Source organism: Diceros bicornis, chromosome 24, assembly GCF_020826845.1.
Source record: "Diceros bicornis minor isolate mBicDic1 chromosome 24, mDicBic1.mat.cur, whole genome shotgun sequence".
NCBI classification, from domain to species: Eukaryota; Metazoa; Chordata; class Mammalia; order Perissodactyla; family Rhinocerotidae; genus Diceros; species Diceros bicornis.
The window spans coordinates 11861978-12006156 of record NC_080763.1 but is presented as its reverse complement, the minus strand read 5'-3'; the positions used below and the strand labels follow the sequence as shown (position 1 = coordinate 12006156).

Below are 144179 nucleotides of genomic sequence, written 5' to 3'. Positions count from 1 at the left end.
CAGTACTGATGGGACAAATCCCAGCCTCTGGCGAGAGGGACAGAATTTCAGGGCAAATGCTTTGTGGTTCAACATCGAGTCATCCTGACTTGCCTCTAATCTGGCTTTGAGCTTGAGTCCTCATGACTGACTGGATCTTCATCTTGCTCTTTGTACCTAAGTCTCAGGATCAGTCGTGGGCTCAGATCAAGCTCCACTGAGATCGGTTCTTGGCTCAACCAAAAGCCCAGACCTGGAGGCATAAAAGGCCGTTCCCTGAATCTGACCTCCTGAACATTTCTCCTGCTCTGTCAGTCCCTGCAATCTGGTTCTCAACTACGGGCTAGCTTTTTTCACTTTGCTCTGCTCTTGGAACTACATGGCATCCAAACTTACCTTACCTAAAGTAGGTGTTCATAAAATGTTTGATCTCCTGGTTTCTGAAATTCTAGGTCTTCTGCCTTGGTTGCCCTCTGGGCTTGACGTCTTCTGTTTGTTTTCTGGCTTATCACTTGCCCCAATCTTAACTCTTCCTCCATGTTGTGAGAGTTTGTCTTCCTGGAAGATCTTACTGAGAATCTTTGGTCCCAAAGATTGAGAGCGTATTTCCAGACCCTTCATTTTGCCTTGACCACATGTTTCTCAGCTCTGCCCTAGTCTAACCCATTTGTTCCTTCTGGCTCTATCATTCCAGTCTGGCTCTTGGCTCTGAATTCTTTACCCTCTCAGCGACATTCCTAAGACTGATGTTTAATGTTCTTTGGGGAGAAGGAGACTTCATCAAGCTATGTGACACAGAGAAAATAGCATAAATCTATTCTATTTTGAATTTGGTGCCATAGAAACTCATGTGCCGTTAGGCATTTCATCTAATTTTTTTCTTCCAATTTATTTAAAAATGAAGCTTTGGGAGGATTTAATTGGACAATGTTGAACAATGCATCCATCATGGGGTGTGGCATCCCTTCTACATCACTCAGGATTTGGTTAAAACAGTAAAACCATCAGGAATGACATAGAATAAGGGATTTATTAGAGGGACTTGAAGTTGCACAAGTGTGGGGATTGGTTAAACAATTTATGTATGGCTGTTGCTTTTGCATCTGGTGCTGGGCCTGAAGAGAGCAGAGAGTTGGAAAGAGGAGCTGGGTGTGAAGTGGAGGACAGCAAGGCCAAGCTAGAACCCGGGAGGATAAGCTGGAATACCTATATAATTTTGACGAGGCAGGTGACCTTCAGGAAAAGCTGACACTCTTTCAGAATCCTAAAAATGCACCTGGCCTGGGAGTTGGAGAAGCCCAGGGAGGAGAATAGACACAAGCCAACAAGATGAACCAGCACACCCACAACAACATACATAAGCTGCACTAGTGTCTGACACTACACTGATCTGCCAAGCTAAGCAAGAATCCCTATCCACTTCTGGAGCACATTGCTCTCACAAATTTCTCTTGTGGTCAGCCCTAGCCCAGAATCATCCCGAGAAGAGAATTCTGGGAACATATTTCAAGCTTAGCTAAGCTGGCATAGTACAGAGACACCAGATCCCTTTCTATCTTGCCATCTGTGCTTCAAGTTTATAGCTAAAAAGGTGTGTTGAAAAATTGTATATAAATTCGTTGCATCTTGTTTAAATGACCTAATTGAATTGCCAATCTCTGATTCGATCAGCAGGGTCAGTTTATTCCATTTGTTAGGAAATTGGACATCTGGTCAACTCTATTTTAGTCTTTGTTCTTTAAGCTGGATCAGGTTATTTCACTTCTCTTTACCACAGTTATTGTGTGTCTAGGATTTAACACTACCTTTGAGCCTACAGCTACAACAATTTTGTACTTCGTTCAAGCATGGTGGGAGGATAATTGGTTTATGATATATAAGGCCCTTTTAAGCTTCTTGAGTGAGTGGGTGTGGGGGATGTGAGGCCACCAAACTTTATAAAACTGTTCATTTAATTGTTTACTCATCCAGGCCCACTGCTGATAATCCTGATATGAACACAGTGCATCGTTCTTCCAAGGGCAGGTTATTTTAGTTTAGAAAGGTTTCCAAAGCTTTTTAAACCTGTTTGAGCTCTGAAGGTTTGGAAGAGCAATGCATTTTTTAGCACATTAAATAATACATTCAAGTGTAAGTGCCTTTCAAAGTGAGGAACTAAAGAAAAGGGCACTGGATGAAGCCGCTCTTGCTGTGTCTCCAAGGTGACTGTTTGTCACTTAGCAATAGGCTGCCCCCTGACAAAGCTGGTAACAGTGGCCTTGGTGGAGACAGACAGTGTAATCAATAGAGCCTCCTTCAAAGCTGTCGCCCATGGACTAGATCTGACTGAATTCCTCAAAACATCCAGTTCAGGTTTTGGGAGAAACAACTTGTTTCTGTGGCAGGAAAGGAAATAGCCAGCTGCCTGTATCAACCTCCAAATTTAAAACCAAAGATGATATATTAATTTTCTGAAAATGAATCTCTTAAGAACTCAGATTTGCAACATTTGCAAGTGCGTATAGGAAGAAGAATATGGGAGACACATTCTTGACCTACCTGTCAACAACAGGAGGAGAGATTCTTTAAATCCTACTTCAGCCACTTAAATATCTCAGTACCATTTTCCCTGAAAAAATTTAGCATTTTTGGGAATATTTGGAATGTCTAATTAAAGAATTTGTCTGTCAGCCCTATGAATATTGATTCTGAGCTTAAGCACCATATGGAAATGAGTCCAATTGCTAATTTTATTTGTAGTTTCTAAATTAATAGTTTCTAAATCTTCTAGCAACAAGTCTGTAATGTGTCATCTAATAATTTATTAAAGATAGGATACTATATTCGCAATTAATTATGGCCAAACACTAGCCTGATTAAGACATCTAGTAATAGTCCAGAGGGAAATGAGAGGACCTGATGTGTGGTAGTGGGGCCAGAGAAGAGGAGATGGAATCGAGATTTTCTGACTTTGGTGGTTGGAGAATGTAGAGAAAAGCCACTTTGAAGGTTTCTAGCTTGGACCATTGGGTAGATGGTAATGCAGTGATCTGAGAGAGAAAATGCAGGAAGAGAAGCAGGTAGGAGATGCACAGATCAGTTTGTAACCAGTATCTGGAACTGACCACAGCGTCACTCGGTCCATCTGTGGAAGCTAGTGGTTTTCCCATCAGCATCCATGCTTGTGAGCACCAGCAGAAAACACTCGAACTTCTCACCATCTGCAGTTAGTGAGGGGAATCGCAGCTCCTTTCCATGTCCCCATAGTTGGAAAGCCCCACGGTGCTGTCAGCATTTCAGAGTGGTTGGTTGGCACCGGTTCGATTTGTGGGTGGATTTCATTGTTGATAATAATAGTGGTGGTGGCTGTTTTCAGGGCTAATGATTTGTCCGCTGCTTGGCATATGAAGCAAAATTGCTGGAATCAGGACACCTAGGGGAGAATCTTAAAATCATGTCCTTTTAAAATGTTAACTAATGAACTTCAGTTTGATGTTTTACCAGAGCCCGTGGGATTATGGGTAATAGAAACTAAAAATGTGAGGTTGATGTGCTGGAAGCAATGGTAAAATTTGCTTTTTATGCACTTTTAGAAAATGCATAAATGTTCCAGGTCAGGTGGCACAGTGGTTGTCATAATGTGTTGGCACCTTGTCACTCTTAGACTTATCCTCTGTGTGGGATTGTGTTTGTTCAGACTGAATTGCATTAAGCTACTCCTTATTAGAATAAAATATACTCAGTTCCATAAATACTGAACTAAATTCACTCAGGTATGTTATTGCTGGTTTTAAGTCCAGCCTCTTGCTTTTTATGCTCAAACTTAATATTCTCAGATGCGCAGATGCATTAAGTGACAATTGAGATATTCTTTACAATCTTACATGATGAGTAGAGAACGCGATTTCATGAATATTGACTGTGCGGGTGTGTTATAATGTACATTTAAATTTTTTCCCATCTACACAGGAAAAGTATAACTTTTAATAGAGTGGCCCTGTCCTTTCATACTTACTTTTGTATTATTCAGAATAGCTGCCTACATATAGTGCGCATTCAGAGTATCAGTTATAGAGGTTGCTCTCTATTTGAAGAAAAATGGAGTGAGAAGGAAAATCAGGCTTTCTAAACATCAATTTAGAAAAATTAAATGGAGATATATCTTTAAAAATATCTGAACATGTCATCTTTTAAAACAAATAAACTCCCAGTTCTTGCCAAAAATCTTTTATTGTAAATAAAAATTTGATTTACTTATCTTTAATGTTCTCTTTACTTTGGTACTATGAGCATCCCTATGCTTCACCTCTGGACAGTTACTGCGTCATTTAACTCTCGCTTCAAGTCCTCTCTCGTATCCACTCCTTTCACAACCACCACGCCAGGGGGTCTTTATCACATCGTCTCTGGGACGACAGAAAGGCTTTTTAGCAGGACTTTCTGCTGCTAGTCTATCCACTCTTCATTGTCTTTTACCAATTTAATCTTCTTTAAAAAAATTTCTTCATATTATTCCTCTTTTCAAAAACCGTCAGGGGATTCCCATCTCTTACTATGCAGATAGGAAATTCAACCTTTTAGCACTCAAGGATTTTCACAATTCAGAACCATCTCCCCAATTCAATATTTGTATCATTCTTCCTTTACTCTTATAAACTAGTGTTTTTGTTGTTCAATGATGTCTCTCCTCTTTTCCTTTCCCCACCGCTTCACTTGCCTAAAATGCCCTCCCAACACCTCTGCTTACCCAAACTGTCCCGCCTTGCAGCATCTCACTTTCAGTCCCATCCCCCTTCGACACTCCCCTCGAACATTCTCTGACCTAATATCTCTACCATATGGTTTAGTGCCTGATTAAATGTTATTTATTTATTTTTTGTGAGGAAGATCAGCCCTGAGCTAACATCCATGCTAATCCTCCTCTTTTTGCTGAGGAAGACTGGCTCTGAGCTAACATCTATTGCTAATCCTCCTCCTTTTTTTTTTCCCCCAAAGCCCCAGTAGATAGTTGTGTGTCATAGCTGCACACCCTTCTAGTTGCTGTATGTGGGACGCGGCCTTAGCATGGTGGGAGACGTGGTGCATTGGTGCACGCCCGGGATCCGAACCCGGGCCGCCAGTAGCAGAACGCGCGTACTTAACTGCTAAGCCATGGAACCGGCCCCAACTGTTATTTTAAAGTATAGCACTCTGAGGCAGAAAGAAACTTTCACTTTTTAAAAACGTTTAATGGTGGAAAACCATTTCAAAAAATGCAAAAGTAGACAATTTAGTTAAATTAGCATCTATATATCCATCACCTGGCTTCAGCAATGATCAACTCATAGCTAGTCTTGTTTGATCTATGCCCCACATATTTCCCTCCCATAATATTTCAGAGTAAATCTCAGGAGTTGTGTCATTTTATTTGTAAATATTCATGATGTGAAATAAACTTTTTAACAGCATTACTTACCTGTTTTTAATTGTCCCTAGGCACCTGAATCCATGCTATAATAGTCAGGAGGCACCTACCTAGTTCAAACATGTCTCTCTATCTCCATATTCATGACCATATCTATAACCATATCTACATCTGTATCTATATTCACATGTATATTCATATCTATATCTATATTAATATCTGTATATGTATCTCTCCACATATGTATCTATATCTATAACTATATCTCTATATCAAATCTATATGTCTATATCTATCTATATACCGGAAGAAGTTTACAACCAAAAGATTTGTTAACACACTGGACCTATGTTACAGAATGAGAAGACTTCACATTCTCCTATTCATTTAGCACAAGCACAATTAGATATTATAAATGATATCTTTTACACAATAGGTTTCTCATATTAGTTTACTTCCTCATTAAGGAAGCAAGCTAATACCCCCATTAAGGAATTAGTGAAAACCTTTAACCAAGAGTCTACTCAGCTCCTGGCAGTGTCTAGCTTCCTTACCTCTTACATTATATAAATTATATAGACCCTCTCTGAGTGTTCTGTGCTGTATTTTCCCACATAAATCTATCCTGGGATGCTAAGTAATTTTATCAGGGCCCTTGCTAGGTATTCTTAACTGATACATCGGTAAATATTTCAAGTTCACTTTTACACCCTTAGTCAACCATAATACTAAGGAAGTTTCAGATCCCTGTAAGATGCTCTGCAAAATGCCTGCCACTGATTACATTACAGCCACTGATTACTATTACTCTGGGCATGACTGCTCTCCATGTGTCTCACTGGAGTTGAGGTTGATTTGAACTCTGTGAGATCTTTGGCCAGTTGCTTCTTTGTTCCACCCTTCTGTTTTCTCTATTTTCTTTTCTAATTGGCAGTTAAGAGATGTTCCTTTAGGCTAGATGAATAACTCCTTGATTATACTCTCAGCTGACAACAGTTCTCCCCATTTATCAGAAGGTCAAAAGACGAATACCATGACTGTGTCAGCTCAGGATTCTTGTTAACTCACTAATGTGTAGACTTCCCTTAGGGAAACATTTTGGATGGTATTGTTGTATCCCCAACTCCTTCTCCGGCAACAAGTGTATTTTATACTTCAACCCAAAGAACACTTCTAAGTACCTACCATGTGCTGGATAGTCTATTAGATGCTGGATAGGCATAATAAAAAAAAGGAACTGTGCCTTCTATTGAGGGCCTTACAGACAATGAAAAAAGATTTAGTTTAATATGGTATTGATCATGCCGTTTTTCTTCCATTTCTCTCCATCCTACCATGCTGTTACCACTGTCCCCAGGTGCCTCTAATCTCTCTGATCATTCCCCTTCTGTTCCCACCGCAGGCTCCTCTCTTTCTGTCAATTCCTCACATGCTGGTGTGCCCCTATGCTCTATACTTTGTCTCCTCCTCTCTTTACTGTACATATTCTCTCAGAGGGATCTCATATACTCCATCCTCTCCATCCTAGTGATTAATAGTGATACTCCTAACTAACATATCTCTTTTGCATTCCAAACCTGTATATATCCAATTGCTCCTCTTCCATTGGCACCCCGTACCTCTGCCAAAGCCTGGCTGGCAGCCCGGCATGCTCCTCCACCCCTCCTCTCACGCCCCACGTGCAGGCAGTCATAAAGTCCTGCCAATTCTTTTTTCATTTTCATTTCTCAAATCCTTCTCCCATTTTCCATTAACACTTCAATTTCACCAGCTTTGGCTCTCTTCTTCTCTTCCCTGAGATATTACCAAAATCTATCAGATCTTCCCGCCTCATCTTGTCTTCTCCAATTCATTGTTCACACCAGAACAACCTTTATAAAATATTCCGTAAAACATAAAGCACAAAAGTAAAATGTAATAGTCCTCTGATTGAAAACCTTTAATGATTCTCTATTGCCTATACGATAAATGTAAATTCTCTGTTTGGGACAGGCTCTCCAAATTCTGACTCTGCCTACTTCTCAAGTCTTATTTCATGATTGCACCTCTCCCTACTCTCCCCTCCCTGCTCCACCCCCCCCACCCCCCCCCCCGGCAACATGCACGCAGTCACCCATTTTCAAATCACACGCAACTACTTCCTTGTCTTTTCTCATGCTTGGGAATCCATTCTTCTACTTTCCCAAGAGAACACGTCTTCCTTTTCTAAGACTTAGTTTGTTTATTTTTTCACCTGAAATCTTTCTTTCTGCTTAGGTAGATTGACCTCTCACATATTTGTACCTCTGCTGTGCTGTGTACATTATTTCGTAAAGCACCCAAGCTACACTATTGCATTGCCTGTTTGCACGTGTCTTCTACTGCAATATAAATTCATTGAGGACAAAAACAGACAAATTCAATTCCGAGTTCCTAGTTCCTATCGGAGCACCTGGTCTACAGAAAACACTAAATAAATGTTTATGGACAGATGGGATGGAAGAAAGATGGAAAAATTCATATTTATTTAATATTATGCAGCTGTATATTTGTATGTTTGCATACCTTACCTTTGTGGGCATAAATATCTGATTCTCTGAAGATTCTCTACCAGTTTGCCCTCCTTAAAGTTACTAATATTGTGATATGAATTTGGTAATTAATTTTACTCTTTCAGATGTGGTATAGCCCATGGTAAAAATTAGCCATTTTGAGTCAAAAGGCTCTAAAAGAAACATAACTCCAACTTCACTTTGAGCGCTACCACTGAGTATAGTGGACACAAGGATTGTTTGACTGTCCAGCATCTGAATCCCCTTCCTATGTTTCTGCTAAATGTGTTGGTGGCAGGCAGGGCCTGAATGCTACTAAAGCTCCAGAAAGCCCAGTTAATCCAGACTCAGCCTTCCCTCATGAAAGAGATCTAGGCTTGGCCAACAAGATCAAAATCCTCCTGGCACTGTAAATTCGGAGTGACACAAAAATCAAAGACGGTGGGAGGATTCATTTGTGCAGCAGCCACACCCCATTTCCCAGATTGGTGGTGGCAGCCATGTCTGTGTCCTCTCCAGGGGCAGAGGGGGTAGCTTCTTCCCACAGCAGTTCCTGTGGTCCTGGCACTTCCTAATATTTCCTTGTTCCTGCTCATTCTCCAAGCCTCGTGCTCTAGGCTTCTGAGGAGTGTCCTGAGCTACTCCAATGTTTTTGATAAAATCCTTCAGCTTCAATTGGCCAGTCAGTTTTTGTTTCTTTCTGCTAACAAAATTGACTAATAACTATTGATGACTTTTACTTATGCAAATTAAGTGGAAGACTGCGTGCTAGTATGCCTCTAGTTTAAAAATGGGTGTATTTAATTCACTAAATACATTGCACACAGCTATCCCAAGTAATGCATGCAGAAGCAAAATGTTCTCCTAACACAATTCCAGGGAGCAGGATCTGTGAGTAAATGACATAAGTAATTTATGGACAATAAGCATTGTTTTGTCTTCAGATATTTCTTTATCTCTTTTGCATGCCTTTCCCCAGGTGCCATCTGAAAGGGGAATAGTAGGCTGCTAATGAAGGTGTTCTCAGTGGTATTACATGCAGCATCCAGAATAAGGAATGGAGCAATTGTCTGCAATCATAACCAGATGTTGCAAAGCTCTATAAGCCTTAATGGCTGTTGTTTCAATACAGCTTTTTAAGAGAAAAAAAATCAATAACACTAAAATAAATTATCTATGGGAAGTATTTACTGGCCATTTTTCATAAGAAAATTACTGTACAGAGACTTAATTGTGCTCTTTGGATATAATTTGAAAGTTGAAAAGCTAAAGGATTGTGTTTATACTTGCATGTTTGGCTTCTGTGAGCAGCTTTATGAATTATCATTGGGACATCTATAGAGCATTTACTACTGAAAACGGTGCATGCTGTTGGACTTAAAGCAACCTGAAATATCCAAAATAAAAACTACATCCTGTTCAGCTGAAAATGTGTAGTACTAAATGGAACAGATGTGGGGCTTCCAGATTTGAATGTGTCAAAACTATAGACTCTTTCCTGTCTCTTAAAATGGATCTCTGGCTACAAGAATAATTACCAATCTGTGTCTGAAGCCATCCCGATATTTTCCTCCTGTCCAGACACTAGCTTCATGGGCAGGCCAGGCTGTAAATTAACTAGGAGATGCTGGCATCTTAGCTACGTCTTGAAAGTGAAACATTATAGTCTTTACCAGTGTTTCCCAAAGGATGGCCCTTGGACCACATGCATCAGAGTCACTCAGGGTGCTTATTAAAAGTGCAGATTGGTTGGCCCCACCCTACACACTTGAATTAGAACCTCTGTGGGTGCAGCCTGTACACCTGACTATGATGCTTCCTAGGTGGTCAATAAACTCTCTAAGTATCAATCATTGATAATGTCTCTCTCCTCTTAAACATTCTTCTTGGGACTAGAGTTAATTCTAGTCAAAATATGAAGAAGTACAGATTTATATTTAGAGCCTTTGCTCTCCCCCAATTCCACGCCCTTCCTAATTCACTCGGCAGACATCTCTTAACTACTCTCCTACCCTTTTCTACACAATCCATTATCTGGTACCTTGCTCTCTTACTGTTCTCTCCTAATGCCTTCTTCTTTCTGTGATCCCAAACACTTAGAATTTGGCCATCACATGCCTCAAACTCTATTCTTCCATTAAAACAACTGTCTTGGATTTTATCCCCATAGCCAAGTTATCGAAAGCAAAAAGGAACTATTGACAAGCTGCTCTGTAACTAACACGAGAGGACTGGAGAAAATTCCCCAAATAATCCTTCCTTATTGAGTGATATTCCAACATTTAACAGAACCTCCCCTGTGCTAAAGCACCTGGTTGGCTGTCTCTTCCAACGAGATTTTGCAGCTAGCACACTTTTAATAAATATTTGTTAAAAGAATGATGAGAATTTCAATCTAGGTTGCAGGGAATAGTAACATGATGGTAACTCTATGAGGGAAATAAAGTCTCTAGTTCAGGAATAGGGAGTGAGAAAGGCTTGTCAGTGACAGGAAAATGATTTAATAGAAGTGAAGTCAGAATGTACTGCACTGAATGCTCCAAAAAAGTCGTTAGCTAAGTAAAACAGAGAGATATCTACTGTTTGAGTTAGGGGGTGGAGGGTAGGAAGTATAGTGTATGGTATGAGTGGTGTAGCTGGGCAGGATAATTTTTAAGTGCGTCTTAAAGGGACTCACGTGGGATTTCAATAGACATGCCTAGAGGGACTCTAGATGAAGGAAATAGCATGAGCAAAGACAGAAATGGGAAGGGCTTGAGCTTGGACATCTAGAGGGTGAAACTGGAGATGGGAAGGAGGAGTTGGTGTTGGAAGCTTGAGGAAGAATCTAAAGGGAATTGATGACAGCTATACGTGAGTGTGTGGGAGGGGAGGCTGACTCTGCTTTCAAGTCCAGTGGACACTAAATATATTCCTAGTTTGAGTGTGATAATAAGCCTCATCTTTCACTAAGTCTTCAAACTGTTTTCTCTGAAAGTCCTGCCCATGTTGTTTGGTTCTCTTCTCTTACTTATAGATCCCATGTGTTAATGAAAAGGCAGCTCCTATTTTCCATCTTTCAGTTATTTGCTGATGGTACCCATGTAGTGATTGTCTTATTGCTGGAATTGCCCATGGCAGGCTTTCAGGAAATGGATAAAGGGCATTTGAAAAATGCAGTCTGCTTTTCCTTTGAAATGTGAAGCGTTACATTCTTGGTGATACCAGAAACCAAAGGCCCTTAATTTGATTTCTTTCCACCACAGATAAAGAACATGATTGTTTTGTTGCTTTGGTGAAGGAGAAAATGTTACCCACAGGCAAGAAACGATAGGAGAAAAAGGCAAGAGAAACATTACAGTTATTTTACAGATAAAGAAACAAAGAAGGCAAATCCCATTTGGGAGGACCGGTCCTTATCCAGGGGTGTTTAGTGTTAAGTGGTGGAATCTGTTAATCCAATAACAAGAATTAAGAAGAAAGTGTAATGTCTTTTTAATTTAAATAGAACTACCCATCAGTTCATTTATCATTTTATACATTTTAGAGATTCGGATTTATAAAAATCTATCTGCATACAAATTCTTTGTTTATATTAAACTTGCATTTTTGATCCCTGATAAATTTTCTCATATCTATTTGGATTCAGGGACATTTCTTCCAGGATCAGATTCTTTTCTCTGAAGTATTTGGGATGAACTAATCACACATAGGTATTCTGGTGAAGAGTGACATTTCAGTCACCTGGCCTCCCTCACTGCAATCTAAACACACCTTCTGTATCCTCTTCACCAGCACGTCTTGCTATTTCTTTAGCTCTGTATAAAGAAATAAATTTTACTCTAGAATAGTGAAGAGAGTGTTACCAAAGTATGCGTATTTTTAAGCCCTAAATTGCGTATAAAACAGGAAATTTGATTTTATTTCCCCCGAACACAGTTAACCATGTCTTATGAACTCAGTAAGAACACCAAGTAGAAACAAGACAGCAAATACTCTGCACAGAAGGGAGACACTTTTAATCTCCAAGGCTTTCCACTGCCACAACAGTAAACTAAAACTTTAGTAATATTTTAAATTCTCACTATAATTAAAGTGAATTTTTCACTCCAAAGGGTAAGGAAACATATCTAATAATTGTAAGTGATATTAATTGTTTAAGATTCTATAACACTTTAGAATTGTCCAAGTATTTTTTATGATTTCATCTTCACAAGACAAAAAGTGGGTAAGGCAGGGCAGACATTATTATTTCCTTTCGATGTCTGTTAAAATTGAGTGGTAAATGGCAAGGTTTGTCTGACAGCTAGTAAGTGGCAAAGCCAGAACTCAAGTCCTGGGGTCTTCCTACTTCAATGGGCACTGTGCCAAAAGAGTACATGAAGTCTCGTCTCCCAATTTTTATATAGGAATTTAGAGGTTGAATTCATAAGGCTACCACTAACATAAAAAGGCACAAGGATATTTCAGCAGTGGATCTTTTAAAATATATTCTAAATTTTATGAAATACATTGTAAGATATTAAATAGTTTTTTGATAATAAAACTACACCTTAAATAGTAAAACAATGTTAGGTAATTTCTTTTCAAACTTTATCACAAAATGCTTTGCGAATTCAGAAACTGAAAATCAAGATAAAAGCTTAATGACTAAGAGGTGCATAGAAAACTAATGTTAAAGAATTGAATAATAAATTAATATGATAGATTTAAGTATTCATTCTTAAATGGGAAACTAAGATAAGTAAGGAAGAAAACATTCATTTTATTATCTTTATCTTTTAGAAGCAGACACTGCAGTTAGTATAAAAAACTTCACTATAGCTTTTTTATTTAAGTTTCCAACAATTTAAATTTTCAATCATTTGGAATACCCTAAACATAAAAACCAGCCTGAAGCCAGCAATTCATGAAAAGCTTGAACAAAATCCTTCATATTTTTAAATTATAATATATTTTAGTACTTCTTAGTTTAAGCAAGAAAATTTATCACCATAATAGATAACTTGCCTAAAGCGACTTATATCTTTCCATTGGAGCTTTTGAGCTTTTAAGCCAAAAGAATGAAAAGAAACTATAGATTGAAAGTATGCTAGTATTTTATGAGAACACTAGCAGAAAAAATTCAAAGTTGATAGACTTCATGAAGGCTCTGTTCAAAAAAGTTTCGTGATCAAAAACACCAAAGCAACTTGCTAATATATAAAGCACATACATGTGTCAAGCAAATAATACATAGCATGATTTTGCTATCAACTTCCGATTCTGTCTAAGGATATTTTAGTGTGTTTAGGAGAAGCACATCTCCAAATCGCATCAGCTGTCTCTGTCCATGGTTCTAATGCTGAATTTCAGTACTCCAAATTGACCTTCACTAAAATGGTCAATTACTTGGACAGCGCTAGCACTGCAATTTCAAGGAAATTCTGAGTCTCTTTTGCATTTTCATAAAGTTCACAGTTTAAACACACCATCTGTTTAATTATTATTTTGCTTTTAATTTGCTCTACACATTTCTGAGAAATATAATAACCTCAGGAGGGTGTGTAACTTAACTCCTCACAGTGTATTATCTATAAAAATGTCTATAGAGGTCCTATCCCAGGAAATATAGAGAGACTGTCATACCTTTTGATAAAAAGACCCTCCCAACCTCCCATCCCCTCACCCTACCATACTGCAAAAATCATGGAGACCTCATTACCTCCCATGAAACCCCTCCAGAAACCCCTACTGGCAGAATAAGCCTGGGGGTGCACCACTTAATTGAGTGTTATGTCACGAGCGTGCTTCTTGTTCATCTTGAAGAGCACCCTCCCATCATCTCTTGATAATTAATTCACACCAAGATGTTAGGAAGGACATTGTCTTTTAAAGCAAGGCATTGCTTAGTCTAAAGAAGTGAACAATGAAATTTTAGGCATTGTGGCATGGTGAGAGGAAGATATTTACGAACAAAAAGGAAAAGCATTGCCACATGTAGGTAACCATCCATTCTTTCTCTAAATATCATTTTTAGAAAATCTGCCTGACTTCCATGACTTGCCTTACTGGCTCTATTTCTTCATAGAACTGTGAAGAGGAGTATTATGGTCATTGGTCTTTTCCAAACGTTCAAGTTCCTTTCTTTCTCGACACAGAACAAGATTAAACTTTCTCACTTTCTTTGAAGTTAGGAGGGATCATGAGACATGTTTTGACCCATAAACTATGAGCAGAAGTGTCATGAGTCACTTTCAAGCAGATAACACACCAGTCACCTGCTCCCTTTTTCCCACCTTGGCAATCATGGAAGCACAGAGCTAGAGTCCCCTTAGCCTAGGTCCCCGAGTATGGATGATTTAGGGCAAGGTTCCCTCGCCAAATGACTCGTGATAAACAAGTAGCATGACTTTGTTGTTTCAAGCCAGTGATATTCTGGAGTGGTTTGTCATCATAACAAAAGCTATTCTATCCTGACTGGTGTAAGAATCAAGTGGGATAAAATTTAAATTTGCTTCAAAAAGTTTAAAACCCTTATAAATATAAGCTCTCATTTCCATGAGAGATGCCTCTTGTTGTTCATAAGACAGGCTCTAAGTTTATTTGGTTCATTGTAAGCAATTTGAGTTGGTGGATATTTGTACTTAATCAACAAGAGTTTTGCTAGTAACTATATTGGTGAACGGAGGATTCTGGAAGCTGCCTAGGTAGCTTCTTTTAAAGTGGGACATCTCATCACAGAGAAGCAGAGAAGCCATTTGATGGACATTAGCTAGTTCTAGGATAAGGGATCATTGTGATTTTCCATGCCAGGGATCCATCAAAATTCATTAATGGGGCAAGAAGTTGGGACAGCTTTGCTGGCCATCTCGAGAACCCAAGGCTATTTGGCCCTATGTGTCTTTGGGCCCCATCTCAGTGCCTTCAGGTTTTTTGCTTGGTTTCCCAATGTGGGTCCTGATTAGGTTGGAACAGAGTTTAGGGTAAGAGGCAGTTTCAGTGAACAGCAGGACTGTAGTTCTAAGCTATATTTAAAGCCACAAGTAAAAGCTATTTGGAGGACTAGAATAGGTAAGAGTTGTATAACGTAATATAATGATTGACAATCTAACGATGTTTTTAAAACCCTAAAATAGATGTCAAAACACTAAAAGACCACAAGATGTTTTTCCAGTATGTGCTTCTGAAAGACTAGTATTTTATCCTTTCTTCTAGTTTTCATTATATTTCTCTCCCTGTAATTGAATTTCATCCTTCTGCTCCATCAACCTTCAAAGAAGCCATGTAACAGGTGTTCAGCTCAGGTAATGTCAAGGCCCTACAAAGATCCATTAAGTAATTAACGAATACATAAAATATATTAACAATTCATTAATGCGTTAAAGATTTTTAAAAAGGACTGTTAGTAATTAGTGATGCTAAAGTTTCAGTGTGTAAGGACAATGACGGCTGTAACTCTTACTGCCACCTTGAAAATAAGCAATATGTTTATTGATCTGACCTTACAAAGTGAACTTCTAGTTAGAGCAACTGTTTTGACTCAGTTTATAACATTTTCCTATCATTACTTGATACTTTAAGCTATGAGACTTCTCAAATCCTAATGTTAAGTGACACCTAAACCATAAGTAGAATTTTTTTTTCTAAAAATGATCCCTAATATATAGATGTTTTCATTTCTATAATAGCTCACATGGGTAAGATAAGGTAGTCAAGGAAAGTCATCAAGTTCTGGTCAGAAGAGCACTAATTATTTTTCCTTAACCATACTCTGCTTGATTTGCAAAAAAAGGCATTCAGTTTGACGTTTTTTTCTCCAGGGGGGATTAGCAGAGCACATGTGATGTGGGGTGCCCTATTTCAGGGCTTTCTAAGGACAGTATTCTGGTCTCTTTGGCTTAACAAGCAGATTTTTTTCAGCTTGAGCAAGCAATGAAAGCACTCCTTCACGGGGGCGCCCGGGGTTCTGAAGAGCTCAACCATCTTCACCTCAGAGGCATCTGCCCAACCTGAGGCAAAATGCAGAATCAAGAAAATAAACCTATCAGGTTGAATTAGGCGCGATGTACTCATGAGATGCTCAGCTAATAAAATCAGTAGGAGAAAATATTTACACATTTTAATAGGCTTAGTGTTTTATTTTTGTTTCTCACAGTGCCACTGTGGGTGCTGAAAGTATCTGCTCAAACACAACCATCTGCTTGGAAAATTTATTTAAAGTAAAGGTAAAATGCACAATGAGTGTGTCTGTATCAACATAGGCACGCACACACACATACACACAGGAAGACTGGGGTAATTTTATTTTCTCTTGTAAGGTTTAAATTCCCAGACCTTTTTGATACAACAAGCTGATAGTTTTTGCCTCTAAACTTCCAGCTGACTGCCCTTCCTGAAATATCCTTTGTGCTTCTTGAATCTTTAAGCAGACTGTGTTTTGCTTAGCTGGTCATCCCAGTTTTTTCCTTTTCACCATTTTTGCTGAAAGATAAATTGGGATGTGTGGCCAAGCTCAATGATTCAGGGGACTCAGGGAGAGATGTTCGCCACACAGAATGGTCATTTTGCTTCTTCGGAGAAACCACGCGTGGTTCGCTTCAGGGTGTGTTCAAGTTGCTATTGTCTTGCTTGTTAAATTTCAAAATCGTCTGTGGTTTGAGATGGAGAGCATCTAAGTTAGGTACACAGAAAACTAGTTTAGCTATGAAAGGAAAGCAAAGTAGATCACAACAGTGAAAGCATAAGAACATCATGAGAAAGGAATTACAGTTATCTACTGAAAAGTTAAAGTATCTAAGCTAAAGAAGCTACAGATATTGACAAGTCTTATCACAATTCATTGGAGGGATTTTACTTGCCAATTCACTGGTGGGGTTTGTTTTACCCCCAAATGCTATTTCTGTACTCCAATAATGAGAATATTGTAAGCTTTAAACAGTGAAGTACCAATGTGAACAAGAAGATTTGTAATAGATTCACTAAACTGAAAAAAAAAATCAAGTCATTATATTCATCAAATTGCAAATACAAACTAAAAGCTATCACAAACATGATGTAAGACATTGTATTTTTACTGGCTGTTGACATAGTAATTAAGAATGAGAAACATGTCAGTTTAAGTGCATTATTTGATTACAGTAATTAAGTGTCTGCTGTGTTTAAGACAATAAGCACGCGACTGCATGTGCCATCATGTGTACAAATAAGACCCATAGAAACAATATAGAAGTTGGATAAGCTTACCAAGGCCTTCACAGCCAGCACTGATTCAATAATAGTATTAATTCAACTTCCTGATCCAAATTTACTTTTCAAATAACTCTTGAAAGGAGAATCAGAAAATAATCTTAAAAGAGTGGTTCATGAAACTCTGTAAAGTAAATCTACAAAACGTAATTCAATATACTGGTTCAGAAAAGTGTTGATGATCATGTTTGAACTTTTTCACAACTTAATCACAATTGTTGTACAAACAGTAGACAGTAGAAACACCTGCTACAGTCACGCCCTGCATAACCTCGTTTTGGTCAACGACGGATCACAAATACGAGAGTGGTGCCATAATATTAGTACCATATAGCCAAGGTGTGTAGTAGACTATACCACCTAGGTTTGTGTAAGTACACTCTATGGTGTTCACACAACGATGAAATCCCCTAATGATGCATTTCTTAGAATGTATGCCCGTCATTAAGCAATGCATGGCTGTATTTACATTGATGGAGAACAATGGTTAGCTTGCAGATATTAGTTGTGCATTTACCCTCTGAGCATCATTTTCCTCATCTGTGAAGTGGGGAAAGTAATATTCCCTGCTCCATAGGGTTAACGTGAGGACTCACTGGAATAATGCATGTAAGCGGTAAGTCAAGTGTCTTGGCGATAGGAAGTTCTTTCAAAAATAGAATCCAAATTATTTTTCTCCTATGTCTTCCTAATTGTGCTGAGAATAAAATCCAAACACTCCAACAAGGCCCTCCAGGCCCTGAATATCTGGCCCTTGCCTACATCACTGACCTCACCTTACACCATGTTCCCTTTGCTCATATGTGCCAGCCACACATGCCGACCTTCTTCTGGAAGCTTAACACACCAAAGAAACTCTCAGTTCAGAACCCTTGCAGCTCTTGCTGCCTCTTCCTAGAGTGGTCATCTTCCAGGCCTTTGAGAGGTGCTCCTTTCATCACTCGGGTCTCAGCTCAGTGGCTCAGCTCAACTTCCTCCAAGAGGTCCTCCCTGACCAGCAGATCTAAAGCCGTCCAGCCCCTCATCCAGCCCCATCCCTCTCTGCTCCATTACCCTGGTTTATTTGCTTCATAGACTTCAGTTGTTATTAAAAGGTAACTTTCAAAACCAATGTCAAATAGTGTGTTGCCTATATTTTCTTCTATGAGTGTTATAGTTTCAGGTCTCACCTTCAGGTCTTTGATCCATTTTGAGTTAATTTTTGTGAATGGCGATAGCACGTGGTCCACTTTCATTCTTTTGCATGTGGCTGTCCAGTTTTCCCAACACCATTTATTGAAGAGACTTTCCTTTCTCCATTGCATGTTCTTAGCACCTTTGTCAAAAATTAGCTGTCCGTATATGTGTGGTTTTATTCCTGGGCTTTCAATTCTGTTCCATTGATCTGTGTGTCTGTTTTTGTACCAGTACCATGCTGTTTTGATTACTATTGCTTTGTAGTATGTTTTGAAGTCAGGGATTGTGATGCCTCCTGCTTTGTTCTTTTTTTTTTAGGATTTCTTTAGCTATTCGGGGTCTTTTGTTGCCCCATATAAATTTTAGTATTCTTTTTTCTATTTCTGTGAAGAATGTCATTGGGATTCTGATTGGGATTGCATTGAATCTGTAGATTGCTTTAGGTAATATAGACATTTTAACTACGTTTATTCTTCCAATCCACGTGCATGGGATATCTTTCCATTTCTTTATGTCATCATGGATTTCTTTCAATGATGTCTTGTAGTTCTCATTGTACAGGTCCTTCACCTCCTTGGTAAGATTTATTCCTAGGTATTTTATTCTTTTTGATGCAATTGTAAATGGTATTGGTTTTAAAGGAATCTTTTCGGATGACGTGCCTACCCAGACTAGGGAAACTAAAGAAAAAATAAACAAGTGGGACTTTATCAGATTAAAGAGCTTTTATAAGACAAATGAAACCAGAATCAAGATGAACAGACAACCAACCAGCTGGGAGAGAATATTTGCAAAACATACATCTGACAAGGGGTTGATCTCCATAATATATAAAGAACTCACACAACTGAACAACAAAAAAACAAACAACCTGACCAAAAAATGGGCAGAGGAAGTGAACAGACACTTCTCCAAGGAAGATATACAGATGGCCAATAGGCACATGAAAATATGCTCAACATCACTAATCATCAGGGAAATACAAATCAAAACAACACTAAGATACCACCTCACACCCGTTAGAATGGCTATAATCACCAAGACAAAAAACAACAAATGTTGGAGAGGATGTGGAGAAACAGGAACCCTCATACACAGCTGGTGGGAATGCAAATTGGTGCAGCCTCTATGGAAAACGGTATGGAGATTCCTCAAAGAATTAAAATAGAGATGCCCTATGATCCAGCCATCCCACTACTGGGAATCTATCCAACGCACCTGAAATCAACAATCCAAAGAGGCTTATGCACCCCTATGTTCATTGCAGCATTATTCACCATAGCCAAGAAGTGGAAGCAACCTAAGTGTCCCTCGACTGACAATTGGATTAAGAAAATGTGGTATATATATACAATGGAATACTATTCAGCCATAAAAAAGGACAAAATCGTCCCATTTGCAAGAACATGGATGGGCCTGGAGCATATTATGTTAAGTGAAATAAGTCAGAAAGAGAAAGACAAACACTGTATGATCTCACTCATATGTGGAATATAAACCAACACATGGACAGAGAAAACTGGACTGTGGTTACCAGGGGCAGTGGGGGTGTGGGGAAGGGGGTGGGGGGTGGGCACAAGGGGTGAAAAGAGTCATATATATGGTGATGGACAAACAAAAATGCACAACCCAAAATTTCACAATGTTAGAAACCATTAAAACATCAATAAAAAAAAAAAAGGTAACTTTCAGAAAAAGGTAAAATCACAACCCTCAGGCAGAAATAAAAATGAATATTTTGAAGATTCTATTCTGCTTTTTAACATCCACACACATGTTATAACCAGTTCAAAAGACAATTTGTAGATTAGACAAATGTATAGATCGAGAACATTGAAATGTATGTGCAAATGCAGACAAAACTGGCCTTTTTGGGGGAAGAGTCAGGGGCGATGGGGAAGAGAAGTCAGTTGCACTTCTACTAGACAAGACAGAATTTGCAAGTGTATAAGAATTATTCTGCATTGCTATCAGTTGTCTACAATTTATAGAACTATAAAATTGCTCAAAGACAATGAATGACTAAAACCGGTTAACCTGGAGGGATATACTCCTGACATAGTTTTCCATTAAAGCACAAATGTTTTCTACACTATACATTAATTTATTTATTTGTTTATCTTCTGTTTAACCCTTTTACTCATTTACTGAAGTTGCCTCTAATGCAAACTTTCTGAGGGCAGGGATTTTGGTTTATACACTGATGGATCCCAAATGCCTTAGAACCATGCCTGACGCATACTAGTCATGCTATTATTATAGTTGAAAATATAAAGGAAATAGTTGATATGTGATTATTTCACTGCTTTATAGGTGCCATTTTCACCTTGAAATCTGTACAATTTTGGTCACAATTTTTATTCTCTTCCTCTTCCCCTGTTAATATGAACATCCTTAGAAACATAGAAAGTTAGAGCTGAGGAGAAACTTGGAAACCAATCAGATTCAACCCCCTTGTTTTATGGGTAACAAAATTGAGCTCTAGAGTGATTTGTCAAATGTTATTAGCAGAGCTAAGGCTAGATCCTGCTCTCCTGATAATCAGCCCAAGGTTCTTCCCCAACCAAGAACTTTTTCAATTTGAATAATATAGTAATTCCTTTTAATAAGAAAAAAAGTCAGAACTCAGAAAAGCATTGACTTAAGAACTCAAAGTCTATCAAAATATCTTTCAATTGTGCATTAACACCCTCAAAAGACAAGTTTGTCTTTACAACTGATAAAATGTTAATTTATGTTATCATCAAAATGAAAACCGAAAATTAAAAGAAAAAATTTCTTCTCAAAAATCCTTGAAGAAGTATGCATGGATTCTGGTTGAAGAAACACTGAACAAAGTTATGACCCTCTGGCCAATCTGCTTTCAGAACATTGCATCTTTTATTCACTATCATTGCCTTCAAATTGATTTTAAGTCTACAACTGTCTATAGTGCTTGGATACTAAAAACAAGATACTATGAGACAACAAACACAAAAATTAAGAAGTCATAGTCATTATCTTGAAGAATTTTTAGTCTAATGAAAGACGAATATACCCTAATTATGACTCTAGGCAAAATATGTGTATTAGTCACGGTTCTCCGGTGAAACAGAACCAGCAGTATGTATACATGGAAAGAGATTTATTATAAGGAATCGGCAATTATGGAGCTGAGAAGTCCCAACATTTGCATCTGGTGAATTGGAGACCCAAGGGAGCCAATTGTGTAGTTCCACTGAGAATACATAGGCCTGAGAATCAGGAGAGATGATGTGTAAGTTCCAGTTCAAAAGATGGCAGGCTCTAGACCCAGGAAGAGCCCGTGTTTCAGTTCAAGTCCAAAGGCAGGAAAAGAAGGAGGCTCCCCTCAATCAGTCGGGCGGAAGAAGCTCCTCTTACTCACGGAAGGATCCACTGTTTGTTCTATTCAGGCCTTCGACTGATTGGATGAGAGCCTCCCACATTAGAGAGGGCAATCTACTTTACTCAGTCTACCGATTCAAATGATAATCTCACCCCGAACCTCTTCACAGACACCTGGAATAGTGTTTGACCAAGTATCTGCATACCCTGTGGCCCAGTCAAGTTGACACATAAAATTTACCAACACAGGGGCCGGCCGGGTGGCGCAAGCGGTTAGGTGCGCGCGCTCCGCTGCGGCGGCCCGGGGTTCGCTGGTTCAGATCCCGGGCGCGCACCGACGCACTGCTTGGTAAGCCATGCTGTGGCGGCGTCCCATATAAAGTGGAGGAGGATGGGCACGGATGTTAGCCCAGGGCCGTCTTCCTCAGCAAAAAAAAAAAAAGAGGAGGATTGGCGGATGTTAGCTCAGGGCTGATCTCCTCACAAAAAAAAAAAAAAAAAAAAAAAAAAATTTACCAACACAATTTGTAAATGGCAATAAAAAGTAAAATTTAATTGCTATAAAGATTTAAAAGGTTTGAAAGAAGATTTCACTTCAGAAAAAAGGCTATTGATTTCCCTCATCTATTCTTCAATTTTATTGTTCACTCAACAGATATTTATTGAGCATTTACATGGCAGAGATGCTGTTTTAAAGGCTGGGCTTTCAGCACAAAGCTCCACCATAGAGAACATATGTTCAGGCAATATGGACGGCACCTAGACTGCAGAATCATGTGCATTCCTCCCTGCTCTCCTACTAAGATCTTGGGCATGGTGTCCCAGTTCCACACTTTCCACAACTCCCTACCTGTCACTTCTGTCGCTTGTCAACGCTCCTGGCAGATTATCCATTGCACTCTTCCTCTGAGATCACCCATTTCCAGCTAAGTTATTAAGAAAACTTGTGATTATTGGCCCAGTCTGGGTCTGTGGTCCAGCTAAGCCTTTTAATCTTCCCTTCTCCTTTCTATTGCGCCTGCTGAGCCATGCTCACTTCTTCCTGTCAACTTCACCGCACATGGACTGACGGGACCCTCCCAGTCACTGTGGAAGCCACCCCGCACGGGGCCTGTGTGTTCCTCTGTGCCCCCCTGCACCCTCAGGTCTGTTCTACAGCCATGTCTATTGAGCACAGGCCCTGTGTTATGTGCCTTGCAAGCATTATCACATTTTCACATCCCAGGATCGTTCAAGGTTGGGAATTATTATCATCCCCATTTTGCAGATGAGAAAATGGAAACTTCAAGAGACTAAAAAAAATCTTCAAGGTCACACATCTCATAAATGGTGGACCCAGATTTTAAAGTCACACAACCTAGTTCTGGATTCCTCCAGCTGTGTTATTCTGTCTCTCCTGTTGTTATCCTCCTCCCAAGAAACCCTCCAGCTCCCATTTCTCTCCTTGGGCTCTTGCTTCCACCTTCTGTCTCCTCTTTCTATATCTGCCTCCATTCTCTTTTCTATTAACTCTTTCCTGACTCCAAAACTGCTCAGCTGTCTCTATTTTGAAGGGAAAAAAAGCCCTAATTTAAACACACAACTTATCTATTTATTCAGCACACCTTCCAGCCAGGCACTCACCCTGCCAAATATCAGCTTCTTCTCTCCCTTCCTGCCGACCTGCAGAAAAGCAGCCAATTTCTACTTTTCAAAAATCTCCTCTCTCTCTTGCTCCCAAACCCCGAATGTAGTCTACATTCCTCTCTCCAGAATTATGCCTTTCCAGCCCCTATGGTGTTCACACAGTCAAATAGAACGGCCTTCTCTGAGCCTTTGTTCTGTATGACCCCTGTGTTCTATTTGATACTGTGGACCACAGAGTCATTTGGAATATTTCAGCATAGGTTGGATCTCTGAATAGAACGGTTGTTCTCAACTGAGCAGAGGTGGTGGGAGGGCAATTTTGTCCCCAGGGAACATTTAGCAGTGTCTATAGACATTTTTGATGGACACGGTGGGGAGTTCTACAGGCCTCAAGTGGATAGAGGCCAGGGATGCTGCTAAACATCCTACAATGCACAGACAGCCCCCCTCAACAAAGAATTATCCAGCCCAAATGTTAATTGTGCCAAGGGTGAGAGACCTTTAGACAGAGTCAAAGAGGAAGAGAACTCTTGAAATTTTCTGTGGTTCAGACTCCAAGTAGATCCTGGTTTAAACTGCCCTAACTGGATATGGAAATGTTTATTCCTTCTCTATTCTCCACTTTGGCATCTGGCACAGAACCCAGGAGCTTGACAAAATGGTAAAGGCAGCAGAAAGCGCATTACAACCAGGCTCCGGGTGTGTGTCAGAATATAACACCAGGTGCGAACTACCAGCTACTAGTTTCTAAGAGGTTTGCAGTCTGGGTGCCTTTCAAAATCTACCTGTGTGTCATGATATTCAGGTCGGCAGCAGTGTTCCTCTTATCAGTGCTCAAAATCCAGCTTCATGAAACTAATGACAAGGAATTTTCCACAGAGAGCCTTCTTCTCTCTATTTCTCCTTGTTTCTCTCCCGATTTGAAAAAACGGAGCTTCGACTTTCTGGTCTTCACTGCTCAGGCAGAGGGGGTTTCTAGAAGGAGCTGGTTATGAAAAACAAGATTTTATTATATTGTGGAATATCTGAAAAAGACTCAGCAAAGTACAAGAAACTTAAATTTAATTCCTGATACAAAAACTGTACTTGTCCTATACAGCTGTAGATTTTCAACAAATATTTGTTGAATACGCTGCAGTCTTTCCCTTTTGATCCCAGAGATGGACATCATCAAATCCGTACCCTGAACTCCATGGTCCTCCCCAATTCCAGGACCTCTTCAGTTAGATCATAGCCTGGTTCCAACCTGCCCTCAGGTTTTATTTCTCACTAATTTTGTCTGTGAACCCATGTTCTATTCAAACCAGTATAATTAAAGTTTCAAAAAATACTCACTCTGTTCCCAGGAGTCTCTCTGAAGGACAAGATTTGTATGACAGAAAAAAACTACTGAGAATGTAAGTTCTATGCAATGAGACCCAATAATTTTAATTATTTTTCATGGGCGGTACTGTAGTGTTAAACTTTTACTAATACTGCTTACAGTAAGAAAACCCTTTACACAAAATGGAAAAAAATTGAGAACAAAATTGAGCTTTATTCAAGAAAAAAACCATATATATATATATATATATATATATATATATATATATATATATATATAAATATAAATAACAGACTCCTATCCAGGGATCTGATGTTAGAACACAAGAAATTTTGCCTTTTAGACAAGTGGGAAAAGCTTGCCAAAATGTCAAAATTAACATGTTAACAATGCTTGACTTCACCTAGTCCATGGCCTTCTGACAAATCCTGCAGTACACAGAGCATTTAACATTCTGCATTTTTATTACAACATCACCAACAATTAGACTCAATTCTACAAAGTTGATTTATGTGTGATCACATTCAGTACTAAAGATGCTCATCAAAATACCCTACTTCTACAAATGTCCTGAGGACAACAATTTCTTTTTTGTCCTGTGTTGTGGAAGCTCCTTATTCTCCTAAAATCTTATTGTCCTACACAGTTTATAATTTCTTAATTCCCAGTTGCTATTGTTTTCTTCTTTCATCTGAAGTCCTCTCTCTCTCACAAAGCTCATTTCATCCCAGCTATGGTGAGGTGGTATAGCACAGGGATTACGAGCATTTTGGTTTTGGAATCAGACATTTCTGGCTCTTCGTCCACACTTTGACACTTACTAGTTGGTACTTGAGGCTTCTCAGCCTAAGGCAAGGTGGTTGCTTCTTCTTTAAGCATTGCATCCATGTTCCAAGCTGAAAGAAAAGGAAAGATCAAAAGTGAAATTCCTTTTTCTAGCCACGTGTTAACTCAGAAAGGGATGCTTTATCCGTGGACTTCTGGTTATCTCACTGGCTAGAACTTTGTCAGATGGCCACTCCTAGATTAAGGAAAGGCTTAGAATTGGCTTATTTTGTTCCACTTGACTATATTAGAGGAAGTTGAGAGATTGAGAAAAAAGGAGGTTGTAATAATGTCCATTGATTCAATCTTCACTCTTTGCCATGGGAGGTTTATCCCTCATGAGGTGTGGGAGTTCCACCAGTGCAGAAGGCTTGTTATGGCATCTTTAGTCATTTGGTCAATTTTAGTGTATTGTCATGTATTTAAACTTACCTACTCTTGGTTAGGTGGACTTATGGTTTACACTATCTAATTATAATTGAATGTCATAAATTCAAAGGTCACATAAAGGACAAGTGTCTTAAAAATGATTCTTGCAAGGAAACCATGATTTGAAGATAAATAAATAAATAAACACAAACTACAAGACAAGGTCATTATCACACACATTCTGCAATTAAACTGATCACAATCCAAAGAGATCAGACTAGAAGTCAGGCAAAAAATGTTGAAATTATCCAAAAGACTGAAGGATGAACCTTACCTGAAGTGTATATAGGATCTTGAGATACTAGGATGAAACTATTATGATTTGTCTGGAAAACACCCAGAATTTAAAACATGTAAGCACTAGGCATGAAGAACATGAAAACAAACCTGTACAACTTTTGTTTTAACAATGTTCAAATTCATGGGATTCTCAGTCCATTACTTTAAAATTTTCAATGAATTTGATAAATATTTAGGATTTTCTTTTGAAGTTTTCTTACATAATAGGAAAAGATAAAGAGACATCAATAGGGAAACACTTGTTCCTTTGCCACAGCAAAGTTGGCTGAAATGATGTATGGAAAATAATATAGTAATAAACTAAAATGCATTTGTTTGTCAGCAAGCACTATTGGAGGACTCATGAAGGGAAGTACTGCTGCTGCAGATTTGAGGGAGACAGTATTTGAATAAATTATCCAGTGTGGGAGAATGGCTATAGAGTTGGATAAAAGTAAAAATATTTTTAACATCTCTCAGTTTACGGCATTTTTTAGATTCTTTTGCACTAATGACTATACAAATAGCTGCATCTTTGTGAACCACTAAAGGAAACATGTACCTGAGACAATATATTCTTATCATAAAATGAATTATTTAAAGTATTCATCAGGAGAAGCAGTGCTATAATTTGATAACAAATTAACTCAAATATACAATGGCTTAATATCTCAAAAGTTTATTTCTTGCTCACACTAGGTCTTCCACAGGTCTAATGGCTTCTTCCAAGGGAACTGTCTTCCAAGCAATGACCTAGAGATCCAGGGTGCCTCCACTTTTGTGCTCCATCATCTCAGCACAAGGCTGCCAGTTCACCGTAACAGGAAAAGAAAAGGATGGATTTTCCTGCAGGGGCTTTTTACTGCCTTGGACAGGAAATGACTCAGGTCACTTCCACGTATATTCCATTGGCCGGAATGAGTTGCTTGCTCCATTAATGTCAAGATGATAGGAGTATAGTTTCCTGTGTGCTCAGGAAATAGAGGAGAAATGAATGCTGATGACCCCAGTCGTGTTTTGCACATTTAATAAGGCAGGAGCGTGTAAGAATAAGCACTATGGAGCAGTTTCTTTGATGGAATGAGAAAAGGATTCCAGAGCAAGATTACAAGATGGAAATTCATTTACTGCTTATTTCACAGACAATGTATTTTAGCAATGAGGTTGAAGCCAGAGTATGACTGATGAGGTTAATTTTAAAATACAAAGACTTTTCAAGTCATCGGAGTCTTCAAAATGCTTACATGAGACGGAGAATCAGAGAATCACAGAAGATCGCTAGCCATCTCAAGACAATGTATGATACAGTTATGGAACTGAAAGATGAATTTTGAATTTTTAAAAATAAGACAGCAGGGGTTCTAAGTTTGTGATCATTTCTGTGAGAACAAATGGCTATTAGTTTTATGTTGCCTGACATGTATTTTTGGGAAAAAAAACAATCAAACGTTCAAGATAAACTATAAATTTGATGTTTAAATAATAAATGAAAAAATAATTACTTTTGGGAAAAAAATCATGCTATAGAAAAAGTATTTTGAAAATAAATATATAGAAATGTAGGAATACTTTACTCATTAGTAAAAGCGTCATAGGAATTCAGCCTACGTAATCATTCATATCTATACACTTAAAACATTCTAAATAGGCCTTTGCAAACTCCATAAGAATTAAAACAAAGACCACTGAATAATTAGTGGATGGGAATTAAAATATATGTATATTTTATATATGTAATATATATATATACATCTACAATATATATATATATCCATTATCTAACTCTTTTCTTTGAATCGTCACATATGTGTGAAGTATCTTTTACTACTTTGGTAACCACTGAAACCAAATATCTAAGTGAACTGAATCTAGAACAGCTTAGTGCCCATGTACAAAGCACTCTCTAGAGAGCCGTGGCGGTGGTAGTGGTATAGCAACAGGATAGTCAGTTAGGTAACGGAGGCCCCTCTGAGTAAATGGGGTTGCAAGATCAGAACCAGGAGACTGCTTACTAGAACGACCAATCTAGTGGACAGTAAAGGCATGCTCATGGCAAAAACATTAAATATTTATTCATTCAAGCACTCAATAAGAATTTATTGAACACCAACTTTATTTTAGGAATTTGTTTAGGTGTAAATAACTACAGTAACAGTGATAATACCACCAACATTCTTGCACACTTATTATGTGCTCAGTGCTTTTAAGTGTATGAACTCGTTTATCCTTCACAGTCCTGTGGCTTAACCTGTGGCTTTTGTCTGCATGTTCTTGTATCAAGGTTGCAAAATAGCTGCTTCAGCTCCAGCATCAGTTTTATATTCAAGGCAGGAATAAGTGGAAGTACAAAAGGTCAAGGGCGCTTCTCTTATTTATTAGGATAACAGTGGTTTTATGCAGCAGGAAAACAGTAGTTCTATGCAGCTTCAGGGTGGCAGGGTGGTTAGTTAAAATAGTATCCTTCCCAGATTCCCTTGTAGCCATGGGAACATGTGATGCAGTTCTAGGCAAAGAGATGAAAGTGAAAAATTTGAAGTCGAACTTTTGGGAAAGTCCTTTAAAGAGTATTTCTGTCTTTTTTTTTACTGGTTTTTTTTCCCCTTATTCTTAAGTTTTGAGAGTACTTTATATATTCTAGATACAAATTCTTTGTCAAGATGTTATTTTCAAAATTTTCTCTCTGTAGTGGCTTACGTTTCTTCATTCTCTTGAAGTTTCTTTTACAGAGCAACATTTAAAATTTTTAAGTCCAACATATCATTGTTTTTTTCAATGGATCATGCTTTTGTTGTCATATCTGAGAACTCTTGGCCAAATCCAAGGTTACAAAAGTTTTCTCTTAAGAATTTTATAGTTTTACATTCACTTTTGGATCCATGGTCCATTTTAAGTTAATTTTTATATCAGGTGGAGGTCTAGATTGCAGTCTATTTTTGTTGTTGTTTGCAAATGTCCAGTTATTTCAGCACCATTTGTTGAAATAATTATGTTTTCCATTGAATTGTCTCAGTGTTTTTCTGGAAAATCAATGGACCGTATTTGTGTGGGTTTATTTCTGGACTCTCTATGCTATTGCATTGATTTGTGTGTCTATTTTTTCACCAATATCTGATGATTTCAACAGAGGATTAAAGAAAGCAAACCATGGAAGTCCAGAACCATATAGAATATTTTAATAGCCCAGAAAAGCAGTGATGGTGTCTTGAAACAGCAGCAGAATTGAAAATAATTGATCAGATTCTGCAAATATTTAGAAAGAAGAGCACATAGCATTTGCTGAAAGGTGCAATACAGAGTGAGTGAACGTGAAGTAAAAGAGTGAACTCAAGGATTTGGTCCTGAACGACTGGAAGAAAGCTATTTCCATTTCCTGAGACTGGAAACACTAGGGGAGAGGCGGGTTTGAGAGGAATAAAGAGTTCAGTTGAGGGCTTGTTAAGTATGAGAGTCCTAATAGAGTGGAGTGGAGATGTCAAGTAGTCAGTTTTATATACTTGAGACCAAAGTTCAGGTAGAAATTGGCACTGGAGATATACATTTAGGAATCATCACCGAAGTGATACTATTAAAATCCATGGAACTGAACAAAATAATCTAAAACATTTATATAAAAGAGATGTGTGAGACCAAGACCTAGGACACACAAATGTTTAGAGACTGGGAGATGGGTGAGTATTAGGAAAGGTGACTAATAAACCACAGGAAGTGATATGGAGGGACAAAGAGAATGATATTCTGGAGGCCAAGTAAAGAGTCAGCACTGTATCTATTAATGGTAGCTGATAGGCTGAAGAGGATGAGGCCTGAGAAGCCCCAGTGAAATTGATATAAATCTTTTCGGTGGTGGTGATGGTGATGAAAGCCTGCTTGGGGTTGATTCAAGAAATAGTGGGAGGAGATGGAGTTGAGACAGTAACTCTAGAGTTTTGCTGTAACAGGAATCAGAGAAACATGTAGCAGCTGGGGTAGAATGTGGGGTCAAGGCCGTTTTCTATTAAGGTGGAATAGATTAGAGCATGTTTGTATAACTTTGGGAATTATCCAGAAGAGAGGTAAAAATTGGTGATGCAGGTGAAAAGTGACAACTGCCAGAGGCTGTGAGATTGAGTGCTCAGGTGGGGGTGTTGACAAGAGGCTTATACAAGAAGAAAAGGCATAGTGCATGCAGGGGTGTTGGTAGATTTGGCACTGGAAGCACGTTGACATTCTCTTCTGGTTGCTTTTCTTTTCTCAGTAAATAACAAGGAATTTATCCCAACTGAGCTTGAAATGAGAGCAAACATATTGAAAGTCCAGGAAAGAAGAGAAAATATGAAATCACTTATTAGGAGAGTGGTGGTCCGGGGCTGAATTGACAAAGGAATTTAGGCAGATGTCTAGGTAGCACTAGAGGCTTGGTAGGTAGACCTTTTAGTTTGGTTGTATGATTTCTCCTGTCATGTTCATCTACTCAAGCTCAGGTGTGGAGTAAGTGGAGAGTTGGATTTAACCAACTGTGACAACTGTGATGGCAAGAAAGAGAGTAACACAGTGGAGGGAATGCCAGGTGGAATCAGAAAGATACACCACATAATCTAAGCTGGGCAAAGAGAAAAGTGAGGACATGGGGTTTGTGAATGAAAATGTAATAGGAGTTGTGAAGACGTAGACCAGTAGTTTGAAAACATCTCATTACTGGATTATGAAAGCAGTTTAGTGGGTCACGGTCAACATTTTTAAGACTAAACAGAATGGAATGGGATGGAATAGGATACAAGACACCAGAGAGCATCACAGGTAATTAGTGTAAATATTGTCTGATGAAACATTTGTTTTAGTTATGTACATGTCTATGTGTGCTGGGTTGTACTATAAAATGTGTTTTTTAACGTGGGTCTGAATAAAACTCTTGGTAATTTCCCTATTTAAAGGAGGTGCTTGGTAAAGGCCTGGGGTATCAGCCTCATCTGTTACTATAAATGCAGCTTTGCTCCTACAGTTTAGAACTCTTCTGTTTGGGAAACAAAAGCAATCAACTTTTTCTACTCTATTAGCCTCCGAATTATGGGACTCTCATTCAATTTAGATTGCAGGTAGGGGCAGAGAACATCTCTCTCAGCAGTGCCATATTCATTTCCATCTTAGCTTTCTGACTGGTGAGGTCTAGTTTAAGTTCATATTTCTCTATCAAGACATTCTTGCTGAAAATGACAAGAAATAATCAGCATGCCCAAAAAGCTGGATTTCCCCTAACACTGCAGCTGAATAGGAACAAGGCTTGTGTTTCAAGGTATAGCAGGTGAAAAATTGGCCAAATATTTCACCACCACATAACAAAGGTCACCAGTTCTCCAGTCTGCAATACGTGTGTCCTCCCTCCCAAGGTCCTGCTAAGTCAATTCCATATTGTAGAATCCTACTTCCCCTTACCAAATGCTTTTTCAGGCAGGGACAATAATCAGCTGAACATAGCAGAGAATACAAATAATAGTTGTTTAAACAAATGGGAATTTTATTTTATTTTCCTTGGAACAGAATAGCCCAGGGCTGTTAAAGTAACTTCTCAATGCCATTCACGTCCTGGAATCTATCTTTCCACTCAGCCATCTTTGGTTATTTATCTGTTTTCTACCAGCTTTATGCCTATTCTTCTCTACCCAGCTCTGAACTACTGGCACTGGAACTCTGCAAACTATGTTTCCCAGGCTATTTTGGCAGCTGGCTTCTTGTTAAATTCTGCCAAAAAGGAGTCACTGATAGATTTTTAAAGTGGGAGGAAGAAAGAACAATCCTGGTTCTACTCTGAAAGCATCAGAAGTTGCCCTAGTAGCTGGTTGCTGTAAGAGTGGTGGAGACCAGATGGCTGTGCATTTACTCCAGAAGGCCAGGCCTTCCTGGATTCCAGCTCTGGCAGAGTAGCTCTCTGTGGAAGTTCTAGCCCCTACATGCTAGAAAGTGCATGCAAATGGGCTCCATTACAGAGATGATAGCAGTTTCCTGATTTCAGGGTGACATCAGTGCCTCCTTCTGCTCCTCCAGGCCTTTTCACACATTTTAACTGTTTTCCTGTATTAAATTCTCTCTGCTTGAAATACCTATTATGGTTTTTTTGTTTGTTTGTTTTTCTGTGTAGATCCTGGCTTATACTTGGTGCAGATAGAGGTATCTCAGGAAAAAGATTATCAAAAGTAAGAATCTGAATGAACTTGAGCAAAATGATGAACTCATTACCAGTGGAAAATATGATACTCCTAGCCCATGGCATGGTTTTTCACAATTACTTTAAGCATAATCTATTGAAACCTGGGAAAGAATGCTTCTAGAAGAAAGGGCTTGAGAAACTAAGTGGACACTGAACCAGGTCATTACAGTGGTAATGGATGGCATAGGAATGGTGAGACGACTTGGCCACTTTTGATTGCATCAGAGAGCTTACACAAAGAAAATAACAAGCTCAAGGCTTAAAACTTCCAGCATCAGCAGGACTGAGAACTGAAATTTTGAAAGACTCAAAATTTGTTTCTATGTAGTTTGCAAATTACAATATAAGTAGCATTCACACAATTTCCAAATCTCTCACGTGAAAGTTAGGTCCTTAATTGGGTTGGAGGGAGACCCTTAGAATTGGAATGGAGCAGTTGGACAGAATCTGAGATATGTGAACCCACCAATCTGTTGAGCATACTTTGTCAATAGAAGAAATTCTTCCTCCTCTATTAAGGACACTAACTTGCTTGAAGATCCTCTGAAGCTAACACCTTGCAAGAAGATGCTCATTCTCCCCTAGACCCACCCCTCTGCCCCTATTTACTTTAGACCCATAACTAGAGCCAAAGTACAGAAAGCTCTAGAAAGAAACTTAAAAACTGTGACCTGGATAGAGTTGAGTTTGAACTAAACAGGAGAAAAATGCCAATTTATAACAGTAGAAACTTGGAAAATATGCGTTGAAATGGATCCTAAGGGTCTTAGTGAGAGTTTATGGAGATCAGCTGTTAAATGGAGTTTGGCATCTATCTCACAGGGGGCCCAATGGGTCTAACCATCTTGTGGTTATTTCCTTAGTTCCTAAATACAGAGTTGGAATAAATACACTCAACAAATGGCAAAAATCATCCCATTGGTTCAGGAACTTCCCCTCCTCTTCAGCATGTAAACCAGAGCCAAGCCTTCCTGTACGGGCGTGCTACAGAGATTAGTGCCCTCATCAAAGACTTGAGAGTTGCAGGGGTGATAATTCCTATCACATTCTCGTTTAACCGCCCTGTTTGATAAGTGGATTATAGAGAATGACCATGGAGTATCATAAATCCAATTAGGTGGTGATTTTATTTTACAGCTGCTGTTCCAGATGTATATTTATTGAAGCAAATGAACACAGCCCTTGACAGCTGATATGCATATTGATAAGTTAAGCAATTTTATTCCTCCATATTAACATCGAGGGCCACCAGAAGCAGTTTGTTTCACCTGGCAGGGAAAGGGCCATGTCAACTCTCCTCCTCTCAGTCAATAGAGTGTGGAGAACCTTGACTCTCCTGACATCCTATGGGGTCTATGGATCACCCATTATATTGACTGGACCTGAGGAGCAGTTCATAACAAGTATCCTAGAAACCGAAATAAGAAAAACGTGTACCAGAATGTGGGAAATGAACGCTATGAAAATTAAGGGATCTCTTTAGAATAGTTTCTAAGCATTTAGGTATCTGGGGCTTGTTGGGATAGCCCTTTCAAAGTGAAAGACAAGTTTCCTACCACTAAAAATGAGGCACGATCATCTCTCTGAATTTTAGAAACAGTATATACCAATATGAGTGTGCTGCTCTCACTCATTTGCTGAGTAACTGACAGTTGAATGAGGCCTGGAGAGAAACAAGGTCTTCAATAGGACCAGGTTGCAGTGTAAGCTGCTCCATCACTTAAGCCTATTGACCCACCTGAAGTCTGTGACAAACAGAGATGTTGTATAGACCGCTGTCTCCTGCTCTGCTGGGCCCAGATAAAGACTTAGTACCTGACCATGAGATGCCAGATGGTCACACAACCCGAGTTACCCATCATGAGCTGAATGATATTTAATCCACCACGCTGTGATGAAGTCTGTGGACATCAACACTCTGTTATAAGTGGAAGTGGTATATATGCTCTGAACTGACCGCAGTATGGTACTTTTTAATTCCATAGCCAAAATACTGCAAGTTCAGGAACCAAAGGGTGGAAGCAGAAGAGGTTCCTCCCATTATTACTTCTAATAACCCATTCCCCAAAGTGTTGCTTTCTATCCCTAAAAATTTGAACTCTACTGATTCATAGATCTTAGTTCTTAAGAGAGTGTATTCCATTGTGTATTAAGTGCTTTAAAAGCTCTCAATTAGTCCCCACAACAGCTTAGTGAGGTAGTAAAATAGTCCCCTTCTTACGATGAGTTTTGGTAATTAACCAGATGTCACCCATCAGGTAGTAGGAGGCAGTGCTGAGATCTGAACTGAGGTTCTTCTGCTTTCAAAGCCTGTATTCTTTCCCACTATGTAATTTTAGCCTCAAAGATAACTGCCAAATGCTGCGACTCAATGTTCTTAATACAAGAACATTAAGCTTTCATCCCTAGCACAGCGGAAACCACGTCTTGTGGACAGCAAGCTCACTTGTTTCAGTTACTATTGCTGTTTAATAGCCACCTCAAAATAATGAAGGTTTTCAGTTTGTGCACGGATCTTCAGTTTGGGCTGGGCTCAGTGGAAATAGCTCTGCTCCATAATGTCAGCTTGAAGATTGAGGGCTAGAATCATCTGAAGGTTTGCTTACTCACATGTCCAGTAGTTGAGGCTGGCTATATCACCTTGGACCTTAGCTGGGTCCATAGTCTGGAACACCTATGCATGGCCTCTCCATGGGGTCTGGGCTACCTTACAACATGATGATTTGTTCCCAAGGGTGAGCATAATAAAACAGAGAGAAGCAAGTGGAAGTTGTATGGCCTTTGAAGACCAACCTCAAAAGTCACATAGAGTTACTTTTGCTGCATTCCATTTATCCCACAAAGGCTAGCCCAGTTCCAGAGAAAGGGAAATAGACTCTGTCTCTTGGTGGGAGAGTAGCAAGATTCTAGAAGAGCACATGAGGCCAGAAATATTGCCAGGGCCATTTTTGGAATCAATCTGCCGTACCATTACTGAGGCTAATACAGCAGAACTAAAATTTTTGGTATAAATTGAGACTCAGCCATGGTTAATTCAGGAACTATGGTGGTCTTAAGTCTATGGATGGGATCCATGGTGGATTCAGCTACAGGAAGCTAAGAAGATGAGTCAATTGCTTATAACTTGGAAAGGAGATTAGGCCTTTATTTTTTTTAGTTCTAAGAAATCCCTTCCCACTTCACCACCCACCACCACAAAAAAAGAGTCCACTCTACTCAATTTATCACATCTGTTGAGTATTCTGCACAAGTGTCTTTGAGTGCAGCAATGAATCTTTACTGCCTTCTTTGAGTGAGATAATACCAAATGTCATGAGAATGATTTTTATGAGGAAACAGCAGAACTTTGTTCCCAGTCTGTCATAATTTTAAAAATAAAGCCATTATTAATTATCAAACTATTTTATAATGGCAGAAAAGTTAAGAAGAAAATACATGACGAAGTTACGTTGTATGCAGACGGTAAAAGCCAGTCCTACCATCTATCCTAATTTTCTCCCAGAGGTTGAAGAAGAGATGTAATAGTTTGATATATGACATGCTACATGAGCACTGACACACTAAACAAGGAATAGGGATGGAATGGCAATAAAAATTGGTGAATGGCACTCAGTGATTACCTGAGTAATTCCTTGACCTGGCAAAGCAAAGTTTCCCCAGGCCTCACTAGCTCATTGGCTCTTGGCAAACTGCCCCATCGCTGCTACCCAAAGGGTCATGGTTGAGCCCCAGGAGTGAGGGTGGGAGAGGAGGATGCTTCATGTGTTTATAGATGGCTCTCTCATGGTCTACTGCCTTCCTGTGAGAACTCTCATTTCCATACTAACATTGTAATCTCCCCATGTTCCCCAAACAGCAAGACCACTCAGAGGGCCTGTGCCGTGAGACATGTGAAGCACAGGGGGAGAAGATCTCTGCTAACCATCCTGTCACATGCAGCCACTCTACCTCTCATCAGAAAGAAACCAGTTTCTTCAGGTTCCCCCTCCATTAACCTGGCACATATCCAAGGGGTGGGAATAGAGATTGATGGCAGAGACTAGTGTTTTCAGATGATTTGTTCCCATGGGCATCCAACAGGCATCACTCACGTTTTCAGCTAGGCCCAGATGAATTTGAATCTCAGTCTAGGCTCAGTATTGGGCCTCTATTGCAAATAGTTCATTTTGTAACTTCTCTAAGTCTTTCCAATGTTCCCTAAATGTCATGGTAGTGATGAGATTTGGTGAGTCAGCAGCCTGGAAGAAGAGTCTGAACTGTGGACTCAGGGGTTATTAAGGGGGAAAAAAGTTGAGAACTAGGAAAGTCAGAAATGAGATTGTCAGAGAATGCAGCTTGAAGTCTGATCAGATACGTAGGACCCTGTCACCAAATAATTACTTCCATTCTCCCCTCAGCCTATTTACTTTCATCTGGAAGAGCTAGATAGGGACAGAAGTGGAATTACTGAGTAAAAAAGTTAAGCATTCCTCAAACATGAATTTTATTATCTCTCTCCTTGATTTAAATCTTTTGGTAGCCCCCTGTTGTCTCCCGGATAAAAGCATAAAGTCCTAAACATGGCATGCAAGAACCTCCTTAATCAGGTCCCTGCCTGCCTTTTCAGCCTCATCTCCTGTATTGGTTCGCTAGGGCTGCCATAAAAGGTACCACAGGCTGGGTGGTTTTAATAACTGAAATTTATTTTCTCATGATTCTGCAGGCCAGAAGTCCAAGATCAAAGTGTTGTCACAATGGGTTCCTTCTGAAGCCTCTCTTCTTGGTTTGCAGATGGCCTTTTTCTCCATGTGCCTTTACATGGTCTTTCTTCTCTGTGTGCTTGTGTCCTGATTTCCTTTTATGACAGGGACGCCAGTCACTGGGCCCCTCATTTGACCTTAATTGCCTTTTTAAAGATTCTATCTCCAAATATAGTCACATTCTGAGGTACTGGTGGTTAGGACTTCAACATGAGTTTGGGGGGGACACAATTAGACCTCCTATTAACTGTGTTTTTCCTTTTCCCCCATGACAGACACACACACAATTCTCTTGTTATACCTAATGTTTCTTTGTATTCTTCTTGCTCATGTTGTTACTGTGTTGGAATGCTCAATAAGTCCTTTAAGCTCAGCTTCCTCAAAAGCCTTTGCTGCAACTCTGTTCCTCAGGTTATGTTCCCATAGAACCTTCTGTAAGTTTATCATGTTGTCTGTCACATGGAATTTTATTAGTCTATCTCCTTATCTTTCCCCCACTAACCACATGGCTGCCACAGAGGCATATGTGATCTCTACCTGCACACAGTAGATGTCCCACAAACTTTAATGACTGAATGAAAAGTCTACCATTATTCTATGTTTAATAATTAGTTGTTAGTAATGATTAAACAGGTTACTAGGTGATAGCAACTTCAGGAGAGGGGCCCATGAGCAGTATCCTGACCCGCCATTTTCCCCTTGACCAGGGCTTAGATAAGTGCTACAAGGAGTAGAGATAAAAGGCTGCCATTAGATGCAGAGTCTGGTGCCTGAGACTATGCTAGGGGCCAAGGCAGCACGGAGGTTGGAGCAGCGTGGGCCCAGAGTTAGGGAAGTCTAGGTCCTAAGGCAAGCCCTACTACCTGGCTCTGCTTACTCTGTGCCTGCAGGTAAGTCACTTGAATTCTCTGAACTTAGTTTCCTCATCTACAAAAGTGGTATTAACAATGTCTATTTTGAATTGTCATTGGGAGAACTCAGTGAGATAACTTACGCAGGTACGTAAAATAATCATTATTCAGCGTTTAAAAAGATGTTGAGAAAAAGTTTTAATCACATGGAAACATTCTAGTATTTAACGTGCAGACAATAAAACAATTTTATGAAATCAAGTCTACAATATGTGCTCAATTATGTAACAAAAATTACACACGCACACACACACAAATACAGACATTTAGAAAAAAGACTGAGAGCAAATATACCTTTGCGTTAGTTGGGTCTTCTGGGAAGCAGACATCATGATGGACGTGGGAGGGTAAGTGTTTTGTGGGGGTGGGGCTTTGTTGGGGGAATAATACCTGTGAAAGATGAAAGCAGGAGGGAGCAGGATTGGGCAGAAACAGCCTTCAGAGCACTATGCAGACCTGACACCTACGGGAGGAATGAGTGGAGAAAGCACTCTTCACAAAGCGGATCTGACAGTCTCTGCCAACCCAATAAGGAGCTCCAGGGCAAAGGCTGACCATTAGAGGAGTTCCATACCGGGCAGATTGGCCAGGCCCTGTTCTTCCACGGTGCTCAGTTAGTGGCTGGGAAGAGCATGGCCTTAGCTCGGAAGCCAAGGAAGAGCCCCAAGGTGTCCGTGGCTGGAGGCTGTCAGCTAATTACATTCCTTGCAGCTGCACCGAGGGGTCGTTCTCCAAGGGAGATCCAAGTGCCTTATCTCCTTAGCTGCCACACCAATTACGTTTTTTTTTTCAGCTATACAATACAGTTTTATTACTATAATCACCATGCTGTACGTTAGATCTCCAGAACTTATTCATCTTATAACTGGAAGTTTGTACTCTTTAACCAATATCTCCCTTTTTCCTCCACCTCCCAGCCCCTGGTAACCATGATTCTAGTCTTTGTTTCTATGAGTTCAGCTTTTTTAGATTCCACATATGTGATATGGTACAATATATGTCTGTCTTTGTTTGACTTATCATAACGTCCTCAAGGTCCATCCATGTTGTCACAAATGGCAGGATGTCCTTCTTTCTCATGACTGAATGATAATCCATTGTATATCTTTATCCATTCATGTGTATTGCTTCTTAAGAAGAGAGAGAACTATTTCCATTTCCTTCCTAATAATCTTCTATATTTTGACAATTTCTTGTACTTTATAATTCATTCTCTTTTAATCAGAAACATATTTTAAATTATGCCCAGAAAAAAAAACCTTTAAATTTCTTTTATAAACAATAAGGTAACCTGTAATGCTAGAACAGCAGTAATTTTAATAATGATATTTACAATAATTATTATTTTGTTAAATGTATATTATATGACAGCCAGTATATTAAGTGCTTAACTTGTACTTTCCTATTTAGTCCTGAAATTGTATTATTTTTCCCATTTTGTCTGTCTGCATTCTTAGAGGAAAGCAATAGAACCTGACTTGGGTTAACTTAGAGAAGAAATGTGTTGGATGGACATGCAGAAGCTAACAGAGTCTTCAGGAAGGCTGAAGGATGGGGTGGGGAGCTGGGACCCCAGGGGTGGGAGCAGTGAGACCAGGTCAGACGTTGCCTATGATGCCCCAGGCTGCCTCTGCTGTGCTCTCAGGATCATCCACTTCTCATCTCTCTTTACATGTGTGCACTCCTCCCTCCAGAGGCAGAGTCTCGGCAGGAAGAATGGTTGGCTGAGACGAGGTCACACGCTGGAGCCTTAACCAACAGGGTGGGGGGTGGAGAGGACATCTGGCCTCCTTGGCCTCCGTTCTGGGAAGACTTACCAGTGGTGGATTCCTCAAAAGGAAGCAAAGGAGTGCTGTGTGATGCTAGGTAGGAAGAAGGAAGAGAGGGAGGGAGGGAGGGAGGGAAAGAGGACAAGAGAGAAGAGAGAGAAAGGAGCAGAAGTGAAGAAAAAAGAATAGGAGAAAAAAAATCCTCCATTCTCCTTTTACAGATGAGGTAAAGAAGGTAAATAACTTCCTCTCAGACTTACAGATGAAAAGCAGTAGAGCTGAGATTCAGCACCAGGCAGCCTGATTTCAGATTCTGTGCTTCTAATCATGCTACTGTTCATGCACCCCAGACTTGGACAGGCCAGAAGCATAGACCAGAGGACACTAAATACAAAAGCCTGCTTTTCCAAGGTCACCTTACTTCCTGACTCTGTAGCATTCCAGACTGAGGGCATCATTGTGTTCTGGTTTGATTCGAGCACTAGCTCTGCTCCTTACAAAAAGCAGGGACTAATTGAGAAAAAGCAGCACCTTGCACACAAGACGCAAGCCAGCAAGTAAAAAAAAGGCTGATTCCAAATGCATGTTGGAGTGTTTTAGAGTAAACCACACTTGCTGGTAAGCAGCTTTTCTCAGGTCTAGCTCACGGTCCTTTGTGCTGTCCCACCAGGCAAGCGGGAGCAAAAACCTGCTGTTGACTGTGGCTTTAATACCTCAACTCTGGTCCTTGAGTGAGACACCAAAAAAAAAAAAAGCTTCCATTTTCCTCATAAGATCATGCTTTTACCTGGGATTATTTTCACATCGATACAATAATCTACCTTCCTGAAGTGTTTAAACGCTCAATTTTCTAAAATCAGATCTGCCATTAGGACAGTGACTTGCATGGCATAACAAAAATATTCCTCATCTCTCGCTTACCCAACATATTGTTTCCTAGAGATTTTTCACTCAAGATCTTATTTGTCACTTTCTATTTCTCAGTTGCCTGGGCTTTCATCTCATAAAGAGAGTGACACTGGCCATTTGAATTTCCTTCTTCTAAGAGATACTTTTACCACTTCTGTTCCATGTGGCTCACATTCTGCTTGCTATAATTAGGTTCCAGAAAGACTAGAATTGTTTCTGAGATGCTCAAAAACCAGACGGCAACTAAAATCAGGATCTAAATAATCATCCCAGGAGTTGAGGTGATGAATGCCTTGGAGGGGCGAGCTACTACCATAATGTATTAGCTACGTGAACTTGGGTGAGTCAAGTATCCTCTTTGAACCCGGATTTCATTGTAAATGAGGATACTAAACTGTGCCTTCTTGGGTAGACATGAGGTTCAAGCTGGATAATGTGTGTGGATGAATTTGGAACTGGTGAGTGATATATAAATGACGCTATTTTATATTGCTATTTTGCTGTAGACAGTCTGGAAGGAGTCTCAGAAGCTAGAACAGTAGGTTTCAAGCCTTGTTGTCTTGTAATAAACGTTAACTTTTCTTTCAACAGACCTGAAACAGACCTTCCCAAGTAGTGGCCTATCATAGACCCTTCTGGGCCCGGGTAGGGGGGCAACGCTGGCTGTCAGACAGCAGGGTGCTCCCCAGCTGGTTCCTGGCCAACACACCAAGGGACTTTGACTCAAATGAAACAGTGGGCTGCTCTGCCCACACCGGGGCTGAGAATTGCTGGTCCATGCCATTTCTGGGAGCACTGCTCTGCACACCTATGCCGGGTCGAAGGTGGAGAGGAGAAGGCTGCTTAACACTATATGTTCTCACATTCTGCTCTTTACTTTTACTTCATACCCTTTATCACAAATTATAATCATATTTATGTGAAAAATTGTTTAATACTGGTCTCTATTTCTACATTATAAATTCATTGAAGGCATGGAAGATGTCTATATTTAACACCTTTGGGTTTTCAACACCACACACAGTGTGTGTCATAAAGTAGTCACTTAAGAAGAATTTAAATTTATGAATAGTAAATAAAGATTCTTGGGTGATTTAGTAATCAAATGTAGTATCATAGTGACTGTCCTCTTGTGTAGGATTATTTTCCTTTTTCCTTTCAGCATCCTGTGGAAATGGAATCATAGGAGAGAGAGTTAAGAATTAATATAGATATAAAGTTCAAGGAAACATATTTTCTCTACTTCATAGTTAATCAATTATTTGGGTAGCTAATATTGACTGAGATCATGTATTAAAAATGTATTTTGGGGGCCAGCCTGGTGGCGTAGTGGTTAAGTTCATGTGATCCACTTTGGCAGCCCAAGGTTCACAGGTTTGGATCCCGGGCACAGACCTATGTACCACTTATCAAGCCATGCTGTGACGGCATCCCATACAAAGTAGAGGAAGACGGGCATGGATGTTAGCCTAGGGCCAATCTTCCTCAGCAAAAACGAGGAGGATTGGCAGCAGATGTTAGCTCAGAGCTAATCATCCTCACACAAAAAAAATGTATTTTGTTTTTCCTTTTGTCTGTCTCCTTTTTAATTTCTAAAGCGTAATACAGCAATGAAGTGTTCAAGCTTTGGTTTGCTCTTCAGAGGTCCTTTGGGAACACTGTACTTTTAGACAAGACCCAAGAATCTTGGGGACACTGTTGCATAAGTATGTGGCTGACATTCACCTCTGTGCAGGATCAGAATTGGCCACTCCAAAATGTGTCTCTTGGGCTTGATTATTTTTAAGAACAAAAGACTCTGAAAGAAACTTTGACCTTCTCCGCAACTGCCTAAAAGAATTTATGACAGAAGGGGAGAGGCCATCACCATAGATAACTCTGGGTATGGTAGACTGGGAGGATCCTTGCTAAGCCCGTTTTTATCAAATTTCTCTTTCTCGGGTCACATTGTCTATAGGAGGCCCAGCAAATATTTGTTTACCAAACAGTTGCTTTACCATCTCCATGCAAATTAGCCTCCTCCCCTTTGAAGTCCCAAACCACTACCCTCAACATCCTCCTTTGTTTTTAGCTGAAGATGATATTTAAGGTGGTGGCTTTGACCATTTGGGGAGTTACTCAGTTTTCCTGGGTTTCTCTCATGTATACATGTCATTAAACTTTGTTTGATTTTCTCCTGTTATTCTGTCTCACGTCAATTTAATTCTTAGAGCAGCAGAAGGACCTAGAGGGCAGAGGAATTATCTTCCTCCCCTACACCTCCTTGGTGGGGAAAGAGACCAGCATAAAAACAGCTGGGAGCCATTTATGGGGCATGCATAGACATTTCCCACTTGCTTTCGTCTTTCCGTGTACAGACAATTCATGCTGCTAATGACAGATATACATTTTAGAGAGTTGTTTTCTGCAAAACATTTCCAGAGAGTATCTACAATGTACCTCATCAGGCAAGAAATATGAAAATTTTTTTCTTTTTGGGTAAGAACAAAAAATGTTTTCTCAAATTCACTCTGGCATTGATTGGGAGGAAAAATGAATTTTAGTAGCTCTGAGATACATTCTCCCCCTCCCATGCCTATTAAAACCCCATCAGAAATTTGGAATAATGCTGGTTGCATGAACTGGATTGATCATACTATCATGGCTCAGTGCTTTGCAGGCCTCCGGCAAGCCCGGTAACTAATGGTTTACAGATGTCATGGGCGCTCCAGTGGGGGCTAATAAGAAAAGCTCCAGGATGTCTATTACAGCAACCGGAAGGCAAAATAAGAAACCCAAGTTGAGTATTCCGTCGGAGATAAGGACCTGATCTAATAGAAAAGCTGGGGTTTTTGTGCCACTCAGCCAAGGCACGTATCGAGAAGAGGCGTTACATAAATAATGCCCGAATACAGCTTGGGCTTCTGCCAAAATGCAAATAGATGCGAGGAGAAGGGAGATCAAGAAGCAAGTCAGGAAGGATTTTTACCACAAATGTATAGATAATATTTCTGCCCATTTGCAGATAAGCATGCTTATTTTTAAAATGCTACAAGGATTTTTAAGCCCTCTGAAATCATCTTCTACCTGGGGGAAAGCTGATGATATTCATTAACACATTTATTGAGCACACAGAGTGTGCAGATACTCTGCTAGACATGGGAGACCAAAATTTCCTGGCCTCAGGGAGCTCGCAGTGTCATGAAAGAGGATGGAAACAAACACTACACGGTGTGAACAGGGAGCTGGACTAGACCAAGTGCTTCATAGAGGGAAGAACTGTGTCTTCATCTTTGTGCATCTCTAGCTCTTAGCCCAATACCTGGCATGGGTATTCAATTCTTAACAAACATTGAAATTGCTGAGAACTGAAATGCTGTTACAGAGCTTGCTAATATAGGAGCTCAGAAGAAGGGCTCCTAAGCTAATCTAAGTGGTGGGAATAAGGAGAAGGTCAGAGACAACTTTACAGAGGAAGTGACATTTGAATAGAATTGTTAATGACGGGTAGAGGCTAAATAAGCAAAGCAAGAGATCAGGAACGTTCCAGGCAGTGGAAAATTTTGTCCAAGAGAGGGGAGTGATTTAGAGGGGGGCAAGTTCCTGGAAATGCAAGTACAGTACTTTGTTACATCTGCAGAGCAAGGTGGGAGGTACTAGGATTAGCCATGGGGCTAGACAGGTGACAGGGACCAGATCTTGGAGAATGCCATGTAAATGAGTTTGAATTTTAACCTTAAGGCAATTGAAAAACTATTGAAGCAGGAAACTGACATGACTGGATTTATAGCGTTAAAAGACCACGATGATAGCTTTATGGAGGATCACTTAGAGGGGCGATATAATTGTAGTCAGAGTGTGATTGAGAGGCTTTGAAATGATCCAGTCAAAAATTGATGGGGTCTTGATATAAGGCAGTGGCTGTGAGGTTGGAGAAATGTGGACAAATTTGAGAGATACATAGGAGGTAGAATTGGCAGACCTGGTGACTACACGCAGAGGTGAGAAAGAAAAAGATATGAAAAATGCTCAGAGTTCTGACTTGGGCACCTGGGAGAAGGATAACACCCTTCATCGAGGTGGTGAATGCTGGAAGGGAGAGGGTTGGCCGAGCTAGAAAATAATGGGTTCTCTTATTTATGTGATGAGCTTGAGGTTTGGGGAAATTCAAGCTAAGATACTCAATAGGCTGTTGAATGTTTAGATCTATAGATTATAGCTCATAAGAGCACTCTACACTAACGATGTAACTTTCGAGTCCTTGGCTGGTACAACATGTAATTACAGCACACAGACTAGATGAGATCATGCAGAAAAGTATGTCGAATGGGAGAGCCTGAGAGAGCCTTGAATGATCAGCAGAGGGAAAAGTAAAGCTCCTCTGAAAAAAGAAGCTGAATAAATAGGGAATGAAATAAGAGAAATGTAAGCATCTAGAGTATGTGTATATCTATTAAAGGAATAGCACTACAAAAAAAAAAAGGTAAAGGATGGATCAGCATTTTGGCTCTAAGGATATTGCTTAATTTTACATTTATTGTCTCCAACATCCAGCATTCTGAAATCATAGATCAAACATACCAGAATTGCATATATCTCCCATTTGGGTATCAGGGTACAATTGCAACTCACCCCCATCTTTCCTGATAAAGCTTCTGTTGCTTATTTTGGGGTATGTGTTGTTATGGTGATGGGGGTGGAGTGGACGGAGTCTAAGAGGAGGAAGTTGTAAAAGATGCTGTAAAATGTGGACGGATTTAAACTTCATATATCTTTGAAAAAGTGTACTCCTTGCAAAAGATATATGGAGATTTGCTTCAACTCTGCCTGGGGTGGTGTTGGGCCCCACACGATCCATAAGGTTTCTGTCATCACCCCAGACACTGGGGGTTTTACGGCTTTCCTGTAAATGTGTTTTCTGAGACTCTGTTTTTATAATGCTCTTTCTCTAATTAACTTGGATATTTGGATGATGTAAAGTTAGCTTTATTTGTCAGCCTTGGCACTTAATTTGATGTCTCTATTCCCACTTTTAGTGACATTGGCAATCATCTTTAAAATGGAAATCACCAAAATAAAATCTAGCGGATACATCTACTGTATGCAGCTGAGAAGCCTAAAATGCTCAGGGCAGATCTGGTGTTAATTAAAAGTAATGTATGTGTCCAGCCTGATTCTATTAATAAGTGAAGTACCAATTTATAGTTGTTTCTGGATATAGACATTTAAATGTACCCTTCACCTATAATGAAAGCAGCGTAGGCTAGATATGCACCAGAAGAGAAAAGTGAGGCCTTGCAAACAAGGAGACAAACCTGCAGACCTCCCTCCAAGAAATATACTCAAATAAAAACAAAAATAAAAGTTTAAAAAACAATAGCTTTATTTTCAAACAAAACCACATTTTAAAAGTCCTTTCACATTCATTATTTTATTGCCTTGCTACTGACCCTTTCAAGGCAAGAGTTCTTATCCCCGTTTTACAGATGAAGAAACAGAAGCAGGGAGATTGAGTGACTTGACCAAGGTCAGAGTTAGGGAAGATTTGGAATTCAAACCCAGGTCTTCCATAGTCACCTGCCAGAAATTGTTCTTTATACTATAGGAAATGGAGAACTGGTGATTTGCAATCTGTTAAGAAGTGATTGGGAAATCACGCACTTTCAAAGTCATTGAAAGCCTCTGAATTACCATCCTTAAGGAATAAATCTTGTCGAAATAATGATACATTTTTTTTGTTTTGTTTTTGCATTTGGTGTCCATTAATTAAAAATTTTGTAACAATACGTATATTTCACAGGTTAAATTAAATTATTCTACCCCCAAAAATATTTATTAAATAGAGTAGCCGGAGTCCTACTTTATTTTTTTCTTTGAAACAATGTGTAAAGCCAAACTTACAGTCGCCTTTCTTATTCTTGGTTTTATGAACTTATCTGATGTGAATATTCCAGGATAGGCAATTCATTGAATTCATAGCAACCTAACTTCCATTGGAGCATATTTTAATGAACATCTTTTGGCAAATGACAAAATGTTGTTCTAACTAGATGTGAAGGATATATGTGTAATATATGTAATTCATATGTAATATATATATGCATATTCTTTACACATGTATATATATATTCATATATATTGATAAATAAATGAATGCATGCATATATATGTGTCTGTATATATGTATATACATATATATATGTATATACACATGATCTCATCTAGTCTCCAAACTATAACTACAAATTACAAACTCTTTGTACAAACTCTTTGTTTAATATTTAATGTATACTGACAGAGAGAGAAAGCCAAGACCAAGACTCAAAGGGTGGAAGATCCTGAGATGTTTTCTCTTTTATTCTGAACAGTTTCTTATTTTCTAACAGGTCAGTAAGATCTATTCTAGATCAATACTGAACAGAAGAAAGTCCAACCATATTCTATATTATACTGAAGATTGAGTTATTTATTCATTTCCATGTGAAATGAGGTACATGATATATTTTAGAGCAGGCTTTGAGCCAATCCTTTGTAAGAATTTAATATTTAATCCATACTGTTAGTTTAATAACTCTGAAAATCACTCAGTTTAGTGCTTACTTAAAAATCAACTCAAATTTCTGCTCATTTGATTCATGGCTGACCAGGAATTTTTACATTAACTTGTCTTCCATGCCATTCGATAATCCAGGAAAATGTGTCCAATTTAACTTAAGCTAAACACATTTGTATTATTATGGTATTGCAATGTTTTAGCTAAATTAGTTGCTAATAATTTAATGGAAGGAGCATTCACATATTAAAATATTTCATTTAACATATTTTATGCTGAAGCTTTATCAATCCTCTTTCCTCAGAAATATAATTTAATTTTTGGTTTAAGAGGATACAATAAATGTTATTGTAAGACATAGACTTCATGTATTTCAATTCCTGGAAATTTGGAGACCACTGCTTTGCCAAGTCATCATTATTCTTATGTTTCAGGATTTTTCTGGATATTTTTGCTTATTTTTCCCATATAAATTATGGAATCACTCTGTCAATCTTCTCTCCTCTCAAAAATTCATGCTAGTATTTTTTAAAGTGAATTTTATTGAAGGATAATTTACATAATGCACTCATTTTAAGTGAAGTTTAGTGAGTTTTGATAAATACATATAACTGTACATTTCCTTCACCCCACAAGTTTCCTAATGCTTCTTTGCAGAAATTCCCCTACCCTGGCCCCAAGCAACCACTGATCTGCTTTCTGTCACTATAGATTAGAATTTCATATAAATGGAATCATACTATATGTACTCATGTCTAGCTTATTTTACTCGGTATAATGTTTTTGGTAGTCTTCATGTTCTTGTATATAGAGTAGTTTGTTTCTTTTTATTGCTGAATATCATTCCATTGTATGGGAGTACCACTTCTTTTTTATCCATTCTAGAAGCAGAAGGGAATTTTTTTCTGATCTTCACAGTGAGAACTTGGTGGGGTTCCTGGAGGTAAAACTCATGAAAATGTGGGGACCCCCTTAACGCTGGGCACCTTTGGAAATTTTAACTCTCAAGCTACTCTGCACTGAGCCTTCAGCAATTCATCAATTACAATTTAAAGTGTTCCCGCAGATACTGGCTCCAGCTGTTGGCTTCTGCTCTCTGCAGCTGTGATTCCTGGTATCTGCCTGCCTGTCTCTCCAAATTTCAGAGGAGCAGTTTGTCCTGGGACCTGGATTCTCTGAGAGATCTAAGAAAAGTTGTTGATCTTCAGTTTGCTCAGTTTTTCTCTCGTTGTGAGGATGGGAATGGTGACTTCTAAGGTCCTTTACATGTGAGTTTGGAAACCAGAAGTTCTCCTGTTACCCATTTTTTATTTAGTATTTTGCTTCTTTAATGAGTTATGAGTTCTCTACACATTGTGGATAAAGGCCCTTTGTCAGATATATGGATTTCAACTAGTTGTTCCTTTAATTTTATTTTTCAATTGTTCACTGAGAATGTATATATATGTATCTGTATATACATATATATATATAAAACCTTAATTTTTGTATGTTGACATTGTATCCTGAAAACTTGCTAAATTAAATTATTAGTTCTAATAGCACTTTTGTAGATCCCTTAGGATTTTTTATATACACAATTATGTTGTCTGCAAATAAAGACTGCTTTTACTTCTTTTTTGCTATCTATAGGTCTTTTATTGCTTCTTCTTGACTTATTGCACTATCTAGAACCTCATGTACAATGTTGAAGTGGTGAGAGCACACAGGCTGGCCCCATTCCCAATCTTAAGGAGAATTGTTTTTCTTTCATCACTAAGTACAAAGTTTGCACAGATGTCCTTTATCAAGTTAAGAGTATTCCCTTCTATGTCTAGTTTTCTGAGAGTATGGGTTTTAATTTTGACAAATACTATTTTGCAACTATTGAGTTGATAATACAGTTCCTCTACTTTCTTAATATGGTGATTTACATTGATTAATTTTTTGAATGTTAATGAAATAAATCCAACTTGATCATAACAAATTATCCTTTTTATTTTTTATTTCATTTGTTTTTTGTGGGTGTGAGGAAGATCAGCCCCGAGCTAACATCCATGCCAATCCTCCTCTTTTTGCCGAGGAACACCAGCTCTGGGCTGACATCCGTGCCCATCTTCCTCTACTTTATATGGATCGCTGCCACAGCATGACTTGACAAGCAGTGCATCGGTACCCGCCCAGGATCCGAACCTGCGAACCCCAGGCCACCAGAGCAGAGCGCACACACTTAACCACTATGCCACTCGGCTGGCCCCTGAATTATCCTTTTTATATAGTACTAGATTCAATTTGTTAAAATTTGTTAAGGATTTTTGCATCTACATTGATGAGAGGTATTTGTAACTTTTTTCTTTTACCCTATTTGTCTGGTTTTGATATCACAGTAATACCTCAATAAACTTGGTGAAATTGTTTCTCACACCTCCAAATACTGAGTTTGTATAGGATTGGCATTATTTAATCTTAAATATTGGAAGAATTCTTCAGTAAAACCATGTGGACTTAGAGTTTTCTTGTGGAAAATTTTGACTTATAACTTGAATTTCTTTTCTTTTTTTTTTTGGTGAGGGAGATTGGCCCTGAGCTAACATCTGTTGCCAATCGTCCTCTTTTTTGCTGAGGAAGATTGGCTCTGACCTAACATCTGTGCCCATCTTCCTCTATTTTTGTATGTGGGACACCACCACAGCATGGCTTGATGAGTGGTGCATCGGTCCGTGCCCGGGATTCGAACCTGCAAACTCCAGGCCGCCAAAGTGGAGCACGCAAACTTAACCACTATGCCACCAGGCCAGCTCCTTAATAGCTGGGATTATTAATATTTTTTATTTCTTCTGGTGTTAATTTTAATAAATTGTGTCATTTGGGTATTTTGTCAATTTCATCTAGATTGACAAATTTATTGGCAAAATTTGAGCAAAATTGTCCTCATTATCCCTTTAATGTCTGTAGGATCTATAGTAATGTTCATTCTTTTATTCCTAATACTGATGTTATTGGTCATTTGTGTTTCCTCTCTCCTTTTTTGCTCACTCTATCGATCTTTTTAAAGACATGCTTTGGGTTCATTGATCCATTTTTCTTATTTGTTAATCTCTTTCTAATCTACTTATTTCTTTCCCTCTCCTTACTTTTAGTTTAATTTCCACTCTTTTTCAAAGATTTTAAGGTGGAATTTTAAGTCATTGATTTAGGCCTTTCTTCTTTTCTATTCCTCATTTTGTTAATGTGGTGTATCACATTGATTAACTTGCAGATGTTGAACCACCCCTGTGTCTCTGGTATAAATCCCACTTGATCATGGTGTATGATCTTTTTAATGTAGTGCTGTAGTCAATTTGCCAATATTTTGTTGAGGATTTTTGCATCCATGTTCATTAGCAATATTCGCCTGTAATTTTCCTTCTTTGTGTTGTTCTTGTCTGGCTTTGGTATCAGGGTGATGTTGACCTCATAGAATGTGTTAGGAAGTGTTCCATCTTCCTCAATTTTTTGGAATAGTTTTAGAAGGATAGGTATTAAATCTTGAATGTTTGGTAGAATTCTCCAGAGAAGCCATCTGGTCCTGGACTTTTATTTTGTGGGAGGTTTTTAATTACTGTTTCAATCTCTTTACTTATGATTGATCTATTCAGATTCTCTATTTCTTCTTGATTTAGTTTTAGGGGGTTGTGTGAGTCTAAGAATTTATCCATTTCTTCTAGATTGTCCAATTTGTTGGCATATAGTTTTTCATAGTATTCTCTTATAACCCTTTGTATTTCTGTGGTATCTGTTGTAATTTCTCCTCTTTCATTTCTAATTTTATTTATTTGAGCCTTTTCTCTTTTTTTCTTAGTGAGTCTAGCTAAGGGTTTGTCAAATACGTTATCTTCTCAAAGAAGCAGCTCTTTATTTCATTGATCCTTTCTACTGTTTTTTTGTTTGTTTGTTTGGTTGTTTCAATTTCATTTATCTCTGCTCTAATTTTTATTATTTCTTTGCTGCTGACTTTGGGCTCTATTCTTCTTTTTCTAATTCTGTTAGGTGTAGTTGAAGATTGCTTATTTGAGATTTTTCTTGTTTGTTAAGGTGGGCCTGTATTGTTATGAATTTCCCTCTTAGGGAAATTCTTTTGCTGCATCCCACGTGAGTTGGTATGGTGTATTTTCATTTTCATTTGTCTCCAGATAGTTTTTGATTTCTCCTTTAATTTCTTTATTGACATATTGATTGTCCAGTAGCATCTTGTTTAGTCTCCACATCTTTGTCATTTTCCCTGCTTTTTTCTTATAGTTGATTTCTAGTTTCATAGCATTATGGTTGGAAAAGGTGCTTGGTATGATTTCAGTCTTCTTAAATTTATTGAGGCTTGCCATGTTTCCCAACATATGGTCTATCCTTGAGAATGTTCCATGTGCTCTTGAGAAGAATGTGTCTTCTGCTGGTTTTGGATGGAGTGTTCTATATATATCTATTAAGTCCATCTGGTCTAGCTTTTCATTTAAATCCACAATTTCCTTGTTGACTTTCTGTCTTGATGATCCATCCATTGATGTAAGTGGGGTGTTAAGGTCCCCTACTATTATTGTGTTATTTTTAATATCTCCTTTTAGGTTTGTTAATAGTTGCTTTATGTACTTTGGTGCTCCTGTGTTGGGTGCATATATATTTATAAGTGTTATGTCTTCTTGGTGGAGTGTCCCTTTTATCGTTATATATTGCCCCTCTTTGTCTCTCATTACCTTTTTTATCTTGAAGTCTATGTTGTTGATATAAGTATGGCAATATCTGCCTTTTTTTGTTTGCCATTACCTTGGAGTATTGTCTTCCATCTCTTCACTCTGAGCCTGTGTTTGTCTTTAGAGCTGAGATGTATTTTCCGGAGGCAGCATATTGTTGGGTCTTATTTTTTAATCCAACCCACCACTTTGTGTCTTTTGATTGGAGAACTCAATCCATTTACATTTAGAGTGATTATTGATATATGAGGGCTTAACTATGCCATTTTATCACCCGTTTTCCAGTTCTTCTGCATTTCTTTTGTTTCTCATTCTGTATATTTCAGACTGCCAATTCAGTTTGGTAGTTCTCTATGATGGTTTTCTTAGTTTTCTCTTTATTTATCACATGTGTCTCTGTTCTGATTATTTGTTTGGTGGTTACCACGAGGTTTGTATAAAAAAAACTGATAGATGAGATAGTCCATTTTCTGACATCCTCTTATTTCCTTAGACTAAGTCAATTCCATCTCTTTCCTCTTCCCTTTGTAAGTTATCATTGTCGCAACATATTCCATCTTGTGTTGTGAGTTTGTGGTTAAAATGATGAGATTATATTTATTTTTGGTTTTTCCTTCCATTTATCTATAATGTCATAATTAAGTGTTTGCTAACCTGTTCTGATACAGAGCTGCAATTTTCTGATTTTGTCTACCTATTTGTCTCCTTGCTTGAGGCTTTGTAAACCCTTTCTTTGTTTTTTCAGATATGAAGGCCTTCTTGAGCATTTCTTGGGAGGGTGGGGTCTTGTGGCCATGAACTCCTTTAGCTTTTGTTTATCTGGGAAACGTTTTATTTCTCCATCATATCTGAAGGATATTTTTGCTGGGTAGAGTCTTCTTGGCTGAAAGTTTTTGTCTTTCAGAATTTTGAATATATCATTCCTCTCTCTCCTCTTAGCCTGTAAGGTTTCTGCTGAGAAATCTGCTGAAAGCCTATAAGGGTTCCTTTGTAAGTTATTTTCTTCTGTCTTGCTACCTTTAATATTTATTCTTTGCCTTTTACTTTTGCCAGCTTTACTACTATATGCCATGGAGAAAGTCTTTTTACACTGATATAGTTAGGAGTTCCTTTTTTGTTTTTTTTTTGAAGATCAGCCTTGAGCTAACATCCACGCCAATCCTCCTCTTTTTGCTGAAGAGGACCGGCCGTGAGTTAACATCTATTGTCAATACTCCTCCTTTCTTTACCCCCACTTTTCTCCCCAAAGCCCCAGGATATAGTTGTATGTTATAGTTGCGCATCCTGCTAGTTGCTGTATGTGGGACGCCACCTCAGCATGGCCCAACAAGCAGTGGGTCGGTGCACGCCCAGGATCCAAACCCGGGCCGCCAGTAATGGAGCGCGCGCACTTAACCACTAAGCCATGGGGCTGGCCCCAGTTAGGACTTCTATTGGCTTCTTTCACTTGTATTTCCAGCTCCTTCTCCAGGTTTGGGAAGTTCTTAGCTATTATATCTTTGAACAAGCTTTCTCTCCATTCTCCTTCTCTTCTCCCTCTGGGATACCTATAATCCCTATGTCGCATTTCCTAATTGGGTTGAATTTTTCTTGGAGAATTTCTTCATATCTTTTTAGTCTTAGTTCTCTCTCCTCCTCCATCTGAAACATTTCTATATTTCTATCCTCCAGACTACTGATTCTGTCCTCCATAATATCAGCTCTGTTATTCAGGGAGTTCAGATTTTTCTTTATCTCATCTATTGTGTTTTTCATCTCTAACATTTGTGATTAGATTTCCTTTATAGTTTCAATCTCTTTTGTGAAGAAGTTCCTGATTTCAATGAATTGTCTATCTGTATCTTCTTGTAACTTGTTGAGGTTTTTTATGACAGCTATTTTGAATTCTCTGTCATTTAGATTACAAATTTCTGTGCCTTCAGGATTGATTTCTGCGTGTTTGCCATTTTCCTTCTGGTCTGGAGAGTTAATATATTTTTTCATACTGTTTGATGGCGTGGATTTGTGCCTCCACATAATGATAGTATCTGGTCACAGATTCCACCTGCTGCCACTGGGTGGGGATCAAGAGCTGTGTATTCTGAGCCCACCACGATCCATGGCTTGCTGGCTCACAGCTGCTGCTTTTCTATCATATGTGTAGGCACTTTGGCTGACTGGCTGAGCTGGAGCACCAGGGGCAGTGGGCACTTTCTTTCACCTGTACGATCTCAGAGGCATTCTCACTCTGCCCTCGCTATCCGCTCTCCTGAGGTTCTAGCTTGATGAAGACACCCCTGCAATAGCTTAGTCACCTCTATATGGGGCTTTCCCATGGGCTGTGAGGGAACTTGGAGAGCGAAGGTGTGCCTGCGGAGGGCTGCCCCTTCCCCCCTTCTTAGAGCCATGCGTGGTCCAGAGCCCAGGGTCACTGCCATTAGAGAGGGGAAAGAGATCCCCTTTCCTCCTTCCACCTCCTCGAGAGGGCCCAGCACCTCCACCTTCAGATGTACGGCTGTATGGGTCTCTCAGATGTCTTTTGTGTTGTGTGAATGTCCTCTGTTGGTATATGAATGTCCTTTTCATTGTATCTTAGTGGGGAGAGTTTAAGGGGAGAGCTCACTCTGCCATGATGCTGACATCACCCTTTTTTCTTTTCTAATATAAGCATTTTAGGTTACACGTTTCCCTCTAATTCTTGCATTAGCTGCATTCCACAATTTTTGATTTGATGTATTTTATCATCATTCTTCCCAAAATATTTTTTTTTTTAAAGATTTTATTTATTTATTTTTTCCCCCCACAGCCCCAGTAGATAGTTGTGTGTCATAGCTGCACATCCTTCTAGTTGCTGTTTGTGGGATGCGGCCTCAGCATGGCCAGAGAAGCAGCGCGTTGGTGCGAGCCCGGGATCCGAACCCGGGTCGCCAGCAGTGGAGCGCACTCACTTAACCACTAAGCCACGGGGCCGGCCCCCCAAAATATTTTTAAATTACTTTCTTACTTCCTGTTTGATACATAGAACTCTGTCATACCCAAGTATTAGGAGATTTTTGAGAAATATTTTGTTGTTTATTTTTGGTTTGAATCTCTTATGTTCAGAGAATATATACTCTGTGTTATTTCAATTCTTTTTAATCAGTGAATATTCAAAACACATTACTTTGTATACATTGAATATCTACTGCTTTTGTATGCCAATCATATCACAAGGAAACAGCTAAAAAATAATGAGTCTTGGTTTATAGCCCAGCAAATGATCTATACTGGTGAATTTTTTTGTTGGCATTTGAAAAGATTGTGTATTCTGTAGGTGTTAGATGGACTGTCTCATAAATATCAATTAGTTCAATATCAGATTTATTTACATGTTTTTTTATGTCTGCTATATTCATGTTGACTTTTTGCCTACTTCTATTAATTACTGAATGAGGAATATTGAAATCTCCAACTATAATTGTGGAACTACATCTTTCTCCCTTCAGTTCTGTCTGTTTTGGCTTCATTATACTTTGAAGTTTCATGTTCTTGAATCTTTTTACATATACATTTAGGAATTTTATGTTTCCTTGGTGACTTGGCACTTTATCATTATGAAATATCATTCATTTTGTGTTGTAATATTCCTTGTTCTACAATCTTCTTTGATATTAATATAGTGACTCTAATTTCTTATGTATTTTTATGGTATATATTTTTCTATCCTTTACTTTTTTTTTTTTAATTTAATTTTATTTATTTTTTCCCCTAAAGCCCCAGTAGATAGTTGTATGTCATAGCTGCACATCCTTCTAGTTGCCGTATGTGGGACACGGCCTCAGCATGGCTGAAGAAGCGGTGCCTTGGTGCGCACCCGGGATCCGAACCTGGGCCACCAGCAGCGGAGCGCACGCACTTAACTGCTAAGCCGTGGGGCCGGCCCTATCCTTTACTTTGAAGCTATATGGTTAGTTATATTTAAAATGTGTTTCTTGTAGACAACATATTTAGATCTTGTTTATATCCTGTATGGCAATCTCTGCCTTTTAATTTGAGTGTTCAAAATATTTACATTTAATGCAATTATTTATATGGCTATATTTAAGCCTGTTATCTTGATATTTGTTTTCTATTTGTCCCATACTTTTTATTCTATTTTTCCTCTTTTCCTATCTTCTTTTGTAATGTGAGTGTCTTTTAGTATTCTGTTTTATCTCTCCTTTTGGTTTATTACCTATATCTTTTTACGTTAAGTTAGTGATTGCTCCAGGGTTTAAAATATGCATATTCAACTTATCATGGTGTACCTTCAAAGAATATACCATTTCCCAAATGAAAAAGGAAATTTAGAGCAGTATGTTTCCATTTACCCCTCTTATTCTTTGTAGTATTGCTTTTATACATTTTATTTCTACATATTGTTATATAGAAAAAACACATTGATATTATTTTTTGCTTTGAACAATTAACTTTTAAAGAAATTTATAAAGAGGAAAATGCCTTTTACATTTACCCACATATTTATCATTTACATACACTTTATTACTTTCTATGGATCCAAGTTTTCACTTGAGATAATTTTCCTTCTCTGGTTGTTTTATGATTCTTCTCTTTGTCACTAGTTCAGTAATTTGATAATAATACTCCTTGGTGTGCTTTTTAAAATATGTTTTTCCTGCTTGGAGTTCACTAAACTTTTGGATATTTAACCAAATTTGAACAATTTCAGCCATTTTTTGCAATTTTTTTTTCCTGCTTGACACCTTATCCTTTGGGGACTCCAATTAGCCTTATATTAGATCCTTTTATATAGTCCCACAGGTCACTGAAGCATTACTTATTTTTTCCCATCTTTTTATCACTGTGCATCATATTCTATACCAGTTATTCCAAAATGTCTAGAAGCAGAAGTTTCCCTATTACTCTTTTATTTCTATATATTTAAATTTTAGATTATTTCCACAAAATATGTATTTGATTTTTAATTCATACTAGGAAGTAAAAATATGAAAGGAAGAAAACATTGTAAAAGCTGGAAACAGGATTTCTATGTATATTCATACATATAATTATATTTATTTGTTCAAAAATATTTTTGTATTATGCATACATGCCACTTACCTCTCATTAAATGGGAAACCAAAGATCACCAAATATTTGAGGAAAATAAACAGAACAAAAGAAATCTGATATGAAATAATAGAACAAATGCCTCTGAAAAAATTAGAGATAACCACAAGACAGAAAAATCATTCTAATGGGTATGCTCAAAGAGATTTGAAAGGATACTACATTCTTAACATAATAAATGACTGATTTAAAAAAGAAGTTGTCAGAAAAAAACAAATAAAAGGGTTTTGAAATTAAAATATTGGGAAAATAAAATGTTCAACAGATGGGATTAAAAAGTACAGATGAACTGCTCTAGGGCTTATTTCAGCATCCTAGTTAATGGCAGCCACCTTGCAAATATGACAAAATGGTCACAACAGGAGAGAGATTAAGTGGTTAGCTCAGCTCGGTGTAAATTTATTATGATCTTTATTACTGTGAAATAAGTACAAAAGTCTCTTGGTTGTCCAAAGCATCATTTTCGTAAAGAAATGACAACACATTGCAAATTGTGATGAATAACCAGATTTTCTCCTTAAATCTATGCATTCTTTGAGCTATTTCCAATTCCATTGTCCTAGTCAGAAAGGAGTCTTCCAAGATTTAATTTATACCAGGAAAGTATTAGAATCCATTTATTTAAGAGGCCAGCCCGGTGGTGCAAGCGGTTAAGTGTGCGCGCTCCACTGCGGTGGCCTGGGGTTCGCTGGTTTGTATCCTGGGTGTGCACCGACGCACCACTTGGCAAGCCATGCTGTGGTGGTGTCCCATATAAAGTGGAGGATGATGGGCATGGAGGTTAGCCCAGGGCCAGTCTTCCTCAGCACAAAAAGAGGAGGATTGGCAGATGTTAGCACAGGGGTGATCTTCCTCACACACACACAAAAAATCCATTTATTTAAGACAAAGTTAAAGAAGCTTGAATTTAACCTTACTTCCACCAGCCTTGCTACATTATGAGACAGTAGTTCAGGATAGTTTTTATCTAATTGCCTGTGCTTTTAGGAGAAAGTTTTTTACAAGCAAAACTGAATAGCAGAACTGGAAATTTTGCTTGTATATAATACAATTATAAAATTAGAGTCAGTCCACTCATAAATAACTGTTTAAGGGTTGACAACAGAAGCAATAGATGAATTTGATTGCCTGGACCAGATTATTGTGCATGGAAAGTTTGCTTTGCATAAAATTAAATTACATAAAAATAATACTGATGAATGGTTAATACCAAGCCAGTGTTGACACTAAATCAAATCAATTGTGCTACTATAGACACAAGCTAATAAACTAGACCACACTTTGTTTTTTTGGGGATGATTAGTATAAGAATGTGTATCATGTTAAGTATGAGTGATAGTTACTTTTTATGAATTATAGTAATGAGCTCAAGTCATGAAAATGTCTCAGATAATCATCATTAGCATATAGCATTTTATATATTCAAGATACTTTGCAGTCAACATGTTTTTTCTTCTAATTACTGCTCAAGTCTTTCTTGTGTCTTAGTCCAATCTTAGTTATTTCTGGTTCGCAACATACAAAGAAGTTATTTTTCACATTTGTTTATAAGCCAAGGATCTGAAAATGACAAGCAATGTTTAAAATCGTGCCTTTATTTAAGAGTTTCTCACTACCATTATGAAAATAATATGGCAGAATACTAAAAATGTTATTTTCTGTCTTTTTTGGGATATTCAAGACTCTGGTGCTGAGCTATTCTAGAAAGAATGGCAGTCATGTACTCCCTTATTTCTATTGATCTCAATTATAGAGTTATTTTTATTTTAAAAGATGTTTTAATTTGGCTTTCTGTCCCAACAATGGAATATCTGGCATCGACGGTCAGGTTGAATATATGTTTGGGAAGCAATAGTCCTTACAATTATCCTTGAAACATGCACATAGATGTTTGGAATTAAACAAACAAGAATTAAAAAACAAAACAAAACACTTGCTTTCTTGCTTTAATTCCGTGGAGAAGGAAAGTTGAAAGATATGGTCCATGTAGAAAGCAATTGTAAACCAGATAGCTGTTGGGAGTAATCTCTTCAAGCCACAGCCTAGGATTCTAGTTTTCCTTGCAAGAGGCCTGGCTCCTGGCCAAGGTTCCTCCTTTCAGTCCTTTCTACAAAACTTCATCTCTCTACCCCAAATTTCCTCATATTTTCCTTGTCCTCAATCCCTTTTCATCTCTCTTCCCTGTCAAGTTATCTTAAATGAGATGAAATTAGTAAAGGCTATTACAACGTCAGCAGGTTAGGTTTATAATTTAAATAAATTAATTTATTTTATTCTAAAGCAAAACTCTGACAACATAAATTCCCTCCATAAGTCGTTTCATTTCCTACTTTGCTTTGTTCTCCAAGTCTTTTAAATGCCATGGACACTGAGCCGATTCTCACTGTGTCCTCTCTTCTTCCCATTCCCTCCGCTTCTCCCTGGGCTAACATCCATGCCCATCTTCCTCTACTTTACAATGGACGCCACCACAGCGTGGCTTGACAAGCAGTGCGTCAGTCTGCTCCTGGGATCTGAACCTGCGAACCCCAGGCTGCTGAAGCAGAGCGTGCAAATCTCACCACTACGCCACCAGGCAGGCCGCTAAAGATCTTAAATTTAAATCTGTACTGAGAGCATAGGGTGGGAGAGCCTATAGTGATTTCAGGCTGTTAGGGAGATGGCTCTAGATTTCCTCCTTTTAAATATGTGACCTGGCAAGTCTGTGTCATTTCAAATAACTAGAGTGCTTCTATGCAAAACACCAAACTAGGTGCCATGGAGGACAAGAGGGGAAAGTGTGTATGAAATCTTCATCTATGAAGAGCATGTTATCTAGCTGAAACTGAGACATTTAGCCAAATAGTACCATACAATATAGGAAAATGTCAAACAAAATGCTACTAATTTCCTGTGGTTTTAATAAGAACAGAATTTTATCTGGATAGTAACTGTTTTATATTATAAATCTCTACTGGCTACAGAATAAGAGAAAATGGACATAAATTTAAGCCAATGAGTTTGATTATAGGGAGCATGTCATGAAACAGAAGATGGTGACTTTTTCTTTCTTAAAATAGCAGTGGCTCTGCTTTCATTATGGAAATTGAAAAATACTATTCATGGTCCCTTTCAGTCCTATATTTTACATAACAATAATAACTATTAATTATTTTTATCATTTTCATTTATAGAAATATTTTATCAGTGTATTTCAACGGTGACAAATATACTGTACAATTCAAAAATATTAGTTAACCATGTCATCTTTAATGTTTTTAACTTGTAAAGGCATGACTATGTCACAAAACAATGAACTATGTAGGGCAAAAATTGTATATGAATCTTTATTACATATACTGTTAGCATTGTATGAATGCTATAATATGAATGACAATTAGCACTATAATAAAATAAAATGATCAGACAACAATCTTGAGAGTAAAAACATCAAGAACTAGTGACAATAAGCGGTTTATTGTTGCTTCACTTTTAGATAGACATATCTAACTCTCCCATACTCTGTGCATTCTTATATATAGGTTTTATGTCTTTATATTTATGTTACTTTCCAGCAGGTTGTCGAAATCTAGAGGATAAACACCCCTGTCTTTACACTGGAGTGGCCAATTAGATCAAAAGTTATGCTTAGTTATGCTTTTTGCACACTGATTTCTGAATTTGAAAAAGAATAGCTAGGAATAAAAATGATCTGATTTTAACATAATATTCTTCTTTTTTTTTTTTTGTGAGGAAGATCGGCCCTGAGCTAACATCCATGCTAATCCTCCTCTTTTTGCTGAGGAAGACTAGCTCTGAGCTAACATCTATTGCCAATCCTCCTCCTTTTTTTCCCCCCAAAGCCCCAGTAGATAGTTGTATGTCATAGTTGCACATCCTTCTAGTTGCTGTATGTGGGACACAGCCTCAGCATGGCCAGAGAAGTGGTGAGTCGGTACACACCAGGGATCCGAACTCGGGCTGCCAGTAGCGGAGTGTGCTCACTTAACCGCTAAGCCACGGGGCTGGCCCCTTAACATAATATTCTAATGGCATAAATTTAGACCAATATGAGGAAAACATAGACTTTGGTCTGATTACCTACGTTTCTTGGTAAATCCCAGTAATCCCAATCAATGTTTATCTAAATTCTGACCCTATTCTCAGTGCAAACCTCTAGTTTACTCTGAGTCAAAATATCAACATAGAGAAACAAACAGATAGCCATAATGAGGCACAGCACATAGTGCAATGGTGGTTTTATGGATGATTGGAACACAGTTTCTATTTATTAGAGGTCTAGTACTTACACTAAAATTTTTTAGAGCAAAACCCTGGATCAGAGTCAGGGAAAGAGGCCAAATCAAAAAAGGTAAGAAGACTGCAAGTTTAACCTGGCACCGTGTCAGATGCACTGCTGAAACACAAGCATCAGAAAAACACAGAGAGAGAAATAATGAGTCACAGTGACTGGAGTGAGCAGTTATCTGAGAACCAAACAAATGGTAAGTAAGAAAACTGATGGATGGTAATCAGTCTTCGAGTGGTGAACATGAGGTAGTCTACACAGAAATGTTCTACACCTGAAATTTATATGTTATAAAACAATGTTATCTCAATAAAAAAATTTATATAATAAAATAATAAAAAAACAATTAAAAAAAAACAAACAAAGCTAGCCGGAAAACTGACCCAAGTAACAATACCAAGATAGGATACCCAAATAAGGCATTTGTTTTGGCTCAGATTAAGTGCTTTTATCTCTGTTACTTAGAACTGCATTGTCCAACATGGTAGCTACTAACCTCATGTGACTATTTAAATTTAAGTTAAATAATATTTAAAAATCCAGTTCTTCAGCTGCACTAGCCACGTTTTAAGTACCCAATAACTGCATGTGGCTAGTAACTCCTTTATTGGGTAGCACAGTTGAAAAACATTATCATCACTGTAGAAAGTTCTATTATATAGAACTGACCTAGTAATATGGACTGATCCCATCATCAAAGCCAAATAGCTGTAAAGAAAAAAACTACTACACTAGTCCTCTTCTTGTAAATAATCATAAAAATGAGCAAAATATATAGGGACTGTATTCAGGCAATGCACAATAGGCAATATAAGAGTGCAAACCTTGAGAACTGAGAAATTGAAGGTGAGATCCATAATCAGACCAGCTACCTGCCAGGGCATAATATTCTAACCACAGCACAGTGAGCCAGAGTCCAAGTAGAGCACGGCAGTCATGCTGAGCTGAGGAGCCAGATGTCAAGATCTCATGGCAGCTTAACTCATTGGCATATGTGGGGAAACATGCTGGAGATAAAGCAGCTGTCAGAGGGTCTCCTGGTGGCTTCTTGGCAATCGGGTGGACTGTGTGTGGGTAGGGCAAGACAACATCAGTTTTAAAGATTGCAACTGCTATGTTATTGAGCCCAATCAGACCATAGAAAACTTGTAAACATTCTTTTAATCTGATGGGCATTCAGCTGAGACATCAGAAAATCCCCACCTTAAAAAAAAATAAAAGACCTACTCTAGATCTGCCCCAAAAAAGCCTAAAACCATGTCCTGGCCAGACACACTGGGGAGATGGAGTTTAAATGTCGAGTCCTATCAAGTTAGAAGGGCTTAGAAAATGTAGTGAGGTCTCAGAGATCTCCACCAACAAAATGTAAGACTGAGCACACACAAGTTCAAGGTGTTCAGCCAGGAATTGAACAGTGAACTAGAACAATAATCAACACTTTCTAGGGGGAAGATAACAGAATTTAGAGCATCTAAACTGTATCATTTACAATGTTCAGTACAAAGCAAAAAATTAGTAGACACTTATGAAATAGAAAACTGTGACTTATAGTCAAGAAAACAAAAAGTAGTCAAAAGAAACTGACCAACAGTGACCCAGATGTTAGATTAATCAAGCAAGGACTTTTAAGTAGCTATTATAGAAAAGTTTGTTCAAAGAATTAAAGGCAAATATGTTCAAAGAATTAAGGGGAAACAATCTTAAAGCACATATTTGTGCTGATTTAGAAATTAAAATGGACTAGAATAACAAAACAATTTTGAAAAGAAGAGCAAATTTCATTTTAAGACTTCCCATAAAACTATGATAATCAATACAGTGTGGTATTGGTGTAAGAATAGCCTATATAAATAAATGAAACATAATAGATTGCTCATGAACAGACCTACATGTGTGTGGTCAATGAGTTCTTGAAAACTGTAAATCAGTGGGGAATGTATATTTTTTTCAACAAAGTATTTTGAACTGGTGATCTATGTAGAGAACAAAAAACAACAAAAAAAGACCAGCCCCGTGGCCTAGTGGTTAAGTTTGGTGCTCTCCACTTCACCAGCCCAGGTTCAGTTCCCAGGCGTGGACCTACACGCCTCATCGGCAGCCATGCTCTGGCAGTGACCCACATACAAAATAGAGGAAGATTGGCACAGATGTTAGCTCAGGGTGAATCTTCCTCAGCAAAAAAAAGGAAACTCAATGCTTTTCTCAAATCACATGAAGATTTACCTGAATTGGATCACAGACGTAAATATAAAGGCTATGGCTATAAGAATTCCTGAAAATGTAGGAGAAGATTATTGTGGCACAAAACACACCAACCGTAAAGGAAAAAAACCTTATAAATTGCACTTCATCAATCTAAAACCATCTTTTCAAAAGACACCATTACAAAAATGAAAAGGTAAACTACAAAATAGGAGAAAAATATTCACTATACTCATATCTTCAGGAAAGGACTACTTTCTAGAATAAATAAAAACTCATATAATATAATAATAAGTGGACAAAGAGTCCCAATAAAAAAAATGAGCCTGAAATTTTAACAGACAGTTCACAAAAGAAGATATATGAATGGTCATTAAGCACATAAAAAGATGCTCAATATAATTAGTCATTAGGGAAGTGCAAACTAATATCATAATGAGAGACCTATGCAGAACCACTAAAATAGTTTTTAAAAATGACAATATCAAGTGTCATTGGGGATGTGGAACAATGACAACTCTCATATCTTGCTGGTGGGAGTGGAAAAGGGTACAGCCACTTTGGAAAACAGAAGGGCGGTTTCTTTTTTTTTTTTGTGAGGAAGATCAGCCCTGAGCTAACATCCATGCCAATCCTCCTCTTTTTGCTGAGGAAGACTGGCCCTGGGCTAACATCTATTGCCATTCCTCCTCCTTTTTTTTTTTTCCTTTTTCTCCCCAAAGCCCCAGTAGATAGTTGTATGTAATAGTGGCACATCCTTCTAGTTGCTGTATGTGGGACGCCGCCTCAGCATGGCCAGACAAGCGGTGTGTCGGTGCGCGCCCGGGATCCGAACCCGGGCCGCCAGTAGCAGAGCGCGTGCACTTAACCGCTAAGCCATGGGGCCGGCCCCAAGGGCAGTTTGTAACGAAGTTCAGCATACACATATCCTGTGATCCAGCAATTTCACTCTAGATACTTATCCAAGAGAAACAATCATGGCAAAAAAAACACAAACCAAATCAAACAAAAGGACACCTGTACACAAATATTTATAGCAGTTTTATTCCTAACAGTCAAAAAGTAGAATCAACCCAAATGTTCATCAACAGGTGAATGGATTTGTTGGTCTGGGGAATATACCTGTAACAGATAAAGACGCAAGGGAGCAGGAGTGGGATAGAAAATCCTTTAGATCACAATGCAAGTTTCACTGCTATGAAAAGCTAGGAGAAAGGAAGGAAGATTTGGTCAAAGAGTCTCAAAGGATAGTGCAACTCTGAGAAAGTCTTGGATCACCCGCTAGGAAGTCCTGGCACAAAGACTGTCCATTGAGTAGGTCTTCATTGGAGCATGTATAGCCAGGATCTAGAAGCCAAGCAATGCTCAGTCATTGGTGCTGCCCAGGAAAATCATGACTTATCCCAAACGCTGGGGCAGATCCTAAAGGCACTACAGCTAGAGGCTGTCAGCTAACTGCACTCCTCATGGCTGTTTTTCTCTTGAAAGGCAGTGGAGGAGCACACCTCCATGGCTGCCACTGTGGGTAAACTAGGATAGACTTATAAAATGGATTACTACTCAGCAAAAACAAAAACAAAAACAACTTATACACGCAAAATCATGGATGTAACCTTGGAAAACAGAGAAACAAAGAAAAGAATGGTAACTATTGCTAGTTACAAAAGCATCAAATTACTACATGAAAATGTCATTGGATTTCTCTCATTTGTAAATATTGTACATAATTACTACATATGCATTATTTTGTTTGCCCATTGTAACTTAACATTACAAGATAAGCATTTCTCCACAAAATTTATGCATATTATTTTAATGTCTACGCAATTTATTTATGCAACAATATGTATCTAATATGTTCTGAAACTCAAAAAGACACTATCTGTACTATAAAAGTGTTTAGAAACTAGTGGGGAGATATTATTGAACATTTAGGTTTCCCCCCATTTTTTGGTATTATAGATAAGGTTATAATGAATCTCTATGCTTAAATCTTGTGGTGTTTCTGATAATTTTCATAGGGCAGGTTTGGAAGTATAATTCCAGACATAAACAATTTTAAGTCTTTTGATATATATATTTAAATTACTTTTTAGGAATATTACACCAGAATAGCTGAATCTATATTATCATTAATCCCCTACTTAGAGTAATCACCATATTTTTGAAATCTTTACTAATTAGTTAGGCTAAAGAGTATTATACATGGGAATCTTATTAATTTATTTTGAATTTAATTTTTATCAAAATTGAATTTGTTTCAAATGTTTATTAACTGTATTTCCTTTTGTATAAATTATCTGCTTCAACTTTTTGCCCATTTGACTATTTTCCTCTTTTGGAGTCTTATAGTTTAATGAGTTTCTAATTAATTTTATGAATTTTTTATATCTTATTGCAATGTTTTCTCATATATGCTGCATTGTGGGACTTTTTTAAAACAATATTTTGTGTAATTCAATGTCCTTTGGGCATAAAAACAGACATCCATTTATTTCTTGACTCATCATTTAGTTATTACTAGGAATTGCTGTTTTTATAACAATTTACCCATAATTTTATCTAAATGCTTGTGCTTGCCATCATGTCAAGTCTTTGGAGGTACTTTTATTATACAGATCCCTAAATTTATGGCTGCCACTTGAATCCCCTTGGTATTTCAAATTTTATTTACTTAAAACTGTACTTACTCTTTCTTCCACATCCTTCTCTCTCTGAAAGCCCCATATTCCCTATTCCATAGCCAATCAATCTCTAATGTCCCTCAAAATTGTTCTGTCCTCTCTTGTCCTACTACATTAATTCAGGCCCCCATTACTTTATATCTAGACTCTAACTATCATAACAGTTTTCCTTCCACTATATACTTTTTCATACTATTGTATTTCTTTCTTTCTGGATTCATCCTCCTAATGCACGCCTTCAACCATTACAGAGGTGACAGTCTCTTTTACTAGGTATTCTTTGAGACTGGGGGTTTAGTTGCCGCAGCTTTGGAATCCAGGTGACCACGTGTGATACACAGTAGGGAAGCAGAGGCTGTTCCCATTTCTCCAAGTCACACGGCATGGCTCCAGCATTCTGAATGCTGCAGGGAATGTTTTGTCATTTGGTCAACTCCAAGATTTTTGAAGGCTTAGGAAGAACCAACAGACAACACCCCAGTGGATAAGGAAATTGAGTTCCCCAGTGAGTGTGTTGGTAGCTAGGCAGCAGTGAGGTACTGTCCTCACATGGATTTTCACATGGTGAGCGTTTAGGATTAGCCCCCCTTTTCCATCTACCAACCCCTCATTCAATGGAACTGTCTTCCAATGATTACCAGACTATGCTCTAAAGTCATTGGAGTCTAAAATTATTAATCTTGTTATGAGGATGTTGATGATGATTAAAACAAAGCATTGAAGAAGGTATCAGAGTGTTTAGAAATGAACACATAAATAAAAATACTAATTTAGGAAAAAACAGCTTCATCTAGAAAGTAGAGTCAAACATGCATTTACACACAGATCCATTTGACACAAAGTGTTGTTAACAAGTTACAGTGGAAAGGGACTATCTAGTCTCTATAATGCAATGAAATTGAAAATTGAAGAAGCCAGAAGTGCAGGCCACGTATGGCGCTAGGATAGAGAGAATGGTAGAACCATATCAAGTAAGGTTTTGGTAAAGAACCTGGGTGGTGTAGATGAGGAACTTAGGAAGAGGAGACTTTTGATCTAAATTTAATGTGCAAATTCAAATCTATATATCTTAGAACTTTTTGAGTACTAAATACCTATCATTTCTCAAGTAAACTCTAGGTAGATATAGGATGTAAATCGTGAATCTGCAGTATCCACATTGCCTCATTTATTTTGTCATTTAGCATTGTTGCATGAAAGAAATAGCAGATTTGAAAATGGAGAAGGCTCGCCTTGTTGGTGCTCTAGGGTAGTCAGATATCAATCTCAGTGGTCTAGTCCAATGCTGTTCAAAGTATGGTCTGTGGTTTGATACAGACCACCAACTCTGTTATAGATGTGCAAAAAGATAAGTACTGTAATTGAGTGTAAGCATTTAGACATTTTTATAATAATTTGACAATTCTGTGACATCTAAGTGAATGATCAGTGGATTTGTCTTTTTGAATAAGATCTAGACCAGTTCAGTTGTTGAATTCATGGCATGAATTTCAAATGATGCAAACTGCATACTACTATGCCTTGTAAGACAATGTTTTGAGATGTAATGTTTTAAGGTTAGTCTGTTATCTCTAATTCAAAATATATAAGAATCTGAGAAAATACAATCATTTATTTATCATAAAAATATTTTATAATTATTTTAACTTTTGATCAATCACATTTTTTCTAAATTTAGTATTTACAACTACTAACTAAATTACAGAACCAAATTTTGAATTATTTATTTTAAACAACTTATACATGGCAAAACAAGCTTCCATGGACTCCTTGTCAAGCAAAGACACCCCTTTTCCTAAAATGGCAATAGTAATGAAACAAATGATAAAAATGGAAGTGATTCTGAAGAAATAAAGACAAAAAGAGTTCATCCAAGTTATACTTAACTTGGTTTTGTAATCATTTGATGATGACGTGAGAAAACCACAATGTATTATTTGCAGAGATATACTGGCTAATGAAGTGATGAAACCATTGAAACCTGAGGGGAATTTTTACACAAACCATTATAAATAAATTCACACAAAAATAATAATTTGAAAGAAAGAATACTGAAGTATAAAGTGATCAGAAGGTGTTTCGTATGTCATGTGTGAATATTAATAATCTAAAATGAACTCAATGAACAAACACAGTTTTTATAATTTTTTCTTTTTTTATATTTTATGTATGTTTTGATTATATTTTTGAAATGTAATTCTATGTCTATTTGGATTTATATCATATGTCTTATTTTTATGTTAAAAACATTTTTTTGTATGTTACAGATAAATTGGTCTATAATGGATATGAACCACAAACAAACAAACATAAACTTAAGAATATCCACAGACTGTTTAAGAAGCTCTTCTCTAGGTAGCCTGTATATTAGGTCAGTGTTTCTCAGACTTTATCGTGCATAAGAATCACCTGGGTATCTTGTTAAAATGCACATTCTGATTCAGTAGATTCATAAGACTTCGTATTCTGCATTTCTAGAAAGATTATGCTAATGCTTCTGGTCCATGTATCATACTTTGAGTACAAAGCTATTATATTTCTCTTATCTACTATCTCACTTTACTAGCACTGAGAAGTTCAGATAGACCTTGAGAAAAGAGCTGAACAGGAAGCTAATAGATATAATGGAAGTTTTGAACGTGGATGTCTTAATTTGACTTGATATAGGAATATTATCGGAGATATCTGGAATTTTCCTATAGTGGTCATTATTCTATGCAGATACCCAAAAGGAAATACTCTTTCTTTGAGCAATATAGGTATGCTCTGTCTAGATACGCTAATGCTCTTTTCACCTGTGAATCTCTGACTCAAGTGCTGGCCCCCTCGACCTATAGAGGGAATCTCAGGACCCCTGAAGGCTGCTGGCTGCTTCTATCTGTAAATACCTCCTTCAAGGAGGTGATTGTGGCACACAAACTTAATGGCTCAAGGGCCGGAACTTAACAACAATTTAAAAAAATCGGGATGGAGTTGTATCCCTCATTAGCAAAACTAAACGTAAAATAACAAGAGGCAGATCCATGGCCAGAATGACAGCTTCCCTGACTTTCACTATTATAACATGTGATATCCTCCCAGAAAGGTGAAGAGGTTCACAGATTCCAGTAATAGCTGTGTGGCACGTTCAGACTAAACCTCCAGCAGATACAGCAGAGACAGTGATACCAGATATAAAACCCAGGACACATGTAAAATCACCCACTATATGAAGGCACTGGGTAGTGATCAAAAGCAGGCAGAAACGGGTGGGCAGTCTTCCTTTGAGAGGTAGGAAAGATAAGATCCTGGTTATATTTGTAAATTTAAAGCCTTTTTATCTGACCCACTCTCCAAACTCCCCATGGCTCAGGGCATCAGAAAATTGCAGGTTTACTGGGTTTATGTGTCAGAAGACAACATTTGAGACTGGCAGAGCAGATAAAAATTAGGGGGCAGTACCCACACATCTATGGACAGCTCATCTTTGACAAAGGAGCCAAGAACATACAATGGAGAAAAGAAAGTCTCTTCAACAAATTGTGTTGGGAAAACTGGATAGCCACATGCAAAAAAGTGAAAGTAGACCCTTACCTTACACCATACACAAAAATTAACTCAAAATGGATTAAAGACTTGAATGTAAGACCTGAAATTATGAAACTTCTAGAAGAAAACATAGGCAGTACGCTCTTCGACATCGGTCTTAGCAACATCTTTTCAAACACCATGTCTGACCGGGCAAGAGAAACAATAGAAAAAATAAACAAATGGGACTACATCAAACTAAAAAGCTTCTGCACAGCAAAGGAAATCATCAACAAAACGAAAAGACAACCTAACAATTGGGAGAAGATATTTGCAAACCATACATCTGATAAGGGCTTAACCTCCAAAATATATAAAGAACTCATGCATCTTAACAACAAAAAAACTAACAACCCACTTAAAAAATGGGCAAAAGACCGGAACAGACATTTCTCCAAAGAAGATACACAGATACCCAACAGACACATGAAAAGATGTTCAAAATCATTAACTATCAGGGAAATGCAAATCAAAACTACAATGAGATATCACCTCACGCCCATCAGAATGGCTATAATTAACAAGACAGGAAACAACATGTGTTGGAGAGGATGTGGAGAGAAGGGAACATTCATACACTGCTGGTGGGAGTGCAAACTGGTGCAGGCACTATGGAAAACAGTATGGAGATTCTTCAAAAAATCAAGGATAGAACTACCATACGATCCAGCTATTCCACTGCTGGGTATTTATCCAAAGAACTTGAAAATGCCAATGCGTAAAGATACATGCACCCCTGTGTTCATTGCAGCGTTATTCACAATAGCCAAGACTTGAAAGCAACGTAAGTGCCCATCAAGGGATGAATGGATAAAGAAGATGTGGTATATATACACAATGGAATACTACTCAGCCATAAGAAATGATGAAATACAGTCATTTGTGACAACGTGGATGGACATTGAGGGTATTATGCAAAGTGAAATGTCAGAGGGAGAAGGTCAAATACCGTATGATTTCCTTCATTAAGTGGTAGATAATAACAATGATAAACAGACACATGGAGACAGAGATTGGATTGGTGGTTGCTGGGAGAGGGGGAGGGAGGAGGGCGAGGGGGATGATTCAGCACATGTGTGTAGTGATGGGTTGTAATTAGTATTTGGGTGGTGAACATGGTGTGATCTGTGCAGAAGTAGAAGTATAATGATGTACACCTGAAATTTATACAATGTTATAAACCAATGTTACTTCAATAAACAAAAACAAAAACAAAAAATTAGGGGGCAGAGATTCTTGGAAGGAACGGGTCACATAGATAGAAGCTCCAAAATCTGCATGTAAAATATAAAATCACCAAAATCCTTGGCTAATTGCTAAACTATGCAGTTACAGAGGAGACACCAGGGTCTGCAGAAAAGCAGTAACTTGAAGCTGAAAGAACTGAGCAGTGATTTCAACAGCTGATATAAACAGGGAAGCCTGAGTTTGAAGTTTGAACCTAGCTAAGTTAGTTGTCTGGTAGAATAAGAATTAATTTTCAAAGGAAATAACCAAACTCAGAGTCTCTACAATGTGTTCATCATAATCTTCAGTAGCCACATTTTAAAAACCACTAAATATGTGAAAGAATAGGAAAATTTGACCCATATGGAAATAAAAAAGGCAGAGCATCCAGTGTTAGACAAGATAAAATAGCCACAATGCACCCTGTTTATTCCACAAACTAAAACTAAAACTCTGAAAAAAAGTAATAAAGTAAGTATCTTAAGACTTTGAAAATGGGAAAAAGAAGTCAGATTGGCTGGACCTTGAGACTAAAGGGATAATCTTGCAGTGAGTTTCCTTGGGATATATATATATCCTCTTGGTAACTAAAGCAGCTTGCAACTCAGACATGCCAATGAGCCCAGACAAAATTAGCCCCCAAGGAAAGCCTACACACTCTAGCCAAGGGCTGAGAACAGGGCTGACCTACAGGACAGTATTCTTTTGACTACCAGACCTACTATAGGCAAGCACTACAAAAGGAGTTGCACTCCACTTCTACACCAATGGGGTTTTCAGAAACTGTGAGAAAAAGCTTTGTCAATCATGAAACCCATTTTTAAATATAATGCTATAGATAGATTAAAAGAAAAGCATTATAAAAATATGTACCATGTAAATACTAAACAAAAGAAATATTCAGGGATTTTATTAATATCAGACTAGTGGACTTCAGTTCAAAGAAAATTATCAGGGATAGACATGGCAATTTACCAAGAAGAAAAAACAATCCTAAATGACCATGCACGAAATAAAGATCTTCAAAATACATAAAGCACATACATTTATGTAAAATACATGAAAACTGACAGAACTGAGAGCAAAAATTAAAAATGTCCTTAAAAAACTTAAGAAGATTGAAATCATATCAACTATCTTTTCTGAACACAAAGGTATGAAACTAGAAATCAATAACAAGAGGAAAACTGGAAAGTTCACAAGTATGTGGAAATTAAACAGCACAATCCTGAAAAACCAAATGGTCAAAGATGAACTCAAAAGGGAAGTCAAAAAATACCTTGAAACAAATAAAAATGGAAACACAAAATACCAAAACTTAGGAAAAATTTGGAATAGGAAAAGCAGTGTTAAGAGGGAAGTTGATAGTGATAAATGGGTACAATAAAAAAAAAAAAAAAGACCTCAAATAAACAACCTAACTTCATACCTCAAGGAACTAGAAAGAAGAACAAACTAAGCCCAAAGTTAGCAGAAGGAGGGAGATAACATAGATCAGAGAAGAAATAAGTGAAATAGAAAATAGAAAAAAATTAAAAAGATCAATAAGAGTTGGTTTTTGAAAAGAGAAACAAAACTGACAAACCTTTAGTTAGACTTACCCCCCCCAAAAAAGAGAGAAGACTCAAAATTAGAAATGAAAGAGAAGACATTACAACTTATACCACAGAAGTGCAAAGGGTCATAAGAGACTACTATGAACAATTACATGCCAACAAATTGGACAATCTAAAAGGAATGGATAAATTCCTAGAAAACATATAAGTGATCAAGACTAGATCATGAAGAAATAGAAAATCTGAACAGATCAGTAACGACTAAAGATATTGAATCAGTAATCAAAGACCTCCCAACAAAGAAAGCCCAGGATTAGATGGTGAATTCTACCAAACATTTAAAGAAAAATTAATGCCCATCTTTCTCAAACTCTTCCAAAAACTTGAAGAAGAAGGAATACTTCGAAACTCATTTTACGAGGCCAGCATTACTCTGGTATCAATTGCAGATAAGGATATTAGAAGAATATCCCTGATGAATATAGATACAATAATTCTCAACAAAATACTAGCAAACTAAATTCAACATAGTACTGGAAGTCCTAGCCAGAGCAATCAGGCAAGGAAAAAACAATAACATGCATCCAAATTGGAAAAAAAAAAAGTAAAATTGCCTCTGTTTGCTGATGACATGATCTTGTTTATAGAAAATCCTGAAGTTTACCAAAAAACTGTTTGAACTAAACAACAAATTCAGTGAAGTTGCAGGATACCAAATCAACATACAAAAATCAGTTGCATTTCTATACACTAATAATGAACTATCTGAAAAAGAAATAAAGAAAACAATCCCATTTACAATGGCATCAAAAACAATAAACTACTTAGGAATACATTTAACCAAAAAACTGAAAGATCTATACACTGAAAACTATAAGATATTGATCAAAGAAATTGAAGATGACACAAATAAATGGAAAGATAGCCCATGTTCATGGATAAGAAGAGTTAATATTGTTATAATGTCCATACTACCCAAAGCCATCTACATATTCAATGCAATCCCTATCAAAATTCCAATGACATATTCAGAGAAATAAAAAAAATTCATAAAATTTGTATGGCACCACAAAAGACCCCAAACAGCCAAAGCAATCTTGAGAAAGAACAAAGCTGGAGGCATCATGCTTCCTGATTTCAAAATATATTACAAAGCTATAGTAATCAAAACAGTATGGTATTAGCATAAAAACAGACACACAAACCAATGGAACAGAATTTAGATCCCAGAAATAAATCCTCACATATACAATCTGCTAATATTTGACAAGAGAGCCAAGAATATAAAAGGTGGAAAGGGTAGTCTTTTCAATAAATGGTGTTGGAAAAACTGGATAACCACATGCAGAAGAATGAAATTGAACCCCATTCTCACACCACTCACAAAAATTAATTCAAAATGGATTAAAGATTTAAATATAAGACCTGAAACCATAAAATTCACAGAAGAAAACATAGGGAAAAATCTCCTTGACACTGGTCTTGGCAACAGTTTTTTGGATTTGACTCCAAAAGCACAAGCAACAAAAGCAAAAAATACATAAGTGGGTCTTCATCAAACTAAAAAAGCTTCTCAACAGCAAAAGAAACAATCAATAAAACAAAACAGCAATGTACAGAATGGAAGAAAATAATTGCAAAACGTCTATCTGATAAGGGGTTAATATCTAAAATCTATAAGGAACTCATAAAACTCAATAGCAAAAAAACAATCGGATTAAAAAAATGGACAGAGAATCTGAATAGACATTTTTCGAAAGAAGACATAGGAGACCATACAAATGGTCAATAGGTATGTGAAAAGGTGTTCAACGTCACTAATCATCAAAGAAATGCAAATCAAAACCACAATGAGACATCGCCTTACACCTGTTAGAATGGTTGTTATCAAAAAGACAAGAGATAATGAGGGTTGGCGAGGACGTGGTAGAAAGTGAATCCTTGTTCACTGTTGGTGGGAATGTAAATTGGTAGAATGATTATGGAAAACAGTATGGAGCTTCTTCAAAAAATTAAAAATAGAACATCTGATCCAGCAATTCCACTTCTGAGTAAATATCCAAAGGAAATACAATCAGGATCTCAAAGAGATATCTGCACTCTCGTGTTCATTGTAGCATTATTCACAATAGTCAAGATATGGAAACAATCTAAGTGTCTCTCTATGGATGAATGGATAAAAATGATGTGGTATATGTATGCAATGGAATATTATTCAACCATAAAAAAGAAGGAAATCCTGCCATTTGTGACAACGTGGATAGATCTTCAGTGATGCTAACTGAAATAAGTCAGATGGAAAAAGACAAATAGTGTATGATCTCACTTACATGTGGAATCTAAAAACATCAAACTCATAGAAACAGAGACTAGATTGTTGTTTGCTGGAGCCTGGTTTGAAGGAAATAGGGAGATGTTGATCCAAATGTACAAACTTTCAGTTATAAGATGAACAATTTCCAGAGATCTAATGTATAGCACGGTGACTATAGTCAACAATACTGTATTATATACTTGAAAGTTGCTATGAGTGTAGATCTTAAATGTTCTCACCATAAGAGCAACAATCAAAAAATGTGAATTATATGAGGTGAAGGCTGTGTTAACCAATCTTATTGTGGTGAACATTTCACAATATATTACATGTATCAAATCATTACATTGTATACTTCAAACTCATACAACGTTATTTGTTGATTATATCTCAATAAAGCTGGAAAAAAATCGATCAGTGTCATCTATATCTTAAGATGTCAAGGAAGAAAAATTCATGATCATATTATCACATTCAGAAAAATATTTCAACACTCATTTATGATAAAAATTCTCATCAAACTAAGAAGAGAGAGGAATTTCTTCAAACTGATAAAGAGCGTCAACAGAAATCCTACATCTATTAACATATTTAAAGGTGGAAGACTGAATACTTTCTCCATAAGGTCAGGAAAAAGGCAAGTCTACCCTCACCACATTTATTCAACGTGGTGCCAGAAGTCCTAACCAATACAATGAGACAAGCAATGGAAATAAAAGGCAAACAAATTATAAAACAGGAAATAATCACTGCTCCTATTTGCAGATGATATGATATGTAGAATATAACAAGTCATCTAAAAAAAATCTCCTAGAATTTATAAGTGATTTAGTAAGGTCGAAGAACACAAGGTCAACATACAAAAATAAATCATATTTCTACATACTAGTAATGAACATTCGTAAACTAAAATTAAAAACACAATTCCAGGAGGAGAAGCCAAGATGGCGGCATAGGCAGACTCTGAACTCACCTCCTCCCGTGGACACAGCCACCTTACAAATACTCTTGGAAAAATTACCCCGAGACAGAACTGAAAACTGGATAAGAGGAACTCCTGCAACAAACGACAATCCTAATCGAGGTGGAAGAGGCAGAAATTCCCTTCTGGAGAGAAAAAATTCCACCTTCACAAGCAGCAGCACCTCACGGCTGCCCGGGAGCAGCCCAAAGGTAAGCAGCCCTCCCTGGAGGATCGGGGCCCTGAGCCAGGGAGCGCTCCCGCTGTGGGCATTTTGTGGACCAAGCACAATTGAGACAAGTGGCATAATATCTGACTTTGCCTGCTACTAAAACATTGGGGAGTACCCCCAGAAAAGCTGGTTCACAAAGAATTTAAAGCCGGCTCTTGAGGAGCCCATGCAGAAACTCACCTGTTTGAGAAAGCAACCTAAAATCACCAGAAAGAAAGGTGCAGAGTTCTTTGGTGAAAAGAGACTCACCTAATAGGCCCTGTGTGCATCTGGTGAGAGGTGAGACCTCTCCAGGGACTGGGACATTGGCAGCGGCCATTGTTGTGGCCTAATGTGGGCATGCTGACACAGACGCTGGCAGGCACCACTGGAGTTCTCCCTGGCCTGCTAGCCCAGGGTCTGCCCCACCCACTAGAGCTCTGATTTAATCCAGCTCAGCCAGGGCACGCAGCCCACCCTAGGGACCGGCCCCACCCAACTACAAGCCCTTGGGCAACTTGTGGGCCTGCATAGATTGGTGACTGGATTCTCTGCAGCCTGGCCACTGGCTCCACATCTGTGTGGCAGGGCATGTGCAACGAGGGTGGAGAGTGTCAGGCCATAGTGGAGTGTGTGGGGCTCCTGTCTTGGAGAGACTGGGTCTACTTCAGGGGGTCGGGGTTCGCGCATGGGGCAGGACTGTGTTGACTGCGTATGTGGATCTGTGGGCGGTGGGTCTTGTCAGCTGCAGAAGACCTGTGCTTCTCAAACAGACACATAGGGGATCAGGCCCACCTTCTGAAGCCTGAAACAATTGGGTACTCCTGTGCCTGAGGCCAGCCCCAGCCAGCTGCAATCCTCAGAGAGCTGACAAGAGACATAAAGGCTGGAGGCTTATAGCAATTGTAAACCCCTGAGCCTAACAACCTGCCACGCTGGGGGCCTACTCACTTAATAGAAATACTGCAAGAGGAATGTGCTATTAGAACCTGCAGCCAACTGTGCTGGGGCTCCCCACACCTGACAAAGAGACTAAAAGGCCCACAACAACTACAAGCAGCTGAACATTACAACAGCTGGCCAGGGGCATAGCTCAGCCTCCCTGAGCACCTACGGGAAGAGCAACCATGTCACAACAGAAAGACACACGTAACCCACTTAGCGGTCACTCCTGGACCATTCGGAACTGAGGGAGGCACACTGCTGTGTCTCATAAGGCATCACTTATATAAGGTCACCTCTCCAAGAGCAGGAGACGTAGCTGACCTACTTAAATCATAGACATAAGCACAGGGAAAGAGGCAAAATGAGGAGGCAAAGGAATAGGTTCCAAGTAAGGGAACAGGACAAAACCCTACCCGACAGAGAGTTCAAACACAGAGTGTTAAGGATGCTCACTGATCTGGGGAGAACAATGGATGTACTCAGTGAGAATGTCAACAAAGAAATGGAATATATAAAAAAGAACCAATCAGAAATGAAGAAGACAATACTGGAAATGAAAAATTCACTAGAGGGACTCGAAAGCAGAGTAGAGGATACAGAAGAACGGATCTGTGAGCTGCATAAAAGATTAGAAGAAATCACCCAAGCTGAACAGATGAAAGAAAAAAGAAATTAAAAAGAATGAGGACAGTCTAAGGGACTTCTGGGACAACATCAAGTGCGCTAACATCGTGTTATAGGTGTCCCAGAAAGAGAAAAGCAAGACAAAGGGGTAGAGAATCTATTTGAAGAAATAATAGATGACAAGTTCCCTAACCTAAGGAAGGAAACAGACATCCAGGTACAGGAAACACAGAGAGCCCCAAACAAGATAAACCCAAAGAGGCCCACACCAAGACACATCATAATCAAAATGTCCAGAATTAGAGATAAAGAGAGAACCCTAAAAGCCACAAGAGAAAGACAAGTTACATACAAAGGAAACCCCATAAGGCTATCAGCTGACTTCTCAGCAGAAACCTTACAGGCTAGAAGAGAGTGGCACGATATATTTAAAGTACTAAAAGGAAAACACCCACAGCCAAGAATACTCTACCTGGCAAGGTTATTGTTCAAAATGGAAGGAGAGATAAAAATTTTCCCAGATAAGCAAAAATTAAAGGAGTTTGTCACCAAGAAACCAGTACTACAAGAAATGCTAAAGGGACTTATTTAAGGGGAAAAGAAAAGACCACAAATAGGAAAAATTATCTATTTCCATGATAAGAGGGTAATTATGATATCAAAAACATAAAATGTGGGAGGAGGGAAGTCAAAGAGTAGAGCTTTCAGACAGAGGTCAAACCAAAATGACCATCAACTTAATATAGATTCCTATATACGTAGGTTACTGTATATGAGCCCCATGGTAATCACAAAACAGAAAACTATAATAAATACACAAAAAAACTAAGAAAAAGGAACCCAAACATAATACTAAAGAAAGCCAACAAAACACAAGGGAAGAGAGCAAGAGACGAAGAAAGGAACAGAGAAGAACTACTAAAACACTGAGAAAAAAAAGTTAAAAAATGGCAGTAAGTACATACTCATCAATAGCTACTTTAAATGTCAATAGACTAAATGCTCCAATTAAAAGGCATAGGGTGGGGGCTGGCCCCGTGGCTTAGAGGTTGAATGCGTGTCCTCTGCTACTGGTGGCCCAGGTTTGGAACCCCGGGCGCACACCAACGCACGACTTGTTCAGCCATACTGAGGCGGCATCCCACATACAGCAACTAGAAAGATGTGCAACTATGACATACAACTATCTACTGGGGCTTTGGGGAGAAAAAGGGAAAAAAAGGAGGAGGATTGGCAATAGATGTTGCCTCAGGACGGGTCTTCCTCAGCAAAAAGAGGAGGATTGGTATGGATGTTAGCTCAGGGCTGATCTTCCTCACAAAAAAAAAAGAGAAAAAAAGGATAGGGTGGCTGATTGGACCAAAAAAAAAAGACCTATATATATGCTGCATACAAGTGACACACTTCAGACCTAAAGACACTCACAAACTGAAAGTGAAGGGATGGAAAAAGATACTCCATGCAAATGGCAATGAAAAGAAAGCTGGGGTAGCAATACTCATATCAGACAAAATAGACTTTAAAACAAAAACTGTAAAAAGAGACAAAGAAGGACACTACATAATGATAAAGATAACAATCCAACAAGAGGATATAACACTTGTAAATATCTATGCACCCAACGTAGGAGCACCTAAATATATAAAGCAATTATTACAGACATAAAAAGAGAAACAGTAACACAAAAATCGTAGGGGACTTTAACACTCCACTTACACTAACGGATAGATCATCCAAACAGAAGATCAATAAGGAAACATTGCCCTTAAATGACACACTAGAACAGATGGACCTAGTAGATATATACAGAACATTCCATCCAAAAACTGAAGAATACACATTCTTTTCAAATGCCCATGGAACATTCTCCAGGATTGATCACATATTAGGTCACAAAACAAGTGTCCATAAATTTAAGATTGAAATAATACCAAACATATTTTCTGACCACAATGGTATGAAACTAGAAATCAACTATAGGAAGAAAATCAGAAAACCCACAAATACGTGGAGATTAAACAAAATGCTACTCAAAAACGATCGGGTCAACGAAGAAATGAAAGGACAAATCAAAAAATACCTAGAGACAAATGAAAATGAAAATATGACATGGGAGAATTTATGGGATACAGAAAAGCGGTTCTAAGAGGGAAGTTTATAGCAATACAGGCCTATCTCAACAAACAAGAAAAATCTCAAATAAACAATCTAACAATGCACCTAAAGGAACTGGAAAAAGAAGAACAAACAAAGCCCAAAATCAGTAGAAGATGGGAAATAATAAAAATCAGAGCAGAAATAAATGAAATAGAAACTAAAAAAAAAAATAGAAAAATTAATAAAACCAAGAGCTGGTTCTTTGAAAAGATAAATAAAATTGACAAACCTTTAGCTAGACTCACCAAGAAAAAAAGAGAGAAGGCTCAAATAAGTAAAATCAGAAATGAAATAGGAGAAATGACAACAGATGCCTCAGAAACACAAAAGATCATAAGAGAATACTACGAAAAGCTATATGCCAACAAATTGGACAATCTGGAATAAATGGATAAATTCTTAGAATCATACAAACTTCCAAAACTGGATCAAGAAGAAGTAGAGAATTTGAATAGACAAATCACCAGTAAGGAGATGGAAACAGTAATCAAAAACCTCCACAAAAATAAAAGTCCAGGACCAGATGGCTTCCCTGGTGAATTCTACCAAGCATTCAAAGAAGACTTAATATCTATCCTTCTTAAACTCTTCCAAAAAATTGAGGAGAGGGTGAAGCTCCCTAACTCATTCTACGAAGCCAATGTTATCCCGATACCAAAACCAGACAAGGACAACATAAAAAAAGAAAATTATAGGCCAATATCACTGATGAACATCGATGCAAAAATCCTCAACAAAATACTAGCAAATTACATACCACAATACATTAAAAAGATTATACACCACGATCAGGTGGGATTTATTCCAGGGATGCAGGGATGGTTCAACATTCGCAAATCAATCAAAGTGATACACCACATTAATAAAATGAAGAAGAAGGATCACATGATCATCTCAGTAGATGCAGAGAAAGCATTTGATAACATACAGCATCCATTTATGATAAAAGCTCTGAATAAAATGGTTATAGAAGGAAAGTACCTCAACATAATAAAGGCCATATATTACAAACCCACAGCTAATAACATCCTCAATGGTGAAAAACTGAAAGCTATCCCTCTAAGAACAGGAACCAGACCAGTGTGCCCACTCTCACCACTCCTATTCAACATAGTATTGGAAGTCCTAGCCAGAGCAATCAGGCAAGAAAAAGAAATAAAAGGGATCCAAATTGGAAAGGAAGAAGTGAAACTGTCACTATTTGCAGATGACATGATTTTATATATAGGAAACCCTAAAGAATCCACCAAAAAACTTTTAGAAGTAATAAGCCAATATGGTAAAGTTGCAGGATGCAAAATCAACATACAAAAATCAATTGCATTTCTATGCACTAACAACAAAGTAGCAGAAAGAAAAATTAAGAATACCATCCCATTAACAATTTCAACAAAAAGAATAAAATACCTAGGAATAAACTTAACCAAAGAGGTGAAAGATGTGTATACTGAAAACTATAAAACATTGCTGAAAGAAAATGAAGAAGACACAAAGAAATGGAAAGATATTCCATGCTCTTGGATTGGAAGAATTAACATAGTTAAAATATCCATACTTCCTAAAGCAATCTATAGATTCAATGCAATCCCTATCAAAGTTCCAACAACATTTTTCACAGAAATAGAACAAAGAATCCTAAAATTTATATGGAACAACAAAAGACCCCGAATAGCTAAAGGAATCCTGAGAAAAAAGAACAAAGCTGGAGGTATCACACTCCCTGATTTCAAAATATACTACAAAACTATAGTAATCAAAACAGCATGGTACTGGCACAAAAACAGACACACAGATCAATGGAATAGAATCGAAAGCCCAGAAATAAACCCACACATCTATGGACAGCTAATCTTTGACAAAGGAGCCAAGAACATACAATGGAGAAAGGAAAGTCTCTTCAACAAATGGTGTTGGGAAAACTGGACAGCCACATGAAAAAAAATGAAAGTAGACCATTACCTTACACCATACACAAAAATTAACTCAAAATGGATTAAAGACTTGAATGTAAGACCTGAAACCATGAAAATTCTAGAAGAAAACATAGGCAGTATGCTCTTCGACATCAGTCTTAGCAACATATTTTCAAGCACTATGTCTGACTGTGCAAGAGAAACAATAGAAAAAATAAACTAACGAGACTACATCAAACTAAAAAGCTTCTGCACAGCAAAGGAAACCATCAACAAAACGAAAAGACAACCTAACAATTGGGAGAAGATATTTGCAAACCATACATCTGATAAGGGGTTAATCTCCAAAATATATAAAGAACTCATGCATCTCAACAACAAAAAAACTAACAACCCAATTAAAAAATGGGCTAAAGACCTGAACAGACATTTCTCCAAAGAAGATACACAGATGGCCAACAGACACATGAAAAGATGTTCAAAATCATTAACTATCAGGGAAATGCAAATCAAAACTACAATGAGATATCACCTCACGCCCGTCAGAATGGCTATAGTTAACAAGACAGGAAACAATAAGTGTTGGAGAGGATATGGAGAGAAGGGAACTCTCATACACTGCTGGTGTGAGTGCTAACTGGTGCAGCCATTATGGAAAACAGTGTGGAGATTCCTCAAAAAGTTAAGGATAGAACTACCATATGATCCAATTATTCCACAGCTGGGTATTTATCCAAAGAATGTGAAAACACCAATGTGTAAAGATACATGCACCCCTGTGTACATGCACCCCTGTGTTCCTTGCAGCATTATTCACAATAGCCAAGACTTGGAAGCAAACTAAGTGCCCATGAAGAGACAAAAGGACAAAGAAGATGTAGTATATATACACAATGGAATACTACTCAAATGGAATACTACTCAAGGATGAAATCCAGCCATTTGTGACAACATGGATGGACATTGAGGGTATCATGCAAAGTGAAATAAGTCAGAGGGAGAAGGTCAAATACCATATGATCTCACTCATTAAGTAGTAGAAAATACCAACAACAAACAAACACATAGAGACAGAGATTGGATTGGTGGTTACCAGAGGGGAAGGGGCTGGGGGAGGAGGGCAGAAGGGATAATTAGGCACATGTGTGTGGTGATGGACTGTAGATAGTATTTGGGTGGTGAACATGAGAACATGATGCAATCCATGCAGAAATAGAAGTATAATGATATACACCTGAAATTTATACAATGTTATAAACCAATGTTACCACAATAAACAAACAAAAAAAAACACAATGCCATTTAAAATAGCCCCATACATGTATATATAATACTTATATATAGGTCCAGCAAAACAAGTACAAAATGTATATGTTTAAAACTAAACAGACTCAACAATGTAAATGTATTAATCCTCCCTAAATTAACTATAAATACCCAACAATATAAATATATTAATCCTCCCTAAATTAACTACAGATTTAATACAATTCCAATCAAAATCCAAGCACGATTTACTGGAGCTATAAATAAGCTGATTGTAACATTTAAATGGAAGGGCAAAGAAACTACAATAGCTAAAATAATTTTGAAAAAGATGAATAAAGTTGGAGGAATCATACTGTTTAATTTTTAAAACTTACCATAAACCTACACTACTCAAGACATGGTGATATTGGTGAAGGGATAGAGACCTAGATCATGGTCCAGAAATAGACCCTTACAAACATGGCCAATAGATATTTGATAAAGTTATAAAGAAAATTCAGTGTAGAAAGGATGGTCTTTTCAACATATAATGTTGGAACAATTGGACTTGTATAAGCAAAACAATGAATTTCAATCTAAATATCATGCCTTACATAAAAATTAACTGAAAATGGATCATAGACCTAAATGTAGAATTACTCATTTTTTAGAAGAAATTGTAGGTGAATATCTTTGTGACGTAGAGTACATCAAAGAGTTTGTAGACATGACATTGAAAACATAATTAAGAAATGATAAACTAGACTTTGTCAAAATTAGAAATTTCTGATTATCAAAATTCATCATTATAAAAATATATAGGAAAGCCACAGACTGGGAGAATATATTTGTGAAACATATATCTGAAAATATCCTGGTATCCAAGATATATAAAGAACTCCCACAATTAAATAGTAAAAATAAATGACAAAAAATTGGCAAAGTTTTGAACACACACTTCAAAAAAGTATGAACATGAAAAATCCTTCAGTATCATTATTCACATCAGGGAAGTGAAAATTAAAACCACAATGAGACACTACTACATATCCACCAGAATGGCTGAAGTAAAAAACTTGTATAGGACTATTATTGGTATTTTGTTATATAGCCCCAAACTGGAAAGAGTCCAAGTGTTCATCAACAGGAATTGGATAAACAACCTGTATTATACTCATTCAATGGGATCCTACTCAACAATAAAAGGAAATAACTATTAACTCATGCAACAATATGGATAAATCTCAAAAACATTATGTTGAGTAAAAAGACGTTACACAAAAGAGTGTATATTATATGATTCCACTTACATAAAGTTCTAGAACAAGCAAAACTAATCACTGTTGAAAAATATACCAGAACAGAGCTTACCTCTAGGGACAGGGATTGACTGAGAAGGGGCAGAAAGAAACTTTCTAGGGTGTTCTGTGTCTTAAGAGGGATAGGAGTTATACAGATAAATGCTGTATATAAAACTTACAGAATGGTACGCTTGAAAAGTCTTTATTTCATTACATGCAAATTTTATCTCCAAAGAAAAAGAAACGTGAACAAAGATGGAACTTTAGTTAGGTGTGCACATTGAGGTACTATGGGATACTGCACTGATGTTTGTACTTACTTGGAAACATATAAAAAATTAGACGGACTTATGTGTGGCCAGAGGTGGTAACCAGATGGACGGATATATGATTAAAAAACCACAGCATATAATGTTATGGAATCTAAGTGTTAGGTATATGGTTTTCAATGTGATATTTTTTCACCTTTTCTTCATATTTGAACATTTAATAATTAACTGTTAGAAGAAATACTATTGATCCAGCTTTATTAAACAGAATAACTACATTACAAATGAAAAGCGAAGTTCTGAGGGAATTGTTAGAACACCTGTCAGGGAAGACATTTCTCTAACATGGAGAAAATATTAAGGTGGCTGGCAATATTGTTGCCTTGCACAACTCAAGGGAATCCCTGTGCACCGGGGCAGCCGAGATAGGAGAGCCAGAGTAAGGAAGGCATTATACAGCATTCACGCTCACTTGCATAGTTTTATACCACTAGGTAAGAATTTTTGTTTTTGTTAGCATAATACCACTGGTTCAGAACAATACCTTTCAATAAATTTGACCAAAAAATCAACTTCTGTTTGCCCAATTTTTAAAATTCAGAGTTTGCGGGAAGTTTACAAAAAGGGCATAAGTTCAATAATGTAGCTAAAAGATTTTATTTATGTATAGCAATTTTATTTATAATTATTTAATTCAATGCATATTTTTCACACAATAAGAAATAACTGAATAAGATAACACCTTTTTATTTTCTACATTATTTTGCAATCATCCTGAATACTTGAATTTGGGATCAAATAAAAACTGTTTATATCTGACGCATTTTTAGAAAGTTTTAGAACTTTCAGCAGTTTTATAAAGATGTATTTATAATCTTCCAGGAAAAGTGAATCCTCAGATTGATAATGACATATCTCCTTGTGCTTGTTGACAGGATTTCTATTACTGCTTTATCCTTAGATGTAAGGACATATACCTTCAGACTCAAAAGGATGCACCAAACAACTCTTTTTTTTTTTGGATCCTTTCATGAATAATACATTAACAAGCTTTCAGAAGTTTATAGTCACCTCTTCCACTTAAAAGTGAGAAGAGGAAAGGGATGAACTAATTTGTAGGAGGCAGGATTTCTGGGTTCTCTACTGACTCACTTTACGAATTCATCCTTCTGAGCGTTTCTTTGGTTGTACAATGTAATGGCATATACTACCTACATTACTATTGAGTATAAAGCTTTAAAACAAAGAATTTGGTTTAAGGAATGCTTTTGTCTTGAGGGAAACCTAAGTCTGTTGCACAAAGTGACAAAGATTTTTAAAGATGCCTATCGATATTTATGTGTATTCGCTGTAAGGTAAGGTGTACGTTGTAGAAACCTGCTACACTGTACAAACAATTTATATGAAAGAGCAACACATCACACTTACAGAGCGATACATGTCCAGGGTTACACTTAAATATAAACGTGTACAGAAAAATATGTTGACATTGACTTTTTAAAATTTATATTTTTCTTGTCCCCTCCAACCCCAGTTGGATGCTGAGTGGCCATAGGGAAGGCCAGTTGCAAGGCATAACTTGAAAGGAAAGGCCTCACTGAGCCTGGCCTCTGTGTGGTTAGTTATACCAGAAGGGAGCTGACTCACGGGAGAGAAGGCGTGAAGCACAGTGGGAAGGACACCATCTGAGGCAAAGTGAACAAAGATGAGGAGCATGCAATGGAGGGCTTCTCCTTAGTGAGATACACTGAGTTCCAAAACCCCCTACAATCCGGGATGAAGAGTCTGAAGTCTGTGAAATAGGCTACCAAAGACCCAATGAAGAAATTGCATGGGAAAGTGACCACGTTATTGTTCTATAACTTAAGCCCCTGGAGATCATAGATGCTTAGGTTCCCAGCACAATACAGAGGAGTCGGAGACCACTGATCTTTCACAAAGATGTTATAAGTTCAGTATTACTTTATCTTCTCTAGTCTCCTCCCTGTTCCCTGTTCCCTCATATCACCATGGATCCAACAATAAAATGGGGACAAGGAGATACTGATGATCTTATTCAGTTTTATTATTTAAAAATTGTTAAATGCTCCTATGTACTATGCAGTTTCTTAAGTGATGAAGATACAACTGTGAGCAAAAAGAAGCTTGATCTGTGCTTTCATGGAGCTTGCAGAGAGAGGGAGAGAGAGATTAATTAAAAAAAAAAAAAAACCTCACTAATCAATAATTATAAATTGAGATTGTCCAAAGTAAAGAACATTATTCTATGATGACGAATTACATGGAACCTGGTCTAGACTGTGGTAGTAAGTGACTAGATAGGTGACTACAGGTAAGATCTGAGGATGGATAGGAATTAATGAGGTGAGGGCTAGTTGGGAGAAGGTTTGAGCAAAACATGTTAAAGTTCTGTAGCAGGAGACAACGTGGTTCATTGAGGAGCTAAGAAAGACCAGAGCAGTTGGAGAAAAGAGATAAAGAAAAACTGGCACAAGGCCAACGGCTATACCATCAGACCATTTTGACCTTGCTAAGAGTTTAGGTCTTTGTCCTAAGATCAATGGGCAGCCCTTGAAATGTTTTATATAGGTAAGGGATGCGACATGATTTTGATTTCTGTTTTGAAAAGATCACACCTGCTGTACTTCAGAGGATGAGTTGTGGTGGGGAGGGTTGTCAGTATGAAAAATGAAATACCAGTTAGTAGGCTCTTGCAATAGTTCCAGCAAGAGACGATGTTGTCCAAGACTAGGGGCCACTGAAAAGAGCCAAGTGGAATGGTTTGGGAGTTAGTTGGGAGATTAAACTTGACAAGTTTTAGTAAGGAATTGATTGTAGCCAATGAGGGAGAAGCAGTATAACAAATGCCCTCCAGCTTTCTGATTTTTACTTTGGTGGATGGTAGAGTTTTTCACTAATATAAAGAACAGCAGGCAAGTATTTATTAGATTTGGGGTGGAGGAGAATCATTGCTTTCATCTTGGATATTTTGAATTTGAAGTACAAATGTGACAACCAAAAAGAGATATCAATTAGCTGTTAGTTATATGGACATGGGCCAAAGATATACTTTGGGAGCCTTTAGTGTAATGGGAGTATTTGGAACCATGGGTTGGGAGACATTGCCTAAGGAAACTGGATAGAGTGAGATGAGAAGGCAGCCAAGCATTCATCCTCAAGGAACTCCAACATTTGTTGCCTGGGTAAAGGAGGAAAGCCTGAAAAAGAAACTACAAAGGGGGATGTGAAAGATAGGAGGAAAGCTAGGAGAATGTAGGATCATCAAACCCAAGAGAGGAGAGAATTTCAAAAAGAAGGGAGCGATCATCTATGTCAAATACCCCTGACAAATCAGGTACAATGAGCAATTCTTTAAACTGGCCTTTTGAGAAATATGGAGGTCATCATCGACCCTTGAAAAAACTGCTTTGATGGATTGATAGGGGGATGGATTGAGGAGTAAGTATAAAATAAGAAAATGGACAGAAAATATGTACATCTATCTCTTTAAAGAGTCTGGGAAGGGGAGAAGATTGGTGAGGCAATAGGAGGATTTGTGATTGAAAGAAGGTTTATTTGTGAGACTTGAACGTCTTTTAAGTGACCATCAAAAAGATCGGTACGAAAGAGAGAAGGTGCAGTGGGATGCAGCTCCTGAGAAGGGCAGAAAGGGTCAGATCCAAAGCAGCAGTGGAGGAAGTGGATTTAGACAGGAGGAGGGACACTCATCTGATGAAACAGGAAAGAGGAAAGAGATGATGAGTACAGATGTAAGTAGGCTTGCTGGTTTGGAAGCTGTTGACTGATGACGTTTCCATCTGATAGCTTCAATTTTCCATGTGGTGTATGAGCTGAGGCTTTCTGCCAAGAATGAAGAAGGAGTTGGGAAGATGGTACATAAGTAAGAATAGACAAGGGTGTCGTTATAACGAGAGTGGGACAGTGAGTTGATCAGGACAATATGGTAGGATTGCAAGGCATTACCAAGCACTTATTTGAGATTGGTAATCGTGACTTTAAAAATTGCCCTGTTTTGAGACTTTCTTAGCAGAGGACTGGTTTCATTCTCTAACAGACCACAATATACCCTCCACACGCTAGGCCAAAATCATTCTTCTTGGCATCGTCTTCCTTATGTTACAAAATAATAATAATAATAACTCACATATATTTTGTGAATGAGAGAAGAAAACGCCTCATTCTTCTCCTTTTATTACACTTTCTTAATCACTGGAATCCATCCATCCCCTAGCCCAGCAACCTTCAGACATTAGCAAAGGCATTCTAAAATGGTTACTGCATAGACACTCCTTCCACACATTGATCTTGCCCTTCTTATCCTCTCTCACACATCTTTAGTCTCTCCTTTTCCAGTTTTAGTTGCTTTCCATGGTCATTCTCTTGCTTCTTTACTTCTAAAAGAAGCAATAAGAAAAACATTGTGCAAATTGTCATTTTTGGAAGGTCACTTTGATTTAAGGAGATAATGTCCTAGCAGACAAGAGAGCAGGGAGGAAGATGGAAGAACCAAATATTTCCCATCTGATATCAGTCAAGTTCCATTTAAACGTTAGGTCTTCTTATGCTTAATATCCAGTTTCTGCAGCACTACAGCTCTGCAGCATTTCAAAAGTAAGGTCTTAAAAATCCTGCAACAAAACAGGGAAAATACAAAAAAAAAAAGAGAGAGAGAGAGAGAGAACACACGTAGAATTATATAAAATGCTCTTTTAAGTTCTAAATTATTAAAGAGAATTAATTGGACACAACAAAAAATTCTCCATTACATAATCTGCAGCCTTTGAAAAGAGTTGATTTTAGAAGACTATTTAATTTTGCTGCTCTCCATACAAGTGCCAAAATCAGAGAAAAGCAAGGGAACGATGTAAGGAAAGAGCCTTACTTCTGAGAATATATACATATATATACTGTTTTGAAAAAAATTTATTTAAAAAGTTTTGCAATGAACTATTTTATACATATAAAAGATTATGTATAACGTACATGGTACAAATAATTTAAAAACTGAACATTCATGTACCTATCACCAGCTAAAAAATAAAGCATTCTGTTCTGACTTTTTCACTGCCTTCTCTGAAGATATCTTCAGAGAAAAGGAAAAGGAAAGATTTTAAAAAATGGAATTACCTCAGACCAGTCCCTATCCGCATGAAAGTGACCTCAATTACCCAAAGAAGCTCTCAGCTTAACCTCCATAATAATATGGCAGCCTTCTTCAATTACACACCTGAGATGGAACCAGGGGAAGAGAATCAGCCTCAGAAAATGGGCCCCTTGAAGCCGCAGAGAGCACTGAGGTGCTCGGCCCCACCATTTTTCACATCCTAAACAACTTCGTAAAAAATAAATTTCAGGTGAAACTCAACAGAAACTGACCCTTGATACTGGTGCTGCTTAAAGAAGGCAGGATGAGACCCCTGGCTTCATAACTTTAACATCCACTCTGGAAGAAGGTTGTTCTTATTGCTGCCCAACGAATGACATATCCTTTCCTATAAAATGAGAAAGAAAACGTGTCAAAATTTAATAAAAGTTTATCTTTCTCTACCTACATACAACTCTAAACCAAATAAAACAATGAGCTTACTTTGGCAGAGGGTACTTAAGCTTTTCAGAGACATTAACCCCAAAGTCTTCACAAACCAACTGCCAAAAGAAAAGTTTGCATTTTAGTTGCCCATGCAGGACAGAATCATCGAGCCCCAAATTAAAACATGGCTCAGGCAACAAGAACATTTCCGTGCTGCTCCTTTCTCTCTAGTGCCTGTCCGTAATGTGGGATATGTCCAAAGCTTCTTGAATATCCAGATTGCAAGTTTCAACTAAATAATTAATCTATCAAAGTGTGGTTTCTTTTCTCTTCAGCAGTTCCTCTAAAGTCTGGTTTTTTGCCAGTCAGAAGCACTTCTCATGGTGCCTAGCTTTGAGGAAGCTGGAAGGTGATCACTGATGATGTTAATGCTCATGCACTGAAAGATTGTCTTGGAACTGAAAGGAACATGTAATGGCATTAAGATTTTATTAAAATTCCTTGGAAACAGTAAATTAGAGTATAAATATTAGACATTAATCTTAACCGTTTATAAAAACTTGAACACTAAAAAGATTATATCTCTTCCATATTTTTACTTTTCTAAATAAAATTATTTAAAATCTTTATCTGAACAGAAAGACAATATGATGTGAGGATTGTGGTAGAGTGTTCTGGTCAGGATTTAGAAGACGAGGGTCTGTAGAGTCAAAGCTGGTTTCTTCATTAGCAGAATGGGGAAAACAATTCCTGCTGGGTGATTCCAGAGTTGCTGAAGGAAGGTCACATAGTATGTGCAAGTGCTTTGACCATTTCCAAAACACTACATACACGTGGACTATTAGTGAGACTTCTCTTTTCTATTTTTATGCCTTAACTTTCATCCTCATCAGTTATATTAATTATCATTATAATTTGATTTTAGTGCCATGAAGACATTTTTTCAAATGTAATCTCATTTCTGGAGAAATAAGCAGAAACAGAAAATTAATATTAAATTTTTATAGGTAGAAAAATATGTGTATATGTATGTATACATATGTGTGTGTATTCATATGCATGTACACACACACACACACACACAAACACACTACATGTATACTGGTAGAGATGGTGTATCAGTCAGGGTTCGCCAGAGAAAGAGAACAATAGGAAGTGGATAGATAGATACATAGCTAGATAATGAGGCTGAGAAGTCCCACAATCTGCTATCTGTGAGCTGGAGACCCAGGAAAGCTCTTGGTGTAATTCTAGTCTGAGTCCAAACGCCTGAGAACCAGAGGAGCCAATGGTATAAATCCTAGTCCAAACACAGGAGAAGACTGATGTCCCAGCACAAGCAGATAGGCGCAAAGGGAACAAATCCTCCCTTCCTCTGCTTTTTGTTCTATACAGGCTCTCAACAGAGAGGATGATGCCCATGTTGGGGAGGGCAATCTACTTTACTGAGTTCACCAATTCAAATGCTAGTCTCACCTGGAAGCCCCTGACAGACGATCCAAGAAATAATTTTTGACCTGGGCACCCCATGACCTGCTCAAGCTAATACATAAAATTAACCACCACAGATGGAAACACAAATTTGACATCAGGTTTTTCTCTTCTCCCATCTGCTCCTACCCTCCTCTTGGGTAACTTAATAACTAGGTCTCTTTACCCAAACTTCATTCAGCTGCATTTCCAATCCTTTCTGCTTCTTCCAAATGGGTTAGGTTTGGGCTTGAGCATCACCTCAAATACTGTACTTTCCAGTCACTGAACTTGCTAGGCTTTCTTCTCGCCCACCTCAACATCTTCTGCATTTTTAAACATGCTCTCTACCTTGCCAAGGCAAACCATATAGTCCACTTATGTGCTTGCCCTTACTCTTCTGAGATCCTCTCTCACAACTTTATTCTCTCCTTTTCCAGGTTTCCTTGCCTTTCATGGACATTCTCTAGTGTCTTCACTCCTAAAAAACATCCTTTTTGACTCTGCTTCCCATTCAATATACTCTCTCATCCTAAATACTGAATGTCACAAAAAGTCCTCTCTGTTCACTGCTTCTCCTTCCTTAGTTCTTTACTCCCCAGCCCACAGAAGTTTGGATTTGGCCATCACATTGTCTCTGAATCTGCTCTGCCAATGGTCACCAATGCCTACGAATCACCAGGACCAAGGCCTGCTTTTGTAATGCATCAAACTTGGCTTCCCCACAGCCTGGACCACTCCTGCCTCTTCCTACCTTTCTGACTCATTGAGCATTCACCCATGATGGCTCCACTTCTAAGTTGACTATTAAACCCTAGTATCTCATCAAGTTCTCTCTCTAGCAATTGCTATATTTTCTTTCTCTGGGCACCTTCATCCACTCCTATAAACCCAACATTTAATGTGATGTGGAGAACTCCCAGATCTACATTTCCAACCCTGGCTTCTCTTGACCTGAGATCAGAATTTCCAACAGTTATCAGGACATCTTCATATCTGACCCAAAACTCAAACTACTAACAAGCAATACTAACTCTGTTTCTTCAGTGTTACTGACATACGTTTTCTCCCACATGCCTTTTGCCACCACACTCATTTGAGGTCCCATCATTTCTTGCCTGCACTATGGAGATAGCCTCAAAACAGAGCCTACCTTTCTGTCCCCAGTATAGCCACAAGCCTTATCTTCCTATAGCACCATTTTGATCAGGACCCCCTCCTGCTCAAACACTGCTAATATTTCCTGATTTTCTACAAAAATAAAGCCAACATTCTTTAGCATGATATTTGAGGCTACTCACTTTATCTTTATCTCCTGTTAAAATTTCCCCTTCCCTCACCCACGTTTCCACCCTCAAACCATAATACTACTTTTCCTTCTCCCAATTTTCTAGTCTCTGGGATTTTTGTTGCTTCTCTATATTTTTCTGCTGGAATATGCCTCCCTGACTTATTCTTTACTTTCAGATCCAGGTTCAACTATGATCCCCTTAAATGGTTCCCTAATTGCCTCACTTGGGTTTTATTCCTCTCTAATCTGTGCTTGCAAGACACTTTCACCAAGTAGGCATAATTGTGACTTGAATTTTATTGTGTATATGTCTACTTTCTTTACCAGATTCTCAGCTCCTTTAAAGCCAGAGAAATATCCTATTCACCATTAAATTCCTTCACAGCATACATATTTTGTACAAAATAGAACTTTGATAAATATATTTGGGTTTAAAAAGTTATTCATGGAAAGATTTTTGACATTCCTGGGCAGTAGCACCAAATGCCCTCCGTTAACAGGAACAGTCTGTTCATGTGTGTGTAGAAATGCTAAATGCTGCAGTAAAGCTCTCCCTGGTTACGGCACGTCAAAATTTCCTTAACTTACAAAGTTCTTTAGTTTTTTAGGCACATATTAGCATTGCTATTAATATTATTTTAGTAGTTTCTCAATAAATATTAGTTGAACCAATGTCAAATTAATCTAATGGCACAGAGTTTCATTTTTTTTTTTCTTATTTTTTAGAAAGTGAAAATTTATATTACCTCAGAGAGGATTAAAAGGGCACTCCTCAGCCCAGGTTCTAGAAGAGCCAGCTCTCCTTTCACACCTGACTAATAAAGTACTGCAGGGCTGGTTCCAAGAACCATTTTTCTTATCCCACAAGGCAGCTGTTCTCAAGAGAATAGCTTCATTTGCTCACAGCTGTCATCTTTTAACCTTATTTTACAAATCAGGTCTATGGAAAAAAACACCTGCTTTTCCGCAGATGCACAGGGACAGGCTTTTGTGGGAGCCAGCAGGATTGACTTCCCTGGCACCATCACTTCACATAGATGAGCCAAGACTGCAGAGTGGTGCCCTCACCATCCAGGTACCGTTTAATCCAGAGTGTGCATTTCAGAGTCAGTCCATTGTAACTATCACTGTTCATGACATCACAGATCAACCTAATTACCAGGTTGGAAATGCACCATATTTTGAGTTTCTGGTTAAGTCCAAGTTGTTTTTCTTCCAGCCACATACTGCTTGACAGCAAGGAAACATTTCATTAGCAATGACTTTCATTTTGTCTCCCATTTTCAGCTTTTTGAAGAATTCTTTGAATGAAAATGCTAGCAAAACTTGATTTTCATTTCAACTCATTGTCACTGATTTATTTCTCTAAGCACCTAGTAAATGGGAACATAGAGCAAGCAATAAAAATGGCATCCACTTTTAATTTTTCGTTTTTTTTTTTTTTTTTTTAAAGAATACTCATTTTGGCTTCAAGGAAAGAAGCTTCTTCTTCAAGTATTGGTCTACTTCAGTACATCTGAAATCACCAAAGACCCCAATGGCAAGAGGATTTTAACTATTTTACTCCTAGGAAATTCTTTTCTATTCAGAGTCAAGATATATATGTGTGTATATATTCATATACTTATATATAGTCACACGCTAAAGCATATTCATACTATTTCATGCTAAAACAAATTTCAAATAAACTAAACTAAAATAAGACAAAAATATTTATCTGATCCACCCTATTTTTAACTCTTCTCACAGCCCTTATTTATTATTCACTGGAGGTCTTTATAAATCAGAGAGGAGGCAGTACAGAATAGGAATTAAGAACATTCTTGGAAGTTAGACAGATATGGTTAAAACTCTGGTTATGTCACTTCCTAGTTCCAAGGTCTTGGCCACTTTACTGCCCTCTCAGAGTCAGTTGCTTGATCTATAAGAGGATAATTTTACTTACTGCAAGGCATTTTTATGAGCATAATGTGGTAACTTATGTAAATCATCAAACGTCAAGTCTAGAACACAAGGGTGCCAGAGAATAATAACAGTTGTGATTAATCAAAGTGTTGTCACAGGAAACTGGAAAATTCACGAATAACATGCATCCAGTATGGATGGAGTTTCCATCCTAGTCCCAAATTATCCTCTCACTGTGTGGGCTCTATTCCTGGGACTGATTGGCCAACAGCAGAGTAACTGCTCTGCTTGAGCATTAAATCATAGGCACAAAAGGTTGTAAAAGAGCTTACAGATCATCCAGCCCAAACACCTACCTACCCTCTTCTATATAAACATCAAGTAAACTTCACAATTGAAGAATTGTCATCCAATTGGTATAATTTGGTTTTACTTTGTAAGAGATCATAAAGAAACCTAAGAACCAGTCCTGATTTCTTATTTTCTAGAACCTCTATCTTCCATCCAAATGCTAGTCCAATTAGCTGTATCTCCAAAATACATTGATAACCTGTACCTTCCTCATCACTCCTACTGATACCACCCTAGACAAAGCCACAACCATCTTTCATCTGGGCTCCTACAACAGCCCCCTAACTAACCTTTCTTCTTCCAGCTTTGCCTCCCTATAGGCCACTTACCACACAGCAGCCAGAGTGATATTTTCAGAAAATAATTCAGAACATGGCAGACTCTTAATTGCAAGCTCCTAATGACTTTCCATGGTGCTCAGTATAAAATCCATACCCTGACCATACCCTCATTTTCATTTGTCCCATCATTGCTTCACTCACCTGACCTTTCTTCTTGTTGCTCTTCAAACAGACCTAGTTTATTTCTGACTGACCCTTCTTGACCAATCAATCAAAATTTCCCTCCCAATTCCATTCTTTATCATATTACTCCATTTTATATTCTGTTTATACATTTTCATTTATCTTTTTCTCTTGCAGAATGTAAGTTCTTGTTCCTCACTGTGACCTCAGCATTTGTAGCAGTACCTGGAACATTCAGTACTTAAATATTTGTTCAATTCATGAACATATAAATGCTTTACAATTACATTTGTATTTTACAAATACTTTTTTAAGTGCTTCAAGGATAAATACTGTATTCCATCCCCATATGAATCTCCAGCACCCAGAACAGTACTGCGGTCCCCGCTTTCATGAAACATATTCTGTGGAGGAGATAGCATGTAAATGAATAAACAAATGAGGAAACTTGCGGATGATGAGAAATCTTAGGGAGAACATAGTTATATTCGCTTCGTAGGCTCCTGTAACAAAGTACCAAAGACTGGGTGGCTGAGAACAACAGAAATTTATTGTCTCACAGTTCTGGAGGCCAGAAGCCCAAAGTTAAGGTGTTGGCAGGGCCACGCTCCCTCTGAAGGGTCTGTTTCAGCTCTCTCTGTCAGCTTCTGACATAGTTCTTTGGCTTGTGGCAGCATAACTCCAAACTTTACATGGTTTTCTCCCCAAGTGCACATCATAGTTACCTCTCCTTATGTACTTGCAGTCTCCTCTCAATTAATTGGTAAACATCTCAAGGTCAAAGACCATGTTGACACCTCTCAATTCATGTAGCGGGCCCTTAGCACGTTTCTTTTAGCAACAACAACACTTTTAGAGTTGAGTTTAAGCATTTTAGAAGAGACGGCTTTTTTTTTTCTTTTCTTGACTTCATGCCTCTTGGCTTTATCATACCATCACAGTCCCATGTGGTTGTCTCTCACACCTATGTCAAAAAAACAAAGATTATAAAGGAAATAATGTGTTCTTCATAGCGCTTGCCTAGATCCCGGGTGTTCCCATACCTCTTTTTCATTAACATCACATTCCATGTATAAGACATACAGAATGAGTAGATAATATATAGAAATAAGTAGGCCCATTTTACTAAAGAGAGTAGTCAGGAATGATAGGAATGAACTTGTTATTCTTATTAGAATGGATAGTTAGTTGGAAATGCCATGTATTCCTACTGTTGACTGACCCCAGAGGAAGCTGGAAATAAATTGTTCATTAGGGGAAATGATGTTTTATGACACAGACATTTGCTTTAAAATACCTTAGCACATAAATTTAGATATTAGGAATAGTCACAGTGTGGTACACAGAAGAATAGATTTGTCAAACAGAGCTACAATGCAGAGATCAACAAATAAAAACTTCTCAAAAGGACATTCTGTACCTTCAACCTTCTTTCACCTCTCAGTTAGCTAACCTGATAATGGGGTTCTGCCATGTAGCTAATTTGAGCTCTATTGGAGTAATCAGCCTGCCGTATGTTGCCCACTGTTTCACTGCACTTAGTATGCTGTTGCCGACGTTCGGCTTTATCAGTCTTTGAAGTGACCTTCACCAGGGAAGGCAGACTGAGAGGACGGCGCAGTGGGGACTTTTAAGTTCAGAGCTCAGCTCTAAGTGTCTGAGAATAGGATTCCAGGGACAGTTTTACTTTTTCAGGCTCTCCTGTGACAGTCTTCAGGGGACGAGCACATCAGCCAAAGAGCTATGCTGTGCTAGCGAGCGACTGTTCCTGCACACTGTAATTGAGGTACTTAAACTCTGAAACTCGAACAGCACCGTCAGTTGATAGTTCTACTGGGTGTTCATAAGTCTGGAAACCTAGAGGACTTCTTTATGTATGTATGCATTTACAGGTTGAAGAGGGCTTTCGTGACATTCTATACATCTGATTACATTTTCCAGACTTTACAGGCCCTCTGTTTTCTCTTGGAATTTTGCTGGGCTTTCCTTTCAGGAAGTTGCAGAGATGTAGGCTCTTCTTAAAGAAAATTAACATTTTTTGTACAATTTCATTTTTAAAGAGTTTCTATAGTGTTTATTGACTCCTAAATTAGTACCGTCTTTCTTGAGGGCAATTTGGCAATGTATATCAAAAGCCTTAGTGTGTTGCTTCTCCTATGAATGAGGAATTCTATCTTTAGGAATTTATCATTAAGACGATCATGGATGTGAATAAAGGCTTAGATATGTAAATGTTCATCGAAGTTCTGCTTGTAAGAAGGAAAAGTTTGAAACATTATAGGTTGTACTTAGCTGCAAGACACTGAAAATCATAGTAAGAGTATGGAGATAGTCTATTCCCAGTTTGTTTCTGCAATCTCATCAAGGAACTCCCCTCTTTCTATCCTTCTTCTCTTCCATCCTCATTTGATGGCATTTTCTCAGTCTTATTTCTTTTGGCCGTAAAGTTGTAGCCACAGATCCAAGCAACATGCCTGGAAAAGATGAAGTAAATGGTAAATGAAGCTCTCCATTCATCATGGGGAGGGGAGATATTTTGCAGAAGTTTCCCTGTCTCAACAGACTTGCTCTTACATCTCATTTGCCAGAAGTGGATCACATGGCAAATTCTAGCTACAAGGATACTGGGAAAATGAGTACCTGGAAAAACAGACAGAATTTCCAAGATTGATTTGGAAAACTCTTGAATCATTACCTAGGGGCTAAGCACAGTGCAACCTCCCCCAAACCAGGGTTGAATTAGCAGGAAAAGAGAAAGAGTGGCCATTGGGTGAATGTTTGCCACTCAAGTGTCCAATAATTAGGTATAAATACAAAGAAAATATTTAAATTATGTTACAATATATATTTAATGCCATGGAAAGTAATTGTTATATTAAATTACACATATTATAACTCTCTATACTTTGGAAGATTACATTAAAAAATGCCTTCCTGGACTCGTATCATGGAAGGAAGATAGAAAGGCTTTGCACTAAAGTGTTCCCATTATTATGTCTGGGTAGAAGGAATTGTTAGGAATCGGAATGAATTTATGATGCTAGTAATCAAGTAATACTGGACTTCTGTCGCATATTTCGGCCATTCTTCCACACAAGTGCTCCAAGAAACAAATTTGTTATCTGGAAGATATCTGAAATCTCAATGGGCTGGTGCCCTAGGATAGAGAACTCAAGGATCTCTTCTAAACCCAGTGCCCACTGAACCCCCACTTCCCTCCACCCCCAAACGCAACCCTCATCTTGGGACCTTCTAGGGCTGGTGTCAGAACAGAAGAGAGAGGGAGACAGGTTGGGGCTCATAGAAGGCCTGGATTCAACTGCAACTACTGCCTCCTCTTTGCAGGTGTGAAGAGAAAGAAAACCACATCCAGTGTTTAACTTTTTAAAATACAATATTCTGACCACTAGAAAATACGCCCTCACAGCATCCAAGACTATAGTCTATAGTATTAGTCCTCTGTTTCAGAAAGTAAAGGGAGGAAGGGAAGAGAGAAAAAATGCCCACAGGGTGATTTACATTTCATCTGAATATTCTAAATTTTCTGCAAGGAACATATTTTAATTCTGTAGTAAGAAAAAAATACTATAATAGCATGAAATTTTGGACACAAATTGTATATTTAATAAGATGTTATCTCATGAAAGAATGTTTATTTTTTACTCTTTGTGTTCTCTTGGTCATGATTTTTGCTGCAGGAAATAACATGTAGTAATAGATTCAGATGTAGGGATAGATTTTGCAATTGATATTTACAACAGAAAAAGGGAAATAAATGAATTTTTTATAGCAAAAAGGAATAGAATCAGGAAACGCATTAAAAACAAAGGAAATTAAGCATGATAAAAAATAATATCTTAGATTTGAAATGAAGCTTAGACTCTACTTAAAATCTACTTATTCCAATTTTTTACTCTCAAAAAACAATCACCTTGAATGCTTTCACTACCATAGTATTCACTATAATTTATATTAGTATAATTTACACTACCAGGATTTCTACCAGTCATTTCTTGGGTGTGTGACAAAACCTTGTGCTTTAAGAGCTTACCTCCTCTCCATCTCAGTCTAAACTTGCAAATTCCTCCCAAAATGTGTCAAGAGAGGAATGCAGATTATGAACTTTCTAAAAATTTTGCATTATTTATTTTTGCTCAAAAGATCAAAATTTCTATCTATGACCCTAATGTAGTATTTAAACCCCCATATTTTCAATGTTAGGTGCAATTCCAGTATTTCATACTCACTCATTACCAGATAATTTTCTTCTTCTGTGAAGAACTTACTTTGTTTCTATGTGTCTTGCAAGTTCTGTCTCCCTTTTGTGTGTGTGTGTGTGTCTGAGAAAGAATGGCCCTCAGCTAACATCCGTTGCCAATCTTCCTCTTTTTTGCTGAGGAAGATTAGCTTTGAGCTAACATCTGTGCCCATCTTCCTCTGCTTTATATACGGGATGCCTGCCACAGCATGGCTTGATGAGCAGTGCGTAGGTCTCCCTCGGGATTGAAACTGGGAACCCCGGGCTGCTGAAGAGGAGCCAGCAAACTTAACCACTATGCCACCGGGCTGGCCCCTCATCTCCCTTTTTTCCATTGACTTTCCTATTTCTCTAAGCTAATTATTTGTGCCACTTTTTATTCTCCTTCTTGATGACTTTAGCTTCTACTTTCTTCGTTCTATTATTTGCTATATTATTGTGTAGCTATATTACAATACAGGACAAAAGTGCTTTATTTTGATTTTTTTTCCTACAGAATTCCCACTTATTCACAGAGCCCTTATGTTACAGAGCTAGTTTCTTATGTTTTATCCACTCTCAAAATGTAGATGGAAGGTCCCATGTCTATGCAATTTTGTATCACCCAGAGCTCAACAGAGAGCCTTCTAATTGTAAGATCCTTCTCTACACAGGGTATGCAAAGAAGTGGACTATATCCTTAACCTATACTATATACATGTATATATAATAATAATCAGAAATATATTTTATATGTGATAATGAGAAATTTACAATGAATTTAGCAGAAAAGAACTGTTTATTTTCTGGAACCTTTAAGAAGACTTACTACAAGCAAGACTAAGACTGCTGCTGCTGTCTTTTTCATCAGCTAACTCTTGAGCTAGCTAATAATTCTTCCAGAAGTGGGTTTCTCGCTCCTGCTGATGATTTCTTGGGAGTACTGAAAAAGCTTTGAATAAAGAAGTATTTCAGAAAAGACTGTTAAGTGAGAACATGATTTCCAAAACTATGGAAACAGTAAGGAAGTTTGAGTCACAGCTACATAACAGAGTACAGGATTAATCTTCTTGCCAAACATCTTGTGCAATTACAGTTCTTTCATATAAATAAGACCATTTTTGGAATATGCCAAGAAGGGATGCTAATCTATGCTTTTTCCTATAACGGTGTAGTTGCTCTTAAAAGACAAATACAGGGGCCTGCCCAGTGATGGAGTGGTTAAGTGTGCGTGCTCTGCTTCAGCAGCCTGGGGTTCGTGGGTTTGGATCCAGGGTGCGCACCAATGCACCGCTTGTCAAGCCATGCTGTGGCGGCGTCCCATATAAAGTAGAGGAAGATGGGCACGGATGTTAGCCCAGGGCCAATCTTCCTCAACAAAAAGAGGAGGATTGGCATTGGATGTTAGCTCAGGGCTAATCTTCCTCACACACACACACACAAAAAAGACAAATACAAACTACCTTATCTTCATTTTTCATGCATCATCACACAAATATATGCAGTCTGTCTGGTTTTAATTAGTAATTCAGATAAGATACAAATCGAGCTTAAAGAATCTTTAAGATTATCTGTGTTACTGATTTGAAATTTATGATGCAGACTCCAAAAGTCACCCGTGACTTCTCTTGATGGATTTCATCACAGTTTTGGAAGAACGTAGCATTCATCTGCTCTAATCAAAGATTTTACACTCAGCCTCTTTCCACCTAGCAAATATTTAAAATTCCAAGTAGCCACAAAATGTAAATTTTGGTTAGATAGGTCTTCTTCCTTTGAAAGAGATCAGTGAAGAAATAAGATATCTAAATAAATATTACATAGCAAATGAGAAATACATAAATTGGGAAAGTACACTAATGGCATTGTTTGTGCAATTGTCATAAAGACAAAGTGTATAGGACAGTGTATAGTTGTTGAGGTCACTCACACGTGATTCAAACTCCAGGTCTATCACTTTCTAGATGTGTGATCTCATGCAATTTATTTAGCCTCTGCTTCATTCTCCTTGTCTCTACAATGGGGATGATAATACCTATCTTTTAGCATTGTAATGAGAATTAAATAGGAACATGTATATGAAGTACTTAGCTTAATGCCTGACATACATATTTTTATCATTATTGTTAGTGTCAAATATGTTTTTTCCTCTTCAAAATTCTATTGGAAGTTATAGACAAAGCAATTAGGCAAGTAAAAGAAAAAAAAGGCATCCCTAATGGAAAGGAAGAAGTAAAGATAATTTCTGTTCACAAATGGCATAATTTTATATATAGAAACCCTAAATATTCCACAAAAGAATGTTAGAGCGATTAAAAAATTCAGAAAAGTTGTAAGATATAAAATCAACATGCAAAAATCAGTTGCATTTCTATACACTAACAATGAACAATCCAAAAGGGAAATTAATAAAACAATTCCATTTAAAATAACATCAAAAAGAATAAAGTACTTAGGAATAAATTTAACCCAGGAAAAGACTTGTACACTGAAAACTACAACACATTCCTCCAATATATTAAGGAAGACATAAATAAATGGAAAGACATCCCACATTCTTGGATTGGAAGACTTAATATTGTTAAGATAACAATACTACTCAAAGCAATCTACAGATTCAATGTAATCCTTATCAAAATCTCACCAATGTTTTTTGCATAAATAGAAAAATCTATCTTTAAATTCATATGGAGTTTCAAGGGACCCCACTTAGCCAAAACAATCTTGAAAAAGAAGAACAAACTTGAAGGACTCACACTTCTTGATTTCGGAACTTGCGGCAAATCGACAATAATCAAAACAGGGTGGTACTAGCATGGGAATAGATGCATAGACAAACAGAATCAAATAGAGAGTCTAGAAATAAACTGTTCCATATATGGTTGACTTATTTTTGACAAGGATGCCAAAGACCTTTAACAGGGAAAGGGCAGTCTTTTCAACAAATAGTCTTGGGAAAACTGAATATCTACATGAAAAAGAATGAAGTTGGACCCTTACTTTATACCATATACAAAAATTACTTAAAATAGATAAAAGATCTCAACATTAGAACTAAAACTATAAAAATTTTAGAAGGAAACATAGAGAAAAATATTCATGAAATTTGATTTGCCAATGATTTGAATATGATACCAAAGTACAGGCAACAAAAGGAAAAATAGATAAACTGGACTTCATCAAAATTAAAAACTTTTGTCCATTAAAGGATACTGTTAAGAGAGTGAAAAGGTAACCCTCAGAATGGGAGAAAATGTTTGCAAAGCATGTATCTGATAAGGGAGTAATATCCAGAATATATAAAGAACTCCTATAACTCAGTAACCACTAAAAAATAACTCAATTAAAAATGCATAAAGGACTTGTATAGACATTTCTCTAAAGAACATATGCAAATGATCAATGAACACATAGAAATATCTCGACATCATTAGCCATCAGGTAAATTAAAATTAAAATCACAATGAGATACCACTTCTTCACACCCATTAGGATGGCTATTATAAAAAACAGAAAAATGACAAGTGTTGGTGAGGATGTTGGAGAAATTGGAACACTTATGCATTGTTGATGGGAATTTAAAATGGAGCTACTGTGCAAAACAGTTTGGTGGTTCCTCATAAAGCTAAACATAGAATTACTGTATGATGCGGCAATTCCACTTCTCATTATATACCTAAAAGCGTTATTAAAACAGATACTTGTATATCAATGTTCATAGCAGATTAGTCACAATAGCCAGTGTGTGTGTGTGTGTGTGTGTATAAATATAATAGGATGTTATTCAGCCTTAAAAGGAATGAAATTCTGATAGATCCTACAACTTGGATGAGCCTTGAAAACATTTTGCTACGTGAAATAAGCCAGATACAAAGGGACAAATATTGTATAATTCCACATATATTAGGTACCCAGAATAGGCAAATACTTAGAGACAGAAAGTAAAACAGATGTTGCCAGGGGCTGTGAAGAGGGGAGAATGGGGAGTTCTTATTTAATGGATACAGGGATCCTGTTTGGGATGATGAAAAAGTTATGGAGACCGATGGTGGTGATGGTAGCATAACATTGTGGTTGTACTCAATGCCACTGAACTGTACACTGAAAAATGGCTAAAATGTTAAACTTTATGTTATGTGTATTTTACCACAATAAAATTTTTTAGGTAAAAGAATACAAAAAGATATTCCATATATACACAATCAATAGAAAACTGGAGTGGATATATTACTGTCAGTAAAATTACCAGGGGTAAAGAGGAAAATTACATACAATCAAAATGTGAAGTCAGCAAGAAGACACAACAATCCTAAATGTGTTTGCATACAGCACATACCAATAGAATGTCAAATTAGATGAAACAAAAACTAATAGAACTAAAAGGAGAAATGAACAAACCTACAATTACAGTTGGAGGATTCAAAATCCCTTTCTCAGTAATCAATAGAAAGTCAGTAAAGATGTAGAAGAAGAATTAAATAACACTAATAACCAACTACTCTACATGGGATTTTGAAAACACCCTCACCCAACAGCAGACTACACATTATTTTCAAATCCTATGGATTGTTCACCAAAATAGAGTGTATCCTCTGTCATAAAACAAATTATATTTTAAAACAGAGCTACTATATCATAAAACAAATATTACTAAATTTAAAATAATTGAAATCATACAAATTATGTTCTCTGACCATAACGGAATTCAACAAAAACTCAATAACAGAAAGATAACAAGAAGATCTCCAAATATTCGGAAAATTAAAAAACATACTTCTAAATAATACGTGGATCAAAGAGGAAGTGACAGGGAAATGAGAAAATGTTTAGAACTGAATGTAAATGAAAGTTCAAATACATGAGAGTTTGTGGGATGTAACTAAGGCAGTGCTTAGAGGTAAATTTATATCCTTAAATGCTTATATTATAAGAGAAGAAAGATCTCAAATGACTATTTTTTCCACCTTAAAAACTAAAAAATGCAAAATAACCCAGAGTAAGTAGAAAGAAATGATAAATATCAAAATTAATCAATAAAATTGAAAATAGAAAAAAATAGAGAAAATAAATGAAACACAAAGACAATTCTTTGAAAACATCAATAATATTGATAAACTCCTACCAAGACATACAAGTAAACTATAGACAAATATTTCTCTTAACTACAGGTGCAAAAACCTTCCCTAACACTTAGCAAATAGCTAATCTAATCCAATAACATATATAAAAAATAGTACAACATAACCAAGTGATGTTTATTTCAGGAATGGAAGGTTAGTTCAATATTCAAAAATCAGTCAATGTAATCCACCATATTAACAAATGAAAAAATCATATAATCATATAGATTGATACAGAAAAAGAATTGACAAAATTCAGTATCCATTCATTGTAAACACTCATCAAACTAGGAATAGAAGGGCACTTCCTTAATCTGATAAACAGCATCTACAAAAACCTGCCTCAAGTATCACTTAATGGTAAAAAACTAAATGTGTTCACTCCAATATCATGAATAAGGCAGACTGCCTACGCTTACCACGCCTATTCAACATTATGCTGTAAGTCGTATCAGTGCAATAAGGTATAAAAAAGAAATAAAAAGCATGTGGATCAGAAAGAAAAATATATAACTGTCTCTATTCCCAGATTACATTATTGGCTAGGTGAAAATGCCTGTGAAATCTACCAAAAAGTTCCTAGGACTAATAAATTAGTTTAGGGAGGCTGCAAGGCACAAGGTCAACACACAAATATCAACCATATTTCTATATACTAGCAATGAACAATTGGAAACTGAAATGTAAAAGATAATATTTTTACAATAGCACCAAAAATTTAAATAGTTAGGTATAAATCTAACAAAAAACGTGTAATCTCTGCGTGTAATATTACAAATCACCAACAAAACAATGTAAAGGAGATCTCAATATATAGGAAGGTATACCATGTCCTGGATCCCAAAATAGTGAGGATGATCTAACCTTTTTTTTTGTCAATTTTATCTCAATAAAGCTGAAAAAAAAAGTAAGATATCCATTTTCCCCAAACTAATCTGTAGGAATTTTTGTAGACATATACTAGACAAGCTGATTCTAAAATTTACAGGAAAAGGTAAAAAAATAGCACGGTCAAAATAATTTTGAAAAAGAAAAACATAGTTGAATGAATCACATTATCCAGTTTGAACACTTATAAAAAGCTAAATAATCAATATAGTGTGATACTGGTAAAGGAGCAGACTCACATCAATGGAACAGAGAGATATTTTATTGAACATGGAATCCATAAATAGATCCTCACAAATGCGGCCAACTGATATTTTATTGTGGTAAAATACACATAAAGTTCATCACTTGAACACCTTTAAAGTGTATAATTCAGAAGAATTTAGTTCATTTGCCAATTGATTTTTGACAAAGGTGCAAAGGGAATTCCATAGAGAACAGATCGCCTTTTCAACAAATGGTATTGGGATAATTTGACATCAATATGCAATAAAACAATCCTGACTCAAACTTCATTTCTTATACAAAAACAAAAAAACAAAAAACCTCAAAATGAATCATAGACTAAACATAAAACATAAAACTTTAATAAAACCAAAAAATGGAGAAAATCTTCATTACTGGGATTTAGGCTAAGCATTCCCATACATGATTTCAAAAGAATAGTCCATGAAAGAAAAAGAATTGCTAAATTGAACTTCACCACAATTAAAAATTTTTCAATGAATACACTTTTGTGAATATATGGTGAAATACACTGCTAAGACAATAAAACAAGCTGCAGGCTGGGAAAAATATTTGCAAATCACACATCCAACAAAACACTTGTATTCAGAATATATAAAGAATATATAAGGATCTCTCAAATCTTAACAGTAAGAAAACAAACAACCCAACTAACAAATGGGCAAAAGGCTGGAAAAGACACTTTATCCAAGAGTATATACAGGTGGAAAATAAAGAACACTAAAAGTAACACATGCTAACTGGAAACATAGATGAAAAAGGAATTCTGGGAAATTTAGTTCAGCACAGCCAAGTTGGCACATTACAAAGCCATCATGATTACTAAGTAGTATTCTATGGTATGCATATACTACACTTTGTTCTTCCGTTTGCCAAGTGATAAACATTAGGGATCTTTACAATTTAAGACATAAATAAAATGGCCTCAAAAATTTTTGTACAAGTATTTTGGTTGAACTATGTTTTAATTGCTCTTGGGCAAATATCTAGGCATGGGATCCCTGGATCATATGATAAATGTATATTTAACTTCACAAGAAACTGCCAAACTGTTTTTGCAAAGTAGCTCTACCATTTTGCATTTCCAGGAATGCAAATGTTCAACGTTCTTGTCGACACTTGGCATTGTCAGTCTTTGTGATTATAGCCACTCTAGTGAGTGTCTAGTGGTATTTCATTATAGTTTTAATTTGCATTTCCCTAATAGTCAATGATGTTGATAATCTTTTCATATACTTATTTGCCATCTGAACTTTTTTCTGAGGGTCTATTCAAATATTTTGCCCATTTGCATTGGATTACTATTTTCTTAATATTCAGTTGTAAGACTTCTTTATATAAGAGAATCTTTTAAAAATAAACTTCTTACTTTATAATAGTTTTAGATTTATAGAAAAGTTACAGAGTTCCCATATATCCCACTCCTAGCCTCTGCTATTATTAACACCTTACTTTAGTATGGTACATTTGTCACAATTAATGAATTGATATTGACATGTTAACTAAAGTCTATACTTTACTTATATTTTCTCAGTTTTTCTTAATGTCTTTTTTCTGTTCCAGAATCCAGTTGAGGTTTCCACATTACATTAAGTCATTGTGTGTCTCGTGAGGTTCCTCTTGGCTGTGATAGTTTCTCAGATTTTCCTTGTTTTTGATGACCTTGATAGTTTTGAGGAGTACTGGTTAGGTATTTTGCAGAATGTCCCTCAATTGAGATTTGTCTGATTTTTATATCATGATTATACTGGGGTTATGGATTCATCTGAAAATACCTTTTTTCCCCTTCCTGAAGGATTTTTCCCTGGACACAAAACACCCCAGTGGCAGTTCTTTCTCTTTCAATAATTTAAAAAATGTGTCACTTACTTCTGGTCTCCATGGTTTCAGACAAGAAATATGCCATTCAAATTGGTGTTCCCCTGTAAACAATGTTTTGTTTTGTTTTCTGGCTGGTTGCTTTTTTTGTCTTTAGCTCTTTGAAGTATAACAATGATGTACCTTGGTGTGGATTCTTTGAGTTTATCCTATCTGAGGCTAGTTCAGCTTATTGAATCTGTAGGTTTATGTCTTTTGTCAAATTTGGGACGTTTTCAGCCATTATTTCTTTAAATAATTTTTTAGCTCAACTCTCTTTCTCTTTCTATCTTCTCCTTCTGGGATTCTGATGATACAATCATTAACCATTTTGTTATTGTTCCAAAGGTCCCTTGAGACTCTGTTCATTTTTTTAAAAATCTATTTTCTCTATGTTGTTCAAATTAGATAAATTCTATTGATCTATGCTCAAGTTCACTGATCCTCTCCTCTGTGATTCCCATTCTACTATTTATCAAGTTTTAAAACTTTGATAATTATCTTTTTCAGTTCTATAATTTATATTTGGTTCCTTTTTATAGTTTCTATTAGTTTGCTGAGATTTTCTGTTTTTAATTTGTTTTGAATTACAAGAAGAATTTGTAATTGCTCCCTGAAGCATTTTAATGATGGCTGCTTTAAAATCTTGTCTGATAATTCCAACAATTGATTCATCCCCTGGTTCTTGGTAGGAAAGATATGTCTTCTGGATATTTTGGATATTGTGTTGTGAGACTATGGATTCTATTTTTTACCTTCTTTTATTAGTAGCACTAGGGTTAACTGGGTATGTATATTCAACTCCTCTCCCACTGATATCAGATGAGGGGAGGAGGAAACAGTGCCAACTAGCCCTGCCTCCCACATCTCCTTCTACTTCACTGGTGATGAGTAGGGTAGAATCTTAGTTACCCTCCTAGGCCCCCTGGGGCTGAGGGAATGAAGCCTGATGGTGCCTAGTCCCACCTCACACTGCTGTGTTGTCTGTTGTTGCTGGGGGGAGTGGAAATTCAGTTGCTGCTGAACTCCACTGACACTACCCTGGTGGGGGAATTGGAACACAGCCTCCTTGAGGCCAGCAAGGACATAATATCAGCTTCCTTGCTTAGCTCACCAACAACAACTGGCAGGGCAATCAGAGAGCTGCCTGCTTCTGCTGGGCTGGGGATGGAGGGAGAGATCAGTTTCCCACCTGGCCCTCCTGAAACCATAGGGGGTGGGGGTAAAGTTTTTCTAATGGTGCTTGATTGGAATAGGGTGAGTACTACCAATAAGTTTACTCTTGTTGGCCACCCCTTAGCTGGTCCTTAGGCTAGAAGGAAGGCTTTACTTACAGCCTTTTTCACTGTGCCTGTTGGCATTCAGAGTTGGAAGCTTCTGCAGTATGCTGTCCAGAGATATGTGGAAGGCAATGAGGAAACTGAAGAGCTCAGCACTGTGTTGTTCCTCAAGTCCCCAGATGCCTAGGCTGTCCACCTTCTTGTTTCCACCTTTCAGTCTTCCTTTGCTTGTTGTTGTGTTATCCTGTCCATGGTTTTTCAGTTGTCACAATTGATTTTTGATACAGCAATCAAAGCAATTCAGTGGAGCAATTCAATAAAAATTCAACCATTTTCAACAAGTGGTTTTTGAATAACTGAATATATACAGCAATCAGAACAATTCAGTGGAGCAATTCAATGAAAATTCAAACATTGTCAAATAATAGTTTTGAATAACTGAATATACATTTGAAAACAAAGTGAACCTCAACTCCGATGTCTCACCATATGCAAAAATTATTTTGAGGAAGACTTAAAAATAAAAGCTAAAATTATATACCTTCTAGAAGAAAACATGAGAATATCTTTGTGATCTGGGGTTAGGCAAACATCTCTTAGGCAGACACAGAAAGCAAAACCATAAAATAAAAAATGGTAAGGTATACTTAATCAAAATTTAAACTTCTATTCATCAAAATACAACTTTAAGAAAATGAACCAGCAAATATTCATATAACACATATCTGACAAGTAATTTATATTCAGAATATACAAAGAATTTCTATAATTTGAAAATAGGCAACAACTCAGTTTTAAAACATATAAAGAATTTGGATGGACACATCGCAAAGGATGATACATGAATGCCCAATAAGTATATGCAAGTTTAACACCATTAGTTTAGAGGAAATCAGATATGAAAACCATAATGATATTGTAGCTGGAAAAACCCGGGACCCTGTCACTGCAGCCAAATCAATGAACGCAATGACCGGGGATTGAGGAAAAGAAAAATGGTTTAATTTTGCCAGCAAAATGAGGCTGTGGTGGGCTTGTGCCCCAAAATGCAGAGTCCTCCTGAGACATTAGGAGTTGGGGGTTTTAAAGGAAAATCTGTGGGAAAGAATGTACTGTCTATGTGATTGTGACCATTTGCTGCAGAAATATTACAGGGGTCCCAGACATTCTGGCACTGGGCCAGCTGTTATCTTCTATCTACAGCAGGTGTTTTAGGGCTCCCTTGATCAATCTTCACATGCCACCCAAAATTGGTCCCTGGAGAGAGGAAGGAAACTGCTGCCAATTATCAGATACAAAGTTTACAAGGTTTTAAATAGAGGAGGGGGAGCTGTGGCTTTGTAGTTCAGTGTCCTCCCACCAGCCTGCGTTTGGCCGAGATAAGGGAAGTTGCAGGTGTCCTCCGTTTGTCTGTCCCTGTGATGAAGGGTGGATTCCATGCCAGGAAGCCAAGGAGTTGGGGAGCTTCAGCTTCTTGATAATTTCTGGATATCAGTTTCCCTGTAACAAACCTCAAGAACTGGTAATTAGCTAGAACTTCAGCGTGAAGCCACCTGGGTTTTTAACAATTCATTACTTCCATTTGACTTGTGGAATTCAGGGATACAAAGATTAAAACAACCAATATCTACATGTAAATGTAACTTAGAATGAGTGCTTTTTGGTTTTTAACCCCATATATGCTAGGTTCAACGGAGGGGAACTGATAGTAGGGCTGGCATCATTATGCTATTTAAAAATCACTAGAATGGCTAAGATTAAAAAGGCTGTCAGTACCAAACTTGGTGAGATTGGACAACAATTGAAGCTCATATATTATTAGTGGGAGACTAAAAAGGTAAAAGAAATTTGGAGAAGAGTTTTGAAGTTTTTTATACAGTTAAATATACACCTACTGTATGATCCAACAATTTCACTCCTAGGCATTTACTCAAGAGAAATAAAAACACATAGATACTTGTACAAGAATGTTCCAGAAGCTTTATTCACAGTAGCAATAAAACTGGAAACCATGTAAATATTCATCAAGTAAAATAATACAATGTTTGTATAATCAAACAATAGACTACTTCTCAATAAAAGAATACACTCGACAACATGCAAGAATCTCATGAGCATTATGCCAAAGGAAATAAGCCAATCTAAAGACTGCATACTATGTGATTCCATTTATATGAAACCCTAGGATATACAAAATAAAGCAGAAAGTAGTTGCTTTTGGTGGGGAGCAATTAGGTGGGAAGAGCATGAGAGAATTTTCTGAGGTAACGAAAACGTTCTACATTTTGAGGTGGGTATAAATTACCCAGCTGTAAGTTTTTTTCAAAACTTCTAGATTTGTATACTTAAGATATGTGTGTTTCACCGTATGTAAAGTTTGCTTCCAAAGGAGAAAAAGACTGTAGTTAAATTTTGAAATAAAAAATTAAAAAGTGCTAAGACAATGGGTTGGAAGTTCTCGTTTAAACTTGTTTAGGTAAGTTGAGGGAAAAAGAAGAACATGTTACTAATTTTGACAATAGGAAAAATATATATTAATCTCATTCCCTCAAAAAGTGGTCTTGGAAGAAAATGTGAACATGTTAAAAAGGATATATGCTGAGAAAGACAAGCATTTAGCCCACAGATGTGTGTGAAGATGGTCCCTTCTGTCTTGAACTGGACCACCCAATCTGAAAATTCTGTTGCTAATGATGATGAAAGTGCAGTCCAAGTTTGGAAGAGGAAAACTGATTGGACATGGAAGGTAGGTTGGTCCAAAAAAAAGACTGCAGAGCCCTGGCCTCAGGAGCTCCTTCTTCCAGATCCCTTTTCAAATATACTTCACGTGTTTCTTTTCATTTGGAAGTAGAAGGGCCATAAGCTGCTCACTGTCTATCTATGTCAAAATCCCCTCCTTGCTATGCTGAATAACAATGAAAAAACAAAAGGACTGTTACATAAGTCTACAGTGTCTTGATTAGATGAAGGAATTTCCTAGATCTAAAAGCTGTTGAGTACTTATTTGGGACAATAACAAATTTATTGAAATCCCCAGTTTCTCAAATAGGGTCTGTATTTAGCTGCAATGCTACCTCATGCTTTGGGATGGGCTAGATGTTCTCTTGAAGGACATTTTAGCTCCTAGATTATTAAGCATCTTTTTTTTTATGTTTCCAATCCTCATAAATATTTGTTGTGATAACCAGCATTTCAACTTCTCCCCTAGATACAATTTAGCAGATATTTTCAGTACTTTGTACCTTAGTAAAAAGTACTTTAGTACTTTGAAGATTCATTGTCCAAATGTTACTTAAGAGCAAATAGCACACTATGAGGGCCATGGCATAATATTTCAAGGACTGACCTCTTTCTTGACATTGCATTTAGCTGTTCTGGTTATATACATTTCCCTCTAGTCCAAATCAAAAACTAAATATTGAGTAAATATTTGAAATAACTATCAAAATGTGATACATGGAGCACAATTTCACCCTCTAAATGTGCTGCTGGTAAGTTTTACCCTCTGAATGTGCTGCCAGCAAGTTGAAGGCAAGTGTAGGCTGTCCCTGAAGGTTTTTGTTTGTTAAATTTTGTATTTTCTTGTTCTTACGTAGAACTGCTGCTCATTAACAGTAATAATGCCGCATTAGATGATATTGAAATTCAACTTTACATCATATTCCCATTAAAAATGACAGTTCTAGTCAATTCTTTCTTCTTATGAAACATGCAGTTTTTATGAGGGTGAGCTTAACTTGAACCATTATAACACTGCTAACATTATAACACTGCTGATAATTGTAATGAAAACTGCTATAACCTCTTATAATTGTTACATTAGAGTTAACATGCTGAACCACAATCATCTGATAGATCATGAATAATAAAATTAGATTGTAGGTGTATCTACTATTATTATTATTATTTTGCTTTTGAGAGAATCAATTTTGTAATATACGAAGTGTATTTGAATGTGAACTTGCACTGGCAATCAATGTACTGTGCTATAGGCTTAAAATGCTATCATCTCAAGGACCTTCAAGAATATTGTAAATTCTAGTGCATTCTTATATGTAATATTTTACTTTTTAATATTTGAAAGTAAATTTCTTATGACAGAGCATTGTTCCTTAGAAGTATCTAAATTCCATGTCAAGATTTTAGTTGGGCCCACAGCCTAAGACTTTGCTTCAGAAAGTGCTGGAGCCTGTGAGAGGAAGATATGAAAACCAGGCTTTACTAAGTCCTACTGCTAACATTCCCTTCACCTGCCAGGAGCTTCAATTCCCCGCCCCCCCCCCCCCCCCCCCCCACCGGTGACTTTGGTTTTCAGAATAAAGACAGAATTTTTCTTGTCAGTAATAGAAGAATATTGTTTGCAGTATTTCTTCCTCTTCTTATTTATTTTGGTTTGAATGCCCAAAAATGAGTTAAGTAGCATATTCTAGTTTCAGGCATGAAAATAGCTACTGGAGGAAATTACCAGCATAAGCTTTCTTTCCAATGCAGCAAATCCAGATTCCTATCAATCTGTATTTAAACTAGTGACATAATAGTCAACTGATGATAATTCTTTACATGATTGCAAGCAGCTAGATTTTTTTCAAGTTGTAATGAACTTAAAGGTATAATAACTACGGCAATGACACAAACTAAATACAGTAGAAATGAAATAACATAATAAACTATATTTACAATCACTTTAAAGCTCTAACTAGAATTAGAATGATGGAATATAAATCCTAAATTTACTCTAGCAGGTTTCTTTAACTTTGTAGAACAGAGCTCTTGAGCTCTCACCTAAAGGGTAAATCCACCTGATGTGAGATGCTTTTAATTAAATCAAGCCACGAGTAGGTCACTACCAAAGAGGGCCTCAGAAAAAAGGAGAAAAAAACCTTCCTCAGAGTTTATGTTCCACTATTGTTCTCCTGAAGAGGCCTAAGAAATAGTCTAAACTTTCTCCTTTCGGACAAAAACAAGACATATCTTGTTTGTGAAAATAGCACATGGTCTTCACATGATTATCAACTTATTTTCAACACTCATTGAGTACTATTCTGTTAGGCACAATGCCAAAACCCCAAATACGAATAAGGCACAATTCTTGGGCTTGAAGAATTCAGTCAATTAACCTTTAGCACTAACTGTAAAGCAAAGTGATGACCGTGATTGAAAAAAGCAAAAATGCATATTTATGGTACCCAAATGACCTCATCAGTTGTCATTCATTTAAAGGTTTTTTCTTTTGTCATATTGTTTTTATGTTAAAGGAAGGATTTATGAGGCTGTGCTAGAGAAAATGTTAAAGGCATACTTATACAAAGCTAGCAATATCTCCTTTGCCAATAACAAATCTGGGTAATTTTGGTTCCTGATCAATTATGCAAAAGGAAATTGATAGAAAACAGTGTGAAGCATAGATGTGAATGAAACAAAGTAACTCAAGGAGACAGAAATGGAGCAGACTATTCAGACTTCAAATGGGACTGCTAGCAAAGATGGCTTTGGTCTCTTGCCATTTGCTTTAGAGATAGAGAGAGGAAGATGATTTTAAGTATTGGACGTGTAAATTGCTTGTCTATAGATTTCTCCTTTTCATCCTCAGATTGGATGAAAGAAAAAGCATGTCAACTGAAAGCAGGTTTTAGAATCTCAGACTCCCTGTTCTCTTTTATTTGATCTTGTCATGTTTGACATTCACTAGCCATTGTTCTTCTAAACCTTTGATTCAGGCAGTTTTTCTGGACCCTTCTTCTGAAGTCTGATATGACCTTTGTTTTTTCATTTTTTAATTTATTGACTTATAAGGAGTCATCCTAAATTAAACACACTAAGAATGGAATTCTACATAAAAGACACTCTGGATTTCTGAGTGGGCACCAAGGAGAATGTCATTTGAAATAATGAACTAAAAGTAGAATTTCCTACAATAAATCTATCTTGTAGATCAAGTATGAAGATGCCTTTTGCTGGGTTTTGTTTCAACTGCGACTTGATGCAGACATTTTTCCCCTCTCAGGACTTGGGGTTGCTGCTCAAGTTAGGAGTTTAAACATATACACATTCTGACAGAAAATACAAGTCATTGTCCACATTGCACAGATGACTGACTTCAGATTCAACCTCCTTTGGAAATAGGGTTTTTGCAAATGTAGTTAGACAAGATGAGGTCATACTGGATTAGGGCAGGCCCTAAATCCAAGGACTAGTGTCCTTACAATAATAGCAGAGGACACACAAAGATTTACACAGAGGGAGAACACTATGTGAAGACTGAGGCAGAGATTGGAGTGATGCCTCTGCAAAACAAAGAATGCAAGGATTGCTGGCAACCCCAGAAGCTGGGAAAGAGGCCTATAACAGATTCTCCCTCAGAGCCTCCAGGAGGAACCAATGCTACTTACACCTTAATTTTAGATTTCCGGCCTCCAGAACTGTGAAGGAATACATTTCTATTGTCTTAAGCCACCCAGTTTGTAGTAATTTGTTACAGCAGCCCTATAAAACTAATATGGTTCCCAATTATTTTTACAGCCAAAATCCCCCAAGCCTCGTTAACACCTGAGTAGGCGAAGAGTCACATGTGTAGTAACAACTCAAATTTAATTGGGACTTGCTCACATTTTCTAATGCAAGATACCCAAGGCCTTTGAAAATATTTCCCCCTCCTCAAAATCAAAACCCTATATTTCTGTATATCTCCAAGGAGATTTTCTCAGCACAAATAAGTTTGTTCCTAGTAGATCTTTCCATGACACCTATAGTTATCACCCTCTGCCTGGTACTGTCACAGAAAAAGTGAATAACACAAGATGCCAAATCTTCAGGGGTGTCTGTGACCCAGGAAGGAGGTAAGCCTTTCAAACCCCTCTGTGTGACATTGAGATAAAGGGATCCTAAGCAATTATAGAGCTTAGTAAACTAGTTTTTAAAATTTTTTAATTATGCCTTCCTCTCTCCCTGGAAACTAAGCAAGGGATATGAAGCAGAGGAGGAAATTCAAGTAATATCCATCACGCTGAACCTATCACTGCCTCCCCATCAGTTAAGGCGCTGAACCTGGGTCAGCCCATCACTCTGCTCTTGGGATGAGCTCTCCTAGGTTCTCAGTCTCCTAGCAAGTGGACCTTGGTCAGTCCACCTGCCGATTCAGGCTTGTCTGAATTCTAACAGAGGATGAATGAGGTGAAATCTCCACTGCGTGTTTGGGTGATTCCAGAGTAAAAGTGTTTTCTAGAACTCTTTATTATTTTCCATGTTTTCTCCTCTCATGATATTCTGTAGAAATTCTGATATAATATTGTGAAAGTTTTTTCTTTATGCCTGCCCTTTTTTCCAGAAAAAAAAAAAAATAGCTGAGTGAGGAGGAAAACAAGTAGGCCTGCTTTAAAAAAAAAAAAAAGTACCAGCCATTATTATAAAAGCAAATATTACCCCAGCGACAAGCTTAGGTGCTGACATTCACTCATTGACACCAGCTGCTCCTCTGCTCCTCCACAGCAAACATGAGAGCTATAGATACTGACCAGGAACGATTTCCTGTGTATTAGTCAGTCTTGCTGATTTGTTCTCTTACTAGGTAGTACTAGACATGGTGGAAAATATGCTAAAGAGATCACAGTCCTGTACTGATCAACTACTTTATAATTTTAACATATCTGTCTCGGCATTATAGCAGTTGGGAAGAATGGACTATATGTGGTCATGGTGGGTGACTCTGGGATAGGCCTGAAGATTCAGCATGCCCTGGAGGAAGCTCCAAGGCTTTGATCCTTCTTTTCAGTCCCTTCCCTACAATATTTGATTCTGACTCTCTCTCTTCTTAACTCCAAACTCCAGGCTCTGTGTAATAATGACCACCATTTGTCCTTGGTGTAGTCCTCATCAGGGTTTGAGTCTCATTTCTCCCTAACGGGCCCACCTAGTTGTTTCAAAAGTTCATGGCACAGGGTCTCTCCTTCTCTACTCTTGAAAATGAAGGTTGCTTGAAGGGTTTTGGTGCATAGGTTTCATTTCTACCTTTATCCTCATTCCTCATCTTGTTTTTTCCTTATTTTTGTATGCCTGAATTCTCACTTTCTCTCCAGCCCCTTGTACTCATCTAGAAGAACTACCTGTCTGGTTTCCTTTTTCCCCAGGACATGCTGTTTGTAAAGCTCCTCCAGGCTCTACATACTGCAGCCAGGAGGCAATGGAATACACAACCTTTAGGTTTGCGCATGGTTCCTAAGACCCAAGTTCCTCTTAATTGGAGAGTGGAGAACATCCAGGAGGAATAGTACCTTGGAAATGAGCAGAAGAAGAAATTTTTATAAAGATTTAGACTTTTCATCTCCTTAGTCTTGCTAATTGACTAGCCAAATCACAAATGTAGGGGACAAAAGTCCCTGCATATTTAATAGCACTTTATTCCCTGGCCAAGTACTGGCTTTTCATATGATCAGGGTCCAATGGCTCAACACAGGGATATAATTACTTTCACTGAAGCAAAGTAAATAATGACGATTAGATGATTAATCTAGTGGTCACGACTATTTTCATGATTATAGTTACTTAATAAGAACTGCCTAAAGAGAGTAGTCTATTGAAACGATAGCATAAATGATGAAAGGTAGTGAGGATCAAATCAAAGATTAATTTTCTAATGAAATGTGCCTGGTGCATAAGCCAAAATACAAGATTCTTCTTCCTCCTTGTTGAACAAGGGTCGTTGATTTTATCTTCATTACAGAAGTCATCACAGCTCAGGTGGATTGAATTTCTTCTTGTGGTTTGTCTCCCAGGCTGTGCTTCCTTTATGGCCAGTGCTGGGCATCAGCCCATTGTTGGACAGTAGCCTTGGCAAATGTAGAGGGAAAAGACTTAAGTCGGGAGACCTGGGTTCTACATATATCTCTGTACAATGGCTCCGTACTGGCTCAACTTAGCTAAGCTAAACCATGTTTTTTAGAACTCCTCTGCATGACTCTAGGTTTGCATAGCCTACAGGAGATATTTTGCACAAGATTTGGAAGATGGAAATGAGACAGCTCTGAAGGTTGGTACAGGGCACCAGGCAATTTGGCTCATGCACAAGCGCAGGTGCAACTATGTGCACCTGCTTCTCCTGTATACCCATGGCATTGAGGTTGGATATGGCAAGAGACAGACATGAGTTTGTTTGTCTTCATAAGTTCCAGTTGCCATTCTGTGTCTCCTTCCATCCTTGCAGGTTCCAGTTTGTTCTCACTCTCTTCCACATCCAGTTTTCTGACTGCCTCTCTGGCTGACCTATAGTGACTTGAGACTCAACGTTAGACACAGAAACAACAGCATATATACGCGGCTCCAACAGCTCCCAAAACTGCATAATGCCCAACCCCTAAAATAAATCCTTCGTTCTATATCACTCATAGCAGCTCTGCTTCTATGATATAATCCTGATTGGTATACTCTCTAATTAGGTAAACTTCTGTATGCCTTAGTTTCTAAAATAAGGATACATTCTTGCTTTATATCCATCTCAATTCATTTGTGAGAATCAATGGAGAAATCTCATATGAAAAATTTTTGAAGAGTATATAGCATACAGATGAAAGATATATGTGTGTGTGTGAACAGAGACAGATGTACACATTTTTTACATACTAATTGGTGTATTGTCAGTGAGCTTGGCTTTATCTATGAGTAAAATAATTGTTACTTTAATTGAAGCTTTCAAAGGTTCGAATTAATTTTAAGACTTCCGAACAAGTGCACTGAGCAATTTCCTCGGCACATGCAAATAATACTGAAGATAATTAAAGACAATAATGAAAATCTATGGAGGTGTCTGGAAATGCAAAAGATTATTCAAGTGAAAGATTTTTTTTTCTTTTTATATCAAATTTGAGTCTGTAAACTAACTGTATTCAGGTTTTGATTTCTGACATTAAAAGATAGCCATTCTTGGGGCTGGCCGGCGGTGCAAGTGGTTAAGTGCGCGCGCTCCGCTGCAGCGGCCCCAGGGTATGCCGGTTAGGCTCCCCAGCGCGCACTGACGCACTGCTTGGCAGGCCATGCTGTGGCGGCGTCCCATGTAAAGTGGAGGAAGATGGGCATGGATGTTACCCCACGGCCAGTCTTCCTCAGCAAAAAAAGAGGAGGATTGGCAGATGTTAGCACAGGGCTGATCTCCTCACAAAAAAAAAAAAAAGATAGCCATTCTTCCTGAATTTTTCTTCCAGGACTTTCTAGAAGACATTCAAAATCCACAGCTTGTCTGATCTCTCATCTGTCCTGAATGGAGGAAATGAGATCTTTGTACTTGTTAAAAGTCAGGAGGAGCACATACAGAAGGTCCTCTCTGCGTGGCACGTGATTTATATTATGTAATGTTTGTTGAATAAATAAATGAATAAATGAACCCATCAATAAATTAATCAATCAGATCATGGTCTGCATATATTGCTCCCTTCTCACATTATGGAAGAAGAAGAAGTACCTAACTTCTGATAAGTTCCTGCTTCATTTTCTAGGTAGAAACTTTGTCTCTTTTCACAGACTTGCTTTAATTAACCTGGTCTTAGGGTAGAGACTAATGACAACTGTGCCAAGTGGTGCTCTGGTTAACAAAATAGGCCATGAGGCTAAGAGAAGCTGGTAAGAGCAAAGTATTTTCTTTTTGTTTTGTCCTTTGTGTAATTAATTACACTTAGATTCATCAATGGCTTCTATCTGATAATACAAAATGCTGAGATGAGAGGCCAGACTCCATAATCTTGTGCATCTGATGGACTGAAGAATTTGAAGAGTATGAGCTAAGAGTACTTTAGAGTCAGGTGACCTTTGAATGAGAAAGACAAAGATCCCAAAATGTCAATTCCTCTGACTCTAACTTCCTGGATTTTTCTTATTTTATATAGCGTAAAAAAGTGAAGAGTCACGGAAGACTTTAGTCACCCCTTGATTAAACATGTAGGCAGATCTGGTTCTGTTCAATCATACTAGGCTATCAGCCAGAAATGAAAGTGTCTGCTCATTAGAAGAGTAAAATTCAAAGCAAGAAGCTTCATTTTAAATTCATACTCTATGTTCCTGTTCTGATACAAGATGATTGTGATGGATGATGGGTAGTGAAGTTAAGTTGCAATGTACATGTAACCCGAGTTTTATGTAATGACATGTCATTTAAAGACTATTCTTAAGGACTGAGCAGTACTTCAACTACTTAAGGGCTTTATTTTCATATAAGAGCCTGAAACTCCAGTCAGCTTTTCAAACAAAAATGACTAGAGGAAAACATCAAAATTTTATCTTGATGACTTAGTATTGTTGTAAGTGTTTTCACTTACATGCTGATGTTGTGTATTGCCCTAGGCAGAAATAAGATCAAGATTATAGGAATTTCACAGTCATCAGGATCGCATTTATAGCCTGTTAATATTATGCAGCCACAATGTCCCCTTTCACCTGTTATAATGAACACATTACTCCAATGAGTTATTTGTGCTGAGTGATAGATATAATGAAATATCTTCAATTTCAGGCCCTTTATGGGGGCAAAGAAGTCAATTGTGTAATGGAAAAACTCTTCAGAGCAGAAGGTCAGTTTGCTCATTCAAAGGTCATACCATTTAGTGTAATTGATTTAAAATATCCCTTGTTTTAATAGGCAGTGGTAGAAATGGGGACTAACTGAGCAGAACAGAGAGAAGACTTCATGCACAGGGAAGTAGATCATTAGAGTCTGGCCCAAACTGTCGTTTTAGGAAAGCAGGAAGGCCAAAGAGGAGATGGTTAAGATACCCTAGTGCCATGTTATCTGGTGCTTCAAAGTCCATGATACCACTATTAAAATTAATACTATAGTACTTTCATCCCAAGGTGAGAATCGGATTCCTGAAAAATTTTTGTAGGAGACTTAGACTTCATGGTTGAGAAACTTAACACCTTATTTAAAAAGTGTGATTAGAATAAGCCAAAGTCATTGTGATAGTTTTAAAACATAGCCCCAAATTAGTGGAGAGGTGGGGTCTATCTATGGCTCTTCCCTTGAATTTGGGAGAACTTGTGACTAGAAGGGAAATGATGGTGAGCGACTTCTGAGGCTAGGTCACAAAAGGAAACAAAGCTATTGCCTTGCTCACTGGAGCATTTGTGCGAGAGCTGAGGTTGACATGCTGTGAGGAAGGTCAAACAGCCCATGTGGAAATCACAAGGACAAGCCCTGAGACTGCATGGGAGAGGCCCAGCAGGCTACCGGCTGCTCCCGCCCCTTTCCTTTCCAGCTCCAGTCACCATCCAAGTGCAGCCTCACGAAGCACACCAAGGCAGAACCGCACTGCCACGCCCTCTGGGAACTCCAGACCCATAGAACTGTGAGACATAACAAAATGATTGCTGTATTACGCTGTTAGGTTTTGAGTTAATTTTCCATGCAGCAACAGAGAACCAGAACAAAGTTTGGTATCTGGAAGTGGACTGTATCTGTAACACAAACTTAAAACAGCTGACGTTGGCTTTGCGCGCAAGTGGTGAGCAGAAGTTGAGCGGCCTCAAGGAGACTATAATGGGAGCTGGACAGGCCTCGAGGAGGTTGTTAGTGAGGGCGTAAAGGAAATCGAGAAAACTGTCGTTTTGCAGCTGGAGGAAGGGAGATTCATTACATGTAGCAGCAGGATGTTTAGCAAAAGTCTTAATTATGGTAATATTGAGAATAGAAAATGCACTCCATGAACTGATGGATATGGCTAAGATTTTGGGGCAGAATATTAAAAGTGTAAGCTCTTTTAGTCATGTATGATAAGTTATAGATATAGACAGATGAACCACAAAAAGGAATTACACAGTTTTCCAGCAAAATTTGGAGGAAATATAAAGGATCCAGGGCTTTCTGGGTTTTAAAATAAAATCATTTCTTATTCTCAGTTTCTCCAGATGGCAAAAATAAAATAAAATAATACAATCTTCAAATTAAGAAATGGCCTCAGAGCAAATACCAAATCCAGAGTGGGCTGATAAAATTCCTTTTGAAGATCTCAGAAAAATTTAACTTTGTGCCACATAGATCCTTTCAGACAAAAAAGCCTTCTAAATATTTTAAGAGCGTGCCTGGCAGACCACCACCCCATTAAACAATAGTTCCCCAAGAATCTTAGGAATGTTTTCCGAGAGAAGCCTTACAGGGAACTCAATGTAGAAAAGAGTTTATCTGGAAAAGATTTGTGGGTTTGATCTCTGTCTAATGGAATCAATGATAAATTTGTACACAGAAAGCCCATATCATTTTTAAAGTAATTGTATCAGTGGGGCCAGAATGGGAGAAAGATGGTACAAATTGCAAAATAGCATTAGATCTTTGAATCTCTACAGGCAGGAGACAGTCTGAGGAAATGACTCAGTTGTATACACAGCCTTTTTATGGGAAAGGAAAGATAACTCAAGTGATAGAACCATGATCCCACAAGATGGAACCAAGAACTCTAGAGAATCAGTCCCAGGGAGCAGAGTTGGCTCCTAATCACAGAACTGGAAACACGTGTCTGGCCAGGTTTCAAAATTGCTATGTATCAGTGGCCTCTGTGGCTTCCATTTCCCGTCTTTTTGAATAGTTGTACCTATAGCATTTATCCAATGCCTACCTCACCATTGCATAGTGGATGTGTAGGAGGCAAATAACTTTTAATTCACACATCCTCAAATCGAGAGGAGCCACACCTACGGAGTTGTGTCCAAGGAAACTAACCCAGGGAACTCAGGCCCCTCTGTAGTGAAATGCTGGACATCAAGCTTGAGCCTGATGCTGTGGAGAGGAAACTTGTGGGGACTATTAAGAGAGAGTGACTATATTTTGAAAATGGGAATAATGCAAATAATTTTTGGCCAATGTGAGTATGTGGAGATTTTAAAATACAGCCCCATAGTATCCCACACTCCTCCCACTGAGAAGTGGGGTCTATACTCCTCTGTTTAAATCTTGGAAGCTGTGTGATTAGGGGAGAAGTAATGTTGTGTGACTGTCAATGTTAGGTGACAAAAGACTGCTGCTTGCTCACCAGTACTTTCATGCTGGAGCCCTGAGCTGCCACATAAGCAGTCCAACTGCTCTGAGCTCACCAGAGCTGTGAGGAAGCCTAAATTAACTCACACAACCAGACAAAAGGGAGGAGCTCTGGGACCACATGATAAGACAGAGGGGGGTCTTGCCAGCTCCTAGATATTCCAGCTCTCCACTATTCCAGCTCTAACCATTGTCTGACAGCTCCTTCATGAGAGACCCTGAACTAGGACTGTTCAGTCCAGTCCCTCCCGAAGTGCTAACCCCAGGGATCATGAGAGATGATAATAACGTGATTGCTGATGTTTTAAACCACTAAGTCTTGGGATGATTTGTTACATGGCAATAAGCAACCAGAATGGTCATGGATAGATCAAATAATGCCCTTTTATTTGTTGCCCACTAAAATTCAGAAGTAATAACAGCCCATTTAGTTAAGAGACTATCAATTACATTATACATATCTTAAATTAGAAATGTTATTATAGAATTATTTTTAATTTATCATGCATTGCTCACTGAAATTTTTGTGAGATTTCCCCTCTACTGGGTTTCAATGTGATGCTGTAAATCCCTTTTGCACCTTTGTAGAAATATGCAAACCATGGATACATTTTAATGCATGTAGTTCTCCACGTAAACACATCGTGCATTTCTTTCTGACTTCCTCATTTGAATATGTTAATATCTGACTCAGACTCCAGGTCTCAGAGATAGTAATTTAGAGGTTTTTAATGGAAAAGACATTAAAATATTTACAAGTAGTATCCTGATAGGAGTGTCCTGAATTTCGAGTATACTAGAACTGAAATCCTGGAAAGTGAGAAATAGTCATACAGAAGTGGGTTTTTGCATAGGCTAGACTTTTGCAGAAGAAAAATCCAACGTTACAAAGGGATTGATGAATTATGACTAATAACAAAGCTTCCAAAGTTTATCTTTATAAATTGTGAAAACTAAGATCCCCAAACCTCAATAGCTTCAAACAGCCCATACGTATCCACCCACTTCCCCAGAGCAAAATAAAGAACAGATATATCAGATGGGTGTCTCAGAGGCATGCAGAGATGAAAGGAAATGCAACTCTGGAGGGGTCATGGGGTGGCCACACTCTCCCTGGGGAAGTGGGATATGTGTGTTTTCTGGCTAATATGGAGCAGGAACATGTTTCCTAAAATGTGTCTGCCACATTTTGAAACAGTATGGTAGCAGGTGATGTTGGTCTGTCTCCCTGAGGGACAAAAGGGAAGAGGCAAGAGACTATTTCTCATGGCACCCCTTTAGCGGGTACTGTGCAGACTCAGTATGCTGAATGTGACAGAAAAGTAGCAGCAGCAGCAGTGAGAAGAGTAACGTGGATGAGGGATGTCCACAGAACAAGGGTAAGTGTGACATTCTGAGGTTAGTATGAAGCAGTGGGAAGAGGGAGGATTCCTGAAGTCCTTCCCACCTTAGTTGCCTGCCATTGAGCAGAAAGAGTATCTCGAGTGAGAAGAGAGTGAAGGAGGTGCCCTTGAGTTCTACCGATGAGTCTAAATGTTACTTGAAGAAGAAGACCTGGAGGAGGGTGAGGGGAAGGAGGAGAGAGAAGGGAAGGAGGAGTGGGAGGCGGGAGAAAACAAGTTGTTAAAGAAGGGTTATTTATGACCCTTGACTTTCTTGCTGGTTTAGGAAACTCTCCGACACTAACATATAGAGAAAATGAATGTTTTTCCTTCTTCCTTTTTAATTGAACTAGAGGAATGGACAGAAAGTCCGTAGAAGAAACAAAGGGAAAAGCTTGGGAAACTCCCACCCAGATCCTGGGTCCTTTAACGCCAAAATCCACAGCTGCCCCTTACGAAGCTGACTGAAAGCTAGCGAGGAGACGTGCTTTCCTGTTTAACGGGTAGTTCTTTCAAGTTCTTCTTATGCCTTTCTTCTACTATTATTCTGTAGTGCCTTGGATGTATATTAGCAGTTTATGTCCACAGAACTCAAAATGTTATGCAAGTTATCTCATTTATCTTTAATCCCTGGAATTTTATACCCATGTGAAAATTTCCTAGTCAGATCCTATAAATTCAGAGATGTACGTGTGGGTACATTTACCCAAAGGGCTTTTAAATGATGAGAACTGTCAAGGACTATTTTTAGAATAGCAGGAATGCAGCATTTCTAAAAATAAGAATCCCATCTACTAGAGCCCTCTGCATTGCTGAAAGCAGCCTTTGGAGCAGAAGTCATCAGCAGGAACTCGATAATCCCTGGATGGAAAGGACACACAGTGGTATGGGAACCGACATTTTCTCCTGGGAGTTGGTAAGTGAGGCAGATGGCTCCAAAGTTAAAAGCATATTCTGCCCTATTTTTCTATTCTGATGGTACAAGGAAGTGGTATATCACTTTTAGGATGGCCTCTAAAGCTAGCCATATGCTATAATCTGATTCCTACAAGCAAGAAGGAAGCTAGATGTGTTGGAAGGAGTTTGGACCTTAGTGAGAACTCAGGCTTTAACTCTTACCAGCCCTTTATACAAATGGACAGAAGTAGGAAAGCATGCATCTTGGAGTTATGCCAAGGAAACTGAATTGCTGGAGCATAGGGTGAATGTGGAGAGATGAGTTGGCAGATGAAGAAGGAAAGGTAGGCAGTGACCGGATGATGTACAGCATGGTGAAAATTCTGGATTTTTATTTTGAAAGTAAGGGAAGTCAGTGAAGAGTTTTCAGCCAGGAAGTTCTGGTCTACCCCTTGGAAACAGAGACTATAGTAATCCTGAAAAATAGCTAACAGACACTCCTGCCCAACCCCACGTATCCTCACACTTCTCTCTGCAGAACACATGCAAACAATCTGCCTCTATCCATGAAGTCTCTTCTCTTGGCTAAGTAGGTTCAGTGCGTAAAATTTTCCTTCATTAATGTGGTTTTGAATTCTTTCATTTCCCAAAATTTTCCTTCTTTGAATAAAAGCTAATCTTTGGGCCTCAGCATGCATATTAGCTCACTTTGCTGTGGGCCAGCTTGATGCCATGCTCTTCTGGGAGCCACTCGCCGCATGGTAGAGCCTGGTACCTGGCCACCACCTGTGTCCCTGCCACCTAGGGTCCAGCTGTATGATTAGACTACAATCTTCAATGAGTAAACATATTCCTTTCTTGATCACATTTATGGAGTTTCTGAAGGGCAGTGGAGTTTACTGCCAGGCACAGCATGACCTCTGTGCAGACAAGTGATCTGTAGAAATTCATCACTACTCCACCATGAAGCCCCATAAGAGCAGTTAACCTGGATATGGAGTATTGAATTGAAATCTGCAGAACATTTGCTGAGAGTTCTGACATGGGTGGGGTAAACCTTGGTGCGCTTCCTCTCTATTGCCTCAGTATTACTGGATTGAAGGATTGATCTTCTTGTTAGGAAGTTCATTTTGTTTTCTATTACTTCCAGCTTCACACTCAAAGCACTGAAAATTTCAAGTGTAGGATATTGAGATAGACTAGATTCTTTACATCATTTCTGTATTCAATTTTTAAAATTCTTTCATAATCCGATTGGGTGTTTTTAACTAAATTAACATGGCTCGAATAAACCACCCAGACCCTGAGGAAGACACATACAAGAACATGAGATTTCTTATTACACACAATCTAACCAATGCAACCTTAAACAAACGTACAGAGAAACTTAGGAAGTAAGCAGCTACCACCATACTACAGCACTGCCCTTGTGGAGAAAGAAGGCATCCATGCTTGCAACTGGCCTTTTGATGATGGTGTACCGCCATCCAACCAGGTTGTGGGTGACTGGTTAGTCTTGTAAAAAATTAAGTTTTATGAAAACCATGATTGTTTTCTTGCTATTGAGTTGCGGGTCTTGGCAGAGATCCAATGCTTGCCGTCCTAGTGTTAAGTGAAGGTGGAATGAAATATGAAGATGCAGCACAGTTCATGAGACAAAAATGGTATGGAAATTTCAACAGCAAGCAACTCCTGTATTTGGAGAAGTATTGTCCTAAAATGTGAATGTGCTTCAAATCCCCAACGGCCATAGAAACAACTGTTCTATTCAATAAAACTAGGATGCCTGATGCTATCGCCTTGGAAGTGGAACTTAAGAAGGACCTAGTTCGTTGTTCATATTAGCCAACATGGTGGCTTGGTGAATAAGTCTAATGAAGCTTCCATAGGAGTATTGAAAAGCAGTTTTACCAGGTCACAAGCTTGACATAATCATAATCTCTATGTTTCGGTTACAATCAACCTGTTTGGATACTTAAAAAAGATTCTTATTGTTCAGCATTTAAAATGTACTAACCATTTATACCAATTGATGTACCTTTCGTGAAATCATGCAGAATTGACTTGTAAGTCTTCTTTAAATCTATTTTTATGCCAGAATCTTATCAAAGTATAAAAAATTTAGAGATATTAGATGCCAAAATATCCAACACCATACTTGCATATTTTTAGTATCACGCAGAACTAAAATCCCAGGAACTGTGAAAATTCTAGATCTTACATGGTTTATTTCTTCAGTCATCTCAAACACTGAAAGTAGGGGCTATATAGATATTTGCCTGCTCACTTTATGTTTACATCTCCCCTATTTGTACAAGTTCACACCAAGTTTGCACAATAGACTTTTGTTGGATTTTTACCAAATCTTATGTTGATTATTTAATGCCTTTATATAAATCTCATTTTGTGTTTTTATGGAAAATCTCTATTTTGAAAATCTACATTGTACAGAAGCACGTGTCTTTAATGACTCCAGACGAAAAAAGCCTTACAGTGAATTTAATGTTTGTGCTTTGTGGTACAATTTAACAGGGAGGGTCTGAAAAAAAAATGGGAGGGGATAAATATTTTTCATAAAATGTTGCTTTTGTCTTGTGCAGAACATGTAGGATATGCCCTTTGATTTACTGAATATTTTTTAAATGGTAGAGATGCTTTGTTATCATACTTAATTTTCAATCATCAAATTTCTGAAATTCTTTTAACTTTTTCTATACATATTGGAATTTGTTCACCAATTATTATTTTTGTTTGAAGTGTGATCTTTTTCCTTCTCTTCCCAACCTCTCTTGAAAAAAAAGAGAGCTAATGAATTGGCTAATGAATTGAGCAGACATCTAATATTTTATATGCTTTTTGTGTTGTACAACTTAATATTTGGATACTCAGTCATTCGTTTTATTATGCAATTGATAAAATGGTGTTGTATATTAATGTTAGTTCAACCATATATTTATACTGTCTGGGAGACGAAATTTGTCTATCACCAACTTGTAAAAGTTCTCTTGTGCGAGAACTTAAACATCCAAATAAATAATGAAATGCAAAATATTAAATTAAATTAAAATTTATAGAGAGCTACTCTTTGCACTTCTTGCAATAAAGCACCCACGTTTACTCAAGAATTTTATTTTAACCTCCCATCTAGGGCTTGACTGCATGGACATGTCCTCTCTAAGGCAAATGTTTTTGATCTTTTTCCCTATTACAACCTCCTATCCTATCTCTTATACTCTGAATGCTTAGCTCTCTGATACTGAAATAGAATAATCTTTTATAAGATTTTAAATTCTTTTTTTCCTTCTGTGTTTCTTTTTGGATAGTTTCTCTTGTTATGTCTTCAAGTTCACTAATCTTTTCTTCTGCAATGTCTAATCTGCTTTTAATCCATCCCATGTATTTTTCATGACGTGCATTGTAGTTTTCATCTATAGAAGTTTGATTTGCATCATTTTTGTATCTTTGATACCCAAATATCTAGAATGTAGTTAAGTTATTGGGAACATTTTGATCTTTTCAGGTTCTCTTTTCTAAGACTTGTTAGGTTGGAACCACAGCATTGTTTAGTCTAGAGCTGATCATTCCCCAATACTGAAGCAAGACACTTCTGACTACTTCACCCGATGCCCTGTGAGGTATGATATTTTTGACCCTGGCAGATGGGAATAGGCTCTATTCCTGGCCCTATGTGAGTAGCACATACTGTTCTCTCTATCCTTTCAGTTAATTCTTTCCCCAACCTCAGGTAATTTCCTCATGTGCATATTCTAATTAAGACTCAGGTGAAAAACTGAGGGCAACCTTATGCAGATTTTTGAAATTCTTTCTTTGTGCTGCTCTTTCCCCTCTGGTCTTTCCTGTGAACTGTATCTTGCAGTCTTTAGTTTCCCGGACTCCCAGCTCCATTTCAATTTGAGAGTTCTCCAGGTAAAGTGACCAACTGTTCTGGTTATCCCAGGATTTGTGTGGAAAGGCATCCTGGGATGCAGGACTTTCATGTTTAAAATTGGGAAAGTCTCAGGCAAACTGGGGCAAATCGCTCACCCTCCTACCAGGCTCTGGCCTGTTTTCCCTCTCGTGGTGCTGCAGCCTGGAAACTCTGTCAAGACAGTACACTGGAGCATCTATGGGGCAAATCTATTTGTCCCCACTGTCTTGATGATCACTGTCCTGCACTGCCTGATATCTAGTGTCTTAAAAACCATTGTCTCATATTTTGTCTGTTTTTTTTCCTCCTTCATTTGTTTCAAGTGGCATGGTAAATCTTCCATTTTGGCCAAAAGTGAAACTCATTCTTCCTTGATTTTACTCTGTCAGGTTTTCTTCCCCATCTCTTTCCCGAAAGTGCTCAAATCAAAGTCACCAATGGGCTGCACACTACAAAAATCCAATGGTCACTTCTCGGGTTTCATTTTATTGAATCAGCTGTAGTTAACAGTTGATTACTCATTTTCTTTGAAACACCTTTCTCGCTTGGCTACCAAGATACCAATTCTCTTGGTTTTCCTTTAACAAGTTACTCCTTCTTAGTCTCCTTTGCTGAATCCTCCTCATGTTCCCAACCTCTAAAAGTTATAGTGCCCTGGGGTTTAGTCCTAGGACATCTCCTTGTCTCTCTCTGCACTCATTTCCCAGGTGATCTCATCAAGTCTCACAGTTTTATGTATCTTTGGACATTAGCTCCTAATTTATGTCTCTAGCCTTCCAAACTTGTGTACTCAAGTGCCTACTCAAAATTTACATGTGGAAAAGGCATATTAAAGTTAATATTTCAAAAACTAAACTCTTAATTCCCTCTAGTTCCTGAACCTGCTACTTTCAGATCCTTCTTCTTCTTAGTGAACGACCACTCTGTTCTTCTGATTGCTTAGGCCAAATCCTTGTCATCATCTTTGACTATTATTTTCCACGCTTCTAATCCATCAACAAATCTAGGCAGTTCTACCTTCTCAGTGTCTTCCCCTGTTTCCATCCTATCCACGTCATCATCATCTCTCACCTGTATTATTGCCAGAGCCTCCCCACTGGTCTCTCTGTTCACACTCCTGTGTATATTTTTCACATGGCTTCCAAATTATTAATTTCAAAATGTAAACTGGATTGTGTCATTTCTCTGCCTAAAATGCTGCACTGCCTCCCATCTCACTCATATTAAGATACAGTCTTTATTTTGACCTTCAAGTGACTATATAACCTAACTGAATGTTACAGGGACTACTGCCTGTCCTTTCTCTCTACTCCATCTGTAATGGCCTTCATGTTTTTTTCAAATATGGAAAGCACACTCCTGCCTTCAGATCTTTGACCACTGTAGCTTACTTTTCCTTCTTCCTGGAGTACTCTCCTCCAAGATGGCTTGTTCACTCCATTATTTCTTCCAGGTCTCAGCTCAAATGTCACCTTATCAGAGGATCTTCCCTGACCCATCTGATATGAAAGCACCGTCTCCAGCACAGTCCCTGCCATCTCCCTTAATTAGTTTATTACACTGTATTTTTCTTCGTAGCACATATCACTATCTGACATGTTAACTATCGATTAATTTCCTGCTTCTTGCCCTGTATTGATCTAAGAAAGGAGGGATGTTGTTTGTAGATTCATGCCTAGTACTGGCACACAGTAGATATGCAATAGATATTCGTTGAGTGAATAAATGAGTGAGTGAATCTCTATAGTTATCAACATTTTTGATCTATGACATTTAACAATGTAGCTGCTACAAAGTGAGCCCTGATTACCAGGCAACTTTTCACGATGGATATAGCAACATTTTTCTGAGACTCTCTCAAGTATTCTTGAAAGATATCAGTTAGTTAAGCCTTATGTGTACATGCTTTTTATTGTTTTTTGGAGCATCAAAGGATATAAAACAATTCAAAGAATCATCATACAAGAAGGACTTTTTTCTCATAATTCCAAGGAAGGAAAAACCTTCTTCCAGCTGAGTATAGTTTGACCTTTAAGTTTCCAGGGGGTGAAGAAAGATATTATTTTCAGCTATTTTCTAATGTTTTGATTAGGGCAGAGTGATCCTATTCCTTCCAAAAGAGTTATTCACCTGGGCACACAATGAAAATATTCTCTCAATGATGACACAAAAATCAGACATTTTTCTGATTTGGCTTCAAGCAGAAAACACAGCCCATCAACCTGATTCCATTCCTTTTATCTCCAAAGATATTCTTTCAATTTAGATCTTATAATTTATTGAAACATTAAGTTTGAATATTTGCTATTATTTTTTGGTTAACGAAAATCTTCCTCCTCAATTTTAGCAATAGAATTTTTTACCAAGACAACATTTTACAATATTTTAACAAGAGTTCTCTAGGCCAGGAATGATATGAGTTCTTCTGTTGTAGTGGATGATTCTTGCTGTATTTCATGTAGAGGTGATCTCAATAACAGTAATTATAAAGGATGACAGATTTGACTACCTATTCACATACCCTTTCACATCTACAGGAGAATTTTCAGAGTAAGAAAGTCTTTTATATATGTATTTATAGATATGCCTACCCTTTCATAGAAAAATGTATATGGTATATTTCCAAATCGTAGAAGGAGGTAATAATCTTGGAGCAAATATATATAGTTGAATAAGAGGCTGATTAAAATTAAAATTTAGTGCATTGTAAAGAATCATCTTTTGTAGTCTCATAACTATAAGTAAATGTCATTTTAATATGGAATTATTTTACTTTTAGAAACTCTATTTTCATCTAACACTTAATTTTCTCTCCATCTAAATCTTGTTAAGGAAGCTAGCAGAAGGTATCATTATTCCTATTTTACTGATAAGAAAACAGGTTCAGCTAGGAAAAGCGATTCTCCTAAGGTTATATAATTAGTCCCTGCTCTTTACAAATGATTATGGAACATGTTTTTCTGGTGTGTAATATGCAGAAGAAGGAAGCAAAGGGAGGACACGAACATACCCGTGGATGTCAGGATCTCTTTAACAAGTTGCAGGGCCACCTAGCAGGCTTCCGTTGTTCATCAGCATTATGATCCTTTGCTTTGGTGAAAATTGGGAAAGCGTTTACAAGACCTTTTTGACTTTGCCTCAGCAAGACTTAATAAATTACATCAGGTAAAAAGACAAAAGGAGAATTGTTGAGCTTTGTAACATGAGTTTCTCTAGTTCCCAGTTTTTTCTCTGTTAACGAAACAATCCCAATTAGGCAGACCACTTTCCTCTGCTCCAGATTGTAAATACAGGAACACAAACTGGTAGTTCATGAGTCAGTGCCAACCCCCAGATGCGTGTGTCTGATGTGTCATGGTGCCTACCATTCCACATTATATTACACCCACTACTCTTCAAATGTGCATTTCAAAAATGCCTTGCAGGCATTTGCGTCTGGCCCAGAAGACCCATAGACCTTCATCACTGCTGCTCTCTGTTCGTCCTCACTGGGCTGCAGGTCATCTATCCCTTACCTTTACTTTACCCGTGACTAGACTTAATGCCAGACTGTTGACTATACATCAATTAAGAGACGCCATTGCCACTTTCTACAAACCTCAGCTAGAATGCCTCCCTCTAGCATTACAGAAAGCACTTTCTGAAGAAAAGTTATTTTTAGAAATGCAACATAGTGATTTTTTTCTAAAAGTAAAGTTTGAATTTCCATTTTATTTAGAAGCCTTAGGGACATTATGGCTGAGGAAGTGCATTCTTCAGCCAAGAGACTTGATCATATTGTCCTTACAGATGACAGTGGTATTTTGCTAGAGTAAGGATAATAAAATTAGACCTGTCATTCTTGTTTAGGTATCTGAGAAGTAAGCGTACAGCATGAGTGATGCTGGCTCAGGCTTTTAGACCTGAGCAAACGGAGCAACAGGACTCTATTTTCAGTACTATCTGGCCTGGCCTCAGTGCCTGTTCTGGGCAAGGACACTACTCAAGGTCACAGTCTCAGGCTTCCTCAGGAAACACGCTGCAGTACATAGAGATTTTAGCATCTCTTTTAGATCTATTCATAGCTCATTTTCTGCTATATCTAAGTCTCTCAAAATACACAGAGGGTCCTGGATGACTCTCTGCTGTGTCTAACTTACCTGTCAGTAAACAACCACTCCAACCAAATAAGCCTGGAGCCTGCACTTCACTCTAGACATCACCTCAGTATCAAGACTGATCCTCTAGAAGAAAACGCAGGAGTTTCTTTTTTAAAAGGACTGGTTATCAGGGCAGGGAAAAAATTCAGGCAAGATTACGAGAGAGACCCAAGCAGGACTGGAGCCTCAATCGGCACCCTTATTTACACGCTTAAAAAAAAAGTGCCAAAAGTTTAACGATACGCGTTTTTGCTCGTTGCCATGGTTTGAGTTACTTTTATAACAAAGAGCTTTTCTACATAAATGTAGGATTTTTACAGTGTAAACTTTTACATTTATTCATACCCTCCCATTCCATTTTCAGGAGCTCACTCAAGTAACACAGAAATATGAAAAAGAGGCTGGCACATGAAAGGTAATGCCCCATACACATAACCCCCACATTTTATATCACGCAGAACGTGTTCTGTTTCGTGCCTTGTAAATGATGCTATTCTTCAAGGAATTGTGGCTTCTGTTATACTTCAAGGTTTCCATAGGATCGTGAGTATATACGTCATAATTCTTTGTGCCTGAGTATTAGCTCACTAGTCATCATACCTGCCCTGTGAATGTGTGTGAGTTTTATCATTTTGCAAGCAGACATGCTTATTTTGTCTGTCAATAATTCTGAGCAATAGGAGTTTCAATAATAATTTTGTTTGGATCTATACAGTTAAGATTTTACTGAAAGGACTTTGTTTTAACTTAGGACTTTACAAAGACAATAAGTGTTATTAATTAAGAAAAACTAAACTCATGATAGAATCAACCATGAATACAGAGAAAACACAAGCAAATTTCTGGATATGCATATGCATGTCTAGACACACACTAACACAATCTCAATAGATATGCAGTGTGGGATTTCAGAGTGAAACACAAATCTCTCTTCACTGCTGCATCGATGAGTCCCCACACATGACTGGGTAAGGGAAATGACTTTTTTCCTCATTACCCTTATTCTGGTACCTATTTATCTTCCACTGTATCCATGGAAGTCCAAATCAGATTCATAACTTCCTTGCATTAAGAAATATATATCAGCTCTAAGATTGGTTAATTTCTGTTACAAGTGCTTAAAGTTTAGACTTTTTAAGGGTAAATTATTTTAAAAGATCTATTTCTATTTGATAATGAACAGATTTGAACCAAGGCACCAACTTCAGGTTATAAGGATCTCGTCTACTTGCTACAAGATGGCTTTTTTCTTTTTTTCTGTCATTGGGAGGGACTCATAATCCTCCCTGTTTCTTGACAGAAACAGAAAAAATATTGGATTCAGAGTTCTCAAGAGGAGGGTCACCTACATATAAGCATTTTTTAAAAAGTTATTTGCTTTATTATCATTCCCATCTATTACCTAATTTTTTCTTACATCACCTCCTCCTGACCAAATAGTGTTAGAAAATGGGATATTAAACTGTCAAAAAAGTACCTCTAGACTCTTTTACTATTTAATTATTTTGTTACTGGTATCAGAACTTTCTTCTGAACAATTGCAGCTTCTTAAATTTTTTGAGGCCTTAGCACAACTTCAGAGGGATGCCAGTCTGGCCTGGGAAATCCCTGGCACTATGAGAGTAGGGTAATGTCCTGAAAAAAACTTTGACAAAGATGATGAGGCACAATATTACATTTTCTCTTCCAGTCTCTTCCTAATTCTTCCTCTACTCCGATCACTTTGGAAATCCAGATAACAAAAGAGACAGGAGAGATTTCTGGTACTTATCTAACCTAAGAGCTTCTACATCCTTTAATAATTACAACTTTGCCAAATAAACTGTGGCTAGATTACTGAGTCTCCCAGACCAGGAATTAAAAATCCCAACTCTCCCATATTTTGTATATTAGAGAGGAGAAACTTGCATTCCTCACCTTTATCTATGTGTTTGCATGCACATAACTGACTCCAGGAGTATATAACTTCACACCCCTAGAGAGGCATTCTGAAGCAATTAGCGGGAAACAAAAGGAATGGTATGTCCTTGTTTTATACGTATAAGGCCATTAGGCTTTGAGGAGAGAATGAAATATCAGGTCCCTAAGAGAAAGTGGAAAAGGGGCAGATTCAAATATTTCTATTCCTTTCGTTATATTTCTCATTTTACTTTCCCATTAATCTTCCCATTTGATTTGAATATGCTTTTGTTTCTCTGCAATACTCATTGCACTTTATGACTCATACTCTCAAACATGGTCCACTGGAAGCCTTGTTCAGAAGGAGAAATCCATTCTAGATAGATAACATCAAACACGACAGAGTTGTAAGAACCTATAAGCATTTGTGTAAAAGCAAAATCTGCTTACCTTGCAGGCTAATCTTTTAAAAACTTTCTTACTCTGAATTCAGTAGAATTGACATGATCCACCTGTACACCAAGACTAAAGCTGTACTAGTGCTTTGGATGGCTGTTTCAATTTTTTACCAAAAATTTAACGTCAGAAAAACCCATGACGACACTCACTGTGCACCTCTCACAAGAACATCCATATCTCAATCACCTGCCACTGAAAAGATGTAAGCACACAATGCTCCGTGCACATCTGCCATTTATATTCCCTGCAATGAGTCGCCTGTTTTCTGACCTACAGGCATGTCTTTGAGTACCCACCGTGGCTGTCCACTGAAGTTCCTGTGTCGCAACTGATTAAAGTGTTGAGGCAAACTTAACTTCCCCAAAGTCCAAAGCATAGCAAGTAGTGAAAGAAAAGTTCTGAGAAATAAATTCGGACCTTCAATCACGTGACCACATCATAGATGTTTAACAGAGGAATTGTCAGGGTTCTAGTCTTGGCTGGGTGCCAAGTTCTGGGCAAAGAGAAAAATGTCTCTGCAATGTGAACTGCTAATGAGTAGGATGGACTACCTCCCTATAACACAAGCTATCTTGATTTGCTTTTTTGATTTTGTAGGACACAGAAGGTACCAAAGACCAAAAATACCTGTTGAAATAGAACCTACATCCCACCTCCACGAAAACGAATGCTGTCAGAACAAGGCCAGCCTCCTTTAACAGTCACTGTCATAATGAAGGTGGAAGCAATTTGATAAACCTGAAACTGAATTAAAAATTCTCAGGCAGATTCAGAATATATTCTGAGGGATTTACCTCCAAGAGAGTTACACAGGGTCCTGAACCCTCTCTTTCTAGGATTCTGAATTAGTGCACTGAAACCTCTGAGAAAGGCTTAGCAATATCATAATGATTGCTTTGAATACGCTTTTCATTGTAGCCAGATACCTCACTGTGAAACAGGCATTAGAGTCATGTAACACATTGCTTACTGCTTTCTGAAATATCGGGTTCCTTGCAAACAATGCGTTCCATACACTATTGGTTTCTCTTATTAAAGTATGTATTATCCATGGGAGGAGAGACAGGGTTCTGCTCTTCAGAAATAGTGCTGATTAGGAGCTGCTGTTCAATTTAACTACCTTTCCAAATTAAGTGTCATAATGGCCAGTACAGTAGACGATAATATGTAGCTCTTAGATACTAAGGGAATTCAGAAGTTTGTTTCAAATGATTAACTGTAACAATAATGTTCACTTTTCTAATCCTTTGCAGACTATAACGTAAAGGATGTTACATTTAACAACCCTCCTTATGATCTTAAAGAGAAAGATTTCTAACTTAACTACTTCAAATGATTGTATTTCTGTTTCGCTCTATAACAGCTTCAGCAATATCATTTTCACAGTTTTCCCGTGAGACTTGAGACTACACTGCACAGATGTTCTCTCTTTCAAATATTCGTCAAGTGAACACATGTACTTGGCACCGTACTGTTCCTCTTACCAGTCTACTTTACCATCTGAAGGTTCATCTGATATGAATTTTGAAGCTAAATTATCAGATGGGGGGGCTGGCCCCGTGGCTTAGCGGTTAAGTGCGTGCGCTCCGCTACTGGTGGCCCGGGTTTGGATACCGGGTTTGCACCGAAGGGCGGCTTCTCTGGCCATGCTGAGGCTGCGTCCCACATACAGCAACTAGAAGGATGTGCAGCTATGACATACAACTATCTACTGGGGCTTTGGGGAGAAAAAGCGGAAAAAGAAAAAAGGAGGAGGATTGGCAATAGATGTTAGCTCAGGGCCGGTCTTCCTCAGCAAAAAGAGGAGGATTGGCATGGATGTTAGCTCAGGGCTGATCTTCCTCACACACACAAAAAATTATCAGGTGGGACAAATTACAAAAGACATGGGCAATTACAAGAGATTTCTAGGAACAAGTGGTCAAAGGCTTCATTCCACCCTAAGAATTTTTCGTGGGCTTTGAAGCAAGTGGCTAACTTGAAGAATAGATGACCTAATCTTGGATGGGTACACTCAAGCACTCATTGAAAAAAAGTCTTTACTTATTGTCCAGAATAGGGCAAACTGCAATCATGCACTTTAATGAGATTTAAAGTTTTCCTTTCTAATATTTCCACTGTCTTTATTTTTTTCTTCTCTTGTTTCGACAATCTCTCTTAAATATTAACATTCTCTAGGACATTTTCTCTCATGAAACATTGGCTGGTTTATCTAAATTACTCTCAGAATTATAAATTACTGAGTCTCTAAAATCTTTTATCTCAAAATACAACTTATACCCTCAACTTCAGACCATCTGCTAAATACACAGATATTCTCTAGCCATTTCAAGCATGAGAATGAAGCTGTCTAAAACTTGGAGTGGAAGACTTCAGTTAGGAGTCATTCCAATGTTCTAGAGAGATTTGGTCAGCACCATAACCAGGGTAGTAGCAGTAAGAATGGAAAAGAGGATATGGAGGAAAGAAATATTCATAAGATTGAAACTTATGACTTTGAAAACTCTTGGATATGGAAAAAATGGAGAGGAAAAGGCATGTGTCTATGACGACTCAAGTTTCTGATTTTGCAACCTGAGTGGGTACAGGGATTATGGGGAGAGAGGAATATAAAAGAATATAGGACAGATAATGAGAACATTTCTGGCGGGGATTGAGATGTCTTAAGGACATCCAGGTGATGACATCTGTTAAGGAATGGAATATAGGAGCCTGAAATCCAGGACAGAGAATTCTGGGCTGGAGTTGAAATCATGGTCATGGAAGATATTATGCTGAAAGAACATGTAGAAAGAGAGGAAAAGATAATGAATAGAAAATCCAACACAGAATCTCTTGTCTTATTATACCTTTATAGTCATTATCTAATTGATATTTAATTTGTTGCAATTCCCTATATTTGTCAAAATATCACAAATTCTTTATAAATATATTATTATGAAAATGAATAAAAATAATCTAACCTTTGCAAGTATTATAATAGTCACAATATGTAATAAAATTATTTATATCAGAATTGGATGTGGCATCTCTTATACCAATATTTTATAGTTATACTCAATAGTTTTGTAAGAGACATAAAGCAAAATATTTACATATAGTTTAAATTGCTAAGAGGCATTTGATAGGCAGAAATTAGGTCACAATTACCTGGTTTGGAATTTTACAAGCCAATAAGTTAACATTCCCTCATAGCCATGGGTTCAGATGAATCATCAATATCAGAAGGCAAAAACAGCAAACTAATTTAGTTATCTTCAGGGTAGGCAGTATTACTGCCAACATATTCAACATGCCACCTGCCATGGGGTAAGGATATGAGTTAAGTGCGAAAGAGGCTACCTAAAAGGTCTGAATACATTTTTGTTCAGGCATGTAATTGATGTTTTCCTAATGCTAAGCTTCTGAAATAGGTAAAAAGATGTTGGTGCCCAATAGCATTGGCTTCATTCCTTCTATAAAATCATTTAGAAGAGCTCCATCATCTGTGATAGCACATCAATGCCTTTGGATAAATTCAGGGCAATGGAAATGATCACCATTTTTCTCATAACCATAGATGCACATGTTGCCTACTTTGCACTGGGAATTATCTTCTATGGGGAGAAAAAAAATGAGATTTAAAAGCACAATAATTTCATCTAGGATAGGCATAGGAATATATCTGGGATTATTAATGCCAAGTTTGATGTACTTTACACAATAAGAATTTGACATTACTTTTGAAAACACAGAGTTTGCAAATATTCTAGGTAGCTTACTTCAGCATTTTGCCTCTTCCAGTCTGTGGACTTAGGACCTCACTTGCCTTATCTCCTACCACCTGAATAAAGCTGATCACTCTTTCCTATTTACTATCTGTCTATATATATACACATCTGATATTGCAAGTATCATACTTGCAATAACCAATAGCTTCCTCACCAGTTTCCCCCTCTAGACCATGAACAGCTTGGACAAGGGACTATGTCTTTCTCTTCTTACTTCCCCAGAATGCAGAACATAGCATATCGTAGGTGGTAAGTAGGTGTTTGCTGAAATGAAAAATGAAATGCGTGTTCTTATTTTGGAAGTATAAAATTGAAAATGAAAGTATTCTGGAATGAAATTACATTATGAAAAGCTTAGACCAGCTAATATTTGAGAAAAATGAGGCAGATAGAAAAATAATACATTTAATACATTTTCAAAGCTCAGAAATATGAGCTAATGCTGAAATATATTACTGTTCATATCAGTCTTATTTGAATAAGCTGTTAAAATGTTAGTGGTAAGATATTTTCTACTCTCCTTTTGGTCTTGAGTGTTTCAGAAATGTAAGCGAAATATACCGGGGGTGTCAGTTTCTTATTATGATATATGTAGAAACATCTGTAATTAATTCAAGTTTAGACATAGTCAAGCTAATTCTGAAAAACAACAACAACAGACCTGCACAAAAAATCTCTCAACTGGTATGGTTTGGATGGCTTACAGATGTGCTGAGGAGTTGATTCCATGGGGCCATCATGTAGTCACATCCAGTTATCTCAGTGTAATCTATAAATATTATTTTCTACATGGCCATGACACGAGAATGTTTGAGAAATACTTCTTTGTGGGATAAGAGTAAGTCATGTTGTTGACCTAAACATGTTCTTATGAATAACAAACCATATTATGAAGAACAAAATTATGTTATCCATTCATATATGAAGAGAGAGAAACTAAAAATCTTTTTGCTGTTGAACTATATTGGCAAAATAGTATATAGTTTATATTGACAAGAAGCCATCATGACGTCAGTAGGCATCAGGTTCAGGCAGAACATTGGGAGTTGTCTGTCAGGCATTATATTTTCTTTATTTAATTTAATTATCCACTGTAATGAAGTCAGTTACATGATAGGGGTTCGTGGCAGCAGAGACTGAACTCTGGTATCAGGATCAGAGCCCAACGTCAGGTGTGGAACTATGATTTCACACTAAGGATCAAGAAAGGCAGATAATAAGGAGGAGAAGAAGCTACAGTTAAACAGCCTGAGTCATAGGACGTGATATTCAATGAGAGGCCAAGCAGCTGGGACAGAACACAACTGTATGCACGGTCCAGAGATTAGGATCCAGTTAAGGACTGGAAAATCAAGGACTTGCTTCAGAGATCAGGGAGCTGACTATAAGAACTAGTTGTCAGGAAGGGGCCAGAGGTCTAGGAGACAACCAGTTGCCTAGAGCATAAGGAAAGGTCAGAGGAGGCATGAGGTCTAGAATTCAGACCCAGAAAACCTGGCTTAAGGAGATTAATGCCCAAAGCATTGGCATGATCCAAAGGCAACAGTGGTTTTATCTGTGTATGTGAGGAAGATTAGGCCTGAGCTAACACCCGTTGCCAATCTTCCTCTTTTTGCTGAGGAAGATTGGCCCTGGGCTAACATCCGTGGCCATCTTCCTCTACTTTATATGTGGGACGCTGCCACAGCATGGCTTGATAAGCAGTGCGTAGGTCCACGTCTGGTATCCTAACCCCTGAAATCCCAGGCCACCGAAGCGGAGCGTGTGAACTTAACCACTACATCCCCTGGCCGGCCCCCAAGGCAACAATGTTTTGACCTAAGCATTCCTGATAATTTTTTCATACTTTCTTTCAGGACAGGGGGAAGTCTCAAAAGGCAGATAGCCTAAGATCCATTTCCTATAATATTCTACTTATTTGTCTGGTTTCATTACATCTTTGGCCTCATTCTATAATACTCATTCCCCTAGGCTCTCTGTGGCAGCATCAGCGGGCTACTAGCTCTTCTCTGAAGATGTCAAGCCCTCTCAGGGTATTCACATTTGCCGTTGCCTTCAAAAGCCCTCCCCGAGATATCCAAAGGGTCACTGTCCCATTTCTCTCAGGGCTCGGTTTCCATATCACCTCCTCAGTGAGGTCTTTCTTAACACCCCTATGTAAAATAGAACCAACACATTGCCTTCCATCCCTTACCTCTTTTCATTTTCATTCATAGATCTTATCGTTACAATACCACATTGAATCTTTAATTGTTTGTGAAATTCTATAAGTGTAGAGAATTTATCTGTTGTGTTTCCCATCTTATCCCCAGAACCTTAATAAAGCCTAGCATGTAATATTTATTGAAAGCATAAATAAATTAATTAACATTTTGAATAGAAGCAACAGGTAGCTGGGAATTTAAATGAGAAGATAGAGTTTCAGATTATTTTGTAAGCTCACTGATGAAGAGGATTCTGTCCATAAGTATAACTAGATGACTGTATGTTGTAGTTTGACCAGGACAGTCTTGCTATACAATTCCAGTCCTAACAAGTTATTGATAGTGTTCCTGTTTACTCTCATAATATTCTGGTTTGGATGATAATTTAAGCTTAATCTAAGTATAATGTTTAGGGGACACCTGTATGAGATGGGAGCAAGTAATAGGTAAATTTAGACAATGCCAGTCTCATCTGTTTTAAATTGTAAGCACCTGAAGGGAAGTTCTATGATAATTTGTTTTGATTGGTTCTTTAGCCATTGAAACCGTGTGTGCTTCTATTGGAGGCAGATCTCTAAAGTCATAGCTACAATCTCAAATGCTTCAGGAGCCTGCCAGGTAACAGGAGTGTGTGGAGTCGGGGGAGTGAGAGACAGTGGAGAGCTGTGAAGTCTATGTGACGCTAGATTTCCATGTCCCATCTAAAGGGGGCAGCTGCTATGCAACCAAGCCAATAGTATTTCCATGTCAAAATACAGGCCCAATAGTGCAGTCCTCATACATTTTAAAGAAAAACTATGAGTCTAGACTTTTATGTAACAGCTCCAAAATTTTAAATGTTGACAACTAATTCAAAAGTTTTAAAATTTGTGTAAGCAAAACAAATCACATCTTCTGTCAAGATACACTCTGTTAGGGGCCAGCCCCGTGGCACAGCGGTTAAGTGTGCACGCTCCGCTGCTGGCGGCCCAGGTTCGGATCCCGGGTGCACACCGACACACCTCTCGTCAGGCCATGCTGTGGCGGTGTCCCACAAAGTGGAGGAAGATGGGCACGGATGTTAGCTCAGGGCCAGTCTTCCTCGGCAAAAAAAAAAAAAAAAGAGGAGGATTGGCGTGGATGTTAGCTCAGAGCTAACCTTCCTCACAAAAAAACAAATGAAAACAAACAAACAACAACAAAAAAGATATACTCTGGGAGTTTCTTGTTAAGTCCAAAATGTGATCAAAAATCATATAAATGTATTTGAGGTTCACATCTCATGTCTATGAATGAGGAACTGGGCTAAAAAGGAAGTATAAGAGACAAGCCACACTTCCCATTTAAATTGCCTCTTTTAGGATTTCAGGATTTCCTTGTGCTCTTGGGTAACACAGGGATTTTACCATTTCTTTATAAAGACATTGCTCAGATGTTATAGGATATAAGCTTGGATTATTTTGTTGGTCTGTTTTAGATTTTTTTAAAACAAATTTGGAAACATTTGACAAGGGGCTTTTCTGCACCTTCATGGAACGTCGAATAGTAAGTAAGAAACAATCTAAAGAAGCAGCCTCAAGAGAGAAAACACAATGGGTTTGGGACTTAGTGGAAATATTAAAGAAAAGCAAGAAGGAGAACTAGAAAGGAAGAAAACGGATCAAGGTGAAGTGATTCTATTGGGAAAACAGAGAAATTATTCAAGTGCTGAGACTTGGAGAAGCTGGTATATAAAACAACAATATGGTTCCCCGGTGGGTCGTAGATGGGAGCAAAGACTAAGTTACGGAACACCAAGTTGCTAAATTATAAAACTCCCATGATGAGACCATTTTTACTCTTATGTAATATACATCAATTACATTAAAACTGGTGGTTGTTATAAAGGTAAATAGTATAGGAAATATTTTTTGTCAATGAGAAGACAAAATGTTCATACTGTACCAACTGGCTGATCCAGAAGTCAGGCTGGGGTTGTCCAAATATAAATCAATACAATAGAACTTTCAAATGCTAAAATCATGACAGATTTGGACATTATCAACCTATATGTGAAAAGGAGATGAATTACAATGAAATACCATTTTATTAAATGTTAATTGCCTTGTTTACTATGTTACATGATGTCTAAGAGATGCAGCATTGTCTGACTGAGGATGAGGGTGTGGGGGAAAGGGCTTCTGCAGGATAGGACAGTAACTTCAGAGGGTAGAGTTGTGATGACGGAGAAACTTGGGGTTAAACAGAGAGAAACCTAGGAGGATGAGGATGAGTTCAAATCATTAGAACTATGCCAGGATATAGGAAGAGGAGAGAGAGAAAGATGAAAAGGAGAAAGGAAAGGGAATAGCCATGAAAGAATAGTGGACAGGCATGACAAAGATGGAAGAAAATATGTGACGGAGAGCTGGCCAGAGCAATGGAGGACGTTCAATTCCTACATTTAAGAAACAT

General features: G+C 37.8%; 1 pseudogene; it reads left to right on the top strand.

Moving 5' to 3' along the window:
• The first annotated feature begins 126625 nt into the window (after window positions 1–126625).
• Window positions 126626–127163, top strand: LOC131421254 (protein tyrosine phosphatase type IVA 1-like; annotated as a pseudogene).
• The last annotated feature ends 17016 nt before the right edge of the window (window positions 127164–144179 follow it).